The following is a 130312-nucleotide window of genomic DNA, read 5'->3' as shown; positions in this document are numbered from 1 at the left end:
GAATTTCACAGAAGGAAAGTTTTGATTGTTTCAATCTAAGACAATAATTAATGGACAATCAAACACTTCGACAAGTATGCATTACAACGGACAAAGCTTTACTTATGAAAATCAAGATTCTGATTGTATGGGCGACCAGAATTAGCGGGATTCAGAATCTGTCATCTAACGGCTACTCAATCCTTATTATACAAATCTGTCTAAGTTGAAAATTGGAAGATGATCCTCTGAAAGCTGTCCAACGGCTAGTATGGAAGTAGATGAGTATTTAAGGAGATCAACGAGCAGCAGAAGAAAACAGAATCAAGAATTAACAAGTCCAAAGTCTGAGTTTACTCTGATCATTCTTTACTTGTCTTGCTGAGCCAAAACTAAGATCTTGAGGGATACCTTGTAAGGGTGATTGTGAGAGATAGAGAGTCCTATCATACACAAGAGTGCTATCACTCTAAAGTTGTAATTCCTCATTAATTACATAGTGAAATCCAGCCGGTAGGTGTCAGTATGAGGAGAGTGGACGTAGGCTTACTATAAGCCGAACCACTATAAACTTGTGTGCAGATTTTCTATCCCTTATTTCTTATTTTACATTCTGCACATCAAGAGCACCGTCTATACAATCTGTTTTGAATCTGAATTTTATTCAGACTCATCTGTGTTTTTCATTTCCGCATAAAAATATAAAAATTGTTTAAGATCACCTATTCACCCCCCTCTAAGTGATCCTTGTTAGCTACATCAATTGGTATCAGAGCGGGTTGCTTGTTTATTGAAGTGTTTTGCTTATGAGCTAACGATCTATATGGCTAGCTTTGGTGCTCCAAGTCTCATTGAAGGACAAAGCAACAACAGACCACCATATTTCGATGGCAAGGAATATAGTGTCTGGAAGAATAAGATGAAGGCATTCATTAAGTCAATTGATCATATGCAATGGGATGTCATCATCAGAGGAGTCAACCCAAAATCTTCTGATTCAAAAGAAAAGGCAGATGCAAGCAAAGCAGCAGATCCTCCATTATCTCAAACTGAGATATCCAAAAGAGAAACCTTAGATTCCAAAGCAATTTATTCTTTATATTGTGCTTTATCTCCTATTGAATATAAGAAAATTGCTGCTTGTGAATCAGCTAAGGAAATCTGGGATACTCTCCACATTACTTATGAAGGAACAGATCGAGCCAAGGAAACTCAAATCAATCTTTTGCTTGGTCAATATGAATCCTTCAAACTGAAGCCTGAAGAATCAATTGCTCATATGTATGATAGGTTTACTGACATAGTAAACGGTCTTGCATATCAAGGACAACCAGTCCCAGATGCATTGAAAGTCAACAAACTACTGAGAGGACTGACAAAGGAATGGGATAATATCAAAACATCTCTTCGTGAGACACAAAGGATCAAGCCTCTATCAGTGAATGAGTTAATTAGAACTCTTCAATCGTATGAGACTGAGAAACGGAATGAGGAGAATGAATCCAGAGGTAATAAGTCAATTGCATTAAAGACTAACATTGATTCTGATGCAGATTCTGAAGATGAAGATGTTGACGATGAAGAACTAGCTCTCTTCATAAAGAAGTATAAGAAGATGAAAATCAAAGGAAGAAACCTCAAAGGGAAGAAACCTTTTGAGAAAAAGAAGATTATCGATGAATCTGAAAGATCAAAGGAAGTAATATGCTTTCTCTGCAGAAAACGTGGACATATTAAGCCAAATTGTCCACTTCTGAAAAAGAAGACCAAATTTGAGAAAGCAAAGAAGGCCCTAAAGGCAGAAACCTGGAGTGATACAGAGTGCGAAGACAGTGATGAAGAAATCTCAAATTTCTGTCTAATGGCTAAGTCAGACTCAGACTCAGATTCAGACTCTGTTCCTAAAGTGGAAATTGAGGTTACCACGAAGAGAAAAAGGAAGTGGTACTTAGACAGTGGATGTTCTAGACATATGACAGGAGATCCAAGCATATTCGCTGAACTACAAAGTCTGAATGGTGGAAAAGTTTCCTTTGAAGGAAATAACAAAGGAAAAATAGTTGGCAAAGGAACCGTTGAAATCGGAGGACTTACAATCAAGGATGTTTCACTGGTAAAAGGACTCAACTACAACTTGATAAGCATAAGCCAACTGTGTGATACATGATTCAGAATCAACTTTCAAGAAGATATATGCTCAGGGACAAGCAAAGATTCTTCTCAAACTTTCACTGGGAGAAGACATGGCAATATTTATCTTCTGGATGTCAATCCAAATTCCACTCATTGCTTGATCTCAATCAAAGAGGATGAAGATCTATGGCACAGAAGATTGGGGTATGTCAGTATGAAACAAATCTCAAAAATCTCAAACAAGAAACTGGTTCGAGGTCTGCCAGATTTGAAATACAAGAAAACAGAGTTATGCAATGCCTGCACTCTAGGAAAACAAGTAAGAAACTCTTTTAAATCTATACATCATGTTACTACTGATCGTGCTTTGCAGCTCCTTCATATGGATCTGTTTGGACCAACCAGAACACAAAGTATTGGTGGTAAGAAGTATTATTTAGTTACCGTTGATGACTTCACAAGATTTACATTGGTGTTCTTTCTTGCTCATAAAAATGAAGCATTTTCATATTTTTCAAAATTTGCAAAAAGAGTTCAGAATGAAAAGGGCTATACCATTTCCTGCATTAAAACTGATCATGGGGGAGAATTTGAAAATCAAAGTTTTTCAGATTTTTGTGAGGAAAGTGGCTTTCAACACAATTTTTCTACTCCATATACACCAGAACAGAATGGTGTTGTGAAAAGGAAAAATCGTTCTTTGTAAGAAATGGCAAGAACTCTGTTGATTGAAAGCAAGATTCCTTTTCATTTCTGGGCAGATGTAGTTTTCACAGCATGTTATATCATCAACAGAGTTTTTCTCAGACCCATTCTTGAGAAAACCCCCTATGAGCTTTTTAAAGGTAGAAAGCCCAATATTTCATATTTTCGTGTGTTTGGTTGTAAATGCTTTATTCTCAAAAACCCAAATGATCGCACTGGCAAGTTTGATGAGAAAGCAGATGAAGGACTTTTTCTTGGATATTCTACCACAAGTAAAGCATACAGAGTCTTCAACAAGAAATCTCAGACTGTGGAAGAAACAATGAATGTAAAGTTTGAAGAAAATATTCAGACTCACAAAGACGAATCTGAACCTCCTTCCATCATCCAAGAGTCATCAGAAGCTCCAGAGATTGTCGAACTCATAGAAGAAAGAAAAGAAGATACAATCCAGACTCAATTTGAACTTTCAAAGTCTGATGATATTCAGAATGATAAATATGACAAAAACTGGAAACATAAATCCAGTCATCCGAAGAATCTCATCATTGGACATATAGAAGATGGTATCAAGACTCGATCCAAACACAAGGAGAACATCAGCAACTTGGCCTTGATATTAGAAATAGAACCAAAAGAAGTTGGTGAAGCATTATCAGATGAAAGCTGGATCGAAGCTATGCAGGAGGAACTTCAGCAGTTCAGAATCAATAAAGTTTGGGAGCTTGTGCCAAGACCCAAAAATCATCCAGTCATTGGAACAAAATGGGTATTCAGAAACAAACTGGATGACAAAGGGAAAGTTACTAGAAACAAAGCAAGACTGGTAGCAAAAGGCTATTCACAAGAAGAAGGCATAGATTATGATGAAACATATGCACCAGTTGCCAGGTTAGAAGCCATTAGGCTACTATTAGTTTATGCTTGTTTCCATAAGTTTAAACTGTTTCGGATGGACGTGAAGAGTACTTTCCTAAATGGATTTATCAAAAAAGAAGTATATGTGGAACAACCACCAGGTTTTGAAGAACCAAGAAAGATTGATCATGCATATAAACTCAAAAAGGCTCTCTATGGTCTGAAACAAGCACCCCGTGCTTGGTATGAAAGGTTGAGTACCTTCCTTCTGCAAAATGAATTCACAAAAGGTAAGGTTGATACAACTTTATTCATCAAGAGAAAAGGTAAGGACTTTCTGCTCGTTCAAATTTATGTTGATGATATTATTTTTGGATCCTCTAACGAACTGCTGTGCAAAGAATTTTCAAAGAATATGCAGAATGAGTTCGAGATGAGTATGATGGGCGAGCTAACATTCTTTCTTGGACTACAAGTGAAACAAACCAAAGATGGTACTTTCATTTGCCAAGAGAAGTATGCAAAGGAGATTGTCAAGAAGTTTGGATTGCAGAATTGTAAGAAAACAGACATACCCATGTCTCATACATCCAAACTAGACAAAGATGAAAATGGTAAAAAGGTTGATCAGAAGGTATATAGAAGCATGATAGGTTCATTATTGTATCTTACTGCATCTAGACCTGACATACTTTTTAGTATCTGTATGTGTGCAAGATTTCAATCAGACCCAAGGGAATCACATTTTTTTGCAGTTAAGAGAATAATCAAATATATTGGAACTTATCCAATGTTAGGTTTTTGGTATTCCAAAGATTCAGATTTTACTCTAACTGATTATTCTGATGCTGATTTGGCTGGATGTAAAGTGGACAGGAAAAGTACTACAGGTACATATCAACTGCTTGGGAATATGTTGGTATCGTGGTACTCAAAGAAGCAAAATACAGTCGCACTTTCTACGGCAGAAGCAGAATATGTAGCTTTGGGAAGTTGCTGTGCACAGATTCTGTGGATGAAACAGCAGTTGCGAGACTTTGCCATCGAAGATTCAAGTGTTGCAATCAAATGTGACAACACAAGTGCTATTAATTTGACCAAAAATCCAATTCTTCATTCTCGTGCAAAGCATATTGAAATCAAGCATCATTTCATTCGAGATCATGTTCAAAATGGTTATGTGAATATCCAATTCTTCATTCTCGTGCAAAGCATATTGAAATCAAGCATCATTTCATTCGAGATCATGTTCAAAATGGTTATGTGAATATTCAATTCATTGATTCTAAGAATCAATTAGCTGATATATTCACAAAACCTCTTGATAAGTCATCGTTTGAATATATTAGAAATAAACTATGCATTTCTTATCCATTTTCGCGAAGCATCTGTTAGACAGGAATTTTTCAGACTCAAATGCTCTCAGTCTGAATATCTTTTTCAGACTCACAAAGCAAGGTACGTTCATATTTCAAATTTTGGCGGGTATATTTTTGACAGTTTTGGCAGGATATATTCATATTTGTCAGTTTTGGAAGCAAATCAGGTACATATCCTCATTTATCTGATAAATTATGCTTAAAATATTATCTTGAGATTGTCGTATTTATTTATGCTTTCAAAGGCGTTTTACCTTCCTCTATGTTCGGATTTACCGTTTATACTGTCTAAAAATACTTTTACTTTCCAAAAACCGTCCTTCTCATTTATAAACCTCCTCGTGTCTTTTCAAAACCCTATCAGTACGATCTTTTCTCTCAAACGCCCTTCCGATATTCAGAGACTCTCCTCCTCTTCCTTCTCCAAAGATCAAATATTTCTGCTCAAAAAGCAATCAAAATGCCTTTCAAGAGAAGATCATCACGCATTCTCAACCAAGACTCCGAGTCTACTGCACCAGCGGAGTATATGGAGATTTCAGATACAGAGTCGGACCATCCTGTAGACCCTTCTGAAGCGACACCACCTCAGCGATCGTCTCCACCAAAATCGTCCGGTAAAACTGATTTTCGGTACAGAAGCATTAAACATGTGTGGGAAATTTATCAAAAGTTGAAAAGGAATAATGCCTCTGAGTCGATCCTTCTTGCTTGTCTGAAAGACAACGATCTTCGCTCTGAAACACACCTTGTGCAAACCTATTCTGAATACTGCACTAAATTTGAACAAGTTCCAACCAGCTCTACCCCACAAGAGACTTCCTCCAGAAAGGGCAAGGAAAAAGTCGGAGAAGCTTCAACTCCTTCTGAAAAGAAATCGGTTCATATAAGCCCTAAGTCCACTAGTGCCTCAAAATTTGTTGTTCCTGATGATGATGCTCGTTTATTTGATCTTTTTGAGATGAAGGTGGGAATAGCATCTGGTTTGCCTGGTACAGGAGGTTTGTTCAGAAGCACTGAACATAATGTGTATTATGATCTGTTACTTGCTCGAGGGGTCATGAATCACAGGACTGTAGATTTTGACTATTTAGAGAAGGCTGGCATTTTAGTTAAGCATCCGTTTGAGAAGTTGGGAATTTATGAATTTTGCCTTCAGTCTGCCAATGTTTATGCTGAATTAACTGCCTATTTTTATTCAAATCTCTCCATTCTGTCACCCAACTGGATTCAATTTACTGTTGGTGATAAGAGGTTTGATCTAAAGGCGGATGAGTTGGCAAGGATAATTAGAGCAAAACACTCTAAGTTTACTCCTTTGGCAGTACATCTTGAAGATGCTTCAAAGGTGGCTTCTGAAAATCCAAAATTTGCTCAAGGATCTAAACGTCATCTTTCCTATTTTGACTTATCCAGACGATCGGTGATCTTGCATAAGATCATAATCAACTGTTTGAAGCCCAAAGCAGCCTAAAAAACTAACCTATCAAAATCTGAAATCAAGCTCATCTGGGCTATCTTGACAGGTCAATCCTTTTCTCTTCCTCATATCATCATCTTCCATATGTATAGAACATTGCAGAAGGACAAGGGTCAATTGCCATATGGTGCTCTAATCTCTCGCATCTTCATGTTCTTAAAAATATCTATTCCTGATGATCTGCGCAAGAACCCTATTCCCTATATGTATGTTGGGGAAAGAATGCTCTCCAAGATGAAACAGTTTGATGATGTAAAAGAAAAAGCAAAGGGAAAAGAGGCTCAACAGTCGGAGGCCAAATATGTTGGAAAGAAATTTGAGAAAGAAAAAGAGCAAAGAAAAAGAACTAGCTCAGCCAGCAAGAAGACTATTTCTCCTAACCCAATCAAAGTGTACAAGAAACGAAAAATTCTTCTGCATGATGAAAATGATGAAGCAGAAGCTGAACACTTTGAAACAGGAGGCTCAGAACATGTTCCTGAACCAGATCCCAAGGTTTCAGAACCAATTCATGAAGAATATGTTTCTGAAGATGAAGCACCTGTTCAGGGGGAGATTCCACCGGAATCAGCCAAAGGGAACGATCAGCAAGCTAATGTCCAGGAACAGTCCTCTATCAATCAGAACATTCTCTCTATTCTGTTTGAAATTAAAGAAAAACAAGCTGCTCTAGAACAAAACATGAAGACTCTTAAAAGAATTGTTGAGGAAAACAACAAATCTCAACAGCTTCAGGCAGCAGCAGACAAAGCAGATCTAGAGAAAGCCATTGCTACATGCTCGTCCAACATGGATAAGGCTGTAGGTCAATACAGTTCGAAGATTGAGGAGACTGTCTCAATATTGGAAAATTTTCAACTGATTCGTACCCCTTCAAAAAAATAGCCTGTTTTTAACATTTCTCTCCAACCAATCTAATTTCATCTGGTTTGTAATATTTCTAACAATTGTTGTTAGACTAATTGATAGCTTAATATCAATTACTTATTCTCTCTATTTTTGCTGTTGACAAAAAGGGGGAGAAATTATATGCAGATTTGCTATAGATTTGCTATACTAATGTTAATACGCAGGAACAAATGCAGGTTATATGCAAAGGAAGAGAAAGACACAGACAACAGAGTTTGCTCTTTCAATATCAATCTGAGCATCAATACGCTTAATATGCTTATTCATTTACAAATCAATTTCAAATTAATTCAATCTGCAGGAAAGTTTTGTCACCATAAAAAAGGGGGAGATTGTTGAGGAAAATTCCTATTGATTTTGAAGTTGACAAAACCTTCCAATTTATTGTAAATCTGAAACTTATTCTGAACTAATTTATTCCAGGTATGGAAGCTCATAAGGAAGTTATTCAGACTTTACAAATTGTCAAATATTTTATTGAAGACCCACATTATCCTAGTTCTGAGATTCAGACGCAGAATTGTCAGATGCAGACGAAGAATTTATTCAGATGTAGACGCAGAAGTTCTTTAGACGCAGACGCAGAAGTTCTTCAAACGCAGATGCAAAATTCAGAACCAAACATAACAGCTAGTGACCCGGTATGAATTTCACAGAAGGAAAGTTTTGATTGTTTCAATCTAAGACAATAATTAATGGACAATCAAACACTTCGACAAGTATGCATTACAACGGACAAAGCTCTACTTATGGAAACCAAGATTCTGATTGTATGGGCAACCAGAATCAGCGGGATTCGGAATCTGTCATCTAACGGCTACTCAATCCTTATTATACAAATCTGTCCAAGTTGAAGATTGGAAGATGATCCTCTGAAAGCTGTCCAACGGCTAGTATGGAAGTAGATGAGTGTTTAAGGAGATCAACGAGTAGCAGAAGAAAACAGAATCAAGAATCAACAAGTCCAAAGTCTGAGTTTACTCTGATCATTCTTTACTTGTCTTGCTGAGCCAAAACTAAGATCTTGAGGGATACCTTGTAAGGGTGATTGTGAGAGATAGAGAGTCCTATCATACACAAGAGTGCTATCACTCTAAAGTTGTAATTCCTCATTAATTACATAGTGAAATCCAGCCGGTAGGCTGTCAGCGTGGGAGAGTGGACGTAGGCTTACTATAAGCCGAACCACTATAAACTTGTGTACAGATTTTCTATCCCTTATTTCTTATTTTACATTCTGCACATCAAGAGCACCGTCTATACAATCTGTTTTGAATCTGAATTTTATTCAGACTCATCTGTGTTTTTCATTTCCACATAAAAATATAAAAATTGTTTAAGATCACCTATTCACCCCCCTCTAGGTGATCCTTGCTAGCTACATCAACCGTATCGGTTGAACTCTAACAAATTGACCGGTGATCATAATTTTGCCACTTCTACCCAAGACCAGGCTATTTGCTTAACCAACACTGGAGATGTGTTCTTTCGGAGCCGCAAGTTGATATTCGGACGGGAGATTGTCGCGTAAGTGTAGTTGCAAACTGATCGGCCATATATATTTAGTCTCATAATTGCTCTTTTTTCTCCATTTAATGTCCGTCTCTTGTTTGGATTGGCTGGAGACCAAAAGGCATGAGTGGATGATTGCAGTAACTCTTTCAAAGAAGGAACTGGACACATCAGCTGTTGTTGAGTTCATGGTGTTCTTCTCTTGTCATTGATTCTTCATATTGAGAGTTAGACATATCAAGAGCTTGGTGTTTTATCCATCATAAGCCGCAAGTTCCCTCTATTGCAGGTATCAGCCTCCAATGCCTGTTGAGATGATGAAGACATTATCAGAGCTTTATTATGAGGGAAGTACTTCAAGAAATCATTCTGTCGCTATTGTCCATCAGTGACTGTTATGTTGTTTCTCTAGGTTTCTTCTAATTATATTCCCCATTTAAACAGGCGGATCACCTAATGGGCGAGGAAGAGGTCGCGGGGGCAGAGGAAGACCAAGAGCTAGAGGTATTGCATTCACAAAACTGAACATTTTTTTAGATCACATGGAAGGGTGTGTTTTAGATATAGGATCTTGCATCATGGTTAACTAAATTGTTTTCATACTCTGTTGTAATGGCACCAAAATGCTAATGTACTCCTTTGAGGAGTATGCCGATGGGCACGTACCCTCTGCTGCATCTGCAATCCTCTAAATGTTTGCTTTCTGCTTACAACCTACAATATTGCATGTTTCAATGAATGGTTTTGTAAATTCTGAGTATAACGATGGAGGTTGGGACTGCAACCAAGGTTATGCTAGAGGTAGGGTCGAGGAAGAGGACATGGTTTTCGTGGCCGCGGGAGGGGAGGATATGATGGACCTCATGCTGATCCACAGAAAGAGGATAATCAAGAACCACCTGCTTAGGAGAGGAGGGTTTAATTGGCCGATGTCGGCGGAAACGAACTGATAGCTCAATTTAGAAGAATTCAAGGTGTAAATTTTCTTCTTTAGTGTTTGGTTTGAGCATGGCACGCTCATCGTTTTGTTTTACAGTCATTTGGCTTCCTCAAAGAAGGAAGATTGTGGTTTTTACTAGATGATCTTGTAATGGCTTCCTGGACTATCTTAGTCTTAGCTTTTTCCTGTATTGAATGGTCTCTTTTGTTTTGTGATACTTGCTCTCTGTTCTATTAAGAGACTCAAATTGCTAGAGAAAGCGATAAAAAGTAGTGTTCATTCGGTCTGGTTCTCTTATGCTATATTTGGATGGAATAATGAGAAAAGAACAAAAGGGGCGGAAGAAGAATAAGTGGATAAAGTACACGCGCCTTGTCATTGGACATCCGTCAAGACAAAAAGCAAGGGCAATGATACCGAGCTCCTTAAATTATGGCACAAAGTAAGTAAGTACGTTTTGTGTCATAGTCTTTTTCAATCGAACTATTGAATATTGTAACTTTATAAAAATGTTCACTTTGAATGATATCGACAATTTTTTTGATAAAAAATTCAACATGGCATCAAAATATTTGACCTTTGAGGTTAAAATTTTGCCAAAATTATAACACTCAACAGATTGATTTGAAGTGTTGATGTTGATTGTTCAATTTGAATGGGGAAAGAAAAATATAAAAACCTAATCGATAGTTCGTAGTCTATTAGCCAACTGAACTTTGCTACTTTGTTGAATTTGATTTCATGAATTAGAAAGCCAAATAAATCTGGAAACCCCAAAACTAATGTGAAAAATCACACAATGTAAATGTTATTGTTCTTACTAATTAATTGCTTACAACTCAATTAATTTCGATGTCACTGAGAATGACAATAATCACATCGAACCTTACCAAATTATACCAGGCTTGGTTCGGTAGCAATTGATAGAACTTTTCCGTTTGTTTTCCTACTCCAAAAGAGACCAAACTAAAGAAACCGTGATTCCAAGTCCGACAAACATGGATTGGAGTTCTTTTCGTTGCTGCATTAGATTTGCGTTACACTAAATTGATGCTCCCAATGATTCTTGAGCATAGATTGGAACCGTAATACGATTCATTGGCGAAAACTCGCTCCAGAAACACAGAATGAGTGGAGCACTTACAGTTTCAATAAAGGCCAACCTTTAACATAATCTTCAAAATTGCACAACCGAGTACAAGTAGAAAGTGAATTCATTCGATATGTACTCGTTGCGCGACTTTATTCAACTTCAACCAGAATTTAAGTCCTCTCAACGAACGATACTTACGATTATTGTCTGTGTAAGGTGGATGCTTCTCAGGGCAATCAAATACGGCAATTGTGCCTTCAACCAGAATTTAAGTTTTCCGATTACAGTGCAGGTGTGGGTCTATGCACACACTCGCGCGTGTGTGGAAGACACAATTGCTAAGCAACATCATTGACGTGCACACCCTTCAGCAGTTTCCCGTGAGGTGAAGAAATCATGTCATTGATAATGGAAAAAAACCTAGAAGCACTGACAAGCATCCACCTTAAATAGGCAAAGTAATTACTGACACAAACATTACATAAAAGAGTTGAGGCAAAACAAGATTAGTCCAGAAGAGAACTTGACAATTTTCCATAAGGTTTCATTGCAATATTTGATTCATTTTATCAAGTTTTCTTCTCCTTCCCGATGTCATCTAGATATACACGACTAAGGCTTCTGCAAAACCAAAGCAGACGTTTTAGGTGGATACTAGTCCGAGTGCCCGTGCTATGCACAAGCACGCCCTTTTCCCCTTTCCAACCAAGTTTTGACCTCGTGTTAAACTTCAGGGATATGAGCAGAAGTCATCACTTTTACCACCTCTTCAGACCATTGATCTTTTTTATTTGAGAAAAGAAAGACAATTGATCTTACATTTTACCATAACCAAAGTGCTGTCCACTACAAGTTGATTTTGTTTCCATTTCATGAACGCTTGACGATCTTAAGGATCACTTGGACCCCCACAAAATTTTAATGTATTCAACTCCAAAATAGGTACTGCATATTTTTTGGCTGAACATGTTATCTTCAAAATGGAGACATGATGTTTAACATTTCTGAATATAATCCCGTGTGGAACTCTGAGTCCAAAGAAGTCAACCCTATAAGGATCGAGATTCAAACAGGACTCGCAGCAAATCACAAGTCAACAAGAATACATTCCTCGAAGCATCACATCTCCCTAAGCATCAAGATGAACAGAAGAATAGCATCACAAAATACAAACGACAGATTTGCCAAAATTCAACACAAGTTCATTCACTCAGCGTTCATTACATTCTTCACAAGAAAAGATCTTATTCAGAGACTCTAGTAAGACCTACACTAAGTTGAGATAGGAACATGAATCCTACTAAAAGATTGGAAACACACTGTAAAAATGGAAGCTCGGTGAAAATCTAGTAGTACTGAAATCTTAGTAGATAGAAGAATCCTAATCCTGTAAGCATTCTTATTTAGATTGTGGATTGATGCAACCATCCATCCTCACCAAAACTAGGTAATAGCTTTAGTTTGTGGCCACAACCACATATTTAATTTTGTGGGAATTCTCCAAACATGTCATGCACAATGACTCTTAAGATCTCACACAAGCAACCGAAGATTCTTACCCTTTTTGGGCTTGTGCTTGGAAATCTATAAGAAAGAGGTGGCGTTCTTTCATTAGTTGCATTAAATTTGAAATTGGAAGACGGAAGAAGAGTTTCTTTTTGGCATGACATGTGGTGTAGTGAAGCGCCTTTTAAATTCTTTTCCCTACGTCATTCTACTTAGTAGCCAACTAGCATGCCACGGTTCCTGACTATGTGTTTTGAGGGTGGTTCCATTCATTGGAACCCAGTTTGCGTTAGAAATTCTCATTATTGGGAGCTTTCCTCAACTAACTCCCATTTAGCTCTTTATTCATTCAAAATTCATGGTTTTGAGAATGACAAGATGGTGTGGTATCCAGCAAATAACAAGACATTCAGTGTTAAATCATTTTATTCTATCTTGGGGAATTTCTCCCCTCGTTGAATCCCCTCTAAAGCAATATGGCTGCCCCATATTCCTTATTGGTTTTCTGTTCTTTTGTTGGACGGTAGCTTGGAACAAGATTCTTGCAATTGAGAATCTCAGGAACATAATTTAATTCTCATGATTCGGTGTTCAATGTGTAAGCATTCGGCTGAATCTGTCGATCATCTAGAAAATACATTTAGGAACATGATTGCCATGTAAAATTACAAGCACAATTCAATCGGATAGGCTCATGCCTCATTTGGTGGGGATGCTAGATGTGCCTTCATGGAGTTACTCATAACTGAATTTGTCATCTAAGGTTGCATGCCGGCACTAACATGAGATTTCTGCAAGCAGAATTACAAAGTGACAATCTAAACAAAAATTAATAACATATGAGAGTTATCGTCATACTGATATTTAACATTGTAGACGTAACCGTTGTATTCTTTTTTCATTTAAAGAAGTACCTGTAGCCTGGTTTTATAAACAGACTTGCACTTTGAACCTTTGTCACGCCCCGAACCCCCATCGAGCTCACGACATCCCTGCTCCGGTCGAATAGTTTGCGACGTCCCACGAACGTCGCCGACCCAACCCAAACATCAGAGCCATATGCGGAAGCGAAATATAAAAACCCCCGGACAAAAAAAAATGACGACAACCACTACAAAAAAACATGAATTTTGCGACGGAAATTTTTCGTCGCTAATTTGCGACAAACTTTGCGATAGATTTCTAATTCCGTTGCAAATTAGCGACGGAAAATAAATCTGTCGCAAATTCCGTCGCAAATTTGCGACGGAAAATAAATCTGTCGCAAAATTCGTCATAAATTTGCGACGGAAAAATTCCGTTGCAAATTCCGTCGCTAATTTGCGACGGAAAATAAATCCGTCGCAAAATTCGTCATAAATTTGCGACGGAAAATTGTCGTCGCTAATTCCGTCGCAAATTAGCAACGACTAATTTTTCGTCGTAAATTTGCAACGAATTTTGCGACGGATTTATTTTCTGTCGCTAATTTGTGCAATGAAATTTACCATTTTGCGACGAAAGTAGAGACGAATTGGATGATTGTCACAAGTTCAAATTCAAAAGAGATTGGACGATTTACTACACGTCCAATTCTAAGAGAGATTAGATTTACAAATTCAAATTAGATAAGAAGATCTATTATAAACTCAAGATATTAGATAATCTCTTAAAATGTTCTCATCCCAAATAAGCTTTTTTAGATTCGATAGGTGCAAATCTTATCTTTTCTTTTTTCAAGACTTAGATATAGATAACGCAGATATCTATTTAGTTGAATGTGGCGGTTTCCTCCGCACGTAGCTCTTATGTATGAGTAAATATATGGGTAAATAAATTATAGCAATTTTCAAATAGATCGGAATCGGGTGGATGTATGAAATGTAAAGTCAATGTATCTATATAGGGATATCTATAGGAGATCTTATAAAAGAGATATTCTTATTTAGACCTAACCAATTTGATCTAACCAATTAGATGAATTACTCCTAAAGGGTTACATCCGAATAATAAGTGAATAGAGGGCATGCATTCTATTAGAGAAATATTTAGAAGATTCCCTATATTTCCTTTAATTGATTGTAATTGATATTTTCCCTTTTAGATAGTCATCCTATAAAACCGATAAATAGGTTCGTGTACTCTTCATTTGACAATGATATATATATATATATATATATATATATATATATATATATATTTTTTTTGCTCTTAATTTTTTTATCACATTCTTAACTTGGTATCAGAGCCCTATTGTTATTTGAGAAAGCGTCAATCGAGTCTGTTTGTAACAATGACATCCACATCAATCATGTTTCTCAACAGTGTTCGTAATGCTAGTCACATTATATGTAAAAGTGTAGAAGCATATCTACTCAAGGTTTCGACGGAATTAGCAACGGATTTGAAAAATTGATCAGCAAAAACATTTCCATCGCTAATTCCGTTGCAAATTTGCAACGGAAACAAAATTTGCGATGGAAAAAAAAATCCATCTCAAATTTTGCGACGGAAAAAAAAAGAAGTTGCAAAAATTTGTGACGGAAAAAAAAAATCCGTCGCAAATTTGCGACGGATATTTTTTTTCCGTCGCAAATTTGCGACGGATTTTTATTTTCCGTCGCAAATTTGCGACGGATTTTTTTCCCGTCGCAAATTTGCGTCGGATTTTATTTTTGGGGCAAATTTGCGGCGGATTTTTTTGTTCCGTCGCAAATTTGCGACGGATTTTTATTTTCCGTCGCAAATTTGCGTCGGATTTTATTTTTGGGGCAAATTTACGATGGATTTTTTTCTCGTCGCAAATTTGCGACGGATTTTTATTTTCCGTCGCAAATTTGCAACTGATTTTATTTCCGTCGCAAAATCCATCGCAAATTTGCGACGGATTTTTTTTTCCGTCGCAAATTTGCGTCGGATCAAAAATTTTCAGGAACCTGCGCGTTATCCCCCCTCGCGCCATCGTCTCCCCTTCGCTCGCTCTTTTTATTCCCCCACCACCACAGCGTTCCCCCTCTCTCTCTAACTTCTCTCCCTCTTTCTCTCTCTCTCTCTAGCCTCCTCTGCCGCTCCTCCGCCATGATCCGCCGCCTCCACCAGCCCCACCTCCTCCCCTCCGACTCCCTCGCCGTCTCCTCCGACGACAACGACGCCACCGCCAAGCGCGGCAGCTACAACTGCGGCCGCTGCGGCCTCTCCAAGAAGGGCCGCTCCTGCCATGCCGACTCCTCCCCCTCCCCCGCCGCCGACTCCTTCTCCTCCACCGCTACCGCTGTAGCGGCCTCCTCCATGCCCGTCAACGCCGCCGCTGCTGCCGCCTCCTCCGCGTCCGCTGTCGCCCTCACGCCGTCCTTGCTCTCATCCGCCGCGTGCTCTCCTTCGACGACCTCAACGTCCGCGCCGACGAGGAGGAGGAGGACTTCAACGAGGTGGAGCCGGATCTCGACGAGCGGGATCGGGATTTCGTGGACGGGGATGCGGACGCCGGCGAGTTGCCCGCCAGGTGCTTGTGGGAGGAGCTGCTCGCGGTGGTGCGGGTGTACAAGGGATGGCGGGAGATCTCGAGGAGGGTGTGGTGGGCCGCCGAGGATATGAAGCTCAGGGTTCCCTCGAGAGCTCAGCTCTGTACTAAGAATTTATATTAAAGCATGAACTATTGTTGCCAATATTCATGTACTTGATATCAGAGGTTAGAAGGAACTCTGCAAGGCTGAGTTTGTGGTAGATATACCAGGTTTCAGCCGTGGATTAGATACAATTTGCATTGTGCCAGTTGTGAGGAGGCCAACCTGTAATAAATTTTTGCTGCACATTCGTAACTATTTTTATAATTCGTTGCTAATTTGCGACGAATTAATAAAAATTCGTCGCTAAATTCGTTCCCGAACAATGTTCGTGGCAAAATAGCGACAAATTTTGCCACGAATCAGTTTGTCGCAAATTAGTAACAAAAAAAAGAGAATTTCGTGGCAAATTAGCAACAAATTTTGCGACGAAAAATTAGCGACGAATTTTGCGACGAAAAATTAGTGATGAATTTTACGATGAAAATTTGTGACGAAAAATTAGTGACAAATTTTGCGATGACTTTTGCGACGATTTTTGCGACGGATTTTGCGACGATTTTTGCGACGAAATATTTGCGACGAACTTTGTGACGGATAGTGTTCGTGGCTAATTTGCGACGAATTTTGTGACGAAATATTTGCGACGAACTTTGTGACGGATAGTGTTCGTGGCTAATTTGCGACGAATTTTTTTAGACGAATTTTTTTTTTGTCGCAAATTTGCGATGAAAATTGAAATTTTCCGTCGCAAAAATGATTTGCGACGGATTTTTGCGATTTTTTCGTCGCAAAATCCGTCACAAAAAACATGTTTTTTTGTAGTGAACGGGATAGACCACCATAACAATCAAACAACATCATATTCATACAGCACCAAATATACAAACATTGTATTACAAGCATAATTAACAAACTAGCATCCGAAGTCACCGTCATAACAAAAGATTAGGGTCTGGTTAACTTAACTTCACTATGGGTCAACCCGATTTACACAACCCCTAAAATACCCTAGGGAAAAACCGAAGGATCGCCCTCTTCCATTCTGCTTCTGAATCTCTGGCTTGGACCGCCGGAACTCACCTGCAGCTCTACTGGGCACCAAAGTCAGCTTCCCGGGTTTATAGCTGGGGGTCTGAAAGTGGCGGTTATACAACCGTGAGACGAATCTCAATAAGTGTACAACCCCAAACCCCACGTAGGCACTCACGTACCGCCAGACGAAAACACACAGAACACACAACAATCAACCACACTTACAACCACACACGACCCTACCTGGAATCTATCATGCACGTCCCTGCACGTTAGACAACCAATATGCCACAGAAATACATCACCGCCGCGCGCGTGCCTTGATTATAAAGCAAAACTTACTTGGGCACGTCCCATACCATGCCTAGCAGATTTTACCCCATAATTGAGCATCACAACACGCGATACAAACACACTCGCACACCAACTCACCACGCATCACTTTCCCAAACCTCGCATCTCAAGCCAATTCCCACTCATTCTCAACTTTTCCACCACTACCGTGCCTGCGTAAAACGCATCAGACCAACGGTCTTCTGACCTCGTCAGGCATCGACACCCCGTCGGGCCGGGCATCGTCACCTCGTCAGGGACGGCATCGTCCCGCGTAAACGAACACGCCTCAGGACGGAATCCTACACACACTTTCCTTCTACTGCGCCTGCGTAAAACGCATCAGGCCAACGGTCTTCTGACCACGTCAGGCATCGTCACCCCGTCAGGCCGGGCATCATCACCTCGTCAAGGACGGCATCGTCCCGCGTAAACGAACACGCCTCAGGACGGACCTTACCCCGCGTAACGAACACGCCTCAGGGTATCACTTTTCCCATCAATCCTACATTCCCGTACCTTTGTTCCACACTCTCCACACGTACCACACGGCCACACATACACACGGTCACACACAAATTCACATCTCGCACACACTTTTCACAATTACCCATCCTCATCACGCGAACACCACATAAACACCCAAGCTTGGCACGCGAACTCAATGCGCAATCACGCCACCACACCTCACAGCCACACAATCACACATACGAGCTCATTCAAGCATCAAACTACCCGTCAAAATTCCATGATAACACCAAATAATTCTCAAGAGAGAGAAAACCGAGAATATATAAAATCGGGTCCAAACTGGGCAGTTGTGCAGTGACAGAAATCCATTTGAAATAAATAGTAAAACAACTCCAAAAATTCTAAAATTTGTATATATCATAAAACACATATTGATCAACATTTCTTATGAAGAACACGAAATCCGGTTCAATCTGCAACCATGCCTTTTTGTCCCTCTAAGTCAGACCAAAATCAGTTCGCTCTAACAGACTATTTTGTCCTCAAAATACATTTCTTTCAACACCCAAATCACCTTGAAAAGATTTGAAATTTTTATATGTTATAGCCACAAATGTCCCCAACAATTTTTGTGAAGGAAGTATTTTGAAAATAGTCCTGGAAAAATTTATAAAAATTCGAACAGACCCCGAAGGTCAGGTGAACAGTAAATCGGGCAGTTTTATTTCGGTCCAAAGATGGACTTCCGAATGGCATTAAATGATTTCCAAAAATTCCCAAATTAAAATATGTTATACTTCAAGATGTTGGAAACAATTTTCATGAAGAACACTTCCTCAAATTCGGTCCACAAAAGTTACAGTAAAAATAACAAAATCTGGCGACGCAGCAGTAGCCTAGCCGGAAATCAGTCAACACGCACCACCAAGCAAACCAGCCACTAAATTCACCCTAAACCGAGCCCTAAACCAGCCTAACAATACCCGAGGTCCTAGGCGACATTTGGGGAGGTCATTTACTTTGAAAAGGCAGACAAACGGGCTGGACAAGGGGCTGGAACAGCCGGCCCAGCAGCTCCGGCGATGGCGAGCTCACAATTGGCGAAGGGAGAATCAGCAAAGAAGAGAAATTGTGGAGAGAGAGAGGAAGGGGAGTTCTGGTTGGGGGAGTGGCCGAATGAGGAGGTGAAGGGGAGAGAGAGAGTCAATATTGGTCAAAAAAGTGGGCTGGTGGGGGACACGTGTCGCCGATCTGGGAGATTTGACTAAAACGCCTTTAATCCAACGGTCTTGGTTGATCTTATCCAAATAATTGAGGGACATTTTGGTCTTTGGCCCGAATAATTGAGCTGAATTATCCAAATAATTATCCCCAAAATTTTCCCAAAATTCGGAACTAAAAATGGCCTAGGGGCAAAATGGTCATTTTTCCGGTCCCGGGTCGAAATTCCATTTTTCACCCGTACCTACCCCAAATGTCTGTGGCCAACATAATATGGAGTCGGAATCGTGAAAATAACTTCTTAAGCCCTCGAAAATCAACTGCAAAGTCCTGGGAATAAAATAATATTATTTTTCACTTTCGAGCCAAAATTCCAATTTTTTACCGTAACGACTCTAAATGGGCGTGGCCACCCCAAAATGACATTGGCCTTGAAAAATAACCTCAAACGACCTCAAAAACCAACGTCGGGGTCCAGAGGGGCAAAATCGTAATTTTTCGGTCCCGAACCGAAATCCATTTTTTTGCAGAAATGGGTGGCCCCAAGGTTGGCCAAGCCAAAAACGTCATCGGCCGCTCAAAATTGTCACTTTCAAAATTCTCGATTCCCGGGCCCGAATTTTAATAAATGACTAAAATTGAACAATCGCAACTTTAGCTTATCTCTAGCTAACAGGTGGCTCGTTGGGATTACGCGCTCTCGACCCGTGACCGACACCAAGTCAAATCACGTTTAAGTTTACTCTACCCGGGACGACCTCGGTTGTCATATAATTGCGAGGGTCTGTCGCTAGTTTCCTTCGGACACGATCAATCAAATAGACCGGTCTCGGTTGGTTCAAAACATTCCCTCGTCAATCCATATGGTCGAAGATCGAACTCAGGTCAAGTTCTTTGGTCGTGCGAACTCAATCCCGTAATAGCCCTACCCTTACGGTTAGCATCTCGAGAATGCGTTGTTCCGGGCGAGATCTCACTATAGTGCATTGATCAATATTCATTTCCTAAACCCCGGGAAAATGATCGAAAATTCAGACTGTTACAACCTTCTACTATGGCAAAACCATATAATGTTAAGGCTATGTTTGTTTTGCGAAAAAATGAATAATTTGAAAAAAAATTTCTTAAATATAATCGTTTATATCGCTTGAAATAATTGGTCAATGAAAAATATTTTTATTATAGACAATAATTTATGTCTAAACATTTTCGTAAACGACGAAAACATTTTTTGTTCATTTATTTTTATAAGCAACACACGCGATCATTTTTAAAAAAAAATATGTTCCAAATCATTTATCTTCTGTAAAACAAACGCGCCCTTACAAGATGTGAATTAGATTAGTAGCTTTTCAAGTTGTGGGTATGCTTTATGGAGTTTTTTTTTTTTCAAAGAACAAACTAATCTTGATTTTGACATCAACTTAAGAAAATTCGGGCACATATATCTCGTTCGTTCAATCAAGCAAGATATAATCAGCTATCCGGTTACATAAATCATAGGAGCGGGTTATGTCATTGATTGAGCAAAGTGTGCACCATATTTGAGTAAGTTTAGTACCCCTTTTGGAACTAAAGAAAGAATGTTAATTTATTTTAACACGGCAATTGAGATAAATTCACTAAAATGAACTCATGAAAATGGACAACATCAGAAAACTTGAAAAGGCTTGTACTAAGAAAATATTTTAAACAATTGTTAGTTCTGAGCAGAAAAGACAAAAGCCAATATTCAAGTATGTTTGTGATTAATAATTTCATGCGATTTCTCATGAGAAATAAAGAAAATTAAAAGCCGTGCAGCGCACGGAAATTCTACTAATAAGGGAGGAATTTCGAGTTCATCCTTAGGAAAAATCCCCCTGCATGTCTGGGTCAATGGAGCGAGAGGTTGTGCAGTACGTGGTCATCACTCGTATATATGCCTGTCTGCGCTCAATTAGGATGTGCCCACAATGAAAGAGAAGAACTATTGCTAGGAGATGCGGATTTGGTGTCTCCTATCGTGCACCGATCAAATGTTTCCATGATCATCGGCCGGTGAACTAGTCTGATACCAACTGCGACTGCCAAATTCGATTCATTCAGTCCAAGTCCATAACAAAGGAATACTTAAATGAATACTACTTACCGTATGGAGTTATGAGCTATCTGATATATCCAGTTCATTTAGTCCGTTGTGCCTGATTTTCCCTGGTTAGGGTCTCTAAAATAGCGAAAATGTCCATCAGCTCCCTCCACAACTAATTAAACGATCAAAGCAGCATTTGTTGGTCCCTTCTTGTTGCGAGTTTCTTGGAGGGGAGAGAGAGGAAAGAGAGGGCGTTTAGCTTTTCTCCTCTATCTGGAGATCAATTCATCCTCTCTTTCTCTCTCTCTGTCTCCCTCTCTTTTCCTTCCTTCCTTCCTTCCTCCCATATTATCAAAGACTTCACCAACCGGATCTCTCCAAATTCAGGTACATTAGATTTTTGTTTTCAATGAGACCAGATTAGAATGGGCACTTTTGAGAGTTTCAGGAAGGCCTATGGAGCGCTCAAGGATTCCACCAAGGTTGGCCTGGCAAAAGTCAATAGTGAATTCAAGGTGCCCTCGTTTTCTTTCCCTTATCATGATCCCCATTCGAACATCTTAATCGATTCGACGATCTTCGGCGATGCGGATGACCGTGCTTCTTCTTTTTCTGGGGTGATGTTCAGGATTTGGATATAGCCATCGTGAAAGCTACCAATCATGTCGAATGCCCGCCCAAGGAACGCCACGTCAGAAGTGAGTCGAAGGGGTCGCCCTAGAATTTCATTCGCGATTTGCCCTAACATGTATCATCTATACCAGATAATTTCCGTTCATAAATGAGTTTCGATGGTGGATAAAGTAAAACGTGATTTGTACATTTCCTTTTAACTATCTTGATCTAGAACAGGAGCATGATTTGTTTTCTCAAGAAAAATTTTCTACGTTAGGTTAATTTTTTATGACTAGTCTCATTGTTTTCCTGAATTTCACCCGCAGAAATCTTTTCGGCGACATCCGTTGTGCGGCCAAGGGCAGACGTCGCATACTGCATCCATGCGCTTTCAAAGAGACTATCCAAGACACGAAATTGGATAGTAAGGATTTCTCTTATCCCCCCAACATAATATGTTCATTGCTCAAAGAAAACTTTTTGGCCCTATTACTTTGTAAATTTGTGAAAATGGACCCTTAGTCCAATTTCCCTCAAACTTCCTAACGAGTTCTGAAGATTATGTCACCTAAACGTTGTTAAAAAAAACCAAATGAGAAGAGCAGATCAGGGGATCATTTTCACCATTATCGCCGACCCAAAAGTGCGTAGGACTATCGGATAAAACCTGTGAGGGGTAACTACGTAATTCGCCCTTTCCTTTGTTAGTTCTGAAATGCAGGAAGTGTTTGAACTTGGCAGCAGAATGGGACACCTTAGGATGTGTAAATTCAAGATTATAAAATGAAAAACGAAAATTTTAATCACGGGTGGGATTTAATCCATTTAATTTTCCATTAGGGTTTTCATTGTGCTTGCTTTTTTTGTGATATCCATACTTTTTAAATTGATTTCAGTTTTTTTATTTTCTGGGTTTCTGTAAGGTGGCGTTGAAGACTTTGATAGTCATTCATAGGACATTGAGAGAGGGAGACCCAACATTTAGAGAAGAGCTGTTAAACTATTCACATAGAGGGCAAATTCTCCAGATCTCCAACTTCAAAGACGATTCAAGCCCTCTTGGTAAAAGGCTGCTTCGGATCAAATGTTCACAAATCTCACCCATTTTAACATAATATTCCAGTTGAAAAATATTTTCTTTTTTTGTTCTTTTTGGTAGCATGGGATTGCTCGGCGTGGGTACGGACTTATGCTCTCTTTCTTGAGGAGCGACTCGAGTGCTTTAGGATTTTGAAGTACGACATTGAAACCGAGCGCTTAACCAAATCATCTCCAGGATCAACAAAGGTACATATGTTTTTTTTTTTCATTTTTGTCCTTTTTTTCCAATCGAATCACTTATTTGGGTCTTTAACACTATTGAAGTCTTTCTTTTTCACCGAAACTTATTGTTACAGGCACACAGCAGAACGCGACTTTTGAATGGGGAGGAATTGCTAGAACAATTACCAGCATTACAACAGCTTCTTTACCGCCTTATTGGTTGCCAAGTACTTTATTGTGAAAACACCGATGAATCAGATTGTTATAATTCTTGCCATTTAAATGTCTCACCCTCAAAATTTGCAGCCTGAGGGAGCAGCTTATTGCAATTATCTCATACAGTATGCCTTGGCCTTGGTGCTGAAAGAGAGCTTCAAAATATATTGCGCCATTAACGACGGAATCATCAACCTCGTGGACATGGTACGACGCCAAAGTATAAATATTCACAGAAAGAAGAACATTAGATCTTTGTTAAAATGCTTCATCATTGCCTTAACATAATATTTGATTTCCTGTAGTTTTTCGATATGTCAAGACATGACGCTGTCAAGGCACTCAATATTTACAAAAGAGCTGGACAGCAGGTTATTTCACCTGTCCCTTTCATGAAATATTGTGGATTTATTTCAAATGGACTCCCTTAAATATTCGTTCATATATTTAAGTGCAATTGCTTTCAGTTTTTTTCTGTCCCAATTCATGATTATTCTTTGATTATGTCCAGGCTGAAAATTTAGCGGACTTTTATGAGTACTGCAAGGGCTTGGAGCTAGCAAGGAATTTTCAATTTCCAACGCTAAGACAGGTCTGTAATCATGTTTAATGATAATTGAGTTATTTCATGATCCGCAAAGCACTATCTCAGAAGACTTCTCTCCTTCATTTTCGTCTTAATGGCATGCAACAGCCACCTCCATCATTTCTTACAACTATGGAAGAATACATTAAAGAAGCTCCTCAGACAGGTTCTGTGAGTAAAAGACTGGTGAGCATAATATGGTTATTTGGATTCAACCTGGTGAATTTTCTCGATTTGTGCTTTACATAACAACAATTGATTGTTTCACTAGGAATATCGAGAAACCGATAACCTATCACTAAAGACGGAGGAACCCGCGGAACCATCAGAGAACGAAAAGCAAGTTGAAGAGGTTGAAGAGAAACATGAAGTGGTAGAAGAGGAGGAAGAGAAGCAACCCAAGGAAGAGGTTGAAGAACCCCCATTGATATCAGCAGCAGATACCGGCGATCTCCTTGTAATTATAAATAAATATATCGTGTTTCCTTTTGGATCGAAGTCATAAATACGCGTGTTAAAATCTAGATTTCTTGCAGGGTTTAAATGAAGTAAACCCTAAAGCTGCAGAACTAGAGGAAAACAATGCTTTGGCTCTTGCGATTATACCCCCCGGTCAGTCATTTCAATGAGTTCATGACCCGGTTATTAACACTCATTTTCAATAAAACCCTAATACAAACTCCATAACATTTTTGAAGTTTCATTGCAAAGATGGCACCGTCATAGTTTTCAACTTCTTTCTACTTGGTGTCCTGGTAGTTTTGTAGACTTCAGTATTTTCCACCATCAATCAATCATAGAATGACAAGCATCCTGTTGATTATCGCATAAGCTTTTTAACCTTGCTTATTGTTTTCTATATACTTCAATGAAATGTTGTTCTTCCCGAATTGGTTTAAAGGATGATTTTGTATGCTTCATATATCTTGAGATGTTAACAAAAATTTGATAATTGTAGGTGGCGATCCGCTATCTTCCGCGAATCATGGATTAAGTTTAATGGATATGTCAAGTGGTTCTGGTTGGGAGCTAGCATTGGTTACCACTCCCACCGTCGACATCAGCAAACCCGTGGAAAGGAGATTGGTTTGTATTAATAATCTCTATAATCATCTATTATTAACTCATGCATTTAGTCATGTAGTACATCATCGAATCTATCTCTTCGAATCTTCGGTACGATGGTAGACGTCTGATATTGCTTAAATCTTTTCATTTAGCTGTGGTTTCTCCGTTGGAATTGATACCCATATTTTTCCCAAGAGTCCTTTGTATCTTTGTGTTGTTTAGGGCAATGTCACATATATCCAATAGGCAGATTAGCATGTATATTCAACTTAGGTGAAAGAGTTAAGTAAAAGTTGTAAATCTTATCTATAACGGGTAATCGCAGTGCTTAACCTTTCAATTGGTGCAATTAAATTTTTTTTATCAATAAAAATGTAATCAAGCCACTCCTATCATCTAATAGAAAAAAGGCCTACGTGGAAATCAAAACTTGCGTAGGTGGCATCTTCAAAAGTTGTCGCGTATGTGAAATTAGGCCAAGGATGACTGAATATTTTATCCCACTTTTCAGAAAGAAGGCTCAAGATCTGATTGCATTAACTTTGAAGCTTAGTACTCTATTTGTATTAGGACTTCTGGAGTACTAAATCTACATTTATATTACGTTATGCATAATTATTTTTACTTTGATGATAATTCAACCTGAATATTGTTTTGGATCAACCTAAATATCCTTTGGTTTAGGCCGGTGGATTTGACAATCTATTGCTCGATAGCTTGTATGAGGATGAAGCCGCGAGGCGACAGATTCAGTTGCAAAATGCAGGGTACGGACAAGGAATGGCCGTGCAACTTCACAATCCATTCGATCAACATCCTCAACATCTTCAACCACAACCCGACCCATTTGCGATGTCCAGCAACATAGCCGCTCCGACCAATGTTCAAATGGCCTTGATGGCTCAACAGCAACAACAACTGTGGCAGCAACAACAGCAGCAGCAACACAACACGACAATGATGGTGCCCTACGACCCGGTCATGCAGTATTCTCAACAGCATCATCAGCAGCCTCAACACATGCCGCAAGCAGGTGGTTCTTCCAATCCTTTTGGAGATCCGTTTCCTTCTTTTCCACAGCATTCCATGCAACAGCAAGAGAACCACAGGTTACTTTAGGACTGTTTTCACCTGCTCTTTGGCTAATTTTAATCTGAGATATAATTAGAAAGCCTAATTATTCTTGAATTCATTGTTGGCGGTCATCGATCCATTCTTGTATAAAAAATCGGGGTCAATTTCCATGAAGTATGTGCGTTGTACTCCTCATTAGCACAAATTTAGGAAATATTTATCTGCTTCTCTGAATTTGGACAAGGCTGAAAGTTTATCATGCTCAGCATTTATGAAATATGCTAGCACTAGGCTCTTTAGATGCACGAAACGTGACAATAAATTTCTTTACATTCAGTTGGAAGGTAATAAAACAGTCTAATCAGAAGCAAAACTTACGTGCTTTTCACGCTTGCTCGATCTCGGTTGAATCGCCATCTCTTATTGAACTTATATACGTTGCATGATCCTACACCATCGACTTGCTCTTGGAGGTGGGTGCAATCACATAGCAGTGAACATCACATTGCCCTAGGAATGCTAATCATGCCGCGGATTGGGTGGCGAAGGCCCGTTGCACTAATTCCCTAGATCCGAAATGGCTGTCTAAACCTCCCGGTTTCCTTTGGTGTCACGTGATAATCCATTTAAAATTATCAATTATAGTGATGTGCAGGGAAAAAGAGATCATAAAGGAAATGTTTATACCAATCAAGCCAGAGCCAATCCCTTTCATCCCCCAAAACCAAGACCCAGAGAGAGAGAGAGAGAGAGAGAGAGAGGGTGCCGTGTATATGGGGGCTTTGTCACGGTCACTATTCCATTTCTTTTGAGAGGGAGAAATTTGGGGAGAACACGCGTAATGGACCAAGGGCGATGACACTCACCTCACCAACATCCCCTCCACTCCTAACCCCTCGTAATGAGCCAATCAGCCACACCCATCCTGCCCCTTTTCCTTCTTATTTTTATTAAATAAATCCATCGTAAGAAGGGTCGTTCCAGAGTGGACCGAGTTCGCGTAGACTCGATCCATCGGAGTCGTTATGTCATATGAGTTGTACGTTAGACCTCACAAAATCAATAGATCGAACTTGCGTGAACTCGATGTGCTCTCGAATTTCTCGCTACAAGACCGGCGTGCAATAACAAACGTTACACAGAACATGTGGTGAAAAATTCAAACTTTACCGAATTCACGTCGATATAGTTATTTTTGGGCCGTCGATCGCATTCTTGTAATCCGGATTTCGATTATTTTAGAATTCTATCGCTTCGTTGCTTAACAAATATACTCGGGGCACACTGTACGAAGTCCTTTACAAATTTGTGGCCGTGCCATTGGAAAGAAATGAAATTGTTATATGACATGTGTGCCATAAAATCAAAGTGGGGCGGCATGTTTAGCTATAAGAGGGAATTTTTTTGGAGACTTTTTTTTTTTTTTGCTTTATTCTCGCTTTTTTGACTAATTAACTTTCCCATATCAACCGCATTTCACCATCGCGCGGAGTCCTTCCTCCATAGCAGCAGCAGCAGCAAGTTGTACGAAGCTTCCACGTAAAGGAATACGGGGAAAATTTTGTATTAGACTAATAGAAGGAGGAGACGACGACGCCCGGTTGGGTTTAGATTTTTTTTTTTCTGAGAATTATTTATAGGGGATAAAGACAAGCTAAAGCAAAATAAAGTCGAGCGCAAATGACGTCAGCTGACATTGTTTTGTGCTCGACTCTATTTTGCTTTGACACTGACATCATTTGGGCGCTCAATTCGAACATTCTAATATTCTAATATTAGAATGTTAGAATGTTCGAGTCGAGCGCCCAAATGATGTCAGCTCTGGGCGCTCAACTCTATTTTGCTTTGGCTTGTCTTTATCCCCCGATAAATAATCGACCACTCCTCAGAAAAAAAAACCCAAACCCGATCGTGCATCATCGTCTCCTCCTTCTACACCACCAAGAGATCTTGAAAGAAATGGAGTCGTCTTGGACATCTCTGGACTCCGTGTCCTCCCTCCTGAGCATCGTGGCTTCCCTCCTGACCATTATTGCCTTCTTCCCGAGGATCCTGCACGTGAGAGGTCTTGACATTCACGCTCAAGATCCTGCTCCGGGACTACCTGGGCGGCAGGGAGGTGGCGGAGAAGGCCAAGATGACGCCAGCAGACATGAGCGAGGTGCTGATCAAGAACCGGAGGAACAAGGAGAGGGCGGTGGGGGAGCTGCTGGAGGCGCTGAGGGCGAGGGCGGAGAGGAACGAGAAGTACGGAGGACGGATGAGGGAGGGGTGCGAGCTGAACGGGGTGGTGGAGGAGGAGGAGGAGGAGGAGGAGGACATGGTGATTTTTGCGTCGTGAATTGTGAGGGCAATTTGGAAAGTACGGAGGGCTGAGGGAGGAGTGTGAGCTGAACGGGGTGGCGGTGGAGACGGAGGAGGAGGAGGAGGAGATGGTGATTTTTGCCACGTGATTTGCGAGGGGTAATTGGAAAGTTTCAATTTTTAAAAGCTCCGAATTCGTGTCTTATTCTTATATGCGAGAGATTAATAATGCTTAAAGGATTAGGATTCTTCTATCTACTCTTTTTTACCGAGCTTCTATTTTTACAGTGTGTTTCCTATTTTAAAGTTGGATTCATGTTCCTATCTAGACTTAGCGTAGGTCTTAGTAGGGTCTCTGAATAAGGTATTTTCTTGCGAAGAATGTAATGAACACTGAGTGAATTAATTTGTTTTGAATTTTGGCAAGTCTGTCTTTTATATTTTGTGATGCAATTCTTCTCTTCATCTTGATGCTTAGGGAGATGTGATGCTTCGAGGAATGTATTCTTCTTGAGTTGTGATTTGCTGTAAGTCCCGTTCGAATCTCGATCCCCATAGGGCTGACTATTTCGGACTCAGAGTTCCACATCAATAGATTATATTCAGAAATGTTAAATATCATGTCTCCATTTTGAATATAACATGTTCAGCCAAAAAATAGGAAGGCCTACGATGTAATTCCGGGATCAATAAAACTGATATTAATTCGCATTTCATTTTAGTAAGTCTCGCCCAGAGCTGATCACTCTTGGGATACTAACCAATAGGGTATGGCTAATTAAGAAGCAGTACGTGGACCGGGGACCCTATCGTGAAACAGACACCGATCACGAGAGACGCTGAGGGAATATTTTGGGCCAACGTGGGCCGATCATAGGAAAGGGTAATGGATTGGGTTTGGCCAAGGCCTACGATGTACAATAGGGACGCAGGTGATTCTACAAGACCGAAAGTACACGTGGCCAACCAGTCCTGAACTTGAACCGAACAATCGTGATCTCGGGAACTAGTGATAATTTCTCATTTTCTCAATGATCGAGACCATTACGATACGGATAGCCCTAGGTCGATACGCGTAACCTCTAAACAGCCGCCCCGTTAGTGAGAGACCCTAAAATTGAAAGTTTAGCGAGTTTTTGATTCACGGAATTGGACCCGGATTACGATATCAATTTTCGAAGGTTTAAGAGACTATTTTTGGGAATCTGACGTCATATTGCACTGGCCACACACGTTTGGAGTTAGTACGAGTAAAAATTGGAATTTCGGTCCGGGGGTGAAAAATTACGATTTTGCCCCTCGAGACGCCAGCGTTGCTTTTCGAGACCAAATGAGGTTATTTTTCGAGGCCGACGCGATTTTTGGGTGGCCACGCATACCGGGAGTCGTTATGGCAAAAAATTGGAATTTCGACAAAAATTGAAAAAATAATATTATTTTATTCCCGAAACTTTGACGTGGATTTTCGAGGGCTTGCGCGATGAATTTCGCGATTCCGACACCGCATTATGTTGGCCACGCACATGGAGGGTTGGTACGGGCGAAAAATGGAACTTCGCCCCGGGACCGGAAAAATGACGGTTTTGCCCTTGGGCCGTTTTCAGTTCCGAATTTTGGGAAAAATTTTGGGGTAATTAAATATGGATTATCAGCTGCATTATTGGGCCAAAGAACATTTTATCCTTCACTTTTTGGATAGGGATGGATTAGAACCGTTAGATTAGTGGCGTTTTGGTCAAATCGTGCGGATCGGCGATACTTGGCGCCCCTAGCCCCTAATGTTTGACCATGTTAAGACTCTCTCTCTCTCTCTCCTCTCACCCTCATCTGGCCAAACCATCCTCTCCCTCTCTCTCTCCCGATTTCTCTCTCTTTCCCTCTTGTTCTCTCTCGGCTTGGCTTTGCCAGAGCTCACCGCCGGCCACCGGAGCACCGCCGCCGACCGCCGTTCCCCGCCGTCGACCACCACAGCCCCTAGCCTCAGCCTTGCCCCTGTCCGACCCTTTCTCTCTCTATTTCTCTCTCTTTCTTCCTCTTTTTCTCTCTTTCCCGTCCGGCAAATAGGGCCGCCGGAGCTTCGCCGAAGCTCAGATCGCCGATCCGTCGCCACCCAGCCGTCCAGCCACGCTGTACGACGCCGACCGTACCTGTCCATACAGTGTCCGTACGGTCGGTACTGTAGCGTCCGTACGGTTCGCAGTCCGTACGGCCGTCGCGCGGGCCACCGCCACCTCGCCGGCCACCGTCCCCCCGCTGTCCGTACAGTGTCTGTACATCGCCCCCGTCCGTACACCGCCGTCCGTACCGTTCGCCGGGAACGTCGCCGCCGGTTTCACTGTTCATCAGTGATCGGCCGCCGTTCCTCGTCGCCGTGGTCCAGAATTTAAGTGAGTAAAATTCCTAAATCCGGATTAGGACTGATGGTGCATTTTTCTGGACTGGTTTAGGAATACTAGTACATGCTTAGAGGAATTAGTGTACCGATTGGTATGAATTATTATCGGGAAAAATGTAGTGGATCAATGAGAATTTATTGGGGAGAGTAATTGGATTGATTAGCCAATTTAGGAGCCCATTGGTGGAATTGCCGGGTATGTCCGAGTTGATTGATTGTATGTAATTCGTGCTTAATTGTGATTGATTGAGTACTGCTATGTCGCATGTGGTGTGGCTGATTTTTGTGGAGTGTGAATGGCCACTGTTTGGCTTGCAATTAATTATTGAATTGTGAATCGCACATTGGACCACATGGTATTAATTGGGCCAATTGAGCACGTGTTGTGATATTGAGTGTTTGAATTTCATTGGTGCTCATGGTGCATTGCATTGCATAACATGGACACGCATTATGCATGCCTAGTGTGAGGCATGTGGGGAAATTGTGCGAGAATGCGTGCCTGCCATGAGTGTATGATCACCTAAAATACCCTGAAGCATCATACGCTGGGTTTGGATAATAATGAGTTGCATGATCACCTAAAGACCTTCGGGTCGTGACCTTCGGATCGATACCGTCCTCATGCACTTTGAAGCAGGACGATGCCCGGTACGTCCGGAAGACGACCATCCTCATGCATTTTGAAGCAGGCTCTGGTTCGTAAGGAGATCAGTGTTGCGCCTCATGCACTTTGAAGCAGGCTAGAGACACTGGGCCAGATCGGTTGCTGCGCCTCATGCACTTTGAAGCAGGCTAGACGCATCAGGCCGTGAATGTTGTTGACTCGAGTCGTCGTAATAAATAATAAATTGGGCGATTGCCAATGTGGGTCAGTGGGCCGGGAAATGCACGTGACCTGTCGACGACATCTGCATGCATGAACATGCATGGACTGGCATGCGAGTGTGTGAGACTCGGTGCATGAGAATGTGATTGGCGTACGTGTGATAATGTGTACCACGTATGTGCGGTGACTATTATATGTTGATCTATCTAACCTGCAAGGTCAGAGAATGGTTTGATTATTGTTGTATCGTGATTTAAATATTTGTTTCCGGTCAGGAGATTGCATGCTAGCCTAGCCTAGGTTTAGGGGTTGAACTCATTGAGATTCGTCTCACGGTTGTGTAAATCGAAACTTTTCAGACCCCCAATTGTGAGGATGGAGAGACCACCGACTCTTTTTGGGATCCCTGTACAGATTCAGCAGTATAGCAATACCTACCCCTCAGGTAATGGGGAGGCTTTCGTGAGGTATCGATAAGTAGTATATGTGGAGATAGGCGAGTATTTTTACCAGAAGCAGGAGTACGTGGCATGGTGCCACCGGGATGCCGATGGAAATGTGGGAGAGCCCCTTAGGACCTTTGATATCCCGGTCGATGATGTTGGGTTGATGCAGCCAATTATAATTGATGGTGAGGTGATCGACCCTGAGATTACACCCGAGTGGATGATGCAGGAGGAGGAGGTGAATGAGGAGCCTGATGTACTAGCGGAGGACCCCGAGCCGATGGATGAGGAGGAGGATGAACCCGAGGCCATGGAGCAGGACGTAGAGAAGGACGGAGAGGTGGCAGAGCTGGGATCAGATGAGGAGGGGTTCGAGCTTTACCTTGACCCGGAGTTGGAGTCGGACTCCGAGGATGAGCGAGCCCAGGCGATGGATTCGGAGGAGTCAGAATCTAGTGAGGACGCCTCCGAGGAGTTGTCAGAGAATTCTTCCGAGTCATCCGATCCTGATTGGGAACCTTAAGGTCACCCAATGTCCTTAGTTAGTAGTGGGGGCCGTTACTTTTTGGACTGTAGCCCTCCCCCTGAGTTTTAGCCTGACCTCCCTAGCCACTTATCCCTTTTTGACCAAGTGGCTACTGATCATGTGTGCCTTTTTGTTTGTACTTGTAAATATTGTACAAAGGGTTTTTAATAGTAATATAAATGTGTAATTATTTTCTATGATGGTGTTTGATGTATGGCTATCCTTGGCTCATATCGTAGTTGTCTGGGTTTGTTTATTTTATGCTTCCGCTTGTGTTTGATCTATATATGGGTGTGGGTCGGCGATGCTTCCTGGGACGTCGCAGTCAAACGACCGAAGGTGGGATGCTCGCGCTTCGTGGGGTATGGGGCGTGACAATAATTTTTTTGAAGCTATGTGCTGTTTTTTTTCCTTGGAATTGATATATGTCTTCCTATGGGATCTTTTTAAGTTGGAAGAATTTGAGAGAGCAGTCAGGCTTATGAAATATGCTAGCACTAGACTCTTTAGATGCACGAAACTTGACAATAAATTTCTTTACATTCAGTTGCAAGGTAATAAAACAATCTAATCATAAGCAAAACTTATGTGCTTTTCGCGTTCCCTCGATCTCGATTGAATCGCCATCTCTTATTGAACTTATATACGCTGCATGATCCTACACCATCAACTTGCTCTTGGAGGCGGGTGCAATCACATAGCAGAGAACATCACATTGCCCTAGGAATGCTAATCATGCCGCGGATTGTGTGGTGAAGGCCCATCGCACTAATTCCCTAAATTCGAAATGACTATCTAAATCTCTCGATTTTTTTTGGTGTCATATGATAATTCATTTAAAATTATCAATTATAGTGACGTGCAGGGAAAAAGAGACCATAAAGGGGGAATGAGCGCCCCCCTTTTTTCCACGTTGTTTCCTTCGTCAGCTGTTCTGGTTCTCCCCTGCAAGTCAAAAAGGAAATGTTTATACTAATTGAGCCAGAGCCAATCCCTCTCATCCCCCAAAAAGAGGACCCAGAGAGAGCGAGAGAGAGGGTGCCGCGTGTATGGGGGCTTTGTCACGGTCACTGTTCCATTTCTTTTGAGAGGGGGAAATTTGGGGAGAACGCTCGTAACGGACCAATGGCGATGACATTCGCCTCACCATCATCCCCTCCACTCCTTACCCCTAGTAATGAGCCAATCAGCCACACCTGTCCCGCCCCTTTCCCTTCTTATTCTTATTAAATAAATCCATCGTAAAAAGGGCCGCTCCCGAGTGGACCGAGTTCGCGTAGACTCGACCCATCGGAATCGTTATATCATATGAATTGTACGTTAGACCTCACAAAATCAATGGACCAAATTTGCGTGAACTCGATGAGCCCTCGAATTTCTCGCTACAAGACCGGCGTGCAATAACAAACGTCACACAGAGCGTGTGGTGAAAAATTGAAACTTTACCGAATTAATGTCGATATAGTTATTTTTGGACCGTCAATCTCATTCTTGTAATCTGGATTTCGATTATTGTAAAAGCCTATCGTTTGGTTACTTAACTAATATATTCAGGGCACACTTTATGAAGTCCTCTACAAATTTGTGGTTGTGCCATTGAAAATAAATGAAATTGTTATGTGACATGGGTGCCATAAGGCCAAAGTGGGGGGCAACGTGTTTAGATATAAGAGGTAATTTTTTGGAGACTTTTTTTTTTTTTTGGCTTTATGCTCGCTTTTTTGACTAATTAATTTTCCCATATCAACCGGATTTCACCGTCGCACGGAGTCCTTCCTCCATAGCAGCAGCAGCAAGTTGTACGAAGCTTCCACGTAATAGAATACGGGGTGCGGCTGTTAAAGATACGAAGGGGGTCCTCGATTATTTATGGGAAGATGTGCGTCACACTTGACCAAAATGCTGATTGCAGACGTTCAAGTGTGTATTGCAGTTGAACATCTGCAACAGCATTTTGGGTCACATTTGACAAAAATGCTATTGCAGACGTTCAAGTGTGTATTGCAGTCAAATGCTATTGCAGACGTTCAAGTGTGTATTGCTGTGTGCAATACACACTTGAACGTCTGCAATAGCATTTTTGTCAAATGTGACCCAAAATCTTCCCATAAATAATCGAGGACCCCCGTCGTATCTTTACTCAGAAAGAGAACTCAAACCCGACTCTGCTTCGTCGTCTCCTTCTTCTACACCACCCAGAGAGAGATCTTGACACTCACACACGAAGGCAGAAATGGAGTCGTCTTGCTCATCTCTGGACTCCGTGTCCTCCCTCCTGAGCATCGTGGCCTCCCTCCTGACCATTATTGCCTTCTTCCCGAGGATCCTGCACTTGAGAGGTCTTCACACTCACGCATAAGATCCTGCTCCGGAACTACCTGGGAGGCGGGGAGGCGGCGGCGGCGGCCGAGCTCCGGGAGGCGGTGGAGAAGGCCAAGATGACGCCGGCGGAAATGAGCGAGGTGCTGCTGATCAAGAACCGGAGGAACAAGGAGAGGGCGGTGGGGGAGCTGCTGGAGGCGCTGAAGGCGAGGGCGGAGAGGAACGACAAGTACGGAGGAGGGATGAGGGAGGAGTGCGAGCTGAACGGGGTGGCGGTGGAGGAGGAGGAGGAGGAGGAGATGGTGATTTTTGCCTCGTGATTCGTGAGGGCAATTTGGATTGAAAAAAAAAATGCCATTAGCATTTCTTCTGTACATGTTCACTAGATTGAGTTCTTTATATTGATTTTATTCTATAGGAGTTCTCTTTTTGGATCTCGGTGGAACAGATTTTCATTAGGAGCTACAGAATTGCCATTCTCACACTTCATAGTGCATAAAGTAGCAAATAGCAATTTTTTTTTTTTTTTTGAGAAGCAAATAGCAGTTGAGTTTCTGTATTATTTGGTTCTTTAGTGTAAGTGCCTAAAAGAGCACATTTATTTTAGACTATGAAACAATATGTTTTCTCTTGTCAAGCTCAAGTAAAAGTGTTCCCATCCAGCTAATATATTTTAGAGGATATGGTAAGGTACTTGGGCAATAGATCTAACCAAAGTTTCTCCAAAGACTATCGTTTTTAAAGGAGGACCGATTATGTTAATTTCTTGTGTAAAATCTTAGGTAAGACTGTTATGCATAATAAAGGAGGCTACAATATGTGTTACATCAAGTGAAAGCTCATTGCGCAATTAGTTGAAATCTGTAAGCATGTGTAAGCAAATAAAATTTTTTTTTCATTGTCAAGTTTTGGTGCATCGACAAGGAACTATTGTCAATATGATAGATGGTAGGCTTTAGCACTAATGTTCATGTTAATTTATAGGGTTAATATCACGAAAAATCTCAAACTAGTACACATGTGACAATTTTATCCCAAACTATTTTTTTGACCACAAAAAATCCAAAACTAGTACATTTGTGATAAATTTGTCCCAAACTAATATTTTGACCACTAAAAACCCCAAACTGGTACATTTGTGACAAATTTACCCTCCGTTAGTTTCCGTTAAATTAAATTAATATCACAAAAAATCACAAACTGGTCCACCTGTGACAAATGAAGGGTAAAACATAAAACTGGTACATCAATTAACTGTCACGTATTATTTGACAAAGCATTTTCTCCAATCATGATTGGTGTGAAACATTATTCGTTTCTGCGAAATCTTTTTCTAAATATCTTTCGATAAATCATGAGATCCACGCCTCCATCCAAGAGGTTACATGATTTTCCCCACCGATTCAAAGGATGAGAGGAAGAATATGAATTGACTAAGAACTGTTCCAGTTTTCCATGTTCCCGCATTGAATTGGAGAGAGGGGCTACTAACACATATGGACGGGTGGGTTCTATTTAGATAGAGAGGGCCAAATTGACAGGAATGTAAGTATAGATAACATGGGGATCCATGGCGGGGGCTGACACAAATACGGCCAATGCGTCGTCTGATGAAGCGCCGCATTTCATATTACCACTTCAACTCTAGCCCCAATTAGCAGGCACTTTGAGAAAGACATCTCTCTCTCTCTCTTTTCCATTCATTATTACTCGCCTCTTGATGTTTTTCATGGCTCCCTTATCTCTCTGTCCGTAGCCTGTCTCGAAAATTATTTCTCTCGCCGTTATAAGTAGTCGCCCCTCCAGTCTCCCTCCCTCCATAATCCATCTTCCCAGAACTTAACCCCCATTTCTCTCCGAGTCCTCTCTGGCGGAAAAAAAGACCTTATTAACTCTCTCCCTCCTTTCTCTCTTATTATTCTCTCTATCTGAATCAATTAATTAGTAAAAACAATTAATTAGTAAAAACAATCACTTTGACATTGCGTGATTTTTCACATTAGTTATGGGGTTTCCAAATTTATATAGCTTTCTAATTCAAGAAATCAAATTCAACAAAGTAGCAAGTTCAGTTGGCTAATAACAAACTAGCGATTAGGTTTTTTTATTTTTCTTTCCTCATTCAAATTGAACAATCAATACCTACACTTCAAATTGATCACCTCATTGTTGTAATATTTACGAAATTTTAACCTCAAGGGTCAAATATTTTGATGCCCTGTCACATCTTTTGGCAAAAAAATCGCCGACATCACTCAAGTTATAACATTCAAAAGTTCGATTGAAAAGACTACAGCACAAAACGCGCCGACTTTGTGCCATAATTTGAGGAGCTCAGTATTGTTGCCCTTGCTTTTGTCGTTGATGGATGTCCAATAACAAAGCGCGTGTACTATATCAACTAATTAATTCTTTTTCCGCCCCTTTCGTTCTTTTCTCATTATTCCATCCAAATAATAGCATAAGAGAACTAGCCCGAATGAAGACAACCTTTTATCGCTTTCTCTAGCTATTTGAGTCTCTAACAGAACAGAGAGTAAGTATCACAAAATGAAAGAGACCATTTAATACAGGAAATAGCTAGGATAGTTCAGGAAGCCATTACAAGATCATCTAGTAAAAACCACAAACTTCCTTCTTTGAGGAAGCCAAGTAACTGTAAAACAAAACGATGAGCATGCCATGCTCAAATCAAACCATAAAGAAGAAAAATTACACCTTCAATTCTTCTAAATTGAGCTATCTGTTCGTTTCCGCCGGCATCGGCCAATTAAACCCTCCTCTCCTGAGCAGGTGGTTCTTGATTGTATCCTCTGTCTTGCTGTGGATCAGCATGAGGTCCATTATATCCTCCCCTTCCGCAGCCACAAAAACCATGTCCTCTTCCTTGACCCTACCTCTAGCATAACCTTGGTTGCAGCCCCAACCTCCATCATTATACTTAAAATTCACAAAACCATTCCCTGAAACAAGCAATATTATAGGTTGGAACCAGCGGGCAAACATTTAGAGGATTGCAGATGCAGCAGAGGGTATGTGCCCATCGGCATACTCCTCAAAGGAGTACATTAGCATTTTGGTGCAAGATCCTATATCTAAAACACAGCCTTCCATGTGATCTAAAAAAAACTGGTTCTTGACACTATTTTGCTTTAGCTTGTCTTTACCCCCCCTATAAATAATCGATCACCCCTCAGAAAAAAAAAAAAAAACCCAAACCCGAACATGCGTCATCGTCTCCTCCTTCTACACCACCCAGAGATCTCGACAGAAATGGAGTCGTCTTACACATCTCTGGACTTCGTGTCCTCCCTCCTGAGCATCGTGGCCTCCCTCCTGACCATTATTGCCTTCTTCCCGAGGATCTGCACGTGAGAGGTCTTGACACTCACGCTCCACATCCTGCTCCGGAACTACCTGGGCGCCGGGGAGGCCGAGGACCTCCTCGGCGGAGCGACGGCAGCGGCAGGCGAGCTCCGGGAGGCGGTGGAGAAGGCCAAGATGACGCCGGCGGACATGAGCGAGGTGGTGCTGATCAAAAACCGGGGGAACAAGGAGAGGGCGGTGGAGGAGCTGCTGGAGGTGCTGAAGGCGAGGGCGGAGAGGAACGAGAAGGACGGAGGAGGGGTGAGGGAGGAGTGCGAGCTGAACGGGGTGGCGGTGGAGGAGGAGGAGGAGGAGGAGGAGATGGTGATTTTTGCGTCGTGAATTGTGAGAGCAATTTGGAAAGTACGGAGGGCTGAGGGAGGAGTGCGACCTGAGCGGGGTGGCAGTGGAGGAGGAGCAGAAGGAGGAGATGGTGATTTTTGCCTCGTGATTTGCGAGGGGAAATTGGAAAGTTTCAATTTTTAAAAGCTCCGAATTCGTGTCTCATTAATGAAAAAAAATAAATGAAGCTCGTACCACATATTGAGCATGCCGTTGGTTTAGTCATGGTCACGGTTCAGGAACCATCGATTTCATTTCGTGATCATGTATGAACTAGAACCGGAACCGCAAGGGGGTGGTTCCGGTTCCGGTTCGGAACCGGCGGTTCCAGGCCAGTTCCGGTTCCGATTCGAGGGGGGACGAGGAGAAAAGGGGAGGAGGCGCAGGGTAGCGAGGGGGGAGGAGGAGGGGGCGTCGGCGTCGCGACTGTGGCCATGGGCAGGGGCGACGGCTGCGACGTCGGCGGGGGTCAGATCTAAGAAGACGGGGGGCGGGCGGAGGAGAAAAGGGGAGGACCGGAGGAGGCACAGGGGAGAGGTCGAAGCGTCGCTGTTGGTAAGTTGGACTGGGCACTGTCATCCATCCGACGCTCTTTCGTACGCCTCCTCCCCCAAACATCAGTCCAACCACACACACCATTATACAATTCCCTCACCTTTGACTCCTCCATCCCTCTCTCTCTACTCAGCGAAGCAAAGCATCTCTCATACCCACCACCCCTCCAAATCATCATCATCCTCCATCGTCTTCTTCCTCCTCCTCCTCCATCGAAGGCATAAAGAAAGAGCCAGCCCTCCATCATTAGCGAGGGAAGAGAGAGAGAGAGAAGACACTCCTCCCACCACACTACCCACCACCTCTCCATTTTTCTATGCTTTTCTCCCGGACCGATCTTTGACGCAGATTTGTCTGTGGGTCTTCTCCCTTTCCTCCCCTTCTTTCATTCTCTTCGCTGCTGCCGCTGCTTCTTTATCACTACTATTCTTATTGGTGGTGTTCTCTGCTGCACTGCAGGGTTTTTTTTTTTTTTAATTTTTTTTTGAACCGGGCCCGGAACCGGCGGTTCCGGGCCAATTCCAAAATTTCTGGAACCGGAACCGGGCCCATAGGCCACGGGCTGGTTCCAGTTCCGAACTGCGGGCCCGGTCAACGGGCCGGGCCCGGATTTGACCGGGCCGGTTCCGGGCCAAAATCGGCCCGTGGCCATGACTGCGTTGGTTTGTGGTCTTAGGCAGTGAACTCAACTTTCATTTACCTAAATTGCATATTTTCTTTTCTTTATAACTATTCCTTTCCTCGACCGGCTGTTTCCTTAAATTTTGTGGAATAACATGATAACTCATATTAAATTATTAATTAATTTTTCGTAAGAAAAAAAGAAAGAAAACAAATTATCGAATTGACCTCGGTCACTAAGCGCGATCTCGTATTGGATCCCCTCCTAGGGCTTGGAATTCGCAGCATCCAGAGAAGATGGCCATGTTCAGAAGCCAATTCGACAGCGTAATTTTGTTCAATTTCAATAGAGTGCCTACGTATTATGATAATTAAAGAGACGGAAAACTCCGACAAAAAAAACATAAAAGAGAGACAGAAAGCACATCAAAGTTAAAGTAGGAGAATGAGTCCATGTGCAGAATTTCCTCAGTTTCAGAAATAATACAGCTCAAAAGCTTTAAACATTATTAACGTCGGCAATAGTGGACTGATGAGAGGGCATGAAACCGTGAACTATATATATCAGAAGGTCACAACAGAAAGCAAACAGAAAAGCAAAGTAAAAGCCTACACAAATAAAAAGCAGTTTTTCTTTCTGTGGAAGAATTTAGAACAAGGCTATTCAAACTAGTGCTGATTTGATTCCAAGTCTTCAAAATTCCTTACGTTCCTTCCAAGCTATCAGTTCTACATTCCGGATAACGGAAGGATTTCGAAGTTTTCTTGGTGGATTTAAATCCTTCATGCCATTTCCAGTAGGAATCATCTCTGTTCCCTTTTTTTAGCATGGACTGGGCATTTCCATCTTTCTTGAACCCTAGTCCAAATAGCAAAAGACACCTGACAGTGAATGATAAGATGATCAACAGGCTCGCCAGAATTTTAAGACATGCAGCACCAATGTGATGGTTGTTGTTACGGAGATAGTGCATGCATGCTTGATTGCTTTCTCTATTTTTGAAGGACTTTGTACTGGCATGTTGTACTGGGATTTGTCAATTGTCAGATTCGATGCTATTGATTATTCTGCTTTTTATTAATATGTTTGATTTCTTTGCCATTGTATTTATTGTGATTTTTCTGTTGTGGGACTTGGGACTTATATCTGGTGTAATTGATCGAGCCATCAGTATTTCTTCTTTTCAGGTTCACTAGATTGTGTTCATTATATTGATTATCATTTTAATGATTTTATTCTATAGGAGTTCTCTTCTTGGATCTCAATGGAACAGATTTTCATTAGGAGCTACAGAATTGCTATTCTCACACTTCATAGTGCATAAAGTAGCAAATAGCAGTTGAGCTTCTGTATTATTTGCTTTTCATTAGTGTAAGTACCAAAAAGAGCACATTTTTTTTAGACTATGAAACAGATATTTTCTCTTGTCAAGCTCAAGTAAAAAGTGTTCCAATCCTACTAATATATTTTAGAGGATATGGTACGGTACTTGGGCAATAGATCTAATCGAAGTTTCTCCAAAGACTGGGGTGAATTCTCCAAAAAATCCCAAACTTTAGGTCAAGTTCCAAATCTACCCCAAACTTTAGGTTCAGTCCCAAATCTGCCCCGAACTTTTTTTTGTCTTAGAAAAAACTCCAAACTTAAAGCTCAGTTCCAAATCTGCCCCAAATTTTGTTTTATGTGAAAAAAATTAGCAAATTTAAATTTATTTTCAAAAATATACCCCATTGATCGAGTCCCAACTTGACGTGGCACTTTCACGTCGATAACAAATCCACATCACCAAAGTAATGGGGCAATAGTTACAGACCGACATCGCATTTCCAATTCGATAACAAATCAAACCAAATAAAAATAATTGAAATTCTCCAAAACAAAATCATTCTAGGATATGAAAGTTAAGGATGATAATAAATCCACCCCAAAAAATGTTTTTTAAATTAAAAAAAAAACTAATTTTTAGATTCAGTCCAAATTTGCTTCAAACTTTTTTTTGTCTAAAAAAACCCCATTATTTTGTTGATGTGAATTTTTTATCAATGTAAAAGTGCCACGTCAAGTTGGAACTGGATCAAGGATATATTTTTGAAAATAAATTGAAATTTGCTGATTTTTTTACAAAAAATAAAATTCGGGGCAGATTGGGATTGAACTTAAAGTTTGAGGTTTTCTCTAAGACAAAAAAAAGTTTGGGACAGATTTGGGATTGGACATAAAGTTTGAGGTTTTTATTTCAGCAAAAAAAAGTTCGGGCAAATTTAGGACTTGACCTAAAGTTTTGGGTTTTTTAGGAAATTAGGCCCTAAAGACTGTCAATTTTAAAGGAGGACCGATTATGTTAATTTCCTAGGTAAAATCTTAGGTAAGACTGTTCTGCATAGTAAAGGAGGCTACAATATGTGTTACATCAAGTGAAAGCTCATTGCGCAATTAGTTGAAATCTGCAAGCATGTGTAAGCAAATAAATCTTTCTTTTAATTTTCAAGTTTTGGTGCATCGACAAGGAACTGTTGTCAATATGATAGATGGTGGGCTTTAGCACTGGTGTTCAGGTTAATTTATATAGTTGCAACACGTGGATGCAGACATATCTTGCACGGTCTTTTACATCTAGATGTGGAACGTCTGGAAGAATTTTATGTCTGTTATGATACTGGAAGCAATTATATAGATGTGGAAGAATTGGAATGGTGTTACTTTCAACAACTATTTGTTTATTTCTTTGTTCTCAGAACAACTGCTTCTTTATTCCCTAAATATGTAATTTCTGGCTGAATACTCATCAGAGTAGCTTCATCCTTTGTATAAAGTTTGATGAAATTGCATTAAATTCAAGATTTACTGGCATTCTGCCCTCCTAAATCATTTGCAGCTGCATTTTGTAAATCCATATCATTTTAAGCTCTTGTTTTCACTAGAAATCATTGTATATTGAACCTATGTTCTGTTAACATAGTTGATTTGCATTAGTTGATTTGCATCTATCTTGTGGTGACATGGATAGGATGAGCCAGCTAATATTGAAAAGTTTCCTGCAGAGACATGAAGAAGTAGCTACTGTTGTGCTTCACCTTCAATAGATTCAAATCTCTCTTTCCCCCTTTATCCGCTAGTTAGATACCAACAGAATGAGGTGATAGAATGTCTTGTTGTCTAGTAGATACTTCAGGGGGTAAAGTGTGCACATGAAATGTTAATTAGAACTTGCCAACAGTTCGGTTTGAAGGACCAAAGGAATGTAGCCTGGGGATAAACATTGTCTAATTGTTATATTGTTTCTCCACGTTTTGCTAGTGTTCCAGTGCATTAATTTTGCATGGTGAACATTCTTAATTTGTAATCTTGCCATACTCTCTGGAAATTTTCTGCGTTTCTACATTTGGCAACTTACAATCTTTTTGGGTTTCTTTTCTGTAGTTTTATGATTTTATATCCGTTTGTCATGCAATGGTTATGGAATGCGGATAAGTCCTCTCACGAGCCATGGTTAAGATTGAAGTATGTTCCTCATCATTTGGATGATAGCTGGTTGATTTTCATAAATGATGAAAAGTTTTTCTTTTCTGCTTTTCTATCTTGCAGAACTTCTAGTCCCTATTTGGCTGGCCTATAATTGACATAATTCTTGGTTTCTTTTAGGGCATTTTTTGGATCATTAAATAGATGCTTAGCAAGGGGGGCACGAGTAGTTTTCCAAGTTTATCCAGAAAGTATAACTCAGCGTGAGTTAATTTTGAGTTCTGCTATGTGTGCTCGATTTGCAGGTGATGTGATGGTTGACTACCCACACAGGTACCTATATTATTACCAGAACTTATTTTAGTGTTCGACGTTGATTGAACAACATATGTTGTGTGTATCTTAGTATATATTCTGTCGTTTGGAAGTCATCTGTGAAAGTAAAATTTTTAAGAGCGGAATAAGAGAGCTTTCATCAGAGAGGACCACCCTTTTTTGTAATTATTGGAAGTTGGAAAGTTGTGTGTGGATGAAAATGCTTTAATCAACATTGTAGATGATTTGTCTTGTAATTGAGCACTTTTGGTTCTGAGCTCTTTTTGTATACGCGTTTTCACCCCCTTGGTGCCCTTAAGTAAATTTTTTGTTTACCTATCAAAACATAAATAATTTTTTGCGAAATTACTGTCAATAATCTTAATAGTTTATTCCTTAAATAGGTGACACCTTTTTTTTATGAAATTATCAAATGTGCGCATAATACACTTTAGCGGTTACATCACAATCTCACTTTGCCTAGGATAATTGGCAAAATCGAGCTTATAAAGTTGGTCTATGATTATGTACAGATTCTTATCAATATCATGTCCAAACTCCAGAGTTGCTTGTTATTTGTAATGGCAAGCTTTGCTTTTCCTGTTTTCTTTGAGGGACTGTTTAATGACAAGTCCGAGCAAGAGATGTGCCATTCAACAATAATATTAATGAACTCTATGGAAGAGTTATCTATCGGAACAATATTCTTACCGATCTATTAACAACAAGTAGATCTACACCCGGGGAATCAGTAATGTATCAAGAGAAATTGGTACAATAAGCCGCGGATACACTTCTTGATAATGGAATTCACAGACAACCAATGAGGGATGGTTATAATAAAGTTTACAAATCGTTTTCGGATGTAATTGAAGGCAAAGAGGGAAGATTTCGCGAGACTCTGCTTGGCAAACGAGTCGATTATTCGAGTCATTCTGTCATTGTTGTAGGACCCTCACTTCCATTACATCGATTTGGATTGCCTCGGGAAATAGCAATAGAGCTTTTTCATATATTTGTAATTCGTGGGCTAATTAGACAACATCTTGCTTCGAACATAAGAGTTGCTAAGAGCAAAATTGGGAAAAAGGAGCCCATTGTATGGGAAATACTGCAAGAAGTTATGCAGGGGCATCCTGTATTGTTACTTCACCGAAAAGTTGAAGACAATAGTCGGCAGGCCAGAAAAATCGGAATTTCTTGTGTTCTATATCCAAATGTATTGCTACCATGAGTGGACTAAAGAGGATTTCACGGGTAATGTTGAAATCCAATCATGAGAAAAGCTCGGGAAATTTTTTGTGGGAATCTTTTGGAAATTACGGGGAAACAGATGGGAAAGGAGCTCCAGAACAGAGTATTCGAGAATTGAACGAACCAAACAATTGAAACTATTCCCTCTTGCGAACAGAGCAATTTGCTTCAAAACCAGGAATCGATGAAAACTGAGGTTTCTGCATAACAGGAAATTCTCCCTTAGAGTACTATGCGTACTAAGCACCGCATGATGTAGCTGAGGCCTGGGTGCGCCCTCCTTTTTCGCCCTTTTCTTTTTTACTGCCAAGGAATCAAAATTATACACAGACGAGAGAGAGATGTCCTGCTTGTTTAGCTTTAGGTGGCCATTTCATCTGTCTGTTTATGCTTTCCTTATTTTCTTTTGTTTTGGCCATTCTTTCGGAATAATTGTCCAAAAAGTACCAAACAACGGTCAATTCAGTATTAAAACTTTCAATTGTGTCAATTTAATCCTAAATCTTTTGACGATTTATCAATTTAATATTAAACATTTTTACTATTTGCCAATTTAATCATAAACCTTTTGATTATTTGTCAATTTAGTCATAAATCTATAAGTTGGATATTTAGCTGAAATGACCACATTGGCAAATGTTCAAAAGGTTTAGGACTAAATTAGCAAACTGTCAAAAAGTTCTTAACAAATTGGCACAATTGAAATGGTTGTGATTAAATCGACCGTTGTAAAATAGGTTTAAGACTTTTTTAACATTTTTTTCATTATTTATCTCCTTGAAGTTGAGGCCTTGGGTCCATTGGAGGCGGCAATTTGGCGGGCTGAGGCCTTGGTTCCATGGTTAGCTTTAGGTGGCCATTTCTGCTTTGCTTATTTTCTTTTGTTGTGGCCACTCTCTGTCTCTCCCTTTGAAGTTGAGGTCTTGGGTCCATAGCGACTTTGTTTAATTCGAAGTCAAATCAGTACGGTTCGAATTTTAAAATTTGACTTGATCAAAAAAGAAAATCATACTATCTTTAAAATATGAAACCCGATTGAATATCATCTTTTATTTCTAGAAGCATGTTATACTATCTTTAAAATATGAAACCCGATTGAATATCATCTTTTATTTCTAGAAGCATGTTAAAAATACGGTTAATATCAGGAAAAATCCCAAACTGGTACACTTGTGACAAATTTACTCAAAATTAATTTTTGACTATCAAAAACCTCAAATTGGTACACATGTGATAAATTTACCCTAAACTAATTTTTTAACCATCAAAAACCCCAACCGGTATATTTGTATACCCTCCGTTAAATTGGATTAATATAACGAAAAACCACAAAATGGTACACCTATGATAGACGGAGGGTAAAACCCTAAGCTAGTACATTCATCAATTGCCCCGTGTCATCCAACTCAGAAAATTTGACGGTAAAATCTAACGGAAACTAACAGAAGGTAAAATTATCACAGGTGTACTAGTTTGAAATTTTTCGTGGTAAAAAAATTAGTTTTTGGTAAATTTGTCACAAGTGTACCGATTTGGGGTTTTTAATGATATTAACCCTTAAAAATATTCCATTTCTTTTGAGAGGGAGAAATTTGGGGAGAACGCGCATAATAGACCAATGACGATGAAATTCACCTCACCAACATCTCCTCCACTCCTAACCCCTCGTAATGAGCCAATCAGCCACACCCATCCCACCCATTTTTCCCTTCTTATTCTTATTAAATAAATCCATCGTAAAAAGGGTCATTCCCAAGTGGACCGAGTTCGCGTAGTCTTGACGCATCGGAGTGATTATATCATATGAGTCGTACGTTAGACCTCACAAAATCAATGGACCAAACTTGCGTGAACTCGATGTGCCCTCGAATTTCTCGCTACAAGACCGGCGTGCAATAATAAACGTTACACGTGTGGCGAAAAATTGAAACTTTACCGAATTCACGTCGATGTAGTTATTTTTGGACCGTCGATCGCATTCTTGTAATCCGGATTTCGATTATTGTAGAATTCTATCGTTTGGTTGCTTAACAAATATACTCGGGACACACTTTACGAAGTCCTTTACAAATTTGTGTTCGTGCCATTGGAAATAAATGAAATTGTTATATGACATGTGTGCCACAAGGCCAAAGTGGGGCAACATGTTTAGATACAAGAGGGAATTTTTTTGGAGACTTTTATTTTTTTGTTTGCTTTATTCTCGCTTTTTTGACTAATTAATTTTCCCATATCAACCGCATTTCACCGTCGCGCAGGGTCCTTCCTCCATAGCAGCAGCAGCAGCAAGTTGTACGAAGCTTCCACGTAATGGAATACGGGGAAAATTTTGTATTAGACTAATGCACATGTCCCTTTGAAAAGACAATGGGCGAGAGGAACAGGAAAGGGGGATCTGCGAGGCTCAAAAGTCATCTGCAGCAATCAGCAAAGGCTTGACGATCTCTTCTTGGCTTGCTTTTTAGCGATGCATTTGCCGATCCATTCTTGGGCTTTTCTGATGTACTTGCATCGCTTTTTTTGAAAAACGTCATAATCGCTTTTTCTCATGTAGTCCATATTCCCACCATGTAATCCATTCCCTCCATATTCCCACCACCATGTAAATTACATGGTGGGAATATGGATTACGTGAGAAAAAGCGATTATGACGTTTTTCAAAAAAAGCGATGCAAGTACATCAGAAAAGCAATCCAAGCCAAGACTGGATCGAAATGGATTACATAGAAAGCAATTACGATGTCTTTCAGAAAAGCGATGCAAAAACATCATAAAAGCAATCCAAGCCAAGAATGGATCGGCAAATGAAACATCGGAACACACAGACCCCCCCTCCCCTATAAAAAAGCCCAGACCAGGCTCTGTTTCATCGTCTCCTTCTTCTACACCGCCCAGAGAGAGATCTTGACACACTCACACACGAAGGCAGAAATGGAGTTATCGTGCACAATTCTGGACTCCGTGTCCTCCCTCCTGAGCATCGTGGCCTCCCTCCTGACCATTATTGCCTTCTTCCCGAGGATCCTGCACGTGAGAGGTCCTGACACTCACGCTCAAGTTCCTGCTCCGGGACTACCTGGGCAGCGGGGAACCGGCAGCAGGCGAGCTCCGGGAGGCGGTGGAGAAGGCCAAGATGACGCCGGCGGACATAAGCGAGGTGCTGATCAAGAACCGGAGGAACAAGGAGAGGGCGGAGGGGGAGCTGCTGGAGGCGCTGAGGGCGAGGGCGGAGAGGAACGAGAAGTACGGAGGAGGGCCGAGGGAGGAGTGCGAGCTGAACGGGGTGGCGGCGAAGGAGGAGGAAATGGTGATTTTTGCCTAGAGATTTGTGATGGTAATTCGGATTGAAAAAAAAAATGCCATCAGCATTTCTTCTGTTCATATTACCTAGATTGTGTTCATTATATTGATTTTATTCTACAGGAGTTCTCTTCTTGGATCTCAATGGAACAGATTTTCATTAGGAGCTACATAATTGCTATTCTCACACTTCATAGTGCATAAAGTAGAGCTTCTGTATTATCCGGTTCCTTAGTGTAAGTACCAAAAAGAGCACATTTGTTTTAGACTATGAAACAAGATATCTTCTCTTGTCAAGCTCAAGTAGAAAGTGTTCCAATCCAGCTAATATATGTTAGAGGGTATGGTAAGGTACTTGGGCAATAGATCAAAATAAGGTCTTTTCTTGTGAAGAATGTAATGAACGCTGAGTGAATTAATTTGTTTTGAATTTTGGCTAGTCTGTCTTTTGAATGGTGTGACGCAATTCTTCTCTTCATCTTGATGCTTAGGAAGATGTGATGCTTCGAGGAATGTATTCTTCTTGAGTTGTGATCTGCTGTAACGCCCGTCTGAATCTCGATCATCATGGGGCTGACTATTTTGGACTCAGAGTTCCGCAAAAAATTTTGTGGATTATGCAACACCTATTTTGGAGTTGAATACATTCAGAAATGTTAAACATCATGTCTCCATTTTGAAGATAACATGTTCAGCCAAAAAATATGCAGCACCTATTTTGGAGTTGAATACATTAAAATTTTGTGGGGCCCAAGTGATCCTTAAGATTGTCAAGTGTTCATGAAAATGAAAACAAAATCAACTTGTAGTGGACAGCACTTTGGTCCTGGCAAGATGTAAGATCAATTGTCTTTCTTTTCTCAAATAAAAAAGATCGATGGTCTGAAGAGGTGATAAAAGTGACAACAGTCAAAAACTCGGGTGGAAAGGGGAAAAGGGCACCTGGACGAAACAAGAGTGCATGTGCATAGCACGGGCACTCAGACTAGTACCCACCTAAAACGTCTGCTTTGGTTTTGCATAAGCCTTTGGAAGTCGTGTATATCTAGATGACATTGTGAAGAAGATGAAAACTCGAAAACATGAATCAAATTAGATTAGAGAAATTAGATTAGGCTTTCTATCAAATTAGACTGGTGCGGAGGAGGCAAAGCAATTGAATTCGAAATCTCGGGATCTTGATGAGGATATGTCTACCACTAATTATGCTAAATCTGCATTTCCCAATTAGTGTAATCTGCAACATAACCCAAGTTAAGAAAAAGAAAACATCAGTAAGAGTTTGGCTACTGCAAGCTGCCAACTGAGTTAGGAATCTCTCGTGACGTGAAGAAATCACGTCATTGACTCATTGAGGAAGCACCATCCATAATGGAAGAAAAACTGGAAGCGCTGAGAAGCATCCACCTTAATACGCAAATTAATTACTGACACAAACATTACATAAAGGAGTTTAGGCAGAACAAGATCAGTCCAGAAGAGAACGTGACATTTTTCCATGAGGTTTAACCGCAAAATTTGGGGAAAAGTGCCAAAAAAGTCCTAAATCTTGTACATTTGTGCCAATTTAATCCTAAATATTTTCTTAGTGCTAATTCAGTTCTAAACCTTTTGCTTTTGTGCCAATTTTTCCTTTCAGCCAATTTTGGCTCGGATTTTGCTGACGTGGTCACGGACTGGCCGGCGGCCTGTCACCGACGCTAACGTGGACAACTTTAATAATATTTTAATATTTTTTTGAATTTTTGTTTATTTATTTTTCTTTTTTTTTCCCCTCCCCTCCCTCCTTCCTCCATCCGATCGCCGGACCAGCGATTGGCCAAAGGCCAGAGGCCGGCGAGGCTCGCCCTTGCCAGCGACAACGAAGGCAAGCCTCGCCATGGCTGGGCAAGGCACGAGCTCACCGGAACTAACAAAATTAGATTAAGCTTTCTATTTTTTTTCAAAAATTTTAAAATGTAAATAAATATATATGAAAAAATTAGAAAAATATATATTTATTGATCCGGTCCGGTCCGGTTCTCACCCTAGAACCGGGAACCGGACTGCCCGGAAACCGGTTCCACTTTTAGGAACCGAACCAATATTCCCGAGAACCGGATCAAACTGGTCGGTCCGATCCGGTCCGGTCCGGTCCCGATTTGAGCAGTCCATCTTGCTCACCTCCGATGAAAACAAAGTAATCTGTCAGAATATACTTTCATTGATGGTAAAAAACCAACGACGTTGAAAACATGTCTACAAGTGCATACTGCATAGTGACAAGGCGGGTTTGGGCTTTTTCACCTATTATCTATTTCTAGACCAAAAAAACCTGTTATCCATTTAATTGGTGAGAACAGAGGTTGAAGTTGAATAAAGTCACGTGACGAGTACATATCGAATGAATTAACTTTCTACTCGTACTCGGTTTCGTGATTTCGAAGTTTTTTTTAAAGGTTGGCCTGTATTGAAACCGTAAGTGCTCCACTCATTCTACGTTTCTGAAGCGAGTTTTCACGGACGAATTCACTTACAGTTCCAATCTATGCCAAAAAATCGTTGGGAGCATCAATTCATCATGACACAAATCTAATGCAGCAACGAAAAGAACTCCAATCTATGTTCGTCGAACTAGGTATCGTGGTTTCTTTAGTTTGGTCTCTTTTGGAGAAGGAAAACAAAACGGAAAAGTTCTATCAAGTCTGGTATAATTTGGTAAGGTTCGATATGATTATTGTCATTCTCAGTGACATCGAAATTAATTGAGTAGGAGGCAATTAATTAGTAAAAACAATAACTTTGACATTGCGTGACTTTCACATTAGTTTTGGGGTTTCCAAATTTATATGGCTTTCTAATTCAAGAAATCAAATTCAACAAAGTAGCAAGTTCAGTTGGCTAATAACGAACTAGCGATTAGGTTTTTTTTGTTTTTCTTTCCTCATTCAAATTGAACAATCAATACCTACACTTCAAATCGATCACCTCATTGTTGTAATTTTTGCAAAATTTTAACCTCAAGGGTCAAATATTTTGATGCCCTGTCACATCTTTTGGCAAAAAAATCGCCGATATCACTCAAGTTATAACATTCAAAAGTTCAATTGAACAGACTTATAGCACAAAACACGCCGACTTTGTGCCATAATTTAAGGAGCTCAGTATCGTTGCCCTTGCTTTTGTCGCTGATGGATGTCCAATAACAAAGCGCGTGTACTATATCAACTAATTCTTTTTTTGTCCATTTTGTTCTTTTCTCATTATTCCATCCAAATATAGCATAAGAGAACTAGCCCGAATGAAGACAACCTTTTATCGCTTTCTCTAGCTATTTGAGTCTAACAGAACAGAGAGCAAGTATCACAAAATGAAAGAGACCATTTAATACAGGAAATAGCTAAGATAGTCCTCGATGGCATTACAAGATCATCTAGTAAAAACCACAAACTTCCTTCTTTGAGGAAACCTAGTAACTGTAAAACAAAACGATGAGCGTGCCATGCTCAAACCAAACCATAAAGAAGAAAAATTACACCTTCAATTCTTCTAAATTGAGCTATCTGTTCGTTTTCGCCGGCATCAGCGAATTAAACCCTCCTCTCCTGAGCAGGTGGTTCTTGATTGTATCCTCTGTCTTGCCGTGGATCAGCATGAGGTCCATTATATCCTCCCCTTCCGCAGCCACAAAAACCATGTCCTCTTCCTTGACCCTACCTCTAGCATAACCTTGGTTGCAGCCCCAACCTCCATCATTATACTCGGAATTCACAAAGCCATTCCCTGAAACAAGCAATATTATAGGTTGGAACCAGAAAGCAAACATTTAGAGGATTGCAGATGCAGTAGAGGGTATGTGCCCATCGGCATACTCCTCAAAGGAGTACATTAGCATTTTGGTGCTATTACAACAGAATATGACAACAATTTAGTTAACCATTATGCAAGATCCTATATCTAAAACACAGCCTTCCATGTGATCTAAAAAAATGTTCAGTTTTGTGAATGCAATACCTCTAGCTCTTGGTCTTCCTCTGCCCCCGCGACCTCTTCCTCGCCCACTAGGTGATCTACCTATTTAAATGAGGAATATAATTAGAAGAAACCTAGAGAAACAACATAACAGTCATTGGTAGACAATAGCGACAGAATGATTTCTTGAAGTACTTCCCTCAGAATAAAGCTCTGATGATGTCTTCACCATCTCAACAGGCAATGGAGGCTGATACCTGCAATAGAGGGCACTTGCGCCTTATGATGGATAAAGCACCAAGCTCTTAATATGTCTAACTCTCAATATGAAGAATCAATGACAAGAGAAGAACACCATGAACTCAACAACAGCCGATGTGTCCAGTTCCTTCTTTGAAAGAGTTACTGCAATCATCCACACATGCCACGTGGTCTCCAGCCAATCCAAACAAGAGACAGACATTAAATGGAGAAAAAGAGCAATTTTGAGATTGAATATATATGGCCAATCAGTTTGCAGCTACACTTACGCGACAATCTCCCGTCTGAATATCAACTTGCAGCTCCAAAAGAACACATCTCCAATGTTGGTTAAGCAAATAGCCTGGTCTTGGGCAGCAGTGGCAAAATTATGACCACCAGTCAATCTGTTAGAGTTCAGCGGATACTGTGCCAATGGGCAAATGGCTCAGAAGAGGTTTTGGGTGCCCGCTTAGCCAATTCTGGTATCCCGAATACACGCCAGAACATCAATTTTTCATCTGCTGCTGCAGATGCCACCGTGCATCCATCCGGACTCTGCAAAACAAGTATGCGGCAACGAGTATCAGCAAAACGATCAACTCAACAAGAAAACTTCAAAAGTATTTACACCGAATTGCGGATGAATATGATAAGCAGCAAACAAGTAATACCTGTGCCAGGAACAGAACCCTAGATGCGTGTCCAGTCAACTCTGTCATCGTTCCCATAGATGGATACTTCCAAAGAATGAGCTGGTTCTCAGGAAGCCCGTGAGAGCTTAGCAATTCCCTCTCCCTCATGCTCCACAGCAGCGCGCACACCTGAGAACCGGTGTCCACTGAATTCAGACACGCGCCCGTGCACGTGTTCCAAAATTTTATGCTCCTGTCGCTCCCTCCCGAGGCCAGTAAGTTGCTCTGAAACGGGCACCAAGCAAGGGCTTTCACAGCAGCCGTGTGGTCTTCAATCCTGTGAAGCCACTGAGTGCCTGAATTCAAAGAGGATCTGGACCTATCCCACAAGTAGAGGAGATTATCCTTTCCTCCGCTAGCCAGCTGTTTTCCTGAGGGCGACCACTTCAGCCCGCAAACTTCTTGGCGGTGCCCCCTGTAGGTTCCAACTATGTGCGATCTAATTCTTATATCATTGTCAGTGATTTTACAATCCATACCTCCTGTCGTGAGTATGTGATTGTTCCAGGCCAAGGAACAAACTCGGAGTCGATGGCATCCTCTAAAAGTTCTCAGCTGCATGAGAGGAAACGAAAATAAAAAGCAATTAACGCAGCCTGAATAATAACCCACCCGTCAGCCACAGACGAAACACTAATGCTATCAAAACAACAAGCAACCAGCTTACCTGTCTTTGAGCAGAGAAATCCCATAGCTGGACATGAGAATTTTGTAAGCCAATGGCGATATTCTGACCATCAGGAGCCCAGCTCACGCTCGTGACAGGACCCTCCTCATCATTGAAGGTCACCAGTTCTGTAGCAGAGCCGTCGGAGGCATTCCACAAGTACACTGACTGCGAAAGAGCAATTGCTACCATATTGTTGGCACCCCAGTCCAGCAAGTTCAAGTAATAATCGTCCAATATATAAGGGGCTTCAAGCATCCTCTGGCACGTCTATCAATCGACAAACCAAAGAAAATATGTCAAAAGACAAACCCTACAGTCTTTAACAGCACAAGCAAAGCAAGTACATACTTATGTTCCATGAAACAAATGCTAACTTGTTGGTCAAGTTTTATGTCATGAATAGAAGAAACAGTAATAGGCATGAATTTTAGGCTACCTTGGGTATCGATCGACTGGGCTTGGTGGATTTAGACTGGGAAGTCGCGGGTGAGAGCCAGCTTTGTGGGATTAGCTCAACCGGGGTGGGCGGCTTGTTCTTAAATGCCAGGATCCGGGATCGGTTCATGTCGAGTGCATCCGCGAGAAATTTCTGGTACGCGTCACTTGATGTTGACATCACGGCAGACTTCTCCTTCCACTTCTTCCCTAGAGTGAAGAGGGAACGAGCGTAGTCGAAGTCCATAGCTGAGCGGTTCGGGATGAATCTATCCAACTGTGAAAAACATATCACAGAATTAGAAGGGAACAATTCTATCGGAACTTACCAACAAGAAGAAGAAAAAAAACGGTAAAATTGCTTGTAAATCCTCGTAAAAGAAGAGGGAATTAATCATAACTCTGTTTTTGTTCAAAGAAAAGTACCGTATGGTTTCTCTCTGTCTGCGATGAATGTTATAAGAGAATGGCGACAGAAAAGTCGTAAGAAGCCCTGTATAATTTCGCAAATATCACTCAATAGCATCATGAAATAAATAGCCCTAGAGAACTCGCATTGCAACTCGAGTCTCCATCAAAACCCTTCATCCGCAGAACATTCATAACCAGAAAACGAACAATTCTGAAAAAAAGGTCTCTGTAAACGATGAGAAAGCAAAAAACCAAAAGCTTACGTTTTCTCGAGAATTCTTCTGGTGGAGGTATTCCTGGTAAGGATCCAGAGAACCCTTCTCGCCCTGTGAAGCCATGGTCCCGGCAGCAGAGGAGCTGGGTCGAAATCCTGCAAAAGAGAAAAGAAGAAGGGAAATTTCAAAGGAGAGAAGAAGACCCACAAAGAAGGACCGAGCGTTGATGATGGGTCGTCGTCACTGTGTCTCGCTGTGCCCTCAAATCAGAGGCGCCGACACAGAGAGAGAGAGCGAGAGATTTCCGAGAGCAGAGAGGTTGAGAATGAGAAGGGAGAGCTAGTTCGCAGGTGAGAGAGACAGAGAGAGATGAAGAAGGAGAAGAAGGACGAGGAGATGATGATCTTGAATCAGAGGCGGGTCGGATCTTATATTTATAGAAAGGAGTCGTTGGCCTTCGTCGCGTTCGTCGGACGCGACCAAGGCGCGTGGGTAATCCGAGGTAATTATTTCGGAAGTCTATTTTTATGACTTTTTCTCCCGAATTTTTGAAAACGGAAAAAAATAAAAAAATTAGGGTCAGTACAATAAATTAAATATAAATGTTTTGTTAATTTATTATCCTTTCTTCCTTCTCTAAGGCGACTCTTCACTCCCCATGAAATTATCGATCAATTTTACTTTTCATTCAACGCTCAGAAGAAGTAAACCCACTTAAGGGTGCGTTTATTTTACGACAAAATTAAAAAAATTTGAAAACTATTTTTCAAAAATTATTTGGTTGTATTGCTTATAAAAATGAATAAATCATATCATCCAATAAAATAGTACCACATAAATTGTTTTCGATGATAAAAATATTTTTATTGACTAATTTTTTTAAGTGATATAACTAATTATTTTTTGAAAAATATTCTCCAAATCAAATTTTCGTGAAACGAACGTACCATAATATTCTCTAATCATCACTTTAATTAATTAATAAATAAAAGTAATAGGTGATTTTTTTATACATAAAGAACTTCAATGATAGGGCACCTCAAATATCATGTAGAAATCAATGTCCATAAAATAACAGGGGGGCAAATTAACATTCCATTTTTTTACTTTAACACGCTACAGATCTTGATAATCGAATTTCGCAAAGTATCATTCTTTCACGAAAAAAGACTATATCAACCATCCACCAATTTTTTCCCACGAGCGTATGATAATTGGTTCTTCTCCAAAAATTGGGAAATTGCCGAGGGCTATCCTAGCAATTTTCATCGCGATAATAATTTTTCTTATATATAATTTAAACAATTTTTTTATAGAAACAGAGAAGGAAAAATAGAAATTTTTTTTAAAAAAAAAACATAAAATGGAGAAGTCTTCATCATTTGGACCCCCCTCCATCTCTCTGCATTTCCTCTCTCTTCCTTCTTCGCTCAAGAAAAGAGGGAAGAGGGAAGAGGGAAGCTTCAGCTTGAGCTTGAAGTCAATTGGGGTCGCGAATAGCGGCATAAGGACCATTTCATCTCCTCTGCGGCCGAGGAGGCCCATGAATCCACTGACGTGTACATCGCGATCTTCAATTTCTGTTCAATTGCTTAGATGCTTGTGGACCGTGTGCTTTGTTGCTTTTGAGTTGTGACTGATTCTTGGATATCTGCATCAGTTCGTTCTTGGGTTCTAAACATGCCACCAAAATCGAATGAAACAGCACCCTTCAATTTACAAATTTAGTTTTATCTTCTTGTCTGGCGAAAGCCCGTTCGCTTTGCTGTCTTGGCACTCATTCCGACGATAGGTTTCGGTGCCTGCTAGTGGTGGAAATGAAGAACGAGTCCATGACATTGCGAAAGCTTCTGTTAGCTATTGACGGAACAAGCATCTGTTTCAAACAACCGAGGCCAATTCATGTCAAACTAATGGAGACTAGTCATCTTGTTAAATAGCAAATGGGCATTCCACATCCAGAACATGATTCTCACATGTGAGCTCGATAATGCTTTGGGACAACAGATTGCTAGCATTGCGGGAAAAATGGCATTTTGGTAATCCACATAAAGTATAACCCCCAGTCACCCTCCATCTTTCGTAAATGAATTGACATTAGATGCCGTTGCATATCATCTTACTTTCAGATGAATTCTCAGCTTTTGTCTTCGTCAAAGGGGGACAAAACCCCAATCCAATGGATTGAAATCCAACATAGATTTCAATACTTGGTACGCCAAATCATGATAAGAGCTATCGAGCCTGGGATCTGGCACCATAACCGCGAACCTACCAAATGTATAGGAATATATTAGCAAAGGGAGCAAGAGATAAATCCAAACAATCCAATGCTGCAATGTTTTGATATTAACAACAGGAACAGCATATTTGGTGCAAGAAAATTCCTCGTTAGAAATCAAAATGGTCAAGGGTCAGAGGAAGATCCACAAAGAGGGACCGACCGTTGATGATGGGTCATCGTCACTGTTTCTCGCTATGTCCTCAAATCAGAGGCACCGATAGAGAGAGAGGGAGAGAGAGAGAGAGCAGAGAGAGAGATTTCAGAGAGCAGAGAGGTTGAGAATGAGAATGAGGAGCTAGTTCGCAGGTGAGAGAGACACAGAGAGAGATGAGGAAGATGAAGAAGGAGGAGAAGAAGATGATAATTTTGAATGAAAGCGGGTCGGATCTTATATATATATAGATAAGGGTCGTCAAAGGATCCGTTGGCCTTCATCGCGTTCCTCGGAGGCGCGTGACTTTTCCCCAAATTTTGAAAAACCAAAAAACAATATACAGTTTAGTAAAATGAATTAAAAACTTATTGTTAATTTAGTAAGGAGACTCTTCACAACCGATAAAATTATCAATCAATTTTACTTTTCAAATCGACACTAAGAAATCCGAACAAAAAAAAAATCAGCACTGAAAAAAAGAAAACCGGGTGCATTTATTTTATGAAAAATTCAAGATCTAGAAAATATTTTCCAAAAAAATATTTATTATATCACTCATAAAAATGAATAAATGAAATGTATTTATTTATGCATATATTGTTGTTGATTATAAAAATATTTTTTATTGACTAATTTTTCTAAGTGATGTAACTAATCATTTCCGTAGTTAATTAATCTTAAACTATGGTTACGATTAGTTAATCATCACCATAGTTTAAGATTTCCAAATCTTAAACTTTCCGTAAAACAAACGCACCTTAATATTCTCTAATTATCGCCATAGTTAATTAATCAAGAAAAGTAATTGGTGATTTTCTACAAGTAAAAAAATACGATAATAGGGAATCTTAAAATGTAATGTAGAAATCAATATACATAAGATACTTGAGGCAAATTAACGTTCTCTTTTTTTACTTTAATGAACTGTAGATCTTAATAATCAAATTTCATAAAATATCATTTTATTCACGAAAAAAGACTATATGTATTATGCTTAGTGATTATTTACAAAAATATACTCACCACATGCTCGTGCACATTGCACGGATAAGAATTTTTTTTTCAAAAGATTAAAGTTCAATAAGAGAAATGTACTCAAAATTACTAAATACTATTACCACTTTTACTTTAATATAACTGAAATTATGCTGTCTTTTACACTAAGAGAAATGTACTCTAAAATTAACCGAATTGTGATGGAGCTATTGGCTAGATATAATGACTTTACCATCATGCGATGTTGACATAGTTACATATCATAAGAGTTTATACCAGTTAGTGATTTACACTATACTAACCACGCTACTTGTGCACGCTCCACAATTGACAAATTTTGAAAATCGATATTCTATAAGCAAAATTTACTCTGAAGTTATGTCTACATTTTTACTATTTGGCGCGTTTAATCAAGTGTCAATCTTCATCTTCTATCAAGGTTTGATTAATTTATTTCCAATTTTTAATTTTTTTAAAAGATATCATATATGTGTATATAACTTTGAATTTCTGCAAGTCGAAACATTTAGTCCTCGACGAAACATGTTAATTGGGCTTTATTATTTCTTAGTTTTGATTTTATTTCAATTCAATTTTTTTCTAGGGATTAAAATTAAATATTTTAGTACCTTATGAAATCGAGAATTTTTTTTTCATTTTGTTATTTAATAATGCAGCAGACCATTCAATTATGGAGTAGTAACCTAATTCCGAAGGAGAATTTATCGTAGGAGAAGCTCATGAGCCTCTTCAAAGCTCAGGAGAATTTATTTGCTATACACAAAAAAAATTGATGTTTACCATCCTGTCATAAGCACAAAGATTACATAAAGACACTATTTATTATGAGTAAAAATTAATTTCTTTCATTGTTTTTGCTAAGCCGATTAATTTCAGTCTAATGAAAGTTAGAAGCAAATTTTTTTTTCTTTCTTAAATCCAATTTATTGCTTTTCCAATCATTTTCGCTATTTTCGAGAGGTAAATTTACCATAAGATTTACGTTTTACATTTCATTTTCAATTACCATATTATTATATCGATTAAACTACACACATGGGGACATCCGTAATTTCACAAATTGTGAATTTGTGATAATTGGTTCTTCTCCAAAAAAATTGGGATATTGCCGAGGGCTATAATTGCAATTTTCATCGTGATACTAATTTTTCTTAATATAGAATTTTAACAATTTATTTCTTTTATAGAAACAGGGAAAAAATAAAAAGAAAAAAAAAACATAAAACGAGAGAGAGAGAGAGAGAGAGAGAGAGAGAGAGAGAGAGAGAGAGAGAGAGAGAGAGAGAGAGAGTCTCTCTGCATTTGCTTTTCTCTCTTCGTTCTTCGCTTCTTCTCAGCGAAGAAGAAGAAGAAGGGAAGAGGGAAGGACGGTTTCATCTCCTGTGCGGCCGAGGAGGTCCGCGAATCTGCCGATGCGTACATCCCGATCTTCGTTTCCATTCGGTTGTGGCGGTTTGATGAACTAGAGAGACTCTGTCTTACGATGCCTCGATTGCTTGGAGACTGTGTAGGCTATCCTAACGAGCACGCACTCTTGCTGTCCGGCTTGCCTGTTGTTTGGTCGTGTCGTCCGCTGTTTTCTGGGCAAAATGCACTCGGCATGTTCTCTCTTATGGAATCAACGTGCAGAGCATGATGGGGCGGGGCTAAGGGAGATGAGAGTAGCATCATCACCTGATGATTTGAGGATGATCTCTCGAGGGGACCTCCAAACTGCTTCTGGGTACAGCAAAGTGGCTGGTACATTCTTGTTTTGCCCTTCTGTGAACGTAAGATCACTCGTTTTTCTTACTGGGTCCTTAAAATTCACGTCATTGGTCTTCTTAGAGATGCAGAGTAGTAGGTCACTACTGCACCGTTGGCTTTTAGCATCTTCTTCTTCGTACATTCGCACGTTGAGGCTTACATTTCCTTGGTTTGTGGCTTGAAGTTGGAAATCACATTGTATCACACATCTTTCAACCTCTCTGCTTACAGACCCATTGAACATACAGAATAATTTCTGTTTTTTAAAGCTATGTGCTCTTTTTTTTTTCTTGGAACTGATATATGTCTGGTCAGTGGATCTTTTTGAGTCGGAAGAATTTGAGAGAGCAGTCAGGCTTAGTCACGGGCCTCATGGTGATGAAACTACGACAGCAGCTCGAGATGGACAGTTTATTATGGCCATCAGAGATCATATCTCTCCCGTTGAAGTAGCATTGCAAGAATTTCTTGGTGAGAGGGGGGGTGGTATGGGGAGACAGCCTGCATGGAACACTGTTGAAGGGTTTTATTTTGGAAAATTTTGATAAGAAGGAAGATATACTAGTGCTGCTTGCAGCAGTGGCTTAATGGATGAGAGCAAGAGCTCAACGGATGGAAAACCTAATGAGGATGTTTGCTGTGTGATAGATCTAGATCGCAAGAGATCAGGCAGATAAAACAGGTGGCAACAGATAGACACGGAGTTCACCCAGCATGGGGGATTGGAGAATTGCTATTGCTGATAATGAAGAGAGAGATAACCTAATTTCCACTGTGGTTGACAAACCTAAACAAAAGGGCCAAGAACTGTTTTTTTGGAAGAATAGGTGTGGAAAACGTAATCAGACGACTAGAATGTTCATTCAAGTTAGTTTTTCTCTAATTGACAGTGCGAACAACGTTGATAATCAGAATGAAAGGGCCTGTGGATGATTTTCTCAAAATTTTGTAATAAAGAAAAAATGGTTGGGCCTGGGTAATGCGTTTCTTCTTTTGGCGTGGGCTAGATGTAAAACTAATTGAATTTGATGTGTGTTTTGTTTATTTCGAGCATCGATGGCCTCCATGTTCTGCAGGTATTTGGACATTGTCATGTGCTTCAAAGACAACCTCATAGTCCACCAAGCTTGCGATTTAGTTGTTCAGTTCAATTTATGCTTGTGTATGTCATGGTTGGAACTTGGAAGGCTTTTGTTTCTTATGATTTTTTTTCTTCCTCTTTTGTTAATAATTATGTGCAAAGTTCAAAATAATGTTAAACTCAATAAGATGAATGTCGAGTTTCATTGCTTCCTTGGACTTCATTGTGAAGTCTTTTTTTTTTTTTCCAGAAGACAATTGATGTAGTCTTTTTCTCCTAAAACTCCTCATCAAGTTTTTGTTGGATTTGATTTCACCATATGTGTATAATCTGGATGTATGAAAAGTAATCTGGAAGCCTTTCTATTATTGGAATGGATTGTGTAAATTTTGGGCTTCTGTACTCGTCAATCATTGCCTCGTGCTAATTGTCCGGACATGGAATTCTATTTTTTGCATTCTGATGTTCTTGTTGGTTTAGGTTGTAACTTTGATCTGGAATACCAATTGGTTATTGGTTTTCATGTACTCTAGTTGGAGCTAGGTTTGAGTCTTCTTATTTTGTTCGTCTTAAGAAATAGTTTCGTGTATGAAACATAAGTTCTACTTTTGCTGCTATGTACGTAAATGGTTTTGAAGTCCAAATGAATCTAGAGGTTCTACTTCCGCCTGAGTTCGAGCTACTTTTATAAATTCGAAACGGTCAATGTTTTTAGAAGCGTGAGTAGTCTTCATACTTCCTAGTACTATATGAACCGAAGTAAATTCCAATAGCTCAATTTTGTAAGCATTAGCTGATGAAGGATGTTTTTTTTTTATCTTGTGCAGTGCCGTTTGTGTTCTCTACGTCATAAAGCAAGTTCTTTAAACCTTAAGATCCACAGTATGTTATTGCTATGTGAATGGCTTTGTTTTTTCGTTCCCCTTTTTTTACTATTAGACCATGACCTTAGAACATGGAGCTCCTATCACTAGACATCGTAGATCAGTTCTTCTCTAATTAATGGGCTAACGTACGGTCCTTACCAAATCTTCCCTTCTGAATTATCTATAGTGCTTTATATCATGCATATGATATTAATATTTCATTGTCGCAAGGACATATTGATCGGTGTGTTTGACTGTAATTATTTGTCAAGATTCTAGGGACATCCATATACAGTTTAAATCATGTCTGATTTCCATATTGGAGATGCTCAATTAGCTCATGTTCACAATTGCATTATGCCACTTCATCACACTAGCAAATGCAAACAGCCTTGTGTTTGGACACCCGTTTTATTTTTATCCTACCGACTTCCTGAGAGGGATGTTATTTCTGCCATGTGCTTAATCTTCAGTTGTGAGTGGGTTATTTACCCAAAATGGCTTCCCAAAACAGTCCTGCATACATATTAATGCCAGTTATTCGAATTAAATGAAGTAACAAGGTCAGATTTTTACATTTCATGCGTACAAGGGGAGAGAGTGTGAGAGAGATAGATTCAGATCAGAAAAATATGCATTGCTTTTCCGATTTGTGCACGACATTAATGGGGCTGAGCGATCTCAAATGATCACATTCACGAATAGTGAAATCTATCTATTTTCATACTTTAATTTACAATCCAATCCACTATAGATACCAACCCAAATTGGTGTAATCTCCCGTCTGAATATTAACTTGCACCTCCAAAACAACTTTTTTTTAGACACAGGAACAACTTAGAGAGAGGGAGGGAGAGGGGCCAAATCTCTGCATTTGCCTTGTCTCTCTTCCTTCTTCGCTTCTTCTCAGTGAAGAAGAAGAGAAGAGGGAAGAGGAAAGCTTCAGCTGGAGCTTGAAGCAATTGTGGTTGCGAATGGCGGCGGAAAGACGATTTCTTCTCCTCTGTGGCCAAGGAGGTCTGCGAATCTGCCAATGTGTACACTGCGATTTTCATTTCTATTCAATTGGTTGCCTAATTCATATCAAGACGTTGTGGAGGTTTGATGAACTAGAGGGATTCTGTCTTACAATTCTTCGATTGTTGAATCAGCATACTTTGGGGGCATATAGCTTGGTGCTTAGATGCTTCGGGTGCCTAGCTTGTAGACTGTGTGCTTTGTTGCTTTTGAGTTGTGACTGATTCTTGAATATCTGCATAAGTTCATTCTTGGGTTCTAAATATGCCATCAAAATCGATGAAACAGCACTTCAATTTGAATTTTTATTTAATTTCTTGTCCAGCGAAAGCTAGTTTGCTTTATTGTCTCGGCACTCAATCCGACGGTTTCGATCCTGCTAGTGGTGAAAATGAAGAATGAGTTCATGACATTGCGAAGCTTCTATTAGCTATTTACAGTTTGCATGGCAATTGCTGTCTTTCACTGCCCGATTGTATGTGTATTCACTAACAAATGCTTTGGTGTGGCCTTTTTTTCTTTTTTTTTTGGTCAGAAAGTGAAATACTTCATTAAACTAGTCAAAAGTGATAGGGCCCGAGAAAGGGGCTTCAGTACATAAAAGATCCCAAAGGGCCGGGGGAGGAGATAAAACCCAATATGAAGTAAATAGTTTTTCCTATGAGCTTTAGTATGCCAATTTGCCACTAAATTAGCCTCTCTAAAGCAATGGGCTACTTGAATATTTGAAAATGAAAGTAACATATCTTTGCACTTCATGATAAGGGCGTGAGCCTCCCACGTGAACTGATCTGGACTCCTTAAAGCGTTGACATTAATTGGATTGTTTTACATGTATTTTTATGCTTTTGCTGGTTCCTATATGTAAGCAGAAGTTATTTTGGGATTTCAGTTACTAAAACCTAGCATGAGTAGCAACGGAGTTGAAGTTGAATTTGAAAGCGTTGAAGTTTACTAAAAGTGTATAGTCCAGCTTCATGTGCGGATACTTTTCTTCACTTACCATAATGTTAGCTATAAAAACATTTAAAGTCTATCTTAATAATGTCATCGTCACTGCCTAGGCAATGGGTAGGCTTTCTTAACGAGCATGCACTTGCTGTCCGGCTTGCCTGTTGTTTTGTCATGTCCACTATTTCTGGGCAAATGCAGTTGGCATGTTCTCTTATGGTTTATTTGGTTTGCCAGGATGGAATCAACGTGCAGAGCATGGGATAGGGAGATGAGAGAAGCATTATCACCTGATGATTTGAATGATCTCTCTAGAGACCTCCAAACTGCTTTTGGTACAACAAAGTGGCAGGTATTTCCTTGTTTTTCCACTCTGAACGTAAGATTACCCGATTTTTTTACCTTAGATTCTTCTGTCAAAAGTTATCAATCGCGGTGGGTCCTTAAAATTCATATCATTGGTCTTCTTAGAGATGTAGAATAGGTCACTACTACACCATTGGCTTTTAGCATCTTCTACTTCGTAGATTCGCCTTACGCTTCCTTGGTTTGTGGCTTGAAGTTGGAGATCACATTGTATCACACATCTTTCAACCTCTGCTTACAGACCGGTTGAACATACATAATAATTTTTTTGAAGCTATGTGCTGTTTTTTTTCCTTGGAACTGATATATGTCTTCCTATTGGATCTTTTTAAGTTGGAAGAATTTGAGAGAGCAGTCAGGCTTATGAAATATGCTAGCACTAGGCTCTTTGGATGCACAAAACTTGACAATAAATTTCTTTACATTCAGATGGAAGGTAATGAAACAATCTAATCATAAGCAAAACTTATGTGCTTTTCGCGCACCCTCAATCTCGATTGAATCGCCATCTCTTATTGAACTTATATGCATTGCATGATCCTACACCATCGACTTGCTCTTGGAGGCGGGTGCAATCACATAGTAGAGAACATCACATTGCCCTAGGAATGCTTATCATGCCACAGATTGGGTGGCGAAGGCCCGTGCACTAATTCCCTAGATCCGAAATGGCTGTATGAACCTCCCTGTTTCCTTTGGTGTCACGTGATAATCCATTTAAAATTATCAATTATAGTGATGTGAAGGGAAAAAGAGATCATAAAGGAAATGTTTATATCAATTAAGCCAGAGCCAATTCCTCTCATCCCCCAAAACCAAGACCGAGAGAGAGAGAGAGGGTGCCGCGTGTATGGGGGGTTTGTCATGGTCACTATTCCATTTCTTTTGAGAGGGAGAAATTTGGGGAGAATGCACATAACAGACCAATGGCGATGACATTCACCTCACCAACATCGCCTCCACTCCTAACCCCTCGTGATGAGCCAATCAGCCACACATGTCCCGCCCCTTTCCCTCCTTATTCTATTAAATAAATCCATCGTAAAAAGGATCGTTCCCGAGTGGACCGAGTTCGAGTAGACTCGATCCATCGGAGTCGTTATATCATATGAGATGTACGTTAGACCTCACAAAATCAATGGACCGAACTTGCATGAACTCGATGTGCCATCGAATTCCTCGCTACAAGACCAGCGTGCAATAACAAACTTTACGCAGAGCGTGTGGCGAAAAATTGAAACTTTACCGAATTCACGTCGATATAGTTATTTTTGGACCGTTGATCGCATTCTTGTAATCTGGATTTCGATTAGTATAGAATTCTATCGTTTGGTTGCTTAACAAATATACTCGGGGCACACTGTATGAAGTCCTTTACAAATTTGTGGTCGTGCCATTGGAAATAAATGAAATTGTTATATGACATGTGTGACATAAGGCCAAAGTGGGGGGTAACGTGTTTAGATATAAGAGGGAATTTTTTGGAGACTTTTTTTTTAATTATTTTTGCTTTATTCTCTCTGTTTTTGACTAATTAATTTTCCCGTATCAACCGGATTTCACCATCGCACAGGGTCCTTCCTCCATAGCAGCAGCAGCAAGTTGTACAAATCTTCCACGTGATAGAATACCGGGAAAAATTTGCATTAGACTAATGCATCTATCCCTTTGAAAAGACAATGGGCGAGAGGAACAGGAGAGAAGAAGCCGCCCCCACCCAAAGACCTGATGTTGGGGAAAAGGGCAAAAGGACACTATAAGTGCCATAACTTATGTACGGCGCTCACTTTGGTGCCATAACTTTTTTTCGGATCACTTTGGTGCCAAGTCGGAGGAAAAATGATCACTTAAGTGTCATAACTTTTTTTTGGATCACTTCAGTGCTAAAATTTTTGAAAAACGATCACTTAAGTGCTAAATTTTTTGAAAAACGATCATTTAAGTGTTAAAATTTTTGAAAAATGATCACTTAAGTGCCAATCTCCGGCGAGACTCCGGCGAGCCACGTTAGCTTCAGATTTTAATAAAAAAAATGCCACGTCAGATTTCCGGCGAAAAATTGTGTACGGCACCGGAGTTGGCACTTAAGTGATCGTTTTTCAAAAATTTTAGCACTTAAGTGATCGTTTTTCAAAAATGTTAGCACTAAAGTGATCCAAAAAAAAGTTATGGCACTAAAGTGAGCGCCGTACACAAGTTATGGCACTTGTAGTGTTCTTTTGCCTGGGGAAAAGTGGGGATCTACAGCAATCAGCAGATCGAAACTCGAAACCTGAAATCTACCTTGTCACAGATTTTAAAATAGGTTCTAGGGTCTAACATGTTCTTTTTTTATTTCATTTTTAGTTAAACAAAACGAAAATGAACACAATAATACTAAACAAACTTGTTATTTACGAAAAAGAATACAAAAGACTAGTTTTTATGGTTCAAATAAATACAATCAAAATGAGAAGTCATTAAGTGAATCGATACTAGGGGTGAGCGGTTCCATCTTCCGTACATGTTCCACCTGGAACCTAGAACCTATCTATGAGAATAGGGTCCTCATTTTTTGGAACCTGAAACCTACTCTATCACAGGTTCCAAAGTCAATTATAGGGTCTACCTAGGTTATATCTATATTATTAATTGAATAATTGCAGTGAATTATCACATTTAATGACTACCACTTACTGCTATGATTCATTAATCACAATTTATATTCAGACACACGAAAAATATGAAACATTAATAAGTCATAAAATGAAAACTCAGATTAGTGGTTCCAGAATCTAACACCATGAAATACTGTAGGATCACACAAAAATATAGACTAAGAAAAAACACAAAAAACTTGTTTAGGTTCCAGGTTCTACGTAGGTGGAACCTGGAACCTATCTGTCAAAACAGATTCCCTAATTTTTGAAATCTGAAATTCATCCTGCATACCTTAAAATCTGGAATCTATAAATTCTCACATGTCAGGTTCTCAGATTTCATATTCTACCCTGAAATCATACTCATCCTGAGGGGGGGGGGGGGGAACCGTGCGTCGACGTAGTTTTTTGGGAAGTGAAGGTCTTAGGGACGAGGGGACGAGAAGGGGAGGTTTGCGATAAAGCATCGCTGCTTCTCCCCACCTTCCTTTACCCCCCCAAAAACCTATAAATATGATAATTAAGTATTTCCCTTCCTCAGACGGAAAACCCAACTCTGCTTAATCGTCTCCTTCTTCTACACCACCCAGAGATCTTGACACTCAACACACGACGGCAGAAATGGAGTCGTCTTGCTCGTCTCTGGACGCCGTGGCCTCCCTCCTGAGCATCTTCGCCTCCCTCCTGACCATTGGTGGCTTCGGCCTGAGGTTCCTGCACGAGAGAGGTCTTCACCCTCACGCTCATGATCTTGCTTCGGAACTACCTGGGCGGCGGGGAGTCGCCGGCGGCGGCGCCGGGCGAGCTGAGGGAGGCGGTGGAGAAGGCCAAGATGACGCCGGCGGACATGAGCGAGGTGATGCTGAACCAGAACCGGTGGAACAAGGAGAGGGCGGTGGGGGAGCTGCTGGAGGTGCTGAAGGCGAGGGCGGAGAGGAACGAGAAGTACGGAGGAGGGCCGAGGGAGGAGTGCGAGCTGAATGGGGTGGCGGTGGAGGAGGGGGAGGAGGAGATGGTGATTTTTGCCTCGTGATTCGTGAGTGAAATTTGGATTGAAAAAAACAATCCCATCAGCATTTCTTCTGTACGTGTTCACTAGATTGAGTTCTTTATACTGATTTTACTCTATAGGAGTTCTCTTCTTGGATCTCTGTGGGACAGATTTTGATTAGGAGCTACAGAATTGCCATTCTCACACTTCATAGTGGATAAAGTAGCAAATAGCAGCTGAGCTTCTGTATTATTCGGTTCCTTAGTAAAAAAGAAAAAAATGGTTGGGCCAGTGTAATGCATTTCTTCTTTTGGCGTGGGCTAGATGTAAAACTAATTGAATTTGACGTGTGTTTTTTTTTATTTTGAGCATCGATGGCCTCCATGTTCAGCAGGTATTTGGACATTGTCATGTGGTTCAAAGACAACCTCATAGTCCACCAAGCTTGCGATTTAGTTGTTCAGTTCAATTTATGCTTGTGTTTGTCATGGTTGGAACTTGTAAGGCTTTTGTTTCTTATGATTTTTTTTCTTCCTCTTCTGGTAATAATTACGTGCAAAGTTCAAAACAATGTTAAACTCAATAAGATGAATGTCGCGTTTCATTGCTTCCTTGGACTTCATTGTGAATCCTTTTTTTTTCCAGAAGACAATTGATGTAGCCTTTTTCTCCTAAAACCCCTTATCAAGTTTTAGTTGGATTTGATTTTATATATATAATCTGGATGTATGAAAAGTAATCTGGAAGCCTTTCTATTATTGGAATGAATTGTGTAAATTTTGGGCTTATGTACTCGTCAATTATTGCCTCATGCTAAGTAGCACCGACACGCGATACGACACGCGACATGTCATTTCTAAAAAAATAGAGAATTCTAACACGATGAGATACGTTGTATATTAAATATATATTTTTATATATACATGATAAATTATTATTTTTAAATTTGATTCAATTAAGTAAATAAATAATAATAAAAACCTAGAATGAATTTACCCTAAAAAATTATACACATAAATTTTCAAAAAATAATTATATATAAATAAATATATTAGTTAAGAAACTAAAAGTAAATAATCAAATTTGAAAAAAAAGAAAGTACAAGATCAAAAAAAAAAAAAAAGCAGCCCATTGTTGGAAGCCCAGCCCACCTTCACTTTGTCAAAACCCTAATAACATCTTCTTCCCTATCCCTCCCCTCCCTCCGTCTCCTCCTCTCTCCAGCTTCCTCCTCCGCGCGACCCGCAGTTCGAGGCAAAGGAGGTGACGGCGTGAAGTGCGTCGTCCTCGGCGCGAGAGATCAGGTTTGTTTTTATCTAATTGACAGTGCGAACTATGTTGAAAATCAGAACGCACGGGCCTGTGCATTATTTTCTCAAAAATTTTAAAATAAAGAAAAAATGGTTGGGCCAGTGCAATGCATTTCTTCTTTTGGCATGGGCGAGATGTAGAACTAATTGACTTTGATGCGTGTTTTATTTATTTTGAGCATTGATGGCCTCCACGTTCTGCAGGTATTTGGACATTGTCATGGGCTTTAAAGACAACCTCATAATCCACAAAGCTTGCGATTTAGTTGTTCAGTTCAATTTGTGCTTGCTTTTAATGCTCACGATATTTTGATTAGCAAGAGGTTTCCTTTTACCAAACATAAATCTAAAATATCGTGTATGTCATGGTTGGAACATGGAAGGCTTTTGTTTCTTATGATTTATATTCTTCATCTTCTGGTAATTATTATGCGCAAAGTTCACCACAACGGTAACCTCAATAAGATGAATGTGGCGTTTCATTGCTTCCTTGGACGTCATTGGGAAGTCTTCTTTTTCCATAAGACAATTGATGCTGTCCTTTTCTTTTAAAACTCCTCATCAAGTTTTATTGATTCCCTATATATATATAATCTGGATGTATGAAAAGTAATCCGGAAGCCTTTCTGTTTTTGGAATGGTTTGTGGAATTTGGGCTTCTGTACTCATCAGTTCGTTGCCTCATGTGCTAGTTGTCTGGAGTTGAAATTCTATTTTTCTACTCCGATGTGTTCGATTTGGTTTAGGTTTTAACTTTTATCTGGAACCCTTCTTGATGTTGGATTTCGTGTACTTTATTTGGAGCTAGGTTTAAGTCTTGTTATTATGTTCATCTTAAGATATAGTTTCATGTATGAAACATACATTCTACTTTTGCTGCAATGTAAGAAAATAGTTTTTAAGTCCAAATGAATCCAAAGGTTCTACTTCTACCTGAGATCGAGCTACTTTTTTTAAACTCGAAAAGGTCGTTGTTTTTATAAGCATCAGTAGTCTTCCTACCTCCTGGTACTATGTGATAGTCAAAGTAAACATTTCAATTTTGTAAACATTAGCTGATGAAGGATGTCTTTTTTATCTTGTGCAGTGCCATTTGTGTTCTGTACGGCCTAAAGCAACTGCTTTAAACCTTAAGATCCACGTTAAAGGTATGTTATTGCTATGTCAATGGCCTTTGTTTTTTCCTTTCCCTTTTTTTACCATTAGCAATATGACCTTAGAACATGGAGCTCCTAGTCCTAGACATCTTAGACAGTTGAGAAAAAGGTTGCTGCATCTGTTTTTCTCCAATTAATGTGCTAACATATGGTCCTCACCAGATCTTCCCCTTGGAATTGGCTATAGTGCTTTATATCATGCTTATGGATATTAATATTTCATTGTTGCTCCTTACCAAAAAAAAAATATTTCATTGTTGCAAAGACATGTGGATCAGCTTGTTTGACTGTAATTATTCGTTAAGATTCAAGGGACATCCATAGGCATTTAAAATCATGTTCAATTTCCATATTATTGATGCTCATTTACATCATATTCACAATTGCACTATGCCATTTCATCACACTGGCAAATGCAAACGGCCTTGTGTTTGGACATCCGTTAGGGTTTTTATTCTTATCTTACCTACTTCATGAATGAGAGAGAGAGAGAGAGAGAGAGAGAGAGAGAGAGAGAGAGAGAGAGAGAGAGAGATTATTTCTCTCACATGCTTAATCTACAGCCGTCAGTGGGTTATTTATCCAAAATGGCTTTCCAAAACAGTCCTACATACATCCCAATGCCAGTTATTTGAATTAAATGAAGTAACAAGGTCAATCTCTCTCTCACATGCTTAATCTACAGCCGTTAGTGGGTTATTTATCCAAAATGGCTTTCCATAACAGTCCTACATACATCTCAATGCCAGTTATTTGAATTAAATGAAGTAACAAGGTCAGATTTTACATTTCATGTGTATGTTAGTATGTTCATCTGTTAATCTGCAGGTGTTGGATCTATTCTTAAGAAGATTGAAAGATGGATGAATGATTTTTTTTTGTCTATCTGCTAATCTTAGGAGGATCTGAAGTAGACCGAGAAAACTACCTAAAAGTCTTCGGAGTGTCAGTGGTTCGTATGGCAAGCCTGGCAATGCTTTAGTCTTTAAAAAAGCTTCATGCTGCTTCACATATTAAGTGGCATGCAATACAGTTGTATCCTTGCAGTCATTTTATACAAGCTTGTAGAAGTAGTGGATACGTGGTAGCATAGTCCTGTCTCAATAAGAGGATTGACTCTGGAACTCAAACTATGTAGACGAATAGAGACGTAGGTTCATGGCTTGTTAGGGGAGAAATTGGGTGCTTTATTGTACTATTCTCACTTGTGAAGAGTTTCGGAAAATCGAATTGCAGCCTAAAGCTAATTGTGTTAACTCTTTTTTCTTCAATCCAAGCTACTGGATTTTGCAATGTGCCTTTTTTGCACTGCAGAACTGATTATTGTATACACACAAGGCTGGGTTTGAAGGTAACGGAGGAATGTTCATTGAAACAGAGATAAAGCACTATAGCTAACGGAGGCCACGATGCTCAGGAGGGAGGACACGGAGTCCAGAGATGTGCAAGACGACTCCATTTCTGTCAAGATCTCTGGGTGATGTAGAAGGAGGAAACGATGACGCCCGGTCGGGTTTGGGTTTTTTTTTTCTGAGGATTATTTATAAGAGGGTAAAGACAAGTTAAAGCAAAATAATGTCAAAGCTTGTCTTTACCCTCTTATAAATAATCGACCACCCCTCAGGAAAAAAAAACCCAAACCCGACCGTGCGTCATCGTCTCCTCCTTCTACACTACCCAGAGATCTTGACAGAAATGGAGTCGTCTTGCACATCTCTGAACTTTGTGTCCTCCCTCCTGAGCATCGTGGCCTCCCTCCTGACCATTATTGCCTTCTTCCCGAGGATCCTGCACGTGAGAGGTCTTGACACTCACGCTCAAGATCCTGCTCCGGGACTACCTGGGCAGCGGGGAAGCGGCGGCGGGCGAGCTCAGGGAGGCAGTGGAGAAGGCCAAGATGACGCCGGCGGACATAAGCGAGGTGCTGATCAAGAACCCGAGGAACAAGGAGAGGGCGGTGGGGAAGCTGCTGGAGGCGCTGAGGGCGAGGGCGGAGAGGAACGAGAAGTACGGAGGAGGGATGAGGGAGGAGTGTGAGCTGAACGGGCTGGCGGTGGAGGAGGAGGAGGACATGGTGTTTTTTGCGTCGTGAATTGTGAGGGCAATTTGGAAAGTACGGAGGGCTGAGGGAGGAGAGCGAGCTGAACGGGGTGGCGGTGGAGGAGGAGCAGGAGGAGGAGATGGTGATTTTTGCCTCGTGATTTGCAAGGGGAAATTTATTTTTTTTGAAAAAAAATAAATTTCCCCTCGCAAATCGGAAAGTTCCAATTTTTAAAAGCTCCGAATTCGCGTCTCACTATGGGAAAAGAGAAAATGTTGGGTCGAAGGTCTTATTATGGAATTAAAGCGCGCATGACTGAGCAAAATTATAAATGGAGCTCGTACGACATATTGAGCAATGCCGTTGGTTTGTGGTCTTAGGAAGCGAACTCAACTTTCCTTTACCTAAATTGCATATTTTCTTTTCTTTATAACTATTCCTTTCCTCGACCGGCTGTTTCCCTAAATTTTGTGGAATAACATGATAACTCATATTAAATTATTAATTAATTTTCCGTAAGAAAAAAAGAAAGAAAACAAATCATCGAATCGACCTCAGTCACTAAGCGCGAGCTCGTATTGGATCCCCTCCTAGGGCTTGGAATTTGCAGCATCCAGAGAAGATGGCCATGTTCGGAAGCTAATTCGACGGCTTAACTTTGTTCAATTTCATTAGAGTGCCTACATATTATGATGACTTTGTTCAATATCATATTAAATTATTAATTTGCCATTTGGATTAGTTCATTTTTTCGTCATCTATAAGAATCTTAGCGAAGAAAAATGAACTAATATTGAAATTATTGTTGAAAGCAGCAAGAAGAGCAGGAAAGAATACCTTGTAACCATGGCTAATCCAAATGATGAGGAACATGCTTCAATTCTTAACCGTGGCTCGTGAGTGGACTTATCCACATTCCATAAACACAGCATGACAAACAGATATAGAATCAGAAAACTACAGAAAAGAAACCCAAAAAAATTCTAAGTTGCCAAGTGTAGAAACACAGAAAATTTCCAGAGAGTATGGCAAGATTACAAATTAAGAATGTTCACCATGCAAAATTAATGCATTGGAACACTAGCAAAATGTGGAGAAACAATATAACAATTACACAATGTTTATCCCCAGGCTTACATTCCATTGGTCCTTCAAACCGAACTATGGGCAAATTCTAATTAACATTTCATGTGCACACTTTACCCCCTGAAGTATCTACTAGACAACAAGCCATTCTATTACCTCATTATGTTGGTATTTAACTAGCAGATAAAGGGGGAAAGAGAGAGAATTGAATCTATTGAAGGTGAAGCACAACAGTAGCTACTTCTTCATGTCTCTGCAGGAAAATTTTCAATATTAGCTAGCTCATCCTATCCATGTCACCACAAGATAGATGCAAACTAACTATGCTAACAGAACATAGGTTCAATATACAATGATTTCTAGTGAAAACAAGAGCTTAGGATGACAAGGATTTACAAAATGCAACTGCAAATGATTTAGGGGGCAGAATGCCAGCAAATCTTGAATTTAATGCAATTTTATCAAACTTTATACAAAGGATGAAGCTATATTTAGGGAATAAAGAAGCAGTTGTTCTGAGAACAAAGAAAAAAACAAATAGTTGTTGAAAGTAACACCATTCCAATTCTTCCATATCTAAATAATTGCTTCCAGTATCACAACAGACATAAAATTCTTCCAGATGTTCCACATCTAGATGTAAAAGACCGTGCAAGAAATGTCTGGATCCACATGTTGCAACTATATAAATTAACCTGAACACTTCCTTGTCGATGCACCAAAACTTGAAAATTAAAAGAAAGATTTATTTGCTTACCCATGCTTACAGATTTCAATCTTCTGAGCGGGCCTCTATGTTATTTGCTTAATGGCTACCGAAGTTGTTTGATTCCTCACGTGAAAGTGAAAAGAAGGCCATTGTTATTGACAATTCCTTGTGCCGGTCTTGTGAGATCAGCTCTGCTCAAACACGGCAGTTGACTTGGAAAGAGGACGGGAAGACTAGAACAAGAGACTTCTGAGAAGAGCCAGGTCGAGACAGAGACACCCAAGGGAGCAATGTCATCCATCACTTTACCTCTTTGATGATGATTGGTCGGTGAATTGTGAAGACCTGCAGTTAGTGTACTTGCACAAATCTTGCCCCGATTGACTAGTTATTGCAAGAGTTGACTCCTACTTTCGTATATCTCCTCAAGTTGGATCCTTTAAAAGAGGATAATGAAAAAAAAATGAAAACCCAGAAACTTTAATCCCCTGTCATGCTTATTAAAATCAAAACTAAATAAGCTAGATTAGGAAAATAAGTTCAAGAAAAAAAAATCGGTGGGTCTTTGCAGGATGCCCAGGACGGAGTTAATGATGCCAAGGAGAGCGGCCACGATGCCCAGAATGGAAGCCACTTCTGCAAGGCTCGGAGACATTTCTATTTTGTGGCTTTCTGCGTGATTCAAAGTTGAGATTTTTCTGGAGATCTCTCTCTTGGGTGTAGAAGAAGGAGACGATGGATCAGAGTGTGGAGTGGGAGGGTGAGGGTGAGGGTGAAATGGGGATTTGGTTTTTTTTGGGGGGAAGTGAGTTTTCCTGAGGAAGGGACAAATGGGTCGATTTATAGGGGGGGGGAGGGGGGGGGGAGATCCGTCTTTGAATTTTAATGACCCTTTCATTTTGGATTAAACGGATTATGTCAGATGACTAGTCATCTAATTTTCAAGTTTTGGTGCATCGACAAGGAACTGTTGTCGATTCAAGTTAATGGACCAAACTGAAGTGGCTGCCGTCTATGGTGTTTGAAATGCTAGACTAGTAGATTTCTGCAATTGATACATCAGTATGCTGACTGCTGTGTGGAGAGAAGTGCAACTAAATTGGGTGTTGTTTTCATGTGTGGTCCTCACTTAATCTGCACCTTTGGTGCATGTTTCATTCGCTTTCTTCTTTTTCTTTCTGTCTGTCCTGCATCCCTGCACACTCGAAGTACATGATCTGTGAGTTTAGAGATGCATACTTGTGTGATCTCCCACTGTAATTAACCAAATTGTGATTTTCGTGAAACATTGCAGCTTGTGTTTTCCTCGTCTGCTACTGTAAAATGGTCGGCCAAAGGAGGTCCCCTGTACAGAGGAGTTCCCTGTTTGTGCGGTGAATCCATATGGACGAACCAAGGTTAGTGAAAGATATTCTTTCATCTTAATAGTACTATCATGCAACGGGACACTAACGAAAAGACGGATAAATTAGCTGGTTAGTAAGGCTTTTTAGTGGTTTATTGCACTGTAAGTGAAGAACTTAAACATGCTTTTGAGTTTAGCATTGTAAATATTCTAGAATCTTGAAGAGAGAGGGAGAGAGAAAAGACTCAAAGGCTACATCCTTAATAAATGACTTGATGAAAGGGTACATAGATGACTCCATTTAGAGTGCATAAGAGAACCTCAAGAATCCTATTTACCTTCTTTATGACCACCTACTAACTATTGAGTAATATTTTTATCATTCCTGGCTTACATATGATAGGTGCAACTTTTGTCCAAAGTCTATGACCAAAGCGCCGTGTAAGCCGACCCTTTAACTAGATTATCGATATAAATGCCAAAGTTGATTTAAGATGACGACAATTGTGCAAGCTACACCTTCCACGACAAACTGATTGTAACCCATATCAACTCCGGATTTGACAAAAGTGTGAAGAGACAAATCGAGATCGGAAAGTTGATACCATTCTTTTCCTTGAATTGCAAATATATAATCATTCAAGAACTAACTTCGTGAATTGTGGCAAACTGAATTCCATCACCTTACGACGCTCGACTTTGATCACTCGATGAAGGTGTGATGGACTTCGGTGCTCACAGCAACCTAAAATCTTGACGGCGACTCCACTCGTCAATGACACTCACAATCGAAGATGAGTCTCACAGTGGATAACTTCCATAGTAGGCTTGTTGAGATTTCGGAGGACCAAAAGTTTATGAAGTTTCTGAAGATAAAGTGTTGTAGATTGGAGCACTAACAGCCTCCAGAAAGCCTTTTTTTTGTTATGTTTTTCTTTTTTGGGAATTTAAAAGTACAGAAAACAAGTGAAAAAGAAATGCAAGACTAAAAGCATCAATCGAACGAGAACAGTAGCTTGATTTTGACGGTGAAGCTGAACCAGTGACCACAATTGAGAAGGATGCATGGCGGAATGAACCCAGAGAACAGAGTGGATCAACTTATGGAAGACTTTACAAGCACAAGGATGGCGGCGACAATATTGATGAGGCCGACCACAACTCTCCCTGACGACAACGGAGAGACGAGTGACTCACGAGGTAGCGTTGCTCTTCGAGATTACCTAGCAGATCTGCCACCATGACAAGCAAAGGACGATGATGCTTGTAACGACCCGGTCCGACGAGAGCGGGGAGTGGTCGCCGGGGCCAGAGGGCCTGGACAAAGAGTGGCTCCTGACAGACTTCTAGGATGGCAAGGGGAGGCATGTCTCTTGTCCCACATCGCTTAGGGGGGAGTCCTGGGCTAGTTTATAAGGCCTAGGTTCTCTATTTTGTGTAACGCGTTTTAAAGTCGTGAGGGTCAGTGGGCCCAAAGCGGACAATATTACACAGTGTAGACCCCGGGTTGTTACAAATGGTATCAGAGCCGACTCCCGACCGCGTGTGGGGCTACAGCGAGGACGCTGTGCTCGAAGGAGGGGAGAATGTAACGACCCGGTCCGACGAGGATGGGGAGTGATCGCCGGGGCCAGAGGGCCTGGACAAGGAGCGGCTCCTGGCATCCTTCTAGGATGGCAAGGGGGGCATGTCTTTTGTCCCACATCGCTTAGGGGGGGAGTCCTAGCCTAGTTTATAAGGCTTGGGTTCTCTATTCTGTGTAACGCGTTTTAAAGCCGTGAGGGTCAGTGGGCCCAAAGCGGACAATATTACACAGTGTAGACCCCGGGTCCTTACAATGCGTCTCTTGAAGACGATCTGTTGTGGCTGCTCTTGAGTATGAAGACCAGAGGACGAAAAACGAAGGACTTGGAATGGCGAACGCCGGTGGTCTTAGTGTCAAAGTAGAAACCATTAAGTAGAACCGAGGGTTCTTTTTTCTCCAGACTGATGGTAAGAAGAAAGATAAAGTTAGGGTGTTCATTCGGCCTTTCTTTCTTGATGACTCTGATACTATATAGATATTCTAGGATCTTTAAGAGAGGGGAGAAAAGATACTCAAAGGCTACATTTTTACCAAGTGACTTGATAAAAAAAGTACATAGAATGCTCTATTTATAGAGCATGAAAGACACCCAAAAACGCTAGTTACCTCATTGATGACCACCTACTAACTACTAACTGATATTCGTAAACGTAGTATAACAAGCACGGCGACAAGGATGTATATTGTATCCCTTACAAACATGAGAAAAAAACAAAGAAGGATGGTTTCTTTCCTACTATCCTGCTACTTCCCTTTTTTGTGCTAGTGGGGAATTATTCCTACTTCTTTTTGGTTGCCTGATTTCTGCTATATCTTATACAAGTGCAATTGCCTTTTCTTGCAGCTTTTCATTGAAGAAATATGCCGTGATGTTTACCGGGCAGATTCTGAATGGAAGATAATGTTGTTAAGGTACTTCAAACTTTCCCAAGTCAAAATTTACATGAGAACATTTACAAAAGAATGTCCACATAAGAATACCAAAAGAACGGGGAGAGAGAGGGAGAGAGTTTCTTATGCAAACCCACATATAAAATGAGCCTAGAAAAGAACAGAGAGAAGAATTAAAAAAACACCAAATTTGATCTCCAAATTTGATCTGCAAATATTTTATGCTTGATGCATCATCTGTTCTACATTCTGAATCCAACTCTGGGTGTGTCATCTCAGGTTTGTGATTACATCCATGTTGTCATCTCATCATTTGGATGATAGCTCGTTGATTTTCATAAATGACGAAAAGTTTTTCTTTTCTGCTTTTCTATCTTGCAGAACTTCTAGTCTCTATTTGGCTGGCCTATAATTGACATAATTCTTGATTTCTTTCAGGGCATTTTTGGATCATTATATAGATGCTTAGCAAGGGGGGCAAGAGCAGTTTTCCAAGTTTATCCAGAAAGTATAGCTCAGCGTGAGTTGATTTTGAGTTCTGCTATGCGTGCTAGATTTGCAGGTGGTGTGGTGGTTGACTACCCACACAGGTACCTATATTATTACCAGAACTTATTTTAGTGTTCGACATTGATTGAACAACATATGTTGTGTATATCTTAGTATATATTCTGTCGGTTGGAAGTCATTTGTGAAAGTAAAATTTCTAAGAGCAGAGTAAGAGAGTTTTCATTGGAGAGGAACACCCCGTTTTGTAATTATTGGAAGTTGGAAAGTTGTGTGTGGATGGAAATGCTTTAATCAACATTGTAGATGATTTGTCTTGTAATTGAGCACTTTTGGTTCTGAGCTCTTTTTGTATACGCGTTTTCACCCCCTTGGTGCCCTTCAGTAAATTTTTCATTTACCTATCAAAACATAAATAAATTTTTGCGAAATTACTGTCAATAATCTTAGTAGTTATTCCATAAATAGGTGACATCTTTTTTATGAAATTATCAAATGTGCGCATAATACAATTTAGCTGTTACATCACAATCTCACTTTGTTCATTCTCTTACTAACGGTTTGATGTTGCCTAGGATAATTGGCAAAATCGAGCTTATAAAGTTGGTCTATGATTATGTACAGATTCTTATCAATATCATGTCCAGACTCCAGAGTTGCTCGTTATTTGTAACGGCAAGCTTTCCTGTTTCTGTTTTCTTTGTGGGACTGTCTAATGACAAGTCCGAGCAAGAGACGTGCCATTCAACAATGGTATTTCTCATACACTTCGGTTGCAGAATAAGTGCTTTAGACTGTCTATGTGATAAGAATATGACTGTTGTAAATAAAGGCTGAGCACTGCCACAGTAATTTGGATGGATGCCTCTATGAGAATCTTAGCGAAGAAAAATGAACTAACCTCGAAATCATTGTTGAAAGCAGCACGATGAGCAGGAAAGAATACCTTGTGCTTACTTGTGGGCCGCCATCGATCAGCACTGCCGTACCAAAGGGAAAACGGGAAGATGGGAAGAGTTCCTCCGATGATAGTAGTGGTGATGAAGACAATCGAACAGTGAGTTTACAAATTTGAATATTATGTTAGACTTGTTCTAAACATGGGTTTGCATATTAAATTTAGTTTTTTTCTTTTTTCTCTTTGTTCTTTTTTAGGCTTATTCTATATGTGGGTTTGCTTAAGGAACTCTCTCTCTCTCTCTCTCTCTCTCTCTCTCTCTCTCTCTCTCTCTCTCTCTCTCTCTCTCTCTCTCTCTCTCCTTCCTTTTGTTATTCTTATGTGAACATTTAATTTTGTTGAGTGTTGTCAATTAAATATTGAGTGGGGTTATTCTTATGTGAACATTTACTTAGGTGTTTGGATGCTGAGTTTTGAAGAAGTTCAGATTATATTTAACACGATCGAAATTATATTTGCATGTACAAAATATTCAGGCAGGAAGTTTGAGACTTGTGTATTGTTCTACAGAGTCATGACACCCAATCTTTGCTTCCTGCGACAGTGAAGCAGATAAACAATGCCTTGGTATCACATGATGAAAAAATCAATGTCCTAATTGATGTTGTTGACATTACAAATGTAGGCAGCGCTACTTGAGTTTTCTTCTTTTTCCCTCTCTATTTCATTTTCTTAGAAAATTGTTCAAACAATTTATTGATTTGTGAACCTTTACTAGGTATCCTTTCGAGGTATCATTTTCAATAAAGCTAAAAGAATCACCGATGTTACTTTTCCCCTTGACGAGGGGACAGGAAGGACTACTGTAATAGATGGTGACATTTAACAAATTTGTTTGTTTTCTTATTCTACAGTATGACTTCCATCTGAGTGTTGATGTTACTTGATGCTAATCCTCTAGTTCTTATCTTCATGTTTTTTTTCTTTTTGCATAGTTCAAGAAAAGCTTTCTCCTCCTTTGAAGAGGCTCCTCTGATAAATGAATCTCATGTACATACATACATAAGCCTGGCATATCCATTATGATTGGCCACATAGAATGTTCATGAATAAAATTTCGTTCCTGAGATTCTCAATTGTAAGAATTTTGTTCCAAGCTGCCGTCCAACAAAAGAAAGGAATCCTTTAAGGAGTATGGGGCAGCCAGATTGCTTTAGAGGGGAATGAACGAGGGGAGAAATTCCCCAAGATAGAATAAAATGATTTAACACTGAATGTCTTGCTATTTGCTGGGTACCACACCATCTTGTCGTACTCTAAACCACGAATTTCGAATGAATAAAGAGCCAAAAGGGAGTTAGTGAGGAAACCTCCCGATAATGAGAATTTCTAATGCAAACTGGGTTCCAATAAATGGAAACCCTCTAAACACATGGTTCCTCCTCTAAACACATAGTCGGGAACCACGGCATGCTAGTTGGCTACTAAATAGAATGAAGTAGGGAAAAGAATATAACAGGCGATTCACTACACCGCATGTCATGCCAAAAAACTGTTCTTTCGTCTTCCAATTTCAAATTTAATGCAGTGAATGAAAGAACTCCACCTCTTTCTTATAGACTTCCAAGCACAAGCCCAAAAAAGGGTAAGAATCTTCGGTTGCTTCTGTGAGATCTTAAGAGTCATTGTGCACTGACATGTTTGGAGACTTCCCACAAAATCAAAATGTGGTTGTGGCCACAAACTAATGTTTTTACCTAGTTTTGGTGAGGATGGATGGTTCCATCAATCCACAACCTAAATAAGAATGCTTAAAGGATTAGGATTCTTCTATCTACTAAGATTTGAGTACTATTTGTTTTTTACCGAGCTTCCATTTTTACTGTGTGTTTCCTATTTTATAGTTGGATTCTTGTTCCTATCTACTTAGCGTAGGCCTTAGTAGAGTCTCTGAATAAGGTCTTTTCTTGTGAAGAATGTACTGAACGCTGAGTGAATGAATTTGTTTTGAATTTTGGCAAGCCTGTCTTTTGAATGGTGTGACGCAATTCTTCTCTTCATCTTGATGCTTAGGGAGATGTGATGCTTCGAGGAATGTATTCTTCTTGAGTTGTGATTTGCTGTAAGTCCCGTTTGAATCTCGATCCTTATAGGGCTGACTATTTTGGACTCAGAGTTCCGCATCAATGGATTATATTCAGAAATGTTAAACATCATGTCTCCATTTTGAAGATAACATGTTCAGCCAAAAAATATGCAGCACCTATTTTGGAGTTGAATACATTAAAATTTTGCGGGTGCCCGCGTGATCCTTAAGATTGTCAAGTGTTCATGAAAATGAAAACAAAATCAACTTGTAGTGGACAGCACTTTGGTCCTGGTAAGATGTAAGATCAATTGTCTCTCTTTTCTCAAATAAAAAAGATCTATGGTCTGAAGAGGTGATAAAAGTGACAACGGTCAAAACTTGGCTGGAAAGGGGAAAAGGGCACCTGGACGAAACAAGAGTGCATGTGCATAGCACGGGCACTCAGACTCATATCCACCTAAAACGTCTGCTTTGGTTTTGCAGAAGCCTTTGGAAGTCGTGTATATCTAGATGACATTGTGAAGAAGATGAAAACTCGATAACATGAATCAAATTTTGCAATTAAACCTCATGGAAAAATGTCACGTTCTCTTCTAGACTGATCTTGTTCTGCCTCAACTCTTTTATGTAATGTTTGTGTCAGTAATTAATTTGCGTATTAAGGTGGATGCTTCTCAGCGCTTCTAGTTTTTCTTCCATTATGGATGGTGCCCCCTCAATGACGTGATTTCTTCACGTCACGGGAGATTCTTACCTCAGTTGGCAGCTTGCAGTAGCTAAACTCTTACTGATGTTTTCTTTTTCTTAACTTGGGCTATGTTGCAGATTACACTAATTGGGAAACGCAGATTTAGCATAATTAGTGGTAGACATATCCTCATCAAGATCCCGAGATTTCGAATTCAATTGCTATGCCTCCTCCGTACCAGTCTGGCAAAAAAATATGTATATTCTGACAGATTACTTTGTTTTCATCGATAGTAAAAAACCAACAACGATGAAAAACATGTCTACGAGTGCATACTGCATAGTGACAAGGCAGGTTTGGGCTTTTTAACCCGGTATCTATTTAATTGGTGAGAACAGAGATTGAAGTTGAATAAAGTCACGTGACGAGTACATATCGAATGAATTCACTTTCTACTCGTACTCGGTTTCGTGATTTCGAAGTTTATTTTAAAGGTTAGCCTGTATTGAAACCGTAAGTGCTCGACTCATTCTACGTTTCTAGAGCGAGTTTTCGCAGATGAATTCGATTACGGTTCCAATCTATGCTAAAAAATCGTTGGGAGCATCAATTCATCGTTACACAAATCTAATGCAGCAACGAAAAGAACTCCAATCTATGTTCGTCGGATTGGGAATCGTGGTTTCTTTAGTTTGGTCTCTTTTGGAGAAGGAAAACAAAACGGAAAAGTTCTATCAAGTCTGGTATAATTTGGTAAGGTTCGATGCGATTATTGTCATTCTCAGTAACATAGAAATTAATTGAGTAGTAAGCAATTAATTAGTAAAAACAAAAACTTTGACATTGCGTGATTTTTCACATTAGTTTTGGGGTTCCCAAATTTATATGGCTTTCTAATTCAAGAAATCAAATTCAACAAAGTAGCAAGTTTAGTTGGCTAATACTACGAACTAGCAATTAGGTTTTTTTATTTTTTCTTTCCTCATTCAAATCGAACAATTAACACCTACACTTCAAATCGATCACCTAATTATCATAATTTTTGCAAAATTTTAACCTCAAGGGTCAAATATTTTGATGCCCCTGTCAGACTTTTTGGCAAAAAGTTCGTCGATATCACTCAAGTTATAACATTCAAAAGTTCGATTGAAAAGACTATGGCACAAAACGCACCTACTTTGTGCCATAATTTAAGGAGCTTGGTATCGTTGCCCTTGCTTTTGTCGTTGATGGATGTCCAATAACAAAGCGCGTCTACTATATCCACTAATTCTTTTTTTGTCCATTTTGTTATTTTCTCATTATTCCATCCAAATATAGCACAAGAGAACTAGCCCGAATGAACACAACTTTTTACAGCTTTCTCTAGCTATTTGAGTCTCTAACAGAACAGAGAGCAAGTATCACAAAATGAAAGAGACCATTTAATACAGGAAATAGCTAAGATAGTCCTCGATGGCATTACAAGATCATCTAGTAAAAACCACAAACTTCCTTCTTTGAGGAAGCCGAGTAACTGTAAAACAAAACGATGAGCATGCCATGCTCAAACCAAACCATAAAGAAGAAAAATTACACCTTCAATTCTTCTAAATTGAGCTATCTGTTCGTTTCCGCCGGTATCGGCCAATTAAACCCTCCTCTCCTGAGCAAGTGGTTCTTGATTGTATCCTCTGTCTTGCTGTGGATCAGCATGAGGTCCATTATATCCTCCCCTTCCGCAGCCACAAAAACCATGTCCTCTTTCCTTGACCCTACCTCTAGCATAACCCTGGTTGCAGCCCCAACCTCCATCATTATACTCAGAATTCACAAAGCCATTCCCTGAAACAAGCAATATTATAGGTTGGAACCAGAAAGCAAACATTTAGAGGATTGCAGATGCAGCAGAGGGTATGTGCCCATCGGCATACTCCTCAAAGGAGTACATTAGCATTTTGGTGCTATTACAACAGAATATGACAACAATTTAGTTAACCATGATGCAAGATCCTATATCTAAAACACAGCCTTCCATGTGATCTAAAAAAATGTTCAGTTTTGTGAATGCAATACCTCTAGCTCTTGGTCTTCCTCTGCCGCCGCAACCTCGTCCTCGCCCACTAGGTGATCTGCCTATTTACATGAGGAATATAATTAGAAGAAACCTAGAGAAACAACATAACAGTCATTGGTAGACAATAGCGACATAATGATTTCTTGAAGTACTTCCCTCAGAATACAGCTCTGATGATGTCTTCACCATCTCAACAGGCAATGGAGGCTGATACCTGCAACAGAGGGCACTTGCGCCTTATGATGGATAAAGCACCAAGCTCTTAATATGTCTAACTCTCAATATGAAGAATCAATGACAAGAGAAGAACACCATGAACTCAACAACAGCCGATGTGTCCAGTTCCTTCTTTGAAAGAGTTACTGCAATCATCAACACGTGCCACGTGGTCTCCAGCCAATCCAAACAAGAGACGGACATTAAATGGAGAAAAAAGAGCAATTTTGAGATTGAATATATATGGCCAATCAGTTTGCAGCTACACTTACGCGACAATCTCCCGTCTGAATATCAACTTGCAGCTCCAAAAGAACACATCTCCAATGTTGGTTAAGCAAATAGCCTGGTCTTGGGCAGCAGTGGCAAAATTATGACCACCAGTCAATCTGTTAGAGTTCAGCGGATACTGTGCCAATGGGCAAATGGCTCAGAAGAGGTTTTGGGTGCCCGCTTAGCCAATTCTGGTATCCCGAATACATGCCAGAACATCAATTTTTCATCTGCTGCTGCAGATGCCACCGTGCATCCATCCGGACTCTGCAAAACAAGCATGCGGCAACGAGTATCAGCAAAACGATCAACTCAACAAGAAAACTTCAAAAGTATTTGCACCGAATTGCGGATGAATATGATAAGCAGCATACAAGTAATACCTGTGCCAGGAACAGAACCCTAGATGCGTGTCCAGTCAACTCTGCCATCGTTCCCATAGATGGATACTTCCAAAGAATGAGCTGGTTCTCAGTAAGCCCGTGAGAGCTTAGCAATTCCCTCTCCCTCATGCTCCACAGCAGCGCACACACCTGAGAACCGGTGTCCACTGAATTCAGACACGCGCCCGTGCACGTGTTCCAAAATTTTATGCACCTGTCGCTCCCTCCCGAGGCCAGTAAGTTGCTCTGAAACGGGCACCAAGCAAGGGCTTTCACAGCAGCCGTGTGGTCTTCGATCCTGTGAAGCCACTGAGTGCCTGAATTCAAAGAGGATCTGGACCTATCCCACAAGTAGAGGAGATTATCCTTTCCTCCGCTAGCCAGCTGTTTTCCCGAGGGCGACCACTTCAGCCCGCAAACTTCTTGGCGATGCCCCCTGTAGGTTCCAACTATGTGCGATCTAATTCTTATATCATTATCGTTGATTTTACAATCCATACCTCCTGTCGTGAGTATGTGATTGTTCCAGGCCAAGGAACAAACTCGGAGTCGATGGCCTCCTCTAAAAGTTCTCAGCTGCATGAGAGGAAACGAAAATAAAAAGCAATTAACGCAGCCTGAATAATGACCCACCCGTCAGCCACAGACGAAACACTAATGCTATCAAAACGACAAGCAACCAGCTTACCTGTCTTTGAGCAGAGAAATCCCATAGCTGGACATGAGAATTTTGTAAGCCAATGGCAATATTCTGACCATCAGGAGCCCAGCTCACACTCGTGACAGGACCCTCCTCGTCATTGAAGGTCACCAGTTCTGTAGCAGAGCCGTTGGAGGCATTCCACAAGTACACTGACTGCGAAAGAGCAATTGCTACCATGTTGTTGGCACCCCAGTCCAGCAAGTTCAAGTGATAATCGTCCAATATATAAGGGGCTTCAAGCATCCTCTGGCAGGTCTATCAATCGACAAACCAAAGAAAATATGTCAAAACACAAACCCTACTGTCTTTGACAGCACAAGCAAAGCCAGTACATACTTATGTTCCATGAAACAAATGCTAACTTGGTTGTCAAGTTTTACGTAGCGAATAGAAGAAACAGTAATAGGCATGAATTTTAGGCTACCTTGGGTATCGATCGACAGGGCTTGGCGGATTTAGACTGGGAAGCAGCGGGTGAGAGCCAGCTTTGTGGTATTAGCTCTACCGGGCTTGGCGGCTTGTTCTTAAAGGCCAAGATGCGGGATCGGTTCATGTCGAGTGCATCCGCGAGAAATTTCTGGTACGCGTCACTTGATGTTGACATCACGGCAGACTTCTCCTTCCACTTCTTCCCTAGAGTGAAGAGGGAACGAGCGTAGTCGAAGTCCATAGCTGAGCGGTTCGGGATGAATCTATCCAACTGTGATAAAAAAAAAAATTCACAGAATTAGAAGGAAACAATTCTATTTGGAACTTACCAACAAGAAGAAGAAGAAAAAAATGGCAAAATTGCTTGTAAATCCTCGTAAAAGAAGAGGGAATTAATCATAACTCTGGTTTTGTTCAAAGAAAAGTACCGTATGGTTTCTCTCTGTCTGCGATGAATGTTATAAGAGAATGGCGACAGAAAAGTCGTAAGAAGCCCTGTATAATTTCGCAAATATCACTCAATAGCATCATGAAATAAATAGCCCTAGAGAACTCGCATTGCAACTCGAGTCTCCATCAAAACCCTTCATCCGCAGAACATTCATAACCAGAAAACGAACAATTCTGAAAAAAAGGTCTCTGTAAACGATGAAAAAGCAAAAAACCAAAAGCTTACGTTTTCTCGAGAATTCTTCTGGTGGAGGTATTCCTGGTAAGGATCCAGAGAACCCTTCTCGCCCGGTGAAGCCATGGTCCCGGCAGCAGAGGAGCTGGGTCGAAATCCTGCAAAAGAAAGAGAAAAGAAGAAGGGAAATTTCAAAGGAGAGAAGAAGACCCACAAAGAGGGACCGAGCGTTGATGATGGTTCGTCGTCACTGTTTCTCGCTGTGCCCTCAAATCAGAGGCGCCGACACAGAGAGAGAGAGCGAGAGATTTCAGAGAGCAGAGAGGTTGAGAATGAGAAGGGAGAGCTAGTTCGCAGGTGAGAGAGACAGAGAGAGATGAAGAAGAAGAAGAAGAAGAGGGAGATGATGATCTTGAATCAGGGGCGGGTTGGCCTTCGTCGCGTTCGTCGGACGCGACCAAGGCGCGTGGGTAATCCGAGGTAATTATTTGGAAAGTCTATTTTATGACTTTTTCTCCCGAATTTTTGAAAACGGAAAAAAATAAAAAAGAATTAAATAGAAATATTTTGTTAATTTATTATCCTTTCTTCCTTCTCTAAGGCGACTCGTCACTCCCCATGAAATTATCGATCAATTTTACTTTTTCATTCAACAGTAAGAAGAAGAAAACCCCACTTAAGGGTGCGTTTATTTTACGAAAAATTAAAAATTTGAAATTTTTTTTCAAAAATTATTTAGTTATATCGCTTACAAAAATAAATAAATTACATCATCCAATAAAATAGTCCCACATAAATTGTTTTTGATGATAAAAATATTTTTTATCGACTGATTTTTTTAAGTGATATAACTAATTATTTTTTGAAAAATGTTCTCCAAATCTTAAAATTTTCGTGAAATGAACGCACCATAATATTCTCTAATCATGAATCTAATTAATTAATCAATAAAAGTAATTGGTGATTTTTTTATACATAAAGAACTTCAATAATAGGGCACCTCAAATATCATGTAGAAATCAATGTCCATAAAATAACAGGGGGGTAAATTAACATTCCATTTTTTTACTTTAACACGCTACAGATCTTGATAATCGAATTTCGCAAAATATCATTTCTTTCACGAAAAAAGACTATATCAACCATTCACCAATTTTTTCCCACGAGCGTATGATAATTGGTTCTTCTCCAAAAATTGGGAAATTGCCGAGGGCTATCTTAGCAATTTTCATCACGATAATAATTTTTCTTATATAGAATTTAAACAATTTTTTTATAGAAACAGAGAAGGAAAAATAGAAAAAAAAAATTAAAAAAAAAACATAAAATGGAGAAGTCTTCATCATTTGGCCCCCCCTCTGTCTCTTTGCATTTCCTCTCTCTTCCTTCTTCGCTTCTTCTCGGCGAAGAACAAGAAAAGAGGGAAGAGGGAAGCTTCAGCTTGAGCTTGAAGCAATTGGGGTCGCGAATAGCGGCAGAAGGACCATTTCATCTCCTCTGCGGCCGAGGAGGCCCATGAATCCACCGACGTGTACATCGCGACCTTCAATTTCTGTTCAATTGCTTAGATGCTTGTGGACTGTGTGCTTTGTTGCTTTTGAGTTGTGACTGATTCTTGAATATCTGCGTCAGTTCGTTCTTGGGTTCTAAACATGCCACCAAAATCAAATGAAACGGCACCCTTTAATTTGCAAATTTATTTTTATCTTCTTGTCCGGCGAAAGCCAATTCGCTTTGCTGTCTTGGCACTCATTCCGACGATAGGTTTCGGTGCCTGCTAGTGGTGGAAATGAAGAACGAGTCCATGACATTGCGAAAGCTTCTGTTACCTATTCACAGAGCAAGCACCTGTTTCAAACAACTGAGGCCAATTCATGTCAAATTAATGGAGACTAGTCATCTTGTTAAATAGCAAATGGGCATTCCACATCCAGAACATGATTCTCACATGTGAGCTCGATATTGCTTTGGGACAACATATTGCTAGCACTGCGGGAAAAATGGCATTTTGGTAATCCAAAAAAAGTATAACCCCCAATCACCCTCCATCTTTCGTAAATGAATTGACATGAGATGCCGTTGCATATCGTCTGACTTTCAGATGAATTCTCAGCTTTTCTCTTCGTCAAAGGAGGGCAAACCCCAATCTGATGGATTGAAATCCAACAGAGATTTGAATACTTGGTCCGCCGAATCATGATAAGAGCTATCAAGCCTGGGATCTGGCACCATAACCGCGAACCTGCCGAATGTATAGGAATATATTAGCAGAGGGAGCAAGAGATAAATCCAAACAATCCAATGCTGCAATGTTTTGATATTAACAGCAGGAACAGCAGATTAGGTGCAAGAAAATTCCTTGTTAGAAATCAAAATGGTCAAGGTATAAGAGAAAAGAAGAGATCTACGAAATAGAGCGACCAAATGCACTATGAATCATTTGAAGTAACAAAGAATGAAATGAGGGCAGCAAATAAAGGAACGTACCTCATTTGGAAGAATTAAGTTGAGCTGGAGAAAAAGAAAACCATGGGGGATGGATCATCTAAGCCACGTTGCACTATAAATTTCAGTACCAGAACATTTAGCTAATCCTACCTTCTACTTCGAAAGTCCCAGACAGCGATCCCAAATTTAGACGCCATAATATGTCTTGTACAGCCTAAAATATGTGATCAAGCCCTACATTACTGCACGCCACTGTTCACATCCCTGAGGTCAGTTAGAATCACCTTTCTCTGCTTATTATTCCAGACTAAGGGTAACGATGATGAAATTCATAAAGATACTAAAAGCTGATTGTTCAGCAATGCAGTAGCACAGAAATAACCGCTTCATGGAACTACCCAGCATCAATACATGTGATATTCCAAATTGAAGTTTTATAAGGATGATTCTTTAGTTGTTATGGTTGTTGCAAATGAACTTTCAAAAGTACAAATTTATACAATGTCCTCAACTATTTGACTGCATTGAATTTGAAAGGAGATTAGACTTCCTACTATTTGCAACAATTCGACCAAATTTTGAATCAAAGATTGTCATACTTCAAGCATTACCCTGCAAGAAGAATCAGCAGAAGCAGCCAGTCTGAACATAATCTGACTATTCAAACTAGGTGCATTTATTTTATGAAAAATTCAAGATTTGGAAATTATTTTCCAAAAGAAATATTTATTTATATCGCTCATAAAAATGAATAAATGAAATATATTTATTTATGCATATATTGTTGTTCATTATAAAAATATTTTTCATTGACTAATTTTTCTAAGCAATGTAACTAATCATCACCATAGTTAATTAATCTTAAATTATGGTTACGATTAGTTAATCATCACCATAGTTTAAGATTTCTAAATCTTAAACTTTCCGTGAAATAAACGCACCCTAATATTCTCTAATCATCACCATAGTTAATTAGTCAAGAAAAGTAATTGGTGATTTTCTATAAGTAAAAAAATACAATAATAGGGAATCTTAAAATGTAATGTAGAAATCAATATACGTAAGATACATGATGCAAATTAACATTCTCTTTTTTATTTTACTGAACTGTAGATCTTAATAATTAAATTTCGTAAAATATCATTTTTTTCACGAAAGACTATATGTATTATGCTTAGCGATTATTTACAAAAATATACTCGCCACATGCTCGTGAACATTGCACAGATAAGAATTTTTTTTTTTAAGATTAAAGTTCAATAAGAGAAATGTACTCAAAATTACTAAATACTATTACCACTTTTACTCAAATATAACTAAAATTATGCTGTCTTTTACACTAAGAGAAATGTACTCTAAAATTGACCGAATTGTGATGGAGCTATTTGCTAGATATAATGACTTTACCATTATGTTGACATAGTTACATATCATAAGAGTTTATACCAATTAGTGATTTACACTATACTAGCCACACTACTTGTGCACGCTTCATAGTTGAAAGCAAAATTTACTCTGAAGTTAGGTCTACATTTTTACTATTTGGCACGTTTAATCAAGTGTTAATCTTCATCTTCTATCAAGGTTTGATTTAATTTTATTTCTAATTTTTAATTTTTTTAAAAGATATCATATATGTGTATATAACTTTGAATTCGTGCAAGTCAAAATATTTTAGTCCTCCATGAAACATGGTTATTGGGGTTTATTATTTCTTAGTTTTGATTTTATTTCAATTCAATTTTTTCTAGGGATTAAAATTAAATATTTCAGTACCTTATGAAATCGAGAATTTTTTTTTCATTTTGTTATTTAACAATGCAACAGATCATTCAATTATGGAGTAGTAACCCAATTCCGAAGGAGAATTTATTGTAAGCTCAGAAGAATTTTTGCCACTTTCTCCTTTTGCTCTATACACACAAAAAAGCTAATGTTTGCTATCTTGTCATAAGCACAAAGATTATATAAAGACACTATTTATTATGAGTAAAAATGAATTTCTTTCATTTTTTTTGCTAAACCGATTAATTTCAGTCTAATTGAAGTTAGAAGCAATTTTTTTTTCTTTCTTAAATCCAATTTATTGCTTTTCCAATCATTTCCACTATTTTCAAGAGGTAAATTTATCATAAGATTTACATTTTACATTTCACTTTCCAATTATCATATTATTATATCAATTAAACTACACATATGGGGACATCCGTAATTTCACAGATTGTGAATTTGTGATAATTGGTTCTTCTCCAAAAAATTGGGAAATTGCCGAGGGCTATATTTGCAATTTTCATCGTGATAATAATTTTTCTTAATATAGAATTTTAACAATTTATTTCTTTTATAGAAACAGGGAAAAAAAATAAAAAGAAAAAAAAAACATAAAACGAGAGAGAGAGAAAGAGAGTCTCTCTGCATTTGCTTTTCTCTCTTCGTTCTTCGCTTCTTCTCAGCGAAGAAGAAGAAGAAGGGAAGAGGGAAGGACGGTTTCATCTCCTGTGCGGCCGAGGAGGTCCGCGAATCTGCCGATGGGTACGTCCCGATCTTCTTTTCCATTCGATTGTGGCGGTTTGATGAACTAGAGAGACTCTGTCTTACGATGCGTCGATTGCTTGGAGACTGTGTAGGCTATGCTAACGAGCACGCACTCTTGCTGTCCTGCTTGCCTGTTGTTTAGTCGTGTCCGCTGTTTTCTGGGCAAATGCAGTTGGCATGTTCTCTCTTATAGAATCAACATGCGGAGCATGATGGGGCGGGGCTAAGGGAGATGAGAGTAGCATCATCACCTGATGATTCGAGGATGATCTCCCTAGGGGACCTCCAAACTACTTTTGGGTACAGCAAAGTGGCAGGTACATTCTTGTTTTTCCCTTCGGTGAACGTAAGATCACTCGATTTTTCTTGCCGGGTCCTTAAAATTCACGTCACTGGTCTTCTTAGAGATGCAGGGTAGTAGGTCACTACTGCACCGTTGGCTTTTGGCATCTTCTACTTCGTACATTCGCACGTTGAGGCTTACATTTCCTTGGTTTGTGGCTTGAAGTTGGAAATCACATTGTATCACGCATCTTTCAACCTCTGCTTACAGACCCATTGAACATACAGAATACTTTCTTTTTTTAAGCTATGTGCTCTTTATTTTATATCTTGGAACTGATATATGTCTGGTCATTGGATCTTTTTTATCTCTCATGTTGGAGCAACGTTGAAAGAATTTCTTAGTGAGGGGGGTTTGGGGGGACAGTCTGCATGGAACATTTTTTAGGGGTTTTATTTTGGAAAATTTTGATGAGAAGGAAGATGTGCTGGTGCTGCTTGCAGCTGTGGCTTAATGGATGAGAGCAAGAGCTCAACGGATGGAAAACCTAAGTGGGGAACAGCCTGCATTGAACATCTTTGAAGGGTTTCATTTTGGAAACTTATGATAAGAAGGAAGATGTGCTGTTGCTGCTTGCAGCAGTGGCTTAATGGATGAGAGCAAAAGCTCAGCGGATGGAAACCTAATGAGGATGTTCGCTGTGTGATAGATCTAGATTGCAAAAGATCGAGCAGATAAAACAGGTGGCACCAGCTGGACACGGAGTTCACCCAGCACGGGGGATTGGAGAATTGCTATTGCTGATAATGAAGAGAGAGATAACCTAATTTCCACTGTTGTTGACGAACCTAAACAAAAGGGCCCAGAACTGTTTTTTGGAAGAATAGGTGTGGTGAACGTACTCAGACGACTAGAATGTTCAATCAGGTTAGTTTTTCTCTAATTGACCGTGTGAACGACGTTGAAAATCAGAATGAATGGACCTGTGGATGGTTTTCTCAAAAATTTATCATAAAGAAAAAATGGTTGGGCCAGTGTAATGCATTTCTTCTTTTGGCATGGGCTTGATGTAAAACAAATTGAATTTGATGTGTGTTTTGTTTATTTCGAGCATCGATGGCCTCCATGTTCTGCAGTTATTTGGACATTGTCATGTGCGTCAAAGACAACCTCATAGTCCACAAAGCTTGCGATTTAGTTGTTCAGTTCAATTTATGCTTGTGTATGTCATGGTTGGAACTTGGAAGGCTTTTGTTTCTTATGATTCGTTTTCTTCCTCTTCTGTTAATAATTATGTGCAAAGTTCAAAACAATGTTAAACTCAATAAGATGAATGTCGCGTTTCATTGCTTCCTTTGGACATCACTGTGAAGTCGTCTTTCCATATTAGTTGGATTTGATTTCACCATATATATGTAATCTGGATGTATAAATAGTAATTTGAATGCCTTTCTATTATTGGAATGGTTCGTGTAAATTTTGGGCTTTTGTACTCGTCAATTCATTGCCTCATGTGCTAATTATCCGGATGTGGAATTCTATTTTTTTGTATTCCGATGTTCTCGTTGGTTTAGATTGTAACTTTAATCTGGAATACCTTTTGTTTAATGGTTTTCAACTACTTTAATTGAAGCTAGGTTTGAGTCTGCTTATCTTGTTCATATTAAGAAATAGTTTTATGCATGAAACATAAGTTCTACTGCTGCTATGTAAGAAAATGGTTTTAAAGTCCAAATGAATCCAAAGGTTCTACTTCTACCTGAGATCAAGCTACTTTTTTAAACTCAAAACGGTCAATGTTTTTAGAAGCATGAGTAGTCTTTCTACTTCCTAGTACTATATGAACCAAAGTAAATTCCAATATATCGATTTTGTAAACATTAGCTGATGAAGGATGTCTTTTTATCTTGTGCAGTGCCATTTGTGTTCTATACGTCATAAAGCAAGTGCTTTAAACCTTAAGATCCACGTTAAAGGTATGTTATTGCTATGTGAATGGCTTTGTTTTGTCCTTCCCCTTTTTTCACTATTAGCACCATGACCTTAGAACATGGAGCTCCTAGTATTAGGCATCTTAGACAGTTGAGAAAAAGGTTGCTGTATCTGTTCTTCTCTAATTAATGTGCTAACATATGGTCCTCACTAGATCTTCCCCTTTGAATTATCTATAGTGCTTTATATCAAGCATATGATATTAATATTTCATTGTTGCAAAGACATGTTGATTGGTGTGTTTGACTGTAATCATTTTTCCAGATTCAAGGAACATCCATAGACATTTTAATCATGTCTAATTCCCATATTAGGGATGGTCAATCATCTCATACTCACAATTGCACTATGCCATTTCATCACACTAGCAAATGCAAATGGCCTTGTGTTTGGACACCCCTTAGGGTTTCTGTTCTTATCCTACTGACTTCATGAAAGAGAGAGAGAGAGAGAGAGAGGGATGTTATTTCTGCGATGTGCTTAATCTTCAGCCATGAGCCGGTTATTTACCCAAAACGGCTTTCCAAAACAGTCCTGCATACATACCAATATGCCAGTTATTCGAATAAATGAAGTACCAAGGTCTGATTTTTACATTTCATGTATATAAGGGGGGAGAGAGAGAGAGATCAGAAAAATATGCATTGCTTTGCAGATTTGTGCATGACATTGATGGGGTTGACTGATCTCAAATGATCACATTCACGAATAGTGAAATCTATCTATTCACATACTTTAATTTACAATTCAATCCGCTATAGATACCTACCCAAATTGGTGTAATCTCCCGTTTAAATATTAACTTGCAGCTCCGAAAGAAAGGATCTCCAGTGTTGGTTAAGCAAATAGCGTGAAAAAAATTCTGGGAAGAAGAGGCAAAATTTTGTGTACTAGTCAATCTGTTAGATTTCAATGGATGAAGCGCCAGTCGGCAAATGGCGCGGAAGAGGTCTTGGGTGTCGGCTTGGCCACTTCTGGTATCCCAAATACTTGCCAGGACATTAATCTTTCATCTCCTGCTGCAGATGCCGCCGTGCATCCATTTGGTGACTGCTAAACAAGTACGTGGCAACGAGAATCAGCAAAACAATCAACTCAACAAGCAAACTTCAAAAAGTATTTGCACCGAATTGCGAATGACTATGATAAGCATACAAGTAGTACCTATGCCAGGAACACAACTCTAGATGTGTGTCCAGTTAGCTCCGCCATCCTTTGCATAGATGGATATTTCCAAAGAATAGCTGGTTCTGAGCAATTCCCTCTTGCTCTTGCTCCACAGCGGCGCGCACACCGGAGAACTAGTGTCTGCCAAATTCAGACATGCGCCCGTGCACCTATTCCAAAATTTGATGCACCAGTCACTCCCTCCTGAGACCAGTAAGTTGCCCTGAAACAGGCACCAAGCAAGGAGCTTTTATGGCAGCTGTGTGGGCTTCGATCCTGTGAAGCCACTGAGTGCTTGAATTCAAAGAGGCCCTGGACCTATCCCACAAGAAGAGGAGATTATGGTTTCCTCCACTAGCGAGCTGTTTGCCCGAGGGCGACCATTCAGCCCGCAAACTTCTTGGTGATGTCCCCTGTAGGTTTCGACTATGTGGGATCTAATTCTTACATCATTGTTGGTGATCTTACAATTCATGCCTCCTGTCGTGAGTATGTGACTGTTCTAGGCCAAGGAACCAACTCAGAGAGTTGATGGCCTCCTCTTCAAGTTCTTAGCTGCATGAGAGGAATCAAAAATAAAAAGCAAAAAACGCAGCCTGAATTAGAACCCGTCAGCCAAAGACGAAACACTATTGCTATCAGAACAACAAGCAACCAGCTTGCCCGTCTTAAGGATGGTACTTAATGAGGATGTTCACTATGTGACAGATATAGGCAGAAAAGATCAAGCTGATAAAACAAGTGGTAGCAGAAGGACATGGAGTTCACCCAACATGGGCGATTGAAGAATTGCTGTAGCAGATAATGAAGAGAGAGAACCTACTTTTCACTGTTGTTGACTCACCTAAAGAAAAGGGCCCAGAACTCTTTTTGGGAAGAATAGGTGTGGTGAATGTACTCCGGCAAAGTCATTGACTATAATGTTCGATCGGGTTAGTTTTTATCTAATTGACGGTGTGAACTATGTTGAAAATCAGAATGCAGGGGCCTGTGCATTATTTTCTCAAAAATTTAAAATAAAGAAAAAATGGTTGGGCCAGTGCAATGTATTTCTTCTTTTGGCATGGGCGAGATGTAGAACTAGTTGACTTTGATGCGTGTTTTATTTATTTTGAGCATTGACGGCCTCCACGTTCTGCCGGTATTTGGACATTGTCATGTGCTTTAAAGACAACCTCATAGTCCACAAAGCTTGCGATTTAGTTGTGCAGTTCAATTTATGCTTGCTTTTAATGTTCACGATCTTTTGATTGTCAAGAGGTTTCCTTTTACTAAACATAAATCTAAAATAACGTGTATGTCATGGTTGGAACATGGAAGGCTTTTGTTTCTTATGATTTATATTCTTCATCTTCTGGTAATTATTATGCGCAAAGTTCACAACAACGATAGGCTCAGTAAGATGAATGTGGCGTTTCATTGCTTCCTTGGACATCATTGAGAAGTCCTCTTTTTCCATAAGACAATTGATGTTGTCCTTTTCTTTTAAAACTCCTCATCAAGTTTTATTGATTCTTTATATATATATATATATATAATCTGGATGTATAAAAAGTAATCCGGAAGCCTTTCTATTTTTGGAATGGTTTGTGGAATTTGGGCTTCTGTACTCATCAACTCATTTACTCTTGTGCTAGTTGTCTGGAGATGAAATTCTATTTTTCTACTCCGATGTTTTCGACATGGTTTAGGCTTTAACTTTTATCTGGAACCCCTCTCGATGTTGGATTTCGTGTACTTTACTTGGAGCTAGGTTTAAGTCTTGTTATTATGTTCATCTTAAGATATAGTTTCATGTATGAAACATACGTTCTACTTTTGCTGCAATGTAAGAAAATAGTTTTTAAGTCCAAATGAATCCAAAGGTTCTACTTCTACCTGAGATCGAGCTACTTTTTTTAAACTCGAGAAGATCATTGTTTTTACAAGCATCAGTAGTCTTCCTACTTCCTGGTACCATATGATAATCAAAGTAAACATTTCAATTTTGTAAACATTAGCTAATGAAGGATGTCTTTTTATCTTGTGCAGTGCCATTTGTGTTCTGTACGTCCTAAAGCAACTGCTTTAAACCTTAAGATCCATGTTAAAGGTATGTTATTGCTATGTCAATGGCCTTTGTTTTTTCCTTCCCCTTTTTTTACCATTAGCAGTATGACCTTAGAACATGGAGCTCCTAGTCCTAGACATCTTAGACAGTTGAGAAAAAGTTTGCTGCATCTGTTTTTCTCCAATTAATGTGCTAACATATGGTCCTCACCAGATCTTCCCCTTGGAATTAGCTATAGTGCTTTATATCATGCTTATGGATATTAATATTTCATTGTTTCAAAGACGTGGATCAGCGTGTTTGACTGTAATTATTCGTGAAGATTCAAGGGACATCCATAGGCATTTAAAATCATGTTCAATTTCCATATTATCGATGCTCATTTTCATCATATTCACGATTGCACTATGACATTTCATCACACTGGCAAATGCAAATGGCCTTGAGTTTGGACATCCGTTAGGGTTTTTATTCTTATCTTACCTACTTCATAAGAGAGAGAGAGAGAGAGAGAGAGAGAGAGAGAGAGAGAGAGAGAGAGAGAGAGAGAGAGATTATTTCTCTCACGTGCTTAATCTAAAGCTATGAGTGGGTTATTTATCCAAAATGGCTTTCCAAAACAGTCCTACATACATCCCAATGCCAGTTATTTGAATTAAATGAAGTAACAAGGTCAGATTTTACATTTCATGTGTATGTTCATCTGTTAATCTGCAGGTGTTGGATCTATTCTTAAGAGGATTTAAAGATGGATGAATGATTTTTTTTTTTGTCTATCTGCTAATCTTAGGAGGATCTGAAGTAGGGCGAGAAAACTACCTAAAAGTCTTAGGAGTGTCAGTGGTTCGTATGGCAAGCCTGGCAATGCTTTAGTCTTTGCAAAAGCTTCATGCTGCTTCACATATTAAGTGGCATGCAATACAGTTGTATCCTTGTAATCATTTTATACAAGCTTCTAGAAGTAGTGGATACGTGGCAGCATAGTCGTGTCTTAATAAGAGGATTGACTCTGGAACTCAAACTATGTAGACGAATAGAGACATAGGTTCATGGCTTGTTAGGGGAGAAATTGGGAGCTTAATTGTACTATTCCCACTTGTGAAGAGTTTCGGAAAATCAAATTGCAGCCTAAAGCTAATTGTGTTGACTCTTTTTTCTTCAATCCAAGCTACTGGATTTTGCAATGTGCCTTTTTTGCACTGCAGAACTGATTATTGTATACACACAAGGCTGGGTTTGAAGGTAACGGACGATTGTTCATTGAAACGGAGTGAACATCTCACCTGTAATTGTCAAACCCCTCAGCAACCGCCTGTTGTTCTTTGTTCATCGCATGGATATGAAACGATCAAAGAAGAGTGCACCACGAAGAATTGGTTCTGCATCCGTCTCGGGGTCCTCTCCAAGAATACCTCTAGAGGAAGAAATCTCGAGAATAGCTCGAGTCTTTTCTTTTGTATCATATACAGAGATTTTTCAGAATTGTGGTTTTTTGGTAGTAGATATTCTGCACGAAATGGGTTTTGAGACCTGAGTTTCAATGGAAATTCTCAATTAGGCTTTTATTCCATTTGTTATTGAGTGACATGCACGAAACGTGTCTACTTACAGGCCTTAGTACTCTGTCACCTTTCTCCGATAACAATATATCGCAGACAGAGAAGTTTACATGTATGTTTATTTAAAGAAAAAAAAGTTAAGATTAATTCCACTAAGAAGTGGTTTTGTTTTTTTCTCTTGTTTATAATGAAGGTTCTGACAGAATTGTTTCCTTAAAATTCTGTGATATGTTGTTGACCACAGTTGGATAGATTCATCCCGAACTGCTCAGCTATGGACTTCGACTACACTCGTTCCGTGTTTACTGGAGGGAAGAAGTGGAAGAAGTCTGGTTCACTATGGAGTGAGGCGTTACAGAAGCTTCTCACAGAGGCACTTAACATGAGCCGATCCTGAATCTTGGCCTTGGAGGACAAGCCGCCATCCCCGGTAGACCTAATACTGCGAAGCTAACTCTCACCCACAGCTATGAACATACTGCTTTCGTTTTTTTAATTGATATACGTGATAGAGGACGCTTGATGCCCCTGATATATTGGATGATTATTACTTGAACTTGCTGGACTGGGGTGCCAAGAATGTGGTAGCAATTGCTCTCTCGGAGTCGGTGTACTCGTGTGATGCCTCCAGTGGCTCTACTTCAAGACTGGTCACCTTCAATAACGAGGATAGTCTTGTCACACGCATGAGCTGGGCTCCTGATGGTTAGCATATTGCCATTGGCTTACAAAATTCTCATGTCCAGCTGTGGGATTTCTCTCCTCAAAGACAGGTAAGATGGTTGCTCGTTGTTTTGATAGCATTAGTGTTTCATCTGTGGCCGACGGGTTCTAATTCAGGCTGCCTATTTAGCTTTTATTTTCGTTTCCTCCATGCAGCTGAGAACTTGAAGAGGAGGCCATCAACTCTCCGAGTTGGTTCCTTGGCCTGATACAGTCACATACTCACGACAGGAGACATGGATTGTAAGATCACCAACAATGACGTGAGAATTAGATCCCACATAGTCGAAACCTCCAGGGTACATCACCAAGAAGTTTGCGGGCTGAAATGGTCGCCCTCGGGCAAACAGCTAGCTAGTGGAGGAAACAGTAATCTCCTCTACTTGTGGGATAGGTCCAGGGCCTCTTTGAATCCAAGCACTCAGTGGCTTCACAGAATCGAAGCCCACACGGCTGCAGTAAAAGCTCCTTGCTTGGTGCCTGTTTCAGGGCAACTTGCTGGCCTTGGGAGGGAGTGACTGGTGCATCAAATTTCCAGGCTATTTGCCTAATTAACATGGGAGATCTGTTCTTTCGGAGCTGCAAGTGAATATTTAGATGGGAGTTTACATCAATTTGGGTAGGTATGTGTAGTGGATTAGATTGTAAATTAAAGTATGTAGATAGATAGATTTCGCTATTCGTGAATATGATCATTGGAGATCGCTTGGCCCCCTTAATGTCATGCACAAATCTGCAAAGCATTTCTTATATTTCTGCTTTAGATCTCTCTCTCTCTCTCTCTTACACAATTTGGCTCACTTCATGCACTCACTGTATACGTAATTTAACATAATAGTATTCAGAAAAGGGCATTCCGTTGATTTATCGTATGTTCTAAGGTAGGTCTAGAATCTCATGGACAATATTTATTATTCTTATCCAGATAACTTCATTTGGTTTTTAGTTCGTGTTCGGCATCAATGATAATAGAAGGTAAAGTTATTAATACAGTCAAATAACAGTGATTGAGATATAGAAACTTGGAGACGGAATTGCGAAGCACAACTCTATGCTTTCGGTTCATAGGTATGATAGTCACAAAGCGTTTCTGGTAAATCAACTGTCTTTGTTCTAGGGGGTTGACTTGTCATCCCCACAAAGGACCTAAGCCTCCAGGGCGTGGTGGCCTCGAATTGCTGCAGACAAGAGATGGTGATGCGGCCAAAGCGGCAGCGGGCACTCCGCTTGAGAATCTTTTGGTGAAGAAAACTGATGTGAAAGGGTCTTGAGATGTATATCTTGGAGGAGATTAGCTCACAAACAATTTGGGGAATCACTGCTTGCTAGAGTAGGATTAATGGGTGTCGTTTATTCAAGAACATCACCACCTAGAACTACCGGCAATAAAGAAATGGAGTTTTCCTCTAAGTTGAAAATTCGAGTGCTGTTAATCAGCTTGTTATGCAGAGTTCCCGCGTTAGTAGCCTCAATAGCAGTTTTATTCCATGAGAGAACGGCTCATTCAGATGAGCCTCTGCCTATTTTGAAGTATAGCTTGCTCCCAAGGTTAATGCAGCCACCATTGAGGGTTTGCGTTACCAAAAGACATGGTGGGACTTCACTTTCTGTGAAGATACAATATGCTTCATAATCCCAATCTCTAAATTCTAGAATAACCTATAATATTCATCAATATCAACCGCATCCTCCTCATCATCCACACCATCCATTCTCTCATCCCCTCCATCACTAGACCTGCAACCTTCAGCTTTCGTCTGAATCCTCTTCATCATCCTCAATGCTTTCTCCTCTAGAACTTGAAATCACTTGTTTTTTATCTTGCTTTGTCTCCAGCTTGTCTCTTACTTCTCCTATCCTAGATACCCTCTCCCCATCACCCCAAGTTCGATTGTCACTACAGAAAACCAAGTTATGCTCATCATTGTTATGACCCTTTATTTCCTCTACTTTCTACTCTCATCGATGTCATTTAGCAAGGTGAGATTAATACATCTCTTAGCAGCCTTTGAGATTTTTTTTTTTTTAATTGTACTGGACATACATGACATCAATCGGTTTGATTTCATATGTGTGATCTAACTTTACAATCCACAAACAAAAAATAACAGTATTCAAAGAGCCCTTTCATTTTTGCCAATTTTACAAAATTCCTCCTAGCACATGTCACAAATTACTTAACTGCCACTTTTAGGTCTAGTTATACCATTTTCACTTTTTTCCCATCCAAGATCCAACAATACCTTTTGGTAATCATTTAAACACAATCTAGGCATTTACAAAACTTTTCAATTTAAGTCGAGATCACAATAGCTCAATATCACAAGATGCACAACATGCCATTCTTGAAGTCCATTTACAACACAACTAAATGAGTAAACATCAACCAGCTAAGTCAAAAAAATGTCATGTAGATCAATTTAACCTTGAGTGGAAAATTTCAACAAAACATGGCCTTGAGCGCCTTGAAAGCAAAACACACAATAATAAAAATTAACAAACATCTATTTTTCAAAACAAATTTATGGACAATCCCATCAATCACAATCCGATCCACTGTACATGCCTACCCAAATTGGTATAATCTCTTAGAAAAAGTGGTTAAGACATGATTTGTTTGAAGTTGTAATTTAGTGTCTTGTAGAAGAAGGATCTTGTGTCTTCATAGTTTTGCGTGTTGTTTGTTACTCTTGACTTCAGAAGTTTGTTAGCGAACCATTGCCCCATGATTCTTTCTTTTCACTTCCTCCGATCTCAGTGTGGCTGTTCTCTTTGACCCCTCTCTTATTGCTTCAATTTTCACGGTGGTGATTGTTGTCGGTTGCCTTGATTAGTAGACTTCATATCTCACTTAGGTATAAAAGGTTCTTGCTTCATATTGAAAAATCCAAATATCATTACCAGCTCAACTAATCACTTCTTTTAGTCACCTTTTTCCATTTCGGGGCACATTACGCTCTCAATAGAAGACGCGACTTTTCCATTTGCCTACCGAAATATTTATGTAAGGGCATAGCCCTATTTCCACAAGATACCATGTAACCATATGACAACGGTGCAAAGATATGCCCTTTGCACCCGCCTCTTTAGTGATTGTTTCCTCCTTCATATCTCTTCCTTGCATTCATTTGGACACAGCTTTTAGTTTGTGACCCAACTGGATGGACATGCCCATTAAGTGTTAGGACAGAATTGCTCCTATCAGATTCTCGTAGGATATAAAGCAAACAAAAGCTGAACACCTCATCGTAGTCCCCCGTTCATTTTTAACTGCAGCATTATAAACCACTATAAAACCACAATCCAGGGACGATTTAAAGCCATCCCCAGCTCAAAATTGAAAATTAAAGTGACACTTCTCTGTCCTTCATATTTAGAATAAAAGAATGTGCTGCTCAATCAAAATTTACAAGTCAATACAGAAAGAATGGCCAAAAGAACCTAAAGCCATCCCCAACTTATCACCTATCTCTACAACACAGAAAGAATGGCCGTAAGAACCTAACCTCCTATCAAGTCTAAAATTATTAAACGAACAGAACCTACCCACAACATTGGTCGGGGTAAAACAGAAAATAACAAAGGAGGAAGCGCGAATCAGAATAGCAATCTTCAGGAATGAATTGTGCAACTCATGCAGTTCCCTGGATCGGTCTATTTGATCTGTGACCATGGCCTCTTCCGCGAGTTCCCCTTCCACAGCCATGACCTGCATGCACAGGCATGGACAGATACATATCAATATCTTTACCGGAATTGTCACCATCTCACAAAAAACTCAAAAAACAATTCAACTTTGTCCCAGATGCTCATAATCCATAATCAAGTTTTCCATTACCTTTTTTTCTTTCAGTTCCAATTTATCTGTGGATCCAAACAAATCGCATACAAATTTTGAATCTTGACTCCATTTAAATGCGGAACAGAAAATGACAAAAAGAAAATGTGACAATTATGCAGTTCCCTGAATCGGTCCATTTGATCTGTGATCACTGCCTCTTCCGCGATTTCCCCTTCCACAGCTACAACCTGTATACACGGGTATTGATAGATACAGATAAATATCTTCGCAGGCTTTTTCACCATCTCACATGGAACTCAAAAGGCAATTCAACTATGTCCGGGATGTTCATAATCTACCATGATCAAGTTTGCCATGACCTTTTTTTCTTTCAGTTCCAAGAAATCAGTGGATCCAAACAATCATCGCATACAAATTTTGAATCTTCACTCCATTTAAATGTGGAACAGAAAATCTAGATATTCAAAACACATGGCTGTAGCACTATCCTCAAAACTATATCAAGTTCAGTACATGAGTAGACCCTAAACATTAATGAAACTTGTATCAAATGTCCGTGAGGAAAAAGAATGATTAAAAGAGTACCGCAGTTCTAAACAGGTGGTTCTTGGTTGTATCCTCTGTCTTGCTGTGGATCAGCATGAGGTCCATCGTATCCTCCCCATCCGCAGCCATGAAAACCATGTCCTTTTCCTCGACCCTACCTCTAGCATAACCTTGGTCGTGGTCCCAACCTCCATCGTCATCTCAGAATTTACAAAACCATTCCCTGAAACAAGCAATATTATAGGTTGTAACCAGAAAGCAAACATTTAGAGGATTGCAGATGAAGCAGAGGGTATATGCCCATCGGCATACTCCTCAAAGAAGTACATTAGCATTTTGGTGCCATTACAACAGAGAATGATACGATTTAGTTAACCATGATGCAAGATCCTATATCTAAAACACTCCCTTCCATGTGATCTAAAAAAATGTTCAGTTTTGTGAATGCAATACCTCTACCTCTTGGTCTTCCTGCGCCACTGCGACCTCTTCCTCGCCCATTAGGTGATCCCCCTATTTAAATGACGAATATAATTAGAAGAAACCTAGAGAAACAACGTAACAGTCACCGACAGACAATAGCGACGAAATAATTTCTTGAAGTTCCACCCTCATAATAAAGCTCTAATGATGTCTTCACCATCTCAACAGGTAATGGAGGCTGATACCTGCAATAGAGGGTTTTTACAGCTTATGATGGATAAAACACCAAGCTCTTAGTATGTCTAACTCTCAATATGAAGAATCAATGACAAGAGAAGAACATCGTGAACTCACCCAACAGCCCATGTATTAAGTTTCTTCTTTAAAATAGTTACTGTAATCATCGACACATGCCTTGTGGTCTCCAGCCAATCCAAACAAGAGAAAGAAATTAAATGGAGAAAAATAGCAATTTTCAAATTGAATATTTATGGCCGATCAGTTTGCAACTACACTTACGCGACAATCTCTTGTCGAAATATCAACTTGCACTGGTCAATCTGTTAAAGAGTTCAACGGATACGGTGCCGATGGGCAAATGGCTCAGAAGAGGTTTTGGGTGCCCGCTTAGCCAATTTTGGTATCCCGAATACATGCCAGAACATCAATTTTTCATCTGCTGCTGCAGATGCCACCGTGCATCCATCCGGACTCTGCAAAACAAGTATGTGGCAACGAGTATCAGCAAAACGATCAACTCTACAAGAAAACTTCAAAAGTATTTGCACCGAATTACGGATGAATATGATAAGCAGCATACAAGTAATACCTGTGCCAGGAACAGAACCCTAGATGCGTGTCCAGTCAGCTCTGCCATCGTTCCCATAGATGGATACTTCCAAAGAATGAGCTGGTTCTCAGGAAGCCCGTGAGAGCTTAGCAATTCCCTCTCCCTCATGCTCCACAGCAGCGCACACACCTGAGAACCGGTATCCACTGTATTCAGACACGCGCTCGTGCACGTGTTCCAAAATTTTATGCTCCCGTCGCTCCCTCCCGAGGCCAGTAAGTTGCTCTGAAACGGGCACCAAGCAAGGGCTTTCACAGCAGCCGTGTGGTCTTCGATCCTGTGAAGCCACTGAGTGCCTGAATTCAAAGAGGATCTGGACCTATCCCACAAGTAGAGGAGATTATCCTTTCCTCCGCTAGCCAGCTGTTTTCCCGAGGGCGACCATTTCAGCCCGCAAACTTCTTGGCGATGCCCCCTGTAGGTTCCAACTATGTGCGATCGAATTCTTATATCGTTGTTGGTGATTTTACAATCCATACCTCCTGTCGTGAGTATGTGATTGTTCCAGGCCAAGGAACAAACTCGGAGTCGATGGCCTCCTCTAAAAGTTCTCAGCTGCACGAGAGGAAACGAAAATAAAAAGCAATTAACGCAGCCTGAATAAGATCCCGTCAGCCACAGACGAAACACTAATGCTATCAAAACAACAAGCAACCAGCTTACCTGTCTTTGAGCAGAGAAATCCCATAGCTGGACATGCGAATTTTGTAAGCCAATGGCAATATTCTGACCATCAGGAGCCCAGCTCACGCTCGTGACAGGACCCTCCTCGTCATTGAAGGTCACCAGTTCTGTAGCAGAGCCGTTGGAGGCATTCCACAAGTACACTGACTGCGAAAGAGCAATTGCTACCATGTTGTTGGCACCCCAGTCCAGCAAGTTCAAGTAATAATCATCCAATATATAAGGGGCTTCGAGCATCCTCTGGCAGGTCTTATCAATCGACAAACCAAAGAAAATATGTCAAAACACAAACCCTACAGTCTTTGACAGCACAAGCAAAGCCAGTACATACTTATGTTCCATGAAACAAATGCTAACTTGGTTGTCAAGTTTTACGTAGCGAATAGAAGAAACAGTAATAGGCATGAATTTTAGGCTACCTTGGGTATCGATCGACAGGGCTTGGCGGATTTAGACTGGGAAGTCGCGGGTGAGAGCCAGCTTTGTGGGATTAGCTCAACCGGGGTGGGCGGCTTGTTCTTAAATGCCAGGATCCGGGATCGGTTCATGTCGAGTGCATCCGCGAGAAATTTCTGGTACGCGTCACTTGATGTTGACATCACGGCAGACTTCTCCTTCCACTTCTTCCCTAGAGTGAAGAGGGAACGAGCGTAGTCGAAGTCCATAGCTGAGCGGTTCGGGATGAATCTATCCAACTGTGATAAAATAAAAAAGATCACAGAATTAGAAGGGAACAATTCTATTTGGAACTTACCGACAAGAAGAAGAAGGAAAAAAATGGCAAAATTGCTCGTAAATCCTCGTAAAAGAAGAGGGAATTAATCATAACTCTGTTTTTGTTCAAAGAAAAGTACCGTATGGTTTCTCTGTGTCTGCGATGAATGTTATAAGAGAATGGCGACAGAAAAGTCGTAAGAAGCCCTGTATAATTTCGCAAATATCACTCAATAGCATCATGAAATAAATAGCCCTAGAGAACTCGCATTGCAACTCGAGTCTCCATCAAAACCCTTCATCCGCAGAACATTCATAACCAGAAAACGAACAATTCTGAAAAAAAGGTCTCTGTAAACGATGAAAAATCCAAAAAACCAAAAGCTTACGTTTTCTCGAGAGTTCTTCTTGCGGAGGTATTCCTGGTAAGGATCCAGAGAACCCTTCTCGCCCTGTGAAGCCATGGTCCCGGCAGCAGAGGAGCTGGGTCGAAATCCTGCAACCAAAAAAAAAAAAGGGGAAATTTCAAGGGACAGAGGAAGACCCACAAAGAGGGACCGAGCGTTGATGATGGGTATGAGTCGTCGTCACTGTTTCTCGCTGTGCCCTCAAATCAGAGGCGCCGACACAGAGAGAGCGAGAGAGAGAGATTTCAGAGAGCAGAGAGGTTGAGAATGACAAGGGAGAGCTAGTTCGCAGGTGAGAGAGACAGAGAGAGGATGAAGAAGAAGAAGAAGTGAGATGATGATCTTGAATCAGAGGCGGGTCGGATCTTATATTTATAGAAAGGGGCCGTTGGACTTCGTCGCGTTCGTCGGACGCGGCCAAGGCGCGTGGGTGATCCGAGGTAATTATTTCGGAAGTCTATTTGATGACTTTTTCTCCCGAATTTTTGAAAACGGAAAAAAATAAAAAAAAATTAGGGTCAATAAAATGAATTAAATAAAAATATTTTGTTAATTTATCATCCTTTCTTCCTTCTCTAAGGCGACTCGTCGCTCCCCATGAAATTATCGATCAATTTTACTTTTTCAATCAACAGTAAGAAGAAGAAAACACACTTAAGGGTGCGTTTATTTTACGAAAAATTAAAAATTTGAAATTTTTTTTTCAAAAATTATTTGGTTGTATCGCTTACAAAAATGAATAAATTACATCATCCAATAAAATAGTCCCACATCAATTTTTTTATGATAAAAATATTTTTTATTGACTAATTTTTTTAAGTGATATAACTAATTATTTTTTGAAAAATGTTCTCCAAATCTTAAAATTTTCGTGAAACGAACGCACCATAATATTCTCTAATCATCACTCTAATTAATTAATCAATAAAAGTAATTGGTGATTTTTTTATACATAAGGAAATTCAATAGTAGGGCATCTCAAATATCACGTAGAAATCAATGTCCATAAAATAACAGGGGGCAAATTAGCATTCCATTTTTTTTCTTTAACAGACTACAGATCTTGATAATCGAATTTCGCAAAATATCATTTCTTTAACGAAAAAAGACTATATCAATCATCCACCAATTTTTTCCCGCGAGCGAATGATAATTGGTTCTTCTCCAAAAATAGGGAAATTGCTGAGGGCTACTTAGCAATTTTCATCGTGATAATAATTTTTCTTATATAGAACACACCCCCCCCCCCCCCCCCTCTCTATCTCTCTGCATTTCCTCTCTCTTCCTTCTTCGTTTCCTCTCGGCAAAGAACAAGAAAAGATGGAAGAGGGAAGCTTCAGCTTGAGCTTGAAGCAATTGGGGTCGCGAATAGCGACAGAAGGACCATTTCATCTCCTCAGCAGCCGAGGAGGCCCATGAATCCACCGACGTGTACATCGCGATCTTCAATTTCTGTTCAATTGCTTAGATGCTTGTGGACTGTGTGCTTTGTTGCTTTTGACTTGTGACTGATTCTTGAATGAATATCTGCATCAGTTCATTCTTGGGTCCTAAACATGCCACCAAACTTAAATGAAATGGCACCCTTTAATTTGCAAATTTAGTTTTATCTTCTTGTCCGGCGAAAGCCCGTTCGCTTAGCTGTCTTGGCACTCATTCCGACGATAGGTTTCGGTGCCTGCTAGTGGTGGAAATGAAGAACGAGTCCATGACATTGCGAAAGCTTCTGTTAGCTATTCACAGAACAAGCATCTGTTTCAAACAACTGAGGCCAATTCATGTCAAACTAATGGAGACTTGTCATCTTATTAAATAGCAAATGGGCATTCCACATCCAGAACATGATTCTCACATGTGAGCTCGATAATGCTTTGGAACAACAGATTGCTACCATTGCGGGAAAAATGGCATTTTGGTAATCCAAATAAAGTATAACCCCCAAATCACCCTCCATCTTTCGTAAATGAATAGACATGAGATGCCGTTGCATATAGTCTGATGGACTTTCAGATGAATTCTCAGCTTTTCTCTTTGTCAAAGGGGGGTAAACCCCAATCCGATGGATTGAAATCCAACAGAGATTTCAATACTTGGTCCGCCGAATCATGATAAGAGCTATCGAGCCTGGGATCTGGCACCATAACCGCAAACCTGCCAAATGTATAGGAATATATTAGCAGAGGGAGCAAGAGATAAATCCAAACAATCCAATGCTGCAATGTTTTGATATTAACAGCAGGAACAGCAGATTAGATGCAAGAAAATTCCTCATTAGAAATCAAAATGGCCAAGGTATAAGAGAAAAGAAGAGATCTACGAAATAGAGCAACCAAATGCACTATGAATCATTTGAGTAACAAAGAATGAAATGAGGGCAGCTAATAAAGGAACGTACCTCATTTGGAAGAATTAAGTTCAGCTGGAGGGAAAATGTAATAGCAGGAGAAAAAGAAAACCATGGGGGTGGATCATCTAAAGCCACATTGCACTACAAATTTCAGTACCAGAACATTTAGCTAATTCTACCTTCTACTTCGAAAGTCCCAGACAGCGATCCCAAATTTAGACCCCATAATGTCTTGTACAGCCTAAAATATGTGATCAAGCCCTACATTACTGCACGCCACTGTTCACATCCCTGAGTTCAGTTAGAATCACCTTTCTCTGCTTATTATTCCAGACTAAGGCTAACGATGATGAAATTCATAAAGATACTAAAAGTTGATTGTTCAGCAATCCAGTAGATCAGAAATAACCACTTCATGGAACTTCCCTGCATCAATACATGTGATATTCCAAATTAAAGTTTTATAAGGATGATTCTTTAGTTGTTATGGTTGTTGCAAATGAACTTTCAAAAGTACAAATTTATACAATGTCCTCAACTATTTGACTGCATTGAATTTGAAAGGAGATTAGACTTCCTACTATTTGCAACAGTTCAACCAAATTTTGAATCAAAGATTGTCATACTTCAAGCATTACCCTGCAAGAAGAATCAGCAGAAGCAGCCAGTCTGAACATAATCTGACTATTCAAACTTGATGACAACCTTATAATTGAATCAAGCATATCCACTATTCTGCCTTCAGATGTATCAACCAGCTTCGGAATTTATTTTACGAACTATAGTGTGGAAGAATGGACTGAATGTCATTTCAGTCATTGCCCCTACGAACTCAAGCACAGTGGGAACTTTCATGATGGTACTTTGCTATCAGTTGAAACTGTTTTTTTCTGCTTTCAGGATTGAAAAAGACTAATGAATTGGCAGTCCATCACAATGACACAAGATCGCCACCAAATCAGAGTAAAGCACTTTGAGAACAAAGATTTCATGTGTAATACCACTTAAAAACAATTGCCAAAGTTTCTTAGTTGATGAATTTGTTGGAAAACGTAAGTGCTGTAAAGATTTTCATTCACAGCTTTCTAAATTGCACAGTTTTTCCTCCTCTTGTTTTTCCAACTCACTTACCCCATGAGCAATCTCATTCTCTCTCCTACATATAAATAGTTAGAACGGGATACGTAGATCTAGGCCTAACTCAACTAATCCTCCTTTTTTTCGACTAAAAAAAACTAATCCTCCTTTTTAATTGAGTGATTACCATGAAACTCCGTAATGACCAACATGCTCCCTGTTTCTCTGTAAACCTGTAACTTTTTCTTAAAAATAGTAATTCCGGGCAATGTCTGCCTGCGCTGCTTACTTTTCTCAAGGTACATAGTTCCAGGTATTAAACTACGCATAGAACATCTAACATCTGTGAAACTGTAGAATACTCTAATGAATAATGATAGAACAAACGAAAAAGATAACAAACATGACTAAGCCCTCACGGTAATCTAAAAATGACCTTTCCAAAATTATAGCATGATATGCATCGCAGTTCAACAATTTCCAAGATAATTAAGAAGAATATTCACTATCAACAAGTTCACTTACATCCCAGCATTTTTAGCCGCGTTAACTCCTGCTGGAGCATCTTCAAACACAAGAATATTGAGCGGATCAACCGGTCCACCCTGTTAATCCACAAAATTGAACATTATGTCATACCAATGTAAGTCTGTAGAACGGTTGCATTATTTGGACAAATAGTGAACAGAAAAAGATTGACCGAATAGCACCCATCAGAGAGCCATTACCTCAAATCTCCTGGCTGCTGCCAGGAATATATCTGGCGATGGCTTTCCTTGTTTGACTTCTGGGTCATCACCAAGCACCACATGATGCATCAAGGAAAAAAGTTCACCATGTCTTTGAGTCTTCAGTTCAAAATGGCGCTGATGGGAACTGTGAAGTACATGTCAGATTGACATTTTAATGCCATCCGAGAAATGCAAAAGAAGTGTATGTATGATGCCCAAAAGTTGAATATTCATACAATACTTCGCTTTTTCTTTGTTCTCTCAAATCTCAACAAATACCAGAAAGATGTTTTGCTGCTTTTGTTGTTTTTGCTGTTGTTTGTTGTTAATCTCTCACCAAACACCATCCAAACATAAAAAGGAAAGAAGATTGTTTGATCAAATTGTTACCCTGTTGCCAAGCAGATTGGTATCCCTTTTGTATGAAGATGTCTGATCAAGCGGCTAGCCCCTAAAATGAGTACAAGATTAATTATATGAAACTGCATTACATGGTAAGATTGAAACTTATAAGAACAAACATACAAAGTTTCCAAAGTATGATACTGCAATGAGATATACCTGGCATCAGCTCACTTGTGGGAAACATTGTTTTTAACATCTCTTCCCTTTCCACTAGAAAGTCCTCAGCAGTGAGAACATCACTGATTCCAGTTTCTTCAACAAAGACTCGAGCAGCTTCAATTGCTTTCTTGCCCATCATTTTTGGCTTGAGAGACCAATCAAATGTTTTATTATATCTTGCAAGTATAATTTCCTGGACTTCTGTGTAAAAACTCTCCGTATCTGCAGCATACAGCAACAGAATGCCCCTTAAATGTTGCTCCTTTCCCGAGAAACTGGGAACTAATGGCTCTTGTGCATAGTTACTTCAAAAAAACAATAAAAAAAATGGGACAGGAAATTCATCCAAGCAAATGAGACAGTTAGAGCATAAATGGCAATTGATTTATCAAGCATATCAAAAAGGGTCTCAGTTTTTGTCAAATGCGAAGTTCAACATCCTTTTTTAACATTTAACCACACCAGGAAAGATTAGAATGGAGCAAGAACAGCGAACTTAATAAATAGACAATGCTTGCATATTTTGATATGAAGTTCATGAACAACTTGCGTAGAGAATGCATATTGAAGACAAACAGTTCTTACACACGCCAACCTCTACTTCCAATATTAGTAAGACTCTTTTAGTAGAGAGTTTTGACTTTGTGATATTGTGCTGGATAGATGCTTTATTTATAGTTAATAATCAATGGCAATCCTGGAATATGTGATTTTGAAACATTAACTGTTTATCTCCAAAACTTGAGAATATGGCCAAGCTAAAAACACTCTCTAGACTCAGTTCAAATTTTCCTACTCTATTCTACTATCCTTTTTTCTTGTTTTTGACAAATAAGATAGTTTACTTAACAACAGTTTATAGGAAGTATGGGCAAGGATGGGATTGAGACATCGACACAGATTTACAACGAAACAAAATTATTACATGTGAAATGATGCAAAGATAGTCGCTGTTCCATTCACTGTCTAAATTTGCTGCACCTCAACCTGAAATGTTCTCCAATTACTGTAAAACGAATTTTTCAAAAAATTAATGCTGTGAGGGACACCCTACAGAATGTTGCAATCAAACTTGAGTGCCAACAAGGAAAAAGTTCCGTTTTCTGATATGTGGAATTACTGACTATGACCCGGCAAAGATATCTCTGAATTTTAACTAGCTTGTGCAGTTCATAATGTACTAAAAGATAATCGACCATTTACCCTGACTTAAGATACATATAACAGCAATTAGCTACAAGAAATCATCTTTTTATCAAATTCTCCATTACAATGTATCCTTTCCAAGATCGTTGTCCTTACAAACAAAGCAACCTTAGTCTGTACGTGCAACTTTCAGAATTTGTCCGCAAAATTCACAGCGACAATCCACTCCTAAAGCATTGTAATGGTATTTGCAGTTAAGGTTGAGGTTCTTGTTTAAGTTTTATTCCAAATAGTCAACCTCTTAATATTCCCATGGAATAATATCAGATCAAAAAAGTGAGATCCCCTCCAACTCTCAGCCTCTTAACTTCCCTAGTACAACTTGAGAACAGAAGGTTATCCACTTGTCACATCACAGATTCTACAAGAGCATCTTTACCAGAAGCAAATGGAATTCTGGGTAAGGGACATTCAGACGTTGCTTACCCACCAAATATCATGAAGAAGGGAACTTCCTTCCCTAGTCCAATTCTTAAGGAAAAGTAGTTTCCCACCCTTTCCAGATGTGTTTTCAAAGACTATAATCATGACCTATTCTGGTTCACCAACCACAAACATCCAGTCCATATTTTGAGACCAAAATCGATTTTCCACAAGCTGTCATCATTTGCTGCGAATCTCTATCGGAATTCCCCCAAAAGTCCCTTATTAGCAGTCCCGAGACTTCTTATACCCAGTCTACCTTTCTTGAGAGGACTGAAAGTAGCATTTTTGACTAATCAAATGAAATTTATGGCCTTTGATTTCATCTCCCAACAAAAACTTCTTTCCATGACCTCTGGATTGTTTGCCATTAAGAAGGAACATGACACAAGGAAATATGAAGGAATTGATGATTTACTCTCAATGTAATAACCTTCTATCCATTGAGGAATAGACGTTATTTCTACTTGCTAGCTTCCTTTCCATGCTCTCTACATTGCCTCCCCAAACAGATTTGTGGCGACAAACACCAAAAGGAAGACTATTCATTGGCACAAACCAACTTTACAACCCAAAGTGTTGGCAAGACTGCCCCATATGTTTACATTAATTTTCAAGCAGACTTAGGTTCATAACAGAGGAGCAAGCATGTCAAATCTTAGTATATCTCCATCAAAACATCATGTTGATGTTGATGACATGGCAAAAGCTAGTGCATCTTTAGCAGATAAGAGATGTGAGTCGAACCTAACCTACTTCACTCTCCATAGCATTAACGCATGTATATCATCCCTCTACTGCTCCAAGAACACTCTTAAAGAAAGCTTATTCACTGAGACAGAGGATTTCACAGTAGAAATGCAGACTTCAATCAACTTCTTCCACTTAGCTCCAATGCAATTTTGTCCCATTGATATAGTAAAAAGACCCAATTAACATGGTAAAATGTTTTTTCCAAACGTCTGATTTGCAAACTATTCCTATACTGCTAGCCTTAATCCTGCTGTCCAAGCACTCATTAGCAATTAAAACAGCATTCATAATTTTTCTTCATGAATTAAAGCATTCTGATAATTGAAAATAACTTTTTCAATCGCCAACTTCAGCTTATTAGCCAAAAATCTTTGCAATCAGCATATAATTACTCACCACAACAATGGTTCTAAGATGTATATCCATCCTCAGCATTCTAATAAAATCCTTCACTGAATTCCTACATCTTAAAACAATGTACTATATCCCACAATCTTTCCAAGGTCAATTCCATTGGCAAACCGAGCAACTGAAAGAGGATCTTATTCTCGGGAACTTAATTCCGTGTAAACAGGGTTCTCTTTTCCCATTCCCACTTCACCAAACAACACATGCCCTTAATTATACGGAATCAAGAAAATTCGTGAGTTCAAGGTCGACCCTCCAAATCTCCCATACTTTCGGAGGCTAAATGAGCATTGACTTACACAAACAGAACTACCACTTTCTACGAAGAAGCCACAGACAGCGCCACACACACATACATATTGACCACATTCCCGATCGAAACACACCGAAACTTTCGCCGCATTCCAACTGGGTTATGTTCAGCCCACAACAAGAGCCACGCCCACAAGAAAGAACCGGGATCTAGAGCTCCATCGAAAGGAATCTCGCAAAAGGGTATGACGAACGTACCGAGCAAGAGGCCGTCCATGTCGAAGACGACGTGGGTGATGGTTCCTCGTCTCGCCATCGCGGGAGGGAGTGGTCGGCGTTAGATGTCGGAGATTAAGGAGAAGCAAAAGAAGCCGGAAATGGAGATATTCGTGGACTAGGAAAATTTAATTCGTCACGCTTGCGTTTTGTGCTGCTTTTATGGTAAGCAACTCATATTCCAATTACTTCCACTTTTATTTTTGGATAAATATCACGAAAAACCCCAAATCGATAAATATATGATAAATTTATCTAAATTAATTTTGAAATCACCAAAAATCCTAAACCTGTACACTTGTAACAAATTTACTCCAAACTAATTTTTTGACCACCAAAAATCTCAAACTGATACACTTGTAACATATTTTACTCTCCGATAAATTGGATTAATATAAAAAAAAATCACAAACTGATAAACATGTGACAAACAGAGAGGTAAAACCCCAAACCAGTATATCCATCAACTGTCACGTGTAATCGAACTCGGTAATTTGACATCAAAATTTAACGGAAACTAATAGAAAGTAAAATTGTCACATGTATACCAATTTAGGGTTATTGATGATCAAAAAATTAATTTGTGGTAAATTTATCATGAATGTACCGATTTGAGGTTTTTCGTGGTATTAACCCTTAGCATAATCACGCTCCAATGCCATTTTTAAAAGTGATTCGTCAACCTACAGTCGTGGGCTCGGGTTGCTGGCTCTAATAAGTCACTAATTGATCGAGCTTTTTACGCTGCGATTGTTGGAGATTGAACCAATCCTTAGACAATTCCGATACCGCGTGCCTTGATAACTCGAGAAAGGCCCAAACCACTATCGCCGATGGAAACAACGAATTGGGCTATACAATTATTCATAGTTCTCATCGAAACGGCTACCGATCACTTTCTTGATATTGTCTATAAAGAATGGGAGATCGATGCGCTTTTCACCTGTGTTCGCGCACCAGCTGATTTCCAAGAAAGACTCCGATTTCGGGATCGAATCCAACATATTAGCGGACTCAAGCGCCTTGCCTTGGATCTTGTCGGGGGATTTTAATGGAATTTTCTTTTATCATCGTAGAAGGTTGGCACAAGAATGGCAAGGCTATGGATCACTTACTTTTACGTACGTTTGCCGTCTTATTGGTTCAGAGAGCAAAGGATTTGCCTTCACGTGGACCAATGGCAAAGAAAGCCAAGCTAAGTCAACAAAAGATTAAATAGGCGCTTTTTTTTGTTTTGCGAAAAATGAATAATTTAAAGAATTTCAATGTAGACCTTCTGGCCAATTTTCGCCGGAAAATGCTGACCTAACGACTCACAAGTTGTCTATGTCAACATGCCACGTGGGACGGCTAGCAATTATTCAATGCCACTTCAACAATTTCCGGCGGCAATAAGCCGGAAGGACTACATTAAAATTTCGCACAAAAGTTTACGATTACATTAGTAAAATTGGAAAGTTTAGGACTTGATTGGCATTTGTATAAGAAGCTTAGAACTGATTCGATAATTTCCCCCCATTTTTTGCCTCGTGGAGCAATGAAAACTTTGTGCAAGATTGGTGATATTTACTAGGGGTGAGCATAGTCCGAGTGGACGGTTCCCACCGTAGAACTGGGAACCATCCATTGGTTCCGTGGATCCCTACAAATTTGCAATCATCAATCAATACCATGGTAAACCTAATTTCTATATGGCTACTTCTTTGCAACGGAAAATGTGAGAATAATAAAGAAATATGCATGAGGGTCTTGTTTATAAAACACAAAATGATAATGTGATTTTAGGATAAATGCTCCCATTTGGACATTTGGTTACGTATCTTGCTTATCATTTGATAGAAAGCCAAATAGACTTTGAAAAACCATTTTTTTCAGCTTAAATCTGTCATCACAGTCTCAAATGTTGTGCATATTGTTGCTTCAAATATCATATTGAGTCAATCAAAATAGAATATACACATCAATGCTCAGTAGCTATGACTGAAAGCTCTAAGAGATGCATTTGTGAGTAAGTGGCATGGGAGAGAAACAAAGAAAGGCTCACATCAAGAAAAGCAGCATCCAAGTAGGAGATGTTAATCTCGGCGGAGACACCCGTGAGTGGGGCGAGAAAGACTATAGGGTAAATGGCAGCATCTTGATGTGTGTTCTATTTTGAGGACCGCGTGATGCGAGTAGGACTATAGATTAAATAGTAAAAGGCATGCGAGAAAGGCTCACTTTTCACTAAAAGTGAACTGGAATTCTATATTTATATCCGCTTCGATCCGAGTGGGCAGGCTGTTCCACGCCTGGAATCGGGAACCAAACTGGTCCCCATAGAAACCGCCGATTTTGGGTTGGTCCGATCTAATTCCGAGAGATTGCCGATTTCTTTGCACACCCCCTAATATATACCAAGTTTGGATATGTCAAAGTTGGCCGGGCATCTCCAAGCAAACTTGTGATGTGCATTAGCCATTTGTCAGTAACTGAAGAGTCTCCTTGCTCAAGAAAAAGAATTGAATAATAAACTTGGCTTTTGTCCATTCTCTCTTCTCAAGCACACTCATTGTCTCTCCGCCGGTCCTAGATTAGATATCTTTTCTCTATTATAATCTCTCTTCTGGAAACCATGTTGACCATGAAACTATTAACTACCAAGGAGGCAAGACAGTGCCGGTCATATCTTGATTAACCACATATGACAATGAAGCAGAAACCAAAATGAAAAGTATCATTTGCTTCCATTCTCAAAACTCTCCATTTGCTGCTTACTCTTCTATTCTTATTATGAATCCATCGAATTTCCTTAACCTTTCTTCATCGCGAGATTTCTCGAGTTCCGCCGGAGGTCACTAAACCGACGCACTTTCTACAATTGAACCGATAAAGTTTGATTTCGGTCACTTAATGCACTGAACTTTTATTTTTTTCGGCAATCGATGCACTTTGATTGAAACCTGATTGAATTTTCGACGAAAAGCTTACACGGCATTTTCGGCGCGCGCACATCATGCTCGTGTGGCTCCGGATAAGTGTTGGCTCGGATATTTGAAATGTGCTTTAGAATTCAAGTAAACAAGCGCGAATATAACTTAGGCAATTTATCAAACATGTGATGCGCGTATAAATAAAAAGAGTAGGGACAGAGACCCGGACCCGATCAAGAGTTATGCCCGTTCCGGTGGTCGAAAGCTTGTAGAAAGTTTGGTTGTTAGTAGAGTTCGACTCTCCTTTACAACTTGGTTACAATGATCACCTCGCTTATAAGTGCTCTCTCAAAAAACAGATGTTCGCTCAATGATTTTGATACAGAGTAGGCGTTAAGAGTGTTTAAGCTTTGACTATGCAACTATGGTTCGTGATCTAGCAACCCCAAGACTCTAAGGAGTCTTATTCATATGAAATACAAACAAGCTTAACCAGCCGTTCATCACATTGAAAAGGCTAATTTTTCGATTGCCGGTGAAACTCGACGATTGAAATTGGGCGGACGACATACTTTTCCGATATCCTTAATAAAGCCCACATAACAAATTCCAAAGTATGCTTAGATAAATCGGCTCTTCAATTATAAAAGATCAATGTAATCATGGAAATTAATTTAGGGTCAACAATAGACGCCACACCCGAGGGGGTGTCGTTGGATCCCCTCCCCATCACGGTGAGAGGGTCGGACCCTAGCACGGGTTAGGTAGGTCTGAGCCGGGTTACGCATCCTTTGCTAGTCATAGCGAGACGGTCATCACGATCCTTCTTTGTTGTTTTTTCTTGGTCCAATTTTCTTTTGTCAATTGTTCCAATAGGAGGATCGACATCGAGCCCCGACCAACATCATATCATCGTCATGTCATTTCCGATGAGATTCTCAAGACACCGCATTGAGTACATCAAAATTGCAACCGAATAAAAATTTAGTATCTTCAACCAAAAAAAAAAAACTTTAGTATCAACAGCTAAAAATCAAGAATTCACAAACGAATACGAATAGATGCATGGCGTGCATTGGTTTCGTGACGCCCTAACCAAGATCACTTGCTTACTACGTCTTGTCATAATTCGAAATTGCTTTGTTTAAGCTCTCTCTCTCTCTCTCTTTCTATCCCCGCTCTTATAATTACGTATGCTCTCTCTTCCCATAACCATTGACCGGTGCAACCTCTCTTCCTCCTCCTCCTCCTCCTCCTCCTCCTACTACTCTCTCTCGATCTTGCTCTCGCAGAGATGGGCGGCGAACCATTCGTGCTTCCGGACCGACCGGAAGATTCAGAGGACGACGACGACGCCCTCTCGCTCTCCGACTTCCCGCTCGCCACGGCGGCTCACCCCCGCAACGACTCCAGCCGCCCTCGCCGGTCCTCTTCCGAGCCTCCGGACTTGTTCGAGTTCCTCATCGGCCTCGGCTCCCACATGCGGTCCGCCGACGACCTCATCGTCTCGGGGAAGCTCGTCCCACTCCACGATCAGTGCCGTCGCTGCGAGTCTCTTTCCGAGCTCGAGAGGTCGTCGGTGTCTCGGTCGAGCAGCACGAGGGCGGCGGCGAAGGCGCAGCTCGCGAGGAGCAGCCGGTCCCTCGACTACCGGAGGCTCCGCCGGCCACCGAGCTCCCTGGCGCGGGAGGCGGTGGAGAGGAGGACGTCGTCGTCGTCGGCAGGCGGGAGCGGCGTCGCGAGGTCGGACTCGTTCGCGAAGAGGCCGCCGCCGCGGCCCCTGTGGCGCGTGCTGCCGTTCGTAGCGGTGAAGCTGCCGGCGGAGATGGAGCTGCGGGACATGAGGAGCCGGCAGCTGCGCAGGACCCCGTCGGCGCTGTTCGTTCCGCCGACGCCGGCCGACAGGGGCGGTTGGAAGGGGTCGTGGAGGCTGATCAAGGCGCTGAGCTGCAAGGACCCGGCGAGCGTCGCGGTGGCGACGCCGCTCGCCTGCCTGCCACACGTGTGAGGGCTTCCCCCCTCCGCTCGTGCGGCGCACGTGACGATGTGAATGGACCATATTACCCATATTCGGCTCAGACTTGCCCTCCGTGACCGGAGGGCATATATGTCAAAACGGGAGAATTCGGGCGGCTCGCACTTGAGGAAGGATGATGACGTCAGTGCCATTGGCTGGTTACATGCCACGTGTAATTAATGAGTGTCACGGGAATGATGGCAGTAATTTAATGGGTTCCGACAATGTAATAAATAGGAGTACAAGGTTTTTGAATTTTTTTTTGTTTTTCAGTATTTTCTCGGATATATCTGTGTATGATATCTTCTTCATTTGTATGATATCTTCTTCATTTAAGGCTATGATCATATTATATTTTTTTGCTATTTTAATGTTTGGTATATTAATGAGGTGGTATGCAAAATTTGGTATATTCAATCCGAAATTTACGGCGTTATATCGTTGTATGTAGAGATCGAATGATCGCCTTTTTAATATTTATGTCTCACTGAAAATGAGATCCTCTATTTAGATTTGGATTTTTAAGACATGTTGATCCTTGAAACCATTCGAAACATCTCTATTATAAGTATGGCAAATTGGGATGAGAGACCGTCCATGACCATGAGTGCCTTTCAACAACTGTAAATTTGAAATAAGACCCATTCTGCTTTCGGTGAGAATCCGAAAACTCTCTCGTTTATTATAGTTGAGAAATATACACACGAATGGTAAGTAAACCGTCTCCTTCGCACGAGTCATGTGGTCACCTCGAGTAAGAGATGAGTGATTCAAACACGTGATCTTTCGTATTGGATAGAATGTTTTGATCATTCAGCCTACTTCTTAAATTAAGATTACTCGTTTTTTTAAAAGTTGTTTTCTAGACTAAACTTGTAAGAAACATAAACAAGTAAATGTGTTTGGAGAGAGAGACGTTTAAAAAGGCTAATTAGTTTGGTTAAGGCAATTGGATTATTGTAAAATGCGAAATTAAAATTCAATTTTTGGAAAGTGAAATATTTGTGTGATTATCGACCATGATTTTATCCTCTCGTTGTACCTTATTTATGTAATACTTTTTAATAAAATACATGGATAATTCCATGGAATTTTTAGAAATATTTGAGCTAGAACCCTAAAACCAGTCAAGGGTCTTCTTCTTTCTTTTTATTTTGAGTAAAGGGGTTAAAACCGGAGCAGTTCATCTACTACCGAAAACAACAGCTAACTAACAAGAGTTTAGGAAGGGAAGTTGCATAAGATGACATTTCATTAGGGTCCGCGTATTTTGCGAAAAACGAATAATTTGAAAAACATTTCCTAAAAATGATTTGTTATATCGCTTGGCATAATTAACCAATAAAAAATATTTTCATTATCGACAACAAGATATGCCTAAACGTTTTCGGGGACGATGAAAATATTTTTCGTTCATTCATTTTTTTTTTTAAGCAATACAAGATACATTGGGCATTGAAAACGTTTACATGTTTCAAGAAACACCACCCGCATTAAATAGGAAAAGTAAATTTTATCGAATAAGCATGGTTAATGAGGTTAAGATATCTTAAATGTAGGCAAAAGATATGTCTTAGGGTACATGCATTAGATTTGTCATCTGCACAAGCAAATCAGAAAGGTGATAACTCAATCCCATTATTCTAATGAAGAAGATCCCCCCAAATGATTCGTGCACCCTTTTCGGGTCCTTCCTAAATAACTATACTAAGGAAATCTTACCTTCGGAACGGCCACTTCCGTTATGATTTGTACGATACGCATTCAGAGAACCGAATCGTTTCTCGCGGCACAACCCCGATTCCAATAGGAGAGGTCGCCATATCTAGGAAAATCAAACCAAATCATGACAATTGCGTATGCTTTGCACAATTATACTTAATTGTTCCGTCCGTGCTAGCAAGCTAAAGCTTTACTTATCGAGCACATTCCCTGAATAACCGTAGCTTTCGATCGATTACGTGCCGAAATCATATATTTTGCCGATGCTTTTAGCCGAAGCTCTGATGATTTCTTTGAACAGTCAACGTGCACCGCCTACATCATCTGCAATAGATTACAAATGGCTTACTTCCAAAGCAATTACAGGGATTGTAGCCCGTGCCCGTTGTCGTCTAGGAACAGAAGTTAGATTCTTAGCGAAGCTTCACATCATTGTTTATATTATTTTTCGACACTATTATAAAAGGGGGGGAAATGAATTATGTTATTAAAGTCAAAGGGGTCGGAAATCATATGCTCGACATCAATTTTTTTACATTATATTATCTCTAATTATGTAATCTTTCATGAGTTTTGCGAATGATATTATCTATGTGCGCCTACAGTTATAGCTGCGTATGCAAAGTTCATCCATACTAAGTGGTTTTATGGGACCAATTGAAATGATTTTGCCGTGATGATTTGCGCTTTGGGATGCTCTACAAGCTTTCTTCAGATGATTGCATATGGCCATGACGACGTAAGACACAGCATTGAAAAGACAAAGGACTTTCGATCAAAATTAGTGTTCGCATGCTCCTGTGGGACCGATTTACTCGAGAGACAAAAAGAATCATGAGATTTTCTCGAGAACTATAGTTATTGAAGTATCTCCGGGGATTTAGTTAGAAGTGAGCAATTGGCACAGTTCAACTCAGGAATCGAACTTAATTGACCTTACCCGATTGGTTTCAGGCCGGTTCATACAGGGGTCGGATAAGTTCCTAAGTAAAATATTGTCGAATCGTCCTTGACCGATTCGATTCCCTACTTTAATGCCGTTTCTCGAGTTGAATTGGTTTGCACCGGTTTTTGAACTTAGTTTTAAATAATCGATTGGAAATGGATTTTGAACTCGGCAAACCTAGGAAAGCCATCAATGTCTTAAACTGATATGTCACAGATTATTCACACGATATGCTGTCTTAAAATCATAATTATACTATTTGCAAGTCAACCCTATAATCGGTCCCACGTGCATGCGCAAAGGGAGAGATATCACGTGTGACCATCACCATAGCCACGACAAGGCTCAGCCGGAGTCGCACGACCCTTACCATCACGAGGTGTTAGAGTGACCTCTGCGGCACAGTGGAGGAAGCTCACCGCCTCGGCTCCCGGCGATGGCCATCCGGAGCCTCGGCTATGAGTCCTGCTTCACACGTTGATTAAGAAGACACTCGTCGGAACCGTAACGGTGCAAAAAATTAGCAGCATGTCTCCGGAACGGTCTCTCTTCAGTAAAAGACCACTTTTAAGTCTTCACACAATGCCCTGGGAGAAGTCGAAGGAAACAAGAGTTGTATAAACTCCAGGAATATCATTGAGAGCAACATGCGGGTTTATCTATGACTGGCCAAAATAGCAGAAAGCAAACAAACAACCAGAGGAGTTGAGAGACCAACCTTCTCATAAGAATGGAATCTGCGCATAGGAAGTTATCAAAGAGGGCAAGTCCTAGGCTATATAGCTTACGTCTTTGTTATTTTCGATTGCGCTTCTGTTGACTGTAGTAATCTCAGCCTGCACAATTACCCTTATCCGACACCCCCATGATTGGAGTCAAGCTCGGAGTATGTGACAATCGGATCACAAAAGCGACACACAAGAACTGGCGAGGACGATATAATGAACTGCGAACCTTAAGAAGACAGTGTTCTTCCATCGAAATGGCTGTTTGTGTACTTGCTCATAACTTCTAAAACCTGGAGGAGACGGAAAACTGTACTTGATACGTTCAGTGACCATAGACACCATTTACTAAGCAATCATGAAAATCACGCACTCAAAGTCTGTCAACCGAAACCCATTACTGCCCAACAAAACAGGGCACTATCCCATTTCATGGAACGCAATATTTTCTTCTGATACTCTTCGATGGAATGGGATACTTACATTCTCTCTTACCAAGAACTAAACTGTTGAACATATATTTCCAACATGACAAAACTAAACAAAGAATTGCATGGAACTGCATCACGAGTGCAGCATCATCATCACCTAAACCAGCAAATAACTATATGGGCTCTCAATGAAATTTTGAAAGTCTAAATCAATGAAATCCCAACCCACCTCCCCCTCCACTGAGAAAATTCTAATAAACAAGCTGCATCACCGGTCGCCGGTGCTGATCTTAATATCATATCAGAAAGATCAAGCAAAAGAATGGTGCAAGCAATGCACCCACGGATCATGAAGGTTAGTCAGTTCAGATGAGAAAACAATCCTGATTGGTTTTAGCAACTTGACAGAAAAATGATCTATGAATCGCCATCCGTAATACTCCAAAAACAATTCCATTCTTGCATTAGACTTATATTAGATGCTAGGATGAGAAAGGTCAAAGAAAATACTAACAAATCTTAACACACTTAAGAACTTCAAACAAACGATAAAAACAGGGGACATAAAGAGGGTTTTGCAATTCAGAATGGATTTCAGATAAAAAAAAGGTCCAAAATCATCTCTGTATCCCAATCTTAAACAATCTCTAAACACTAGACAACCAACTTGACAGAAACTTCAACGAAAAACACTTCAAACAGTCTCTTCTCTACCTCAAGGATTAAATTACCAGATGCCACAGTCTTAGCTATCCCAACCACTAGGATAAGATCATCCTAATTTTTCCTCACAATGATGACCAGGAAAAAGATCCCTATACTATTTAATATACATCCATAAATAAGGAAGAATAGAAAATGAAGTACCTAATCAGCACAAAAGCATCTACAGATTTGCACATCATCTTTGAAGAATACCGAACAATGAAAAAATGAGAATTATTATATCGAATTTGACTTCTCCCAGAACCATAACCACTAGAATAGGGAAAAGATCCCTATACTATTTGGAATAAGCCCATAAATAAGAGAACAGGAAATGAAGTACTTAATCAGCACAAAAGCATCTGCATATTTGCACATCATCTTTGAAGAATACTGAACAATGAAAAAATGATATCTATTATGTTGAATTTGACTTCTCCCAGAACCAAAACTAAACTAATTTTTCTCAATTACTTTGGCCAGATCACAAAAGAAATAACTATAAAATGAAGAAGTTGAACTTGAATAGGGGTATCAATTCTATCCCATAGTGACATTCAATTGATGTCATAGCTGGAAGCGTTGAAGAAAAAGGTGCTAATTTGGCCCTCACATTGCTATAATCGACTATACCAAGTTGACACATCACCTATGCAAAACAAAATACAAGCATAACCTTCAAAATGATATACAGTAACATTTAGCACATATATGAACCAGGAAAAAGAAAAAGGAAAAAACACAAATTACCCAAACTACCATGGTCAACTAACCAACTAACATTTGTACCCACCAGCACCAGCTACACCACTATCATTGTTCAAAGGGCAACCACTACCGACACAAGTTATTCTCATTCTTCAGACCACATCTTGCAAATGTGGCACTTTATTGGGCTCAATAAATATTCCAAATCTGAGAACCAGCACCTCATGACTCTCACCATTGCCTTGGGACAGTCCACTACATCCCATGTTTCATTTCTCTTACTCACCAAGGGAGTTTCATTTTCTTATGTCAAGAAAGACCTTTACAGAAGATCTATTTGAACCCTTATCCAAATCACAACCTTATCACACCCCCAAAACCATTCAATCTTCTGTCCCAGAAGGCTTAGTACATGCATCGGCGGCCGATGAATATTGAATATTCAGTTGATGCTATAGCCGGAAGTGTTGATATAAAAGGTGCTAAATTAAAAATGCTAATTCCAAGCATTAAAGCCTAGGACAGAATCGTTGTTGAGCTATCGACGTATAAAATGCAGGACTTTTGGCAATGCAATGGCTATTAGATCAAGGACCAGAAAATTCCCACGTAATTAAAATGCTTTTAATTTTTCTCAAAATGTTTATGTTGACAATAGATTATTGCTAGCTAAATATTAAGTTTTCATTATCTTGCAGCTGAATGGTGGAGCCTCTTTGGAAATTCAACACCCAACCTACAGAAGTTGGCCATTAAAATCTTGACTTTAACTTGTACTGCACCAGGTTGCGAGCGTAACTGGAGTGTTTTTGAGCATGTAAGATTTATGTTTACAATACAGCAATCTTTCTCATCTATCCTCCTTATGAAACTTGAATTCTAATCATTCGACTTATGCAACAGATTAAACACAGAGAAGAGAAGCAGACTTGAGCATCAAAGGCCATAATCTCATGTCTGTCAAGTACAAGCTATGATTTGCAAGATGCCATAGATCTTGTCTCGCTAAATGACATTGATGAGTAACAAATGGTCGATTGGGGAGATAGAGGTCATTACAATGCTGAGGACGAATTGGTGTTTTATGGTGACAATCCAAATTGGGGTGATGTGGAGAGAATATCTACTATTTACAAGTAAGGACATACACGAGACAACAAGCGGTATCAAGAACAAGTGATAGAGCTTCAAGTTCTAGAACAGTAAGCATTGAAGATGATGAAGCTGATTCAGATGAAACAGAGAAGGAAGCTGAAAGGTTAGATATAGTGATGGAGGGGATGAAACATGGATGGTGGTTATGATGATGAAGATGATGTGGTTGATATTGATGAAGATTAAGTTATTTTACAATACATAGGGATTGTGCATGCTGAGTTTAACTTTTAAACTTATATACATTGGATTTTAGCTTTATTATAAACTTTGAAAGCGTTTCTAGTGTTTTATGAAACTTCTTGCATGGTATATGATGCCAGGATATTCATTCTGTTTATTTTATGTTATTTAGAGATTTGATCATTTGCTGGTGAAGGATTTATCCTAAGAATTCAGCTTAGTGCCCCTTCGCTTGGGCAAGCGCCTTGTTAGGCGTCTAGCGCCCCAGGCATTACAGGAATCCTAGCGCATTAGGAGCGCCTAGCACTTTTACCAGCACCAGAATATTCAATGCATAGCCATCACAGCCATCAAAAAACCAACTAAAACATCACCAATTTCCTTTGCTCAAATGACAACTAACCTACCAACCTAGCCCAATGATTTGTTGAGATGCCTAAACCGTTCTCCACAAATCCAAATTGTCAACCATTACAGAAGTACCACAAAGCTACATGCAAGCCAAACTCATGGTAACAAGAAGCTAACCGAAAACACACATGCAATATAAAAAATTACATTGGAACTTTGGAGAACTGAAGAAAATGGAAATCTGTAAAACTTGAGGCAGCAGTTTGGAATTTACAGCACGCATCAGATGTGAATTTTGGCATCTAATAAGGGGGGCCCCCGGGGGGGGGGGGGGAGGGGGAGAGAGGAGGAGGAGAGAGAGAATCGACCTGTGGAGCACTGACAATGGCAATACGGTGTGATGGCAATAGGTTCAAAATCTGGCTCTAAGAATGGCCAGTAGATGTTCAATTTATGAGGGCATCCACTGAGTACGAGTAGTTTTTCCCCTTTCTTTAGATATCTATCGGTTGAGGTGTATTCTTATCCATGATTTATAAAAAAAGGGTAAAAACTTGATGTGTAACAGCCACTATAAAACTACACCAATGTAAAGAACTCCATCGAACACTTGGATCTGGTTGTGCTAGTGACCAAGAGTCCATGCCAACCTACTCTTCAATTGCACAGTGGTTAAATGTCCTCGAAAATGCATAATGTTTTTATTCTCACATATTTTACCTTTTCCAAATCTTAGAAATCTTATAATTTGACTTTCATTCAATGTGAAACACCCATATTTTTCAAAATGTACAATTATTAACATATACAATCATGTCTTAGTTTTATGGTTTGCAAGGAAGGTAAATAGGTAACTTTCTGCTTAGAGAAAACCAAAATAAGCATGCCCAATCATCACAAACATCTCAAGAAATATATGTCTGTACTTCGTTATCAGCTGTTCTGCTAGACAGACCCAGTTCTTATTATTAATATCTTGAGCACTGTGAGAACAAAGTCAAAAGATCATAGTAGATAGAACGTGTAACCTTTTACTCCTCATCGTCCGCTTATGATCAGATAATTACAATCATAAGAAGCTAACCTATGTAAACATAAATTAAATTCATTCAACACGCGCACATGAAAAAATGTAATATCCGCGTATATACAAACAGAGAACAATCAGTTAAGTGTTGCAGAAATAGTAGTAACATACGTCGCAAGCTGCATACGACACAGTAAGAGGATATGAGAACTTCAAAAGTGCATGTCCACCTAGGTAAAAATAGTCACTAAAAAAAGTCGATTCACTGTTTGTTGTCGCTGATCACTCCCCCATTTTGGCTAATGCTAGTTGTTCTTCTGTTTAGAAAGAGTTATGCGTCATGCTTATCAGTATATGATTATATAATGTCGCGACCGCCTCAATAGGTGTCAACATATAAATTCTCCAGAATTATTACTGTTGCAAGGGACAGGATAAAGGGAGCAAAAAGAGGGTCGGCTTGAGCACCACAATTTTCCCCTCTACGTATCTCTTCAGCAAAAAACCTTATGTCACTAATTATCTTGACAATTTCAGCTGAGCTAATAAGTTGGGGATGCTCCTCATGTAGTTACTGAATGAGAAGCAAAAGCTATACTCTTGGATAAGTACGTAGCAGCTGTGTACTGTAAGAAATTTTTTTGTAGAGCCTTGTGCGTAGCATTTCATTCATGAGCACCAACAAACCGAACTACAGTGATACCATGAAAGGCCCAAGGCATTTTAAAGCTTCTACTAAGTTACATAGGTAAGCGCAATACTTTGTAGAGATTCCCAAACTATTATTATATGCTTGTTTATACTGGAAAAGACATGACAAATAAAACAACCGAAGATGCAATACTCTCCACAGAAAAATGGAATTTGAGCCAACAAGATTGTATTCAAAGAATGCTACAAACTAATCCCAGCTTCACACACCTAGTACAAACCTCACAAAGAAAGACAATCTAACCAGAAAGTCAATTTCATCGTAATCAATTACATGTATAAATCCCGCTCTCATACTTGTGGTTAACCTCGTAAAAGTCTGTCTTACCTTCAGAAGCAGGCCGTATACAAACCCCAGATAAGGAGCTAGTGTGTTGTGAAGAAAATTTTACATAACCCACAACCTCAATCTCCTCACCACCCTCTTCTGCACTCGTATCCACAGGCATTCTAGCCCTTAATTTACCTGGAGCACCATTCAGAGGGATCTCTGGGACGAGCCACTTCAATTCTCTTTCTGATCTGTTCAGCATAGCTTTTGGTGAAACCTTCAGTAGACTTGGGTCGACTGGGAGTTTCAGGATAAAGGTCACATCATGCAGTGGTGCTGGCACTTCAGGATTGGAAGCATACTGTATCATCACAGAAAGTAAAGTCCCACTATGTCTTTTTGTAAGGCGAACCCTCAATGGTAGTGGTGTTAACCTTGGGAGCAAGCTATACTTCAGAATAGGTATAGGCTCATCTGAAGGAGCCGTTCTCACATGGAATAAACCACTACCGAGGCTGCTAGCGCGAGAACTCTGCATAACAAACCGTTTAACAGCACCTGTACCATCGACCCGGAAGGAAAACTCAGTTTCTTTATCACCAGCAGTCTTAGGCGGTATTGTTCTCAAGTAAACAACACCCATCAATCCTACTCGAGCAAGCAGTGATTCCCTAAATTCTGCACTAATCTCCTCCGAGATATACATCTCAGGACCTTTCATTTCAGTTTTCTTCACCAAAAGATTCTCAAGCGGAGTACCCTCCGCCGCTTTACCCACTGCCGCTTTGGCCGCATCACCATCTCCTCCTGTTTGCAGCGATTCAAGGCCACCAAGACCTTGAGGTTTAGGAGCTTTTGCGGTACCAACAAACTCGGATGGGTCCAAACCCCCACCCCAAGCATCACTGAACCCTTCAAAAGTCTCCCCTAGAGAAGCCTGCTCATGGCCAAACTCTATGCCACCATAATCCCCTTCGAAACCCTCCACACCAATATGGGTGGATTGAGTGGCCTCGGCGGGCGGCAGAGTCGGCACCTCCAGCCCCGCCAAGGCCACCGTCAAGTCCGTCGCCGACGTATCCCTGTTCTTTTTGAAACCGCTCACTAACTCCTCAGGCTTATTCAAAGCCTCACTAGCTGCAAATGGGTCCTTAGGCCCTTGACTCTCTTCCTCACCTTTCGTATCCTGGGTATCGCTCTGCTCAGCCTGAGCCGCCACAGGCGCAATGGTCGCCACGACCTCATCTCCCGCCGCCAGCGTCTCCGGCGGCACTTCGAACCGCGTGCCGGAGAACACCTCGACGCCCGCCAGGTGCTCGGCGGACTGCACCTCCACGCCGGCCCAGCTGTCCGCCCCGCGAATCTTGCTCTCGGTGTCGATCCCGGAGTGCACCATCTTGGCGATCCCGTCCCCGTGCATCGAGGACAGCATCGCGGAGAGCCGGATGCTGCTCACGCCGCGGAGGACGATGTCGAGCGCC

General features: G+C 40.0%; 9 protein-coding genes, 2 long non-coding RNA genes and 3 pseudogenes across 35 annotated transcripts in view; 8 read left to right on the top strand and 6 right to left on the bottom strand.

The window, feature by feature from the left end:
* Positions 1-21372: 21372 nt before the first annotated feature.
* On the top strand, positions 21373-26240 carry LOC115679415 (putative clathrin assembly protein At5g57200). Its single transcript, XM_030603002.2, has 14 exons — positions 21373-21682; positions 21796-21865; positions 22109-22206; positions 22706-22844; positions 22942-23069; positions 23180-23272; positions 23352-23468; positions 23567-23632; positions 23773-23853; positions 23956-24033; positions 24119-24304; positions 24384-24459; positions 24806-24933; positions 25600-26240. Exons 1-14 carry the CDS (start codon positions 21593-21595, stop codon positions 26032-26034), a joined length of 1785 nt encoding a protein of 594 aa, XP_030458862.1. The 5' UTR covers positions 21373-21592; the 3' UTR covers positions 26035-26240.
* Positions 26241-28126: 1886 nt separating this feature from the next.
* Positions 28127-32486, top strand: LOC130137892 (uncharacterized). Its single transcript, XM_056310405.1, has 2 exons — positions 28127-28312; positions 32031-32486. The coding sequence occupies exons 1-2, from the start codon at positions 28127-28129 to the stop codon at positions 32484-32486; spliced, it is 642 nt and encodes a 213-aa protein (XP_056166380.1).
* A 4866-nt stretch (positions 32487-37352) lies between these two features.
* On the bottom strand, positions 37353-54995 carry LOC115666129 (cell division cycle 20.1, cofactor of APC complex-like). Of its 7 annotated transcripts, none has more exons than XM_056310792.1 (7): positions 54693-54995; positions 54445-54511; positions 54020-54295; positions 53581-53850; positions 52893-53468; positions 52021-52776; positions 51368-51789 (listed from the first exon to the last, which is right to left on the bottom strand). In XM_056310792.1, exons 3-6 carry the CDS (start codon positions 54263-54265, stop codon positions 52636-52638), a joined length of 1233 nt encoding a protein of 410 aa, XP_056166767.1. In that variant the 5' UTR covers positions 54266-54295; positions 54445-54511; positions 54693-54995; the 3' UTR covers positions 51368-51789; positions 52021-52635. The 7 variants fall into 7 exon arrangements, with proteins under 7 accessions (XP_056166762.1, XP_056166766.1, XP_056166767.1 ...); XM_056310788.1 differs by lacking the exon at positions 54445-54511 and having other exon boundaries at positions 52021-52235; positions 52334-52776; XM_056310789.1 differs by lacking the exon at positions 54445-54511 and having other exon boundaries at positions 52021-52235; positions 52509-52776.
* A 4401-nt stretch (positions 54996-59396) lies between these two features.
* LOC130137989 (uncharacterized) lies at positions 59397-61801 on the top strand (annotated as a pseudogene).
* A 5515-nt stretch (positions 61802-67316) lies between these two features.
* LOC115679316 (uncharacterized) lies at positions 67317-95423 on the top strand. Its single transcript, XM_056310794.1, has 3 exons — positions 67317-67801; positions 93929-93989; positions 94815-95423. Exons 1-2 carry the CDS (start codon positions 67387-67389, stop codon positions 93952-93954), a joined length of 441 nt encoding a protein of 146 aa, XP_056166769.1. The 5' UTR covers positions 67317-67386; the 3' UTR covers positions 93955-93989; positions 94815-95423.
* Positions 69014-71494, top strand: LOC115679318 (uncharacterized). The gene is made up of 2 exons (XR_004005488.2): positions 69014-70214; positions 71052-71494. It is a non-coding gene; the product is annotated as an uncharacterized LOC115679318 (long non-coding RNA).
* Positions 78171-79380, top strand: LOC115679315 (uncharacterized). The gene is made up of 2 exons (XR_008816421.1): positions 78171-78470; positions 79312-79380. It is a non-coding gene; the product is annotated as an uncharacterized LOC115679315 (long non-coding RNA).
* LOC115666098 (cell division cycle 20.1, cofactor of APC complex-like) lies at positions 83464-87100 on the bottom strand. 7 transcript variants are annotated; one of them, XM_056310771.1, is made up of 7 exons: positions 86799-87100; positions 86118-86393; positions 85679-85948; positions 84982-85566; positions 84431-84874; positions 84118-84332; positions 83464-84005 (listed from the first exon to the last, which is right to left on the bottom strand). In XM_056310771.1, the coding sequence occupies exons 1-5, from the start codon at positions 86871-86873 to the stop codon at positions 84734-84736; spliced, it is 1347 nt and encodes a 448-aa protein (XP_056166746.1). In that variant the 5' UTR covers positions 86874-87100; the 3' UTR covers positions 83464-84005; positions 84118-84332; positions 84431-84733. The 7 variants fall into 7 exon arrangements, with proteins under 7 accessions (XP_056166746.1, XP_056166745.1, XP_056166747.1 ...); XM_056310770.1 differs by having other exon boundaries at positions 83464-83886; XM_056310772.1 differs by having other exon boundaries at positions 83464-84332; positions 84431-84480; positions 84607-84874.
* LOC115679364 (cell division cycle 20.2, cofactor of APC complex-like) lies at positions 95170-95647 on the bottom strand (annotated as a pseudogene).
* Positions 95648-95966: 319 nt separating this feature from the next.
* Positions 95967-100267, top strand: LOC115679311 (cell division cycle 20.1, cofactor of APC complex-like; annotated as a pseudogene).
* Positions 100268-102854: 2587 nt separating this feature from the next.
* Positions 102855-107260, bottom strand: LOC115679310 (cell division cycle 20.1, cofactor of APC complex-like). Of its 12 annotated transcripts, none has more exons than XM_056310777.1 (9): positions 106913-107260; positions 106229-106504; positions 105789-106058; positions 105096-105680; positions 104630-104988; positions 104462-104520; positions 104306-104365; positions 103892-104075; positions 102855-103533 (listed from the first exon to the last, which is right to left on the bottom strand). In XM_056310777.1, exons 1-5 carry the CDS (start codon positions 106985-106987, stop codon positions 104848-104850), a joined length of 1347 nt encoding a protein of 448 aa, XP_056166752.1. In that variant the 5' UTR covers positions 106988-107260; the 3' UTR covers positions 102855-103533; positions 103892-104075; positions 104306-104365; positions 104462-104520; positions 104630-104847. The 12 variants fall into 12 exon arrangements, with proteins under 12 accessions (XP_056166752.1, XP_056166754.1, XP_056166760.1 ...); XM_056310779.1 differs by having other exon boundaries at positions 104312-104365; XM_056310785.1 differs by adding an exon at positions 106664-106730 and having other exon boundaries at positions 104306-104520; positions 106913-107258.
* A 1384-nt stretch (positions 107261-108644) lies between these two features.
* On the bottom strand, positions 108645-115113 carry LOC115679313 ((DL)-glycerol-3-phosphatase 2). 2 transcript variants are annotated; one of them, XM_030602918.2, is made up of 6 exons: positions 114950-115113; positions 111647-111871; positions 111476-111536; positions 111083-111230; positions 110880-110959; positions 108645-109081 (listed from the first exon to the last, which is right to left on the bottom strand). In XM_030602918.2, exons 1-6 carry the CDS (start codon positions 115005-115007, stop codon positions 108949-108951), a joined length of 705 nt encoding a protein of 234 aa, XP_030458778.1. In that variant the 5' UTR covers positions 115008-115113; the 3' UTR covers positions 108645-108948. The 2 variants fall into 2 exon arrangements, with proteins under 2 accessions (XP_030458778.1, XP_056166768.1); XM_056310793.1 differs by lacking the exon at positions 108645-109081 and adding an exon at positions 109096-110166.
* A 4060-nt stretch (positions 115114-119173) lies between these two features.
* On the top strand, positions 119174-119887 carry LOC115679312 (uncharacterized). Its single transcript, XM_030602917.2, has one exon. The coding sequence runs from the start codon at positions 119174-119176 to the stop codon at positions 119885-119887; it is 714 nt and encodes a 237-aa protein (XP_030458777.1).
* Positions 119888-128670: 8783 nt separating this feature from the next.
* LOC115679386 (uncharacterized) overlaps positions 128671-130312 on the bottom strand; it is a 2360-nt gene continuing 718 nt past the window's right edge. The window contains exon 1 of the mRNA XM_030602968.2: positions 128671-130312. This exon is cut by the window's right edge and continues 718 nt beyond it. Within this exon, the coding sequence (XP_030458828.1) occupies positions 128827-130312 (1486 nt within the window). The 3' untranslated portion in view covers positions 128671-128826.

This window comes from Syzygium oleosum, unplaced genomic scaffold (genome assembly GCF_021117445.2).
Source record: "Syzygium oleosum isolate NSW1041296 unplaced genomic scaffold, Sole_v2.1 Sole_v2.04, whole genome shotgun sequence".
NCBI classification, from domain to species: domain Eukaryota; kingdom Viridiplantae; phylum Streptophyta; class Magnoliopsida; order Myrtales; family Myrtaceae; genus Syzygium; species Syzygium oleosum.
Note: the sequence above shows the minus strand (reverse complement) of the source record. Positions and strands in the feature narration are given on the sequence as shown.

What these genes read in the sequence shown, in the direction of transcription:
- LOC115679415 (XM_030603002.2), top strand. Translation starts at nt 21,593, where the DNA reads ATGGGCACTTTTGAGAGTTTCAGGAAGGCCTATGGAGCGCTCAAGGAT. An exon ending in AAGTCAATAGTGAATTCAAG is followed by an intron (nt 21,683 to 21,795) that starts GTGCCCTCGTTT and finishes GGTGATGTTCAG; the next exon opens with GATTTGGATATAGCCATCGT. An exon ending in ACCGCCTTATTGGTTGCCAA is followed by an intron (nt 23,273 to 23,351) that starts GTACTTTATTGT and finishes CAAAATTTGCAG; the next exon opens with CCTGAGGGAGCAGCTTATTG.
- LOC130137892 (XM_056310405.1), top strand. Translation starts at nt 28,127, where the DNA reads ATGACGCCAGCAGACATGAGCGAGGTGCTGATCAAGAACCGGAGGAAC. An exon ending in AGGAGGAGGAGGAGGACATG is followed by an intron (nt 28,313 to 32,030) that starts GTGATTTTTGCG and finishes TATTTTTACCAG; the next exon opens with AAGCAGGAGTACGTGGCATG.
- LOC115666129 (XM_056310787.1), bottom strand. Translation starts at nt 54,767, where the DNA reads ATGGCTTCACAGGGCGAGAAGGGTTCTCTGGATCCTTACCAGGAATAC. An exon ending in AGAAGAATTCTCGAGAAAAC is followed by an intron (nt 54,296 to 54,692) that starts GTAAGCTTTTGG and finishes TGTTTTTCACAG; the next exon opens with TTGGATAGATTCATCCCGAA. An exon ending in GGGTTCTGTTCCTGGCACAG is followed by an intron (nt 52,777 to 52,892) that starts GTATTACTTGTT and finishes CTTGTTTTGCAG; the next exon opens with AGTCCGGATGGATGCACGGT.
- LOC115679316 (XM_056310794.1), top strand. Translation starts at nt 67,387, where the DNA reads ATGGAGTCGTCTTGCTCGTCTCTGGACGCCGTGGCCTCCCTCCTGAGC. An exon ending in TGATTTTTGCCTCGTGATTC is followed by an intron (nt 67,802 to 93,928) that starts GTGAGTGAAATT and finishes TATCTTGTGCAG; the next exon opens with TGCCATTTGTGTTCTATACG.
- LOC115666098 (XM_056310769.1), bottom strand. Translation starts at nt 86,873, where the DNA reads ATGGCTTCACCGGGCGAGAAGGGTTCTCTGGATCCTTACCAGGAATAC. An exon ending in CCTGTCGATCGATACCCAAG is followed by an intron (nt 85,949 to 86,117) that starts GTAGCCTAAAAT and finishes GTCGATTGATAG; the next exon opens with ACCTGCCAGAGGATGCTTGA. An exon ending in TCCTGGCACAGGTATTACTT is followed by an intron (nt 84,875 to 84,981) that starts GTATGCTGCTTA and finishes CTTGTTTTGCAG; the next exon opens with AGTCCGGATGGATGCACGGT.
- LOC115679310 (XM_056310776.1), bottom strand. Translation starts at nt 106,987, where the DNA reads ATGGCTTCACAGGGCGAGAAGGGTTCTCTGGATCCTTACCAGGAATAC. An exon ending in AGAAGAACTCTCGAGAAAAC is followed by an intron (nt 106,505 to 106,912) that starts GTAAGCTTTTGG and finishes ATTTTATCACAG; the next exon opens with TTGGATAGATTCATCCCGAA. An exon ending in ATTTCTCTGCTCAAAGACAG is followed by an intron (nt 105,681 to 105,788) that starts GTAAGCTGGTTG and finishes CCTCTCGTGCAG; the next exon opens with CTGAGAACTTTTAGAGGAGG.
- LOC115679313 (XM_030602918.2), bottom strand. Translation starts at nt 115,007, where the DNA reads ATGGCGAGACGAGGAACCATCACCCACGTCGTCTTCGACATGGACGGC. An exon ending in CCAATCTGCTTGGCAACAGG is followed by an intron (nt 111,231 to 111,475) that starts GTAACAATTTGA and finishes TGTACTTCACAG; the next exon opens with TTCCCATCAGCGCCATTTTG. An exon ending in CAGCAGCCAGGAGATTTGAG is followed by an intron (nt 110,960 to 111,082) that starts GTAATGGCTCTC and finishes GTGGATTAACAG; the next exon opens with GGTGGACCGGTTGATCCGCT.
- LOC115679312 (XM_030602917.2), top strand. Translation starts at nt 119,174, where the DNA reads ATGGGCGGCGAACCATTCGTGCTTCCGGACCGACCGGAAGATTCAGAG.